Below are 108,447 nucleotides of genomic sequence, written 5' to 3' on the forward strand. Positions count from 1 at the left end.
CTATAAACTCATGGCAATTTCATCATTCCTGGGTCAAGGAAGAAATGAAGAAAGAAATTAAAGATTACTAAAACTCAATGAAAATGAAGGCACAACATACCCAAACTTATGGGACACTTTGAAAGCAGTGCTAATAGGAAAGTTCATAGCACTAAATGCCCACATGAAGAAACTGTAGAATAGCCACACTAGAGAATTAACAGCACACCTGAAAACTCTAGAACAAAAAGCAAACTCACCCAGGAGAAGTAGATGCCAGGAAATAATCAAATTGAGGGCTGAAATCAATACAGTAGAAACAAAAAATCAGTGAAACAATGAGTTGGATATTCAGGAAAATCAACAAGATAGAAAAAAAAACATTATCCAAACTAACTAAAACACAGAAAGAGAACATGCAAATTAACAAAATCAGAAATGAAAAAGGGACATAACAACAGGGCAATGAGGAAATCCAGAGAATCATCAGGTCATACTTTGAAAACCTGTACTCCACATAATTGGAAAATGTATGGCAAATGGGCAGTTATCTCTATAGATATCACCTACCAAAATTAAATCAAGAAGAGTTAAGCAACTTAAATAGACCTATAACCCCTAATGAAACAGAATCAGTCATCAAAAGTCTCCCTACCAAAAAGGCCAGATGGTTTCATTGCAGAATTCTACCAGAAATTCAAAGAAGAGCTAATACCAATAATCCTCAAAGTGTTCCACACAGTAGAAGCTTAAGGTTCATTGTCAAACTCTTTTTACAAGGCTACAGTTACTTTGGTACCCAAGCCACACAAAGACACAACTAAGAAAGAGAACTAAAGACCAATATCCCTAATGAACATTGATGCAAAAATACTCAATAAAATACTGGCAAATCAAATGCAGGAACACATCAGAAAAATCATCCACCATGATCATGTGGGCTTCATCCCAGGGATGCAGGGATGGTTCAACATATGAAAATTCATAAATGTAATCCACCATATAAAAGAAACTGAAAAAGAAAAACCACATGATCATCTCACTAGATGCTGAAAAAGCCTTTGACAAAATCCAGCACCCCTTCATGATAAAGGTAATAGAGAGATCAGGGGATAATGGGAACATACCTAAACATGATAAAGGCAATATACATAAAGCCAACAGCCTACATCAAATTACATGGAGAGAAACTCAATGGATTCCTCTAAAATCAGGAACAAGACAAGGTTGTTCGCACTCTCCACATCTCTTCAATATTGTACTTGAAGTTTTAGCTAGAGCAGTAAGACAACAAAAGAGATCAAGGGGATACAAATAGGAAAAGAAGAAGTCAAGCCTTTACTATTTGCAGATGATATGATAGTTTATATGACTGACTCGAAAAATTCTACCAGGGAACTCCTATAGCTGATAATCACCTTCAGCAAAGTGACAGGACACAAGATTAACTTTAAAAAAAATCAGTAGCCCTATTATATATAGATGATAAATGCACTGAGAAAGAAATCACAGAAACATTACACTTTACAATAGCCACAAACAACATAAAATATACTGGGATAACTCTAACTAAACAAGTGAATGACCTGTATGACAAAAACTTTGAGTCGTTAAAGAAAGAAATTAGATACCAGAAAATGGAAAGATCTCCCATGCGCTTGGATAGGGAAGATCAACATAGTAAAAATGGCAATCTTGCCAAAGGCAATCTACAGATTCAGTGCAATCCCCCATCAAAATCCCAGCACAATTCTTCACAGACCTTGCAAGAATGATACTCAACTTTATATGGAAAAGCAAAAAATCCAGGACAGCCAAAACAGCCCCATGCAATAAAGGAACTTCCTAAGGTATCACCATTCTGGACTTCAAGCTCTACTATAGAGCTATAGTAATGAAATCCGCTTGGTATTGGCACAAAAACAGACAGGTAGACCAGTAGAATCAGATTGAAAACCCTGATTTTAATTCACACACCTACGAACACCTGATTTTGAGAAAGAAGCTAAACCTATACAATAGAAAAAAAGAAAGCATCTTCAACAAATGGTGCTGGCGAAACTGGCTGTGGACATGTAGAAGATTGCAGATAGATCCATATCTATCGCAATACACAAAACTTAAGTCCAAACGGATCAAAGATCTAAACATAAATCCAAACACCTCCTAGAAGAGAAAGTGGGAGCTATCCTTGAACGAATTGTTACAGGAGACCACTTCCTGAACACAATGCCAGTAGCACAGACACTGAGGTTGACAGTTAATGGGAACTCCTGAAACTGAGAAGCTTCTGTAAGGCAATGGACACAGTCAACAAGACTAAATGGCAGCCCACAAAATGGGAAAAGATTTTCACCAACCCCACATCTGACAGAGGACTGATTTCCAAAATATACAAAGAACTTAAGAAACTAGTCACCAAAACACCAAATAATCCTATTAAAAAGTGTGGTACAGAAGTAAATAGAGAATTCTCTATAGAAGAATCTAAAATGACTGAAAGAAACTTAAAAAATTGCTCAGCATCCTTAGCAGAACCACCAATCAAGGAATAGGATAAAATCCATGGACTGGGCCCTCCTCTGTCACTAATATCTGATTGAGAAAATGCCTTAGAGCCATTGCTCAAGTATTTGGATAACTCTAGCTTGTGTGTCAAGTTAACATAATATTAGCCAGCACATCAAGTGAGAATCCACTAGAGAAAACTTATTTTCCCTTTAATGGGAAATATCATTGCTGATAACTTCTTGGTTAAAAGAAGGGGCCCTTGTCCACTTCATGCTGAGACCCTCTCTGGCTTGAACTTGTTCAGATCTTGTGCATGGTACCACACAGTTTCTGTGAGATCCTACGTTCATTAGTCTTGTTCTCTCTGGAGTCATCCTGATTCCTTGGAGTCATCCATTACCTCTGGCTGTTACAATCTTTCCACCTCCTCTTCCACATAGCTTCCTGAATAGGGTTGGGTGTTAATAAGGACATCTCAATTAGGAAAACTCGACCTTAAAAAAAAGACTTATTTTCATCACCCATAAGAATAAGCTTTTAAATCCTTTAAAGTTGTTCAGCATCCTTTTAACGGCAATGTGTGCTTAAAATGATTCAAGGTCATTCTCAAGTTATGACTACAGAGCACTCTCTCTCTCTCTCACACACACACACACACACACACACTTGGAATTGACTGACACATTTTGATGACAAGCTTCATATGATGTATCATTTTATTTTTAGGCAGAAAGATGAGAGGGGGAGAGAGACACACATTTTAATAGCTAGGATTAAAGTTCAAACATTAGTAAGCAAGGGTATTACATAAAATATAGTGTATAATACATGTGTGTGTTATTCTTTAACATAAATTCTCCTTTTAAAGTTTAAAAATATGTTTAAAATGTAACAGTCAGAATATATTAGCAAAAATGTGTTTCACAGCAGTAGCTTTCTCAAAACAATTGTTAAATACAAATTAGATGTAAATGCCATATTATTTTCATAGAGTGTAGATAATACTAAATAGGCTTGTATATTTATCCACCCTCAACCTCCCTATTTACAGTCTCTAGTGCATTAGAAATGACACACTTATAAACAAACTGTATCCTCACTTGAGTATCTGAGTCTCACAGATCACGTATTTAAATTGCAATTATTTAAGACTAATCCACCCAACTTATTCCTGATTATGTCTACACTCTCATGTCTGTAATATACTAGATTACTCTAAAACACTCAATTTATTGTTCACTGGCAAGAATATTATCTGTACATAGGGAAGACTTTAAATTGTAGATGAGAGCAGGCCTTAAACAATCTGATAGAAACAATAACCCCCAAACTTGACTCTAGCCTCATGCTTTCAGTTTGATATGTTTTGACCCATACTTCTGCCCTAATGTAATTCTCTTATCTGGTTCCATCCCAGCCATCCCGTGGGAAGATCAGATTTGTGCTTTGAATGTGCCTTTCTTTAGAGCAGAGAAAACATGAGTTCTGGGAGTGGGGAGAGGGTTTTATTTATATTTATATAGAGGACAAAGTGTTTGGCATGTTCTGGTAGAAAAGTAGGAGAAAAAGTTTTCTGTGGAATACCAGTTAGATGTGGAAAATGTGAACAAATTCTGATTCCATGACTTTGATTTTTTATCATTTTTTATTTTAATTTTAAATAGCTTGTTTTACATGTCAATCCCAGTTCCCTCTCCCTCCCCTCCTCCCGCACTCCCCTTCCCCCCTACTCTCCTACCCTATTGCCAAATCCTTCCACATAGGGGATATCTAAAGTCTGTCATTTCACTCTGGGTAGGGTCCAGTCACTCCCCTAAGAGTCCAGGCTGAGAGAGCACATGACTTTGATTTTTAATGTCATATATCAGTCCCTAGGCTATGACTTCAATTTTAGGATATTCCTTCCAACTGTGTCCCAGAAGAATACAACCTATGCTATTGTCTGATTCACTCCAGGAAATCATATTTTGCTACATATTTTGCTTTACATTATACTTTGATTTTGCATTTTTATCTTGTATCTTATATGTGAACCATGTCTCCTCGGCTAAAATACTCAGTTACTTTCACATATTGCCATTAACATTCCAATATTTTTAGCATTTACTTTTATTTGTGTGTGTGTGTGTGTGTGTGTGTATGTGTATGTGTCTGTAACCTGTATGATGCAGGTGCCACTGGGAGCCACAAGAAGCTTTCAGATCATGTAGAACTGAAGATACCACTAGCTGTGAGCCACTGGACTTAGAAGCTAGGAACAAAATTCAGGTCCTCTAGAAAAGTGACAAATGCTAACCACTTAGCATCAAGAGTCCCTATACAATAACATTCTACACTACATACTATTTTTCTCCATCTCTAAAATAGTATTTTATGTAAGTTCAGTGGTCACTTGGTTGTTTTAATTTAATTTAACTTAAATTATAGAAAGCCAACATGCTTTATTTACATCTGAAGTCACCAAAACACCAAATAATCTACTTTTTAAGTGGGGTACAGAAGTAAATAGAGAATTCTCAATAGAGGAATCTAAAATGGCTGAAAGACACCTAAGAAAGTGTTCAACATCCTTATCTATAAAGGAAATGCCAATGAAACAACTCTGAGATACCATCTCACACCTGTCAGAATGGCTAAAGTCTAAAACACCAATGACAGTTAATGCTGGAGAGGATGTGGAGAAAGGGGAACATTCCTCCATTGCTGGTGGGAGTGCAAACTTGTACAGTCACTTTGGAAATCAGTAGGGCTGTCCCTCAGGAAAATGGGACCCAGTCTGCCACAAGACCCAGCAATTCCACTCTTAGGCATCTATCCAAAAGATGCACATTTATACCACAAGGACATCTGTTCAATTATGTTCATAGCAGCACTATTTGTGATAGTCAGAATCTGGAAGCAGCTAGATGCCCCTTGTCTGAAGAGTGGATGAAAAAAAAATGTGGTACATTTACACAATGGAGTACTACTCAGCACAAAACACAATAGAATCTTGTAATTCGAAAGGAAATGGATGAAACTAGAAGAAACAATCCTGAGTGAGGTAACCCGATCACAAAAAGACAAACATGGTATGTACTCACTCATAAATGGATATTAGACATAGAGCAAAGGATTACCAACCTACAATCCACACCACCAGACAAGCTAGGAAACAAGGAGGATTCTAAAAGAGACATAGATGGTCCCCCAGGAAAGTGGAAAGGGATAAGATCTCCTGAGCAAATTGGGAGCTTGGTGGAGGGCAGAGGGATTTAGGAGAAAGAGAAGGAGAGAAGAAGAGGGGAAATGAGGACATGAAGGAGCAGGAAGACTGAGTCAGGGGAAGAATAGAGGAGAGCAAGAAAAGGGATACCATAATAGAGGGAGTCATTATAGGTTTAAAGAGAAATGTGGCACTAGGGAAATATCCAGAGATCTACAAGAATGACCCCAACTAAAAATCTAAGCAATAGTGGAGAGGCTATCTTAAATGTTCTTCCCCTATAATGAGATTGGTGACTACCTTATATGCCATCCTAGAGCCTTCATCCTGTAGCTGATCGAAGCAGAAGCAGACACCCACAGCTAAACACTGAGACAAACTCCTGGAATCCAGTTGCAGAAAGGGAGGAATGATGAGCAAATACCAGTGATGAGGGTCAATATCAGGATGGAGAAACCCACAGAAACAGCTGACCTGAACAAGGGGGAGCTCATGGGCCCCAAACTGACAGCTGGAAAACCAGCATAGGGCCCAACCAGACCCGCTGAACATGGGTGTCAGTTGGGAGGCCTGGGCAATTTATGGGGCCTCTGGTAGTGGATCAGTATTTATCCCTAGTGTACAAATGGACTTTGGGAGCCCATTCCACATAAAGGGATAGTCTCTCAGCCTAGACACATCGGGGAGGGCCCAGGCCCTGCTCCAAATGATATGACAGACACTGAAGATTCCCCTATGGAAGGCCTCACCCTCCCTAGGGAGCAGAAATGTGATGGGATGGGGCTTAGTGGAGGGCAGAGGAGGAGGGGAAGGAGAGGGAACTGGGGATATGTAAAACAAGATTGTTTCTAATTTAAATTAAAAAAGAAAAGTAAAATTCACTACTCCTGAGAACTAACATGAGTTTAATTTTGTATAAGCAATGTTTTGGGGGTAAAACAGCACATCATTTGTAATAAATCAACTCATCATCTGACTTAATATTAAGAACATAATAATATTTATGTTTTGACCAATGACAATTTCACCATAGTACAAGAGAAAAGAAATTTGGATTGCAATAAAAATAGAAGATACACACTGGGATTTTAGATACATTCAGTGATTCCTACACAGATTCTCATGATGTCTACTGTTTCTTTTCTAAATATTCCATACTACTCATCTCTACAAAGAAGCAAACTAAAATCAATGACTCAAGGAATGAAGCGTTTAACTTAAAGATGTACTAAACAGGGAGTGAAACCTCCAGACATGGACAGTGTCATGTTAGACTCATAGGAAGTTAGAGCAAGATGAAACTTAGAAACATCCAGTGTAGCAATCGAATATGGCACTAGATGTCGGAAACAAGAAGAGTTCCTGGGATTTACTATGGATATGAAAATTAGTGACTAAACCAGCAATGAAACATAAAATTGCAAAGGCATTTCCCACTGTCCTTTTCCTCACAGTGTAAATGTATCCACCCACCTGATAGAAGTAATAATATGAATTTGCTCATCTGTAAACATTGTTATCTTAAATTCTCACAACGCTTTTTCTCTTTCAAAGAATGCTGAGGTGCTGGGAAGATGGCCAGTGTGTAAGAGCACTGGCTACTCAGCCATGAGGACCTAAATTCAAATCCCCAGCCCGCATGTAAATGGCTGGGTGTGGCCAGACACACCTAAAACTCCAGCACTGGGTGATGTTGGGGCAGCAGTGTGGAGACTTGTTGGCTACCACTCTAGCTGTCATCACAGTGAGATAGGTCATGTTAAGGAAATAAGGCAAACTGATAGATCAAGACTCCCAATGTCCTCATCTGACTTTCACACATAGGTGCATGCTCTAACCTACGTACCTCATCCATATAAAATAAACACATGCACCACACACACTTATGCATACACATGCATAATACTACAATGGGTATTTGAATAGTCTGTATATTAGTTTTACCACCGCCTGCACAATATGTCAGTGTTAGCTAGACTGGTTGATGAAAGAAATCTAAGTGCACATGTTGTACCATGGGTCATGCAAAGGAGAAGTCTAGAGAAGGAACTTCTTATTTGTATAAGGCTACTGTACATCATAGAGTGAAGTGTGGGCAACTGAATTTCTATTTCCTCAAAATACCAATCTACTAGAATTGATATGACCTTTTATTATTAAAACTATATTTGTAACAAATTTGTTGACTTGAATTTCATGATGCTCTGACCAAAGGAGGTAAGAACGGATGCCAGAATCCTTCATTGAGCTGTGATGTGGTATGAGAAAACACTATGAGAATACCGAGACGATTACTTTCACAAGACAAAAATTAGTAAGCTTATTTTTAATGAATACACACATTTTTTAAAGATAATGTTGAGAAGCTGTTCACTTTTTGCAGGAGACTGTGCACTGAGTTATAAATATCATACACAGAATGAAATACTTAGCAAAAAAAGTGATCTAAACAGCTCACCAAATAGTGAACCAAAAAGTAAATTATCAAGGCCAAATGCAGATGGATAAGACAAATAATGTGCTCTAGTAATTCACTAGAGAGAGAAATGTCTGTACTGCGGGCTGGGGTGTGCAGGGTGTGGCTCCTAACTGGAATGGAGCCTCACTTCTACAAAGGAACCTCTTCAGAAGAAAATAAAAATGAGTGTGCAATTAAGCCCTTTGAAGGAGTCTCACTGTTGCTTAATCGACAGCTTTTGAATATAGTATGTAGGACACCGTATCTATCTGAAGTGCAAAGCTCCCTTTTCAAAAAAAAAGCATTTTCCTTATTACCTTAGGATCAAATAATAAATAATAATAATAAATGCAGTTTGAGAAGGAAAAAGCCACACTTCCATTTATTCTCTTTTTGTGTTTCACCTTAAAAGAAGCTTTGATAGTTTGGTACATCAGTCGGCATCCAGCTTATTTCCGTGCCGATGTGCTGGCCTCCCCCCACCTCTGGACACTTGGGATATTAATATTATCCTCTGTAACAATCAGCAGACGAAATGAAGCATTTACACAAATACTGCAAATTAGATTAAACTGCAGTTCTGATGTAACCCTGTGACATACAGTTCCTTGCGCATTAAGCCAAATGTACAAGCATTTAATGACTAATCCTTTTAGGTATTTTAATGCCCACATGAAGATTTATTGAGGAGAAAGGGAAAGCATATGCGGCTCTCCGTTAGAGCCTGCCTGCGGGCGGAGGATTGAACAGATTGGCTTTTTTTTTTTTAATTAATATTTCAGTTCTTTGTGTTTTGGCGGGCAGGTTGCACGTGGCCCTAGTACTGAACGGACAGCTCCTTTCTCTTTGGCCGAGCGCTCAGGGCTAGCAGACTCCCAGGGCCTTGGCAGACCCTGGAGACGAGGGAGGAAAGACAGAGGGGGTGGGAGGATGATCAGGGGTTCCACCTCCCCCTCTTTCTTTTACCGCACACAGCCATAGGCTTACGTCGTCTAGAAATTAACCTACTGATCGATATTGGTAGAATTAGTCATACTAGCCGCCTCCTCAGTTCAGCCACTAAAGGGGAGGAGAAAGCTTGTCAGGCCCTCCTCCCTCCCTTGGGCTTTCTACAAACAACTTTTCTGATGCTCAGAGGAGACCTTTGAAGATGAGAGAGTCAAGTTCGCCTGTATTTTAGGAATCTTCCTGAAGATGGGAAGGTTTTAAACTAGTGAAATCTCCGGGATCACAATTTGTTTATAGCATCATGAAACCTTGACTACAGTAATACCACCACAACCCGTGTGTGTGTGTGTGTGTGTGTGTGTGTGTGTGTGTGTGTGTGTGTGTGTGTGTGTGTGTGTGTGTATGTAAAGAGAGATGGAGACTGAAAAAGACAGAGATCCCTATATACTGCAATTACACATATGGTGTAATATATAATAATATGTAATATATTATAATATAACATAATGGCATGCAAAGTTTGTGGCCTCATTAAGCAATCTAAAATATCTGCAATTCTTGAAAGCTTCCTTAACGTGATACTGCTTTCAATGAATGTTCAAACTTTATTTCAAAGTTACTCTTTAAAGTACTGGAGAAGAGTTGAAGGATTTATGGGTAACAGTACATCACCTTTAATTAGCTGGACATGTTGACCTGTTATCGAAGAGGGCTAGAGAGATGCTTCTGCTATTGAAAGCCTGTGCTACTCTTGTAGAGGATGCTAATTTAATCTCCCCACATCCCAGCACCCAGGTAGCTCAAAACCACCTGTCACTGCAGCTCCAGTGTGTCTGTCTGATGCTTTCCTTTAGCCAGAGCAAAAACCTGTGCTCACAGAGCACACACACACACACACACACACACACACACACACACAAAAGTTTAAAAATACAAGGAATAAACTTTCAAATGGTGTCATAGAAATACTGACAAAGGTATATGAAGACCTTATTAATTAAGCAAAAGTACTTTTGGCTTCTGAGTTCAGACCTTAACAAAATATCTTTCACATATATCAAATACATCCCCCACATTGTGTTTCACTAAACCTAACTGGGAATTCCTCCTTTATTATTTTCAAGCTTCTAGTTTTTAAGTGTTTGAGTGTTTTGCCTACAAGTATGTCTATGTGCCGCTAGTACATCTGGTGCTTGTTCAGGCTAAAGAGAACATCACATTCCCCAGGACTGTATTGTAGATGGTTGAGCTGAAGTGTAGGTGTTGGAAACTGAAACTGGATTCTCTGAAAGAGCAACCAGAGATCTTAAGTCCTGAGACATCTCTCCAGACCCAGAATTCTATTATTTTTTAATTGTGTGTGAGTGCACATGTGTGTGGAGGGAGGGGTATTGGGTATGTGCAAGTGCCCTTGGAAGCCAGAAGCATTAGCTCTCCTAGAGCTAAAGTTACAGGTGATTGCCATGTGGATGATGCGAATTGAATCCTGGTCCTTTAGAAGAACAGTCAGTTCTCTTAACTGCTGTGCTTTCACTCCAGCCCCGGTGTGTATTCCATCTTATATCATGTCTCTCTTGCTACTTCCTTTCAGTTGCCCTCTTCTAGGAACAAGAGTGGACTCTCCAGCGAAGCAGAGCCATGTGATTAGATCTGACCAATGTGCTTGCAGAAGCCCCCCACACCTCCATCTTGAAATTAGAAGATATGAAGATTTCCCTAGCACTCTCTTTTAGCAAGTACTGAATCACAACCTGCTGAGGTCTAAACCCACCAGGGTTCAAGTGCTACAGACAAACTTTTGTCCTGAGAAGCCACAGAGATTTGGGATTTGTTTGTAATCCACAATGTGTGGCCTCTAATATGGCATTAAAATATCTCTTAACAGAAAAAATCAATGACAGGTGAATGCTCAGAACTCTCAGGGATTGGTTGTTAGGCTCGCTTTATAAACCAATGCTGTTCGATAGAAACAAAAGGTAAAGGACAAACAATATCTACATTTGTTATTATCAATACCTCCAAATATTATCACCATAATCACAAGAGAAATTTTGAAGTATTTTCCATGTTCTTTTATACTAAAATATGGAATTCAAGTATGTATTGTGCATTTATAACACATGATGGTTTCAAGTGATTTTCTTTCAAATTGTCACATTTTCCAACCCAAAACAACAAAAAAAAACACATGGCTAGAGATGAAATTTTTGTATTTTTATCTTGTTGTATTAATAGATGTTACTTGAGCCAGGCAGCAGTGGTACACACCTTTGATCCCAGAACTAGGGAGGCAGAGACGGATGGATCTCTGTGAGTTCAAGGCCAGCCTGGTCTACAGAGTGAGTGCCAAGACAGACAGAGTTGTTGTACAAAGAAATGCTACCTTGGAAAGAGAGGGAAGGAGGGAGGGAGGCAGGGATGGAGGCAGGGATGGAGGGAGGGAGGAAGGGAGGGAGGGAGGGAGGGAGGAAGGGAGGGAGGGAGGGAGGGAGGGAGAGAAAGAAAGAGAGAGGGGTTGTATCCTCTGGAAAATCAGAATGCCCCTCAGTGAGAGTGTTAGTAAGAACTGGACCAGCTGTGCACAGCAGTGTATGCCTTTAATCTTGGCACTTAGGAGTAGGGGCAAGCAAGTATTCTTCTGTGAGTTTGAGGCCAGTTTGGTCTACATGGATAGTCCAGGCTAGCCAGGGATATACAGTGAGGCTTTCTCTTAAAGCTAAAGGGTATAAACTGGACAGTGGTGGAGCACACCTTTAATCCCGCTTTAATCCCAACAGTTGGGAGGCAGAGACAGGCAGATCTCTGTGAGTTCAAGGTCACTCTGGCCTACAAAATGAGTTCCAGGACAGTCGGGCTACACAGAGAAACACTGTCTCCAAAAATACAAGCAAAACATGCAACAGAAAAAAAACAAAAACAAAAACAAAGGGACTATGATTTGGAGTTTCATTGAATGATCTGGGAGATAGGAAGAAAGGATTCACACTGTGCTGAGTGGTCATGGAAAACTGGAGAGATGCTATTGGAGATCTCAAGAACCTTTAAGGAGACAGACAAGGGTGAGAATCAAACTGTAACACCAGCTTCTTCTATCAGCAGGGTAGGAATATGACCAGGAGGAATATGGCTCATCAATATTTGTATTTTGTCTATGTTCAGATGCAAATAGAGTAGAACATTTACAGATAGAATTGGCTGGCCTGATACCAATGTTCTGTAACAGAAGAACACCACAATATAAGAGAGAGTACCAAACAAAGGTGTAGCAATATAGAGGCCTAGTTGATGTCACCAGGCTTGCCCTTTACCATCCTGCTCTCCTGTTGTTACTGTTTTTCTCAAAGATCTTGTGACAGTTTGCTGGTAATGTTGTAACATAATATAGATGAGATGAGCTGACAGAAATTTGTTGTAATTCCAAGGTCAGGATACCTCAGATTTGTTTCTTCAGGTACATCTCTCCTTGGCTTTTCAGGAGCTACCCTCTTATGGTGGCCTGGCATGAGCTTTTTTCTCGTGCCACGTGCCACTTTCATATTTCATGAGGAGAGTAGAACCCACTCCAACTGCCTCCTTTACCTTAACTACCACTTTCAAGGCCCCATATCTAAGTAGTACCACATTGGAAATTAGAGTTCCAGTGAATGAATGAGCCAGCAATTGGCATCAATGCACATTTATATTTAATCTAATATTGGTTCCCTGTTTTTACACAGTATGGAAAAACTCTTCAGTAGAATTGAGGTTTCAATACCAGTGAACAAACTGTTAGTATTTTCAATTTCTATTGTTGCTATCTTCTTTCTTCATAGTATACTGTCTTCATGAAAAAAAAAATGTTGGCATTAGGTATGAAACAGTTCTTCATTAGGTTGAGGCATTTCTTAGGTCTAGGCAATGAATTAGTTCTTCAGAATAGACCTTTGTGGGCTGGGGAGTTGGCTCAGTGGATACACACTTGCCACCAGTGTGAGAATCTGAGTAAAGATCTCTGGAATTCATGTAAAGCTAGACATAGTAACTAATATTTGTAACCTTAGTATTTCTGCTACAGGATAAGAGGTGAAAAAGAAAAATCCCTTACCATGGTATGTACAGTGGAGAACAAGAAAGAGACCTTGTCTCAAAGAGAAAGGTAGAGAGGTAAACACCAACACTTAAAGTTGTACTGTGACTGTCACCGTGGTGCACCTGTGCACACACACTCACACATACACATACATACACAAATTATACATCACAGTTGGGGGAGAGAGGGAGGGAGAGAAGGAAGGAGGGAGGGAAGGAAAGAGGGGGGAAGAGAGGGAAGAGAGAGGGGAGTGAGGGAGGGCTTAAGAAATGGATCAGAAATTAAGAGCACTAGCTGCTCTTCAACAGATCCTGGGGTCAATTCCCAACACTTACATGGCAGCTCATAATAACTCCAAACCCAAAGCATCTGAAAAACCTCACCTGGCCTCCACATGCATCAGTCATGCACATGGGGCACAGACATGCATGCACGTAAAACACCCCTACACAAAATAATAATAAAATAAGTAATTTTTAGAAAGTAATAGAAAAAATATGTTTGAGGGGTTTCTCTGTATCTTTGGTTATCTTGAAACTCACTCTATAGACTAGGCTGGCCATGAACTCACAGAGATCTGCCTGCTTCTGCTTCCCGAGTGCTGGGATTAAAGGTGTGGGACACCACTGTACAGTTGTTGCTGTTGTTGTTGTTGTTTTAAACATTGTCTCATGTAACCCTGGCTAGCCTTGAACTCCTGATCCTCCTGCCTCTAAGTTCCAAGTACAGAGATTATACCACACCCATTCTAAAAAAAAGATTTTGTTGGGGTATAAGACACTTAACTGCCACTTTAAGTGGCATCAAATTGCACCATTCCAACCTAACAGTCTCTGCCTCTATGTTAAATATCCCATAGTTAGAGAATTAATATAAGCTTGCTGTGCTGATATCAGAAAAATGGCAGTAGACTTATCCATCTGTAGAACTATGAGTGGATGCAATGTCCTCCAGAAAAAAATGCTTTAAGGTGATCGTTCATTTTCTGACTTTTGAAAAGCACCAAAGACTGGTCTAACTTGAAGCCCACATCCCAAGCTGGAGCCCACACCTGGCACTTCCTGAATGTCGAGGAACTAGAGGTAAGACAGTCCAGAGACCCAGAATAGAACCAAACACAACTTGCAAGGAAAAAGAAGTCAAAAAGAAGTCAGTGAGATGATTCCTAATGATTTTCTACTATAATCACAGATTGGTGCTTACCCCAGTTGTCATCAGAGGGGCATCATCCAGCAACCAATGGGAGCAGTTGTAGAGACCCACAGCTAAACAATAGGAGGAGCCAGAGGAACCCCCAGAAGAGGGAGAGGAAGGATTGTAAGAGCCAAAGAGGTACAGGACACCATGAGAACACAGCCCACAGAAAGAGAGTCAACTAAGCAGGGCTCATAGGAGCTCACAAAAGTTGAAACTACAAAGATGGACCCTGTATGAGTCTGAACTAGATCCTCTGCATATACCTAGGGTTGTATAGCTTGCTGTTCTGGAGGGACTCCCAACAATGGGAGTGGAGGTGTCTCTGACTCTTTTGCCTGCACTTGAGAGCCTTTTTCTGCTACTAGGATGCCACATCCTGCTGTGATATGACTGTGTCCAGTCTTGTTATATATTCTTAGGCCATGTTCAGTGGATATGACTAGGAGGCCTGATTTTTTTTAAAGAAACAGAGGAGTTGATATGGAGAGAAGGGAGATAAGGTGAGGGACAGGGAGGAATGGAGAGAGGGGAAACTGCTGTTGGGATATAATGTATGAGAGAAGAATAAAAATAAATAAATAAGGAAAGCATAGAGAATCAGAGTGAAATATTTGAAATCTTCATTTCTGAATCTGAGTAATTTCAGAACATCTTGTTTTTCTTCACTCATGAGACAAATGAACATATTCAAAGATCAATAATGTCTACATATCATTATTTTGAAATTTGTTATTAACTGGACCTGAGTTTCATTTAACTTTGCCACCTAAAAGGACATGACAGAGACGCATTTCCAGAATTGCACAATGCCTCCCCTCTGATACTACCAGAGTCCAATAAGTGACAAAAACGCTTTTTCCTCTTTCCCCATTTGTATGTGTCAGGGCAGCACAAGTATGCTTGCTTAGCTTTGTCACCATAGCATTCTTAGCATTCAGATCGGAGCACACCCAGAAAGACTCTTTCCCACCTATTTAACTAGAGAAAGAACCTGTTCTCCCTAAATGCTTGCATATGAATACATGTGAAGTAGGTAGTGTTCAATCATACAAAGAACCTTCCGCTGTATTATTTATCAGAATGTCAGTGTTCATTATAGGTATTTCTAATATACTGTACATATTTAATTCATCACAGTCTACACATGTTGCCAGTAACTTGCAGTAGGGAAAAGTTCCAAAGATAGATTTAGTGTCTAATTTCTCAGAAAAGGAAATCTCAAGAGATGATTTTTTTTTACATGTAGAGGTAAGAAACCTCAATCCTGTACAGTCCATTTTCTGGGCTTCTTAAAGTAGACTTTCCATGGATGGTCCATCTGATCCACGTAGGTGTCTAGGATAAGTTGGATACAAATATTACTGGAATCCCCAGAGTATACTGCCCTCTGCTTTTCTCCCCCAGTAATTTCTTAGAACGGGCTCTATCTCTGAAGACAAGAAGAGAATGATGTGTGGGTGGTTAATAGTGAAAAAGAAACCACATCCAAGGAGGCCAACACAAGGGGAGAGGTAGAAGCAGATTGTTTCTGGGTTTGGAGTTCCAATCACTGTAGAGAACACAAAGAGGCCAACACAAGATGAGAGGCAGAGACAGACTGTTTCTGGGTTTGGAATTCCAATCACTGTAGATAACATTAGCAGACAAGGCACATGGAAGAGCAGTGTTGATCCCTTCAAGCCATATGTAAGAATGCAAAAAGAGGAGGCTGGAGCAATGGCTCAGTGGTTAAGAACACTGGTTGTTCTTCCAAAGGTCCTGAGTTCAACCCCCGGCACCCACATGGCTGCTCACACCTGTCTATAACTCCATGAGCATCTCACACCCTCATACAGACTTACGTATAGGAAAAAAGGCCAATACGCATTTAAAAAGAAGAAGACCTATAGAAAGCTGCCTACTGTAGCTGGGTAGTGGTGGAGCACATCTTTAATCACAGCACTCAGGAGGCAGAGGCAGGCAGAGCTCTGCAAGTTTGAGGTCAGCCTAGTCTGCAAAACCACTTTCAGGATAAGCTCCAAAGATACAGAGAAAACCTGTCTCAAAAAAACAAAAAGAACAAAAAAAGGGAAGGAAGGCAGAAAGGAAGGAAGGAAGTCAAGGTGCTGATTTTAAACTCTTCATACAAAGTCCTCTGATATGTAAATAACTACTGTAGAGACAGGCAGATCACAACTGAGTGTTGTAGAAAGTGGGTTATGAGCAAAAAGTGATGCAAACCAATGATGTCAGCCTACTAGAGAGACTGTATCTATCAGAATGTAGATGAGCCACAGGAACGAAACATACCAAGTGATTAATTGGATGTGGATGGGATGCTGGTCCCTGCCCATAGGAAGCAAGGATTCTGTTGCTAAGCTACATTCCTAACCCCCCAGTTCCCTAATAATGTTAAGGCTCTATACAAATGGGGGGGGGGAAGTCTCATTTGGAATGCTGTCCCCATCCCCACTTAATGTAGTCTGTCAGGCAAGAAGAGAATGATTAAATGGTATGGCTAAAGTCACAAAGCTCATCCACAACAGAATCAGAGAGCACTTCGCCATTTCACTTGCACAAATAGAATTTCTGTCAAGAGAGAGAAATCCATTCCCAGACTGTTTACTTTTCATAAAGACTACAACCAGAACTGACCTCAGAGAAGGGGATAGAGTCAGATATGCCCACCCGAACAGGACATACTTTTAAATAAAATGTTCTACTGGACAAGATATGCAAGAAAATAGAATCTGTGCAGATTTCTGGACAGTATCTTTGTGTATTAAAGGCAGGAGAAAGATAGCAAGAAACAAAGAAATAAGGTAAACATGGATGGGCCGGGAGTTTCAAAACAAAACTATTCAAGGGTAAGTAAAAGACAAACGTGAGGTCTAAACAGCATGCACAGAGCACAGAGATTCGGCAAGATTATATAATGAAGTCAAGAGAGTGGAAAGGCAGACACTAACACAGCCAAGTTGAAGTATAAAAGGGCGATTGCACCAGAGATTAAGATAAATAAAATAATAAGGCATTGTTCCAGTACATAAGGAAGAAAAGGTCAATGGAAAAATAAACAGGGCCTCTGAGAGGCTCTTGGAGTAATTGACAGAAGCAGACAAAGCTCTTTAAGGACAAAAAGAAGTAACTGGAGGCCCTGGCTGCCTCAAAGCTCCCCAAGGCTACTAGAAGGGAGAAGAAGCAAGGACTTACAATCCTCAGCTAGACAGATCCACGGGGGTTTGTTGCAAGGATGTATGTAGCAGGATGGCCAGAGCATGAGGTACTGGTTGACAGAGAAGCGTGTGGTCCCCCCGCCCCATTGTCTCTGAGACAGTGCCCAGGATAGGAGGCAGAAGAGAAAGGGAAATCTTCAGAGATTACTGGAGGGGTTGTCAGGAGCAGAATGGAATCCCAGGAGACAGACCTTGCAGGGTATGTGTGGATGTGGACAATGGAAGGAAAAGAGAAGGAAGGAAGAAAAGGAAGAGGAGAGGAAGAGAGAGCAGACACAAAGAGACAGAGACACAGGAGGGAAGGAGGAAGAGGGGGAAGAACAGAAGGAGGGGGAAGAAGGAAGGGAGAAAAGGAAGGAGGGAGGGGAGATGGGAGGGAGGGAGGGAGGGAGAAATTGAATAGGGAACCAAAGAGAGGCATTTTAAAATATTATGATGAGAATGTTAATTAAGGTGGGAGACAATGAGACAATAATAATTTGCCATAAAAGAAGAGGCACGAGAAGAGTAAGGAGGACTAAGCTCTCCACTCTGAAGATCCTGCTTAGGGCTGAGGTGGATATGGCACAGTAATAACTCTGAAGCAAGCTTGACGGTATGACCTTGTATGTGGATAAAATGTGAAATCCATCTGAGATCCTGCTCGGTACTCCCTAGAGATACAAAGTTCCTACAACTAGCATGTCTCTTCAATAGCTTCCTTAGCAATCTTCCTCCCCCACAACAGCCAACATTCACACATTCAAGACCTAAGTCATCCTCGTGATCCACACTGATCTAATTCGAACACAGGCACACACATATACAAATAGATACACAAACGCACAGACACATACATGGGCACCACATACACAGACACACAGAGACCACACACACACACACACACACACAAACCCACACAAAGGTACACACATAAGTACCCACACACAGGTACACACATAGACACACTGGCACACACATACCACACAATCACACACACAGAGGCACCACATACACAGATACACAGAGATGACACACACACATAGGCACAAATACACAGAGACCTCACACATATAAGTACACACACAAAGACACACACACATTGACCACACACACACATAGGCACACACAGAAACCACACACACATAAGTACACACAAAAAGGCACACACAGGAACTACACACACATAGGCACACACACAGACACACAGAAACCACACACACAAAAGTACATACACAGACACACACACAAGCGCACGCACCCAAAGATACCACACACACATACACACACAGAGAGAGACACATAATACATACAAACACAGAGACACACATACCACATACACACACACACACACACACACACACACACACACACACACACACACACACACACACAGGCAAGCTTTCTACCACACAATGATATTGAGGGTGAGACCTCCCTCAAGACTCCTCTCTGTTGAAGCTTCCTTCTACTTCTAAGTAGTCTCGAGTTTCTCAACAACTGGAAGAGAATTACTTTCATTTTTTGTTGTTGTTGTTTTGGTTTGACTTTTTCCCTTCCATTTTGAAAGTAAAAAAGTTATTTCACATAGAATCAAACTTGGCAACTGGACTGTGGCCTCGGCGAGTCCAGGATCTCCTTCTGCAGCCTTTCCAACGGGAATCCCAATCACTAGGTGCCCCCAGAGGCCACTGTGGGGTTCCAAAGCCTTGCCCTTCCCATGGCGAGAAGCAGGAACTGGAGAGCCCTCCCAGACACCACTGATCACCAGAGATCTAGCTCCTCGTGTAGCCAGAAGCCCTGGAAGTCCTGCGGAAGCCTCAACCTGCTAGTGAACCATCCAGGGTAAAGGACCACACCGGACGACGTCACGTCCAAAAGCTAAAGGTCAGAACCGGTCAGAAAGCCGAGGGCTGGATTTGCCTCAGAATCCACAGGACTTCCCTCGAAAGTCTTCACAATGGCTTGTCCCTTGCTGCAAAAGGAAACGCAAACTGCACTTGGGGAGTTTTCTTATAAACACTTGGAAAGGAATGGAGAAGAAAAATAAGAAAGAAACATTTTAATTTTGGTAAAGTTTAAGTGCGAGGAGGGGATCAATCCCTGGAGATGAAGCCACATAAAATTCAAAGTCCGGGGTAGCCAGAGCGATTATGCAAATGCTATTAGCTCTCACTTTTGGGAACTTGCCTAGCTGAAGGGGTGGAGGGAGGTGGAATGTGGGGGCATGGTTTCCTTAAACACCTCTTTTTTTCTGTTTTTGTTTTCTTTTGTTTTGTTTTGTTTTTCTTACTTACCTATGTTTGTTTTGAGGACAAAACAATATAATACAAAACAATATAATAAAATGCTGGCAACTGGTTTTGCCACGTTATAAGCTCTCAGTAAAATTTGGCAGTTCTGTCAGTTTTTGTTATTCTTTCGACTAGACAAAGGTGATAAAAATTACTGCAACTTCTTTACTTGGGCGGCTAAGAGGCTTGACCTTAGGATCAAATAAACCAATACATTTTTTTTCTTTTCAGGCTACCATAAAACTTTTTAAAGCGTGCTTGGTAAACGGAGGTGATATAGTCAACTATAAGGCTGTCAAACGGATTTCGAAAACCTCTTAAAAGAATGGAGCAGAGTGCAACCTCTTTCTGGAACGCAGGCATTTCTTGGCTCAAATAAGTAAATTTCTCTTGGAAAAAAAAAAAGGCATTGAGCGGAAAGAAGTGGTTTCCTGCCTAAATGAGGGCAACCAGCCGGGAGGCCTGCGGGGCATCGCGCCCTAGGGGACCGCGCCCTGCTGCCTGCGGGTGCGCGCTCAGCACTAGATGGGCAGGCCAGACAGCTCCAGACAGGCACTCAGAGGGATGCCAAGAGCAGAGCGCCCGCCGGTTCTGAGCCCTAGTGCTGGCTAGGCAGCTGTTCCCGAAGAGGCAGAAGTCACTCAGACAAGGGTCTCGGCTCCAACTTTCACTGTTATCAAAGAGAAGACTTCAGAGGAAAGAGCCCTCCTATTTAATTTTCGACTAATACGTTCGCGAGTCTTTTTAATTGCTTGCAAATGCATTTTCTCTGTACGATTATGGAATCCGTGTTGCCTGTCGGCTGTAAGGCTGAGGCGGAATACAGATCCATGTTAGGCTTTTGACAAACAGCTCTCAAGACTGGGGTAGGGTCGGGCAGGAGGGAGAAAAGAAACAGAGAAGGAAAGGGAAATTTAAAAAAAATCAGTGACAGCTCTTAAACCGAAATGACCAGAGTCTGACAGAATGTCAATTTCCCCTATGTATTCTAAACTCATCTCTTCAAAAATGCCCTGCCTTTTCTCCTTTGCAACTGGGAAACATTTTTATGTAAAGTGGCCACTGGGTTGCTGAAGGTGACATGGTGAGATACAGGGAGAGGAAAGAGGAGCAAGGGACCTCTAAAAAGGAGACCCAGAAAGAGAAGCAGACAACTCACTAGAAAGGAGGGGGACAGGGTGGAAGGACCTGAAGAGCCAGAGGTCCATGTAAATGAGTCAAGATATGGGGTCTGTGTAAATGAGTCAAGAATAGAAGACCTTTTAAGTGAGTCAAGAGATAGGAGTCCTGTATCAAGCCAAGAGATAGAGAGGTCCCTCTAAATGAGTCATTTTAAAATGCTTTCAGAATTGTCTGGAGAACTTGCCTCTCTACCTTTCCAGTGGAGGAAAAGTGAATCTACCAGGGGTTTCAGACACTGGGTGGAAAGTCCAACACACTTGTCTGTTCACCCCGGTAAGGAATGCTCTGCTCACTAGCCCCCTGCAGCTGTGTTGATGGAAGAAGGAAATTAGAAGGAAGGCCTCCTTACAAGACCATGGACCAAAAGAGGTTCCAGGTCATTAAAACCCTGTGTGACTCAAAGGGCCCAGAGAGAGTACTTCAAGGAATGTCTTACAGAGCCAAAACTCTGGTTAGAAACCTATTCAGCAAGGTTCCTATGAGCAGACACAGAAAGAGCAAGCCCAAGGAAGGACATTGAGTCTGTCAGATGCTGCTCTGTTCTCTAAAAGTATCATTGATGTATTCCTCTCAAATAAGGCTTTGCAGAGGTGAAGGGCAAGAGGAGAAGTCACGGAGTTCATACAAATACTTCTTGTTAGTAGTTGTGTAACAGACTACTCTACTGCTTTGTGTGATAAGCAGCATCTACCCTTTGGGGTATTCAGTGTTCTATTGTTGCTCTGAACAAGAACAATTTAGAATGGGGGGGCTTCATGACAATGGGAAATGTCTCTTATTTTCAAGTTTATGCTTGGGTTGCGGGGCTGCACGCACCAGTGAGCAGAGCATGCCAATTCCATTCTTAGAAAATGATGCACACAGATACTTGCTTAAGGCATACCATTAATGGATCAATCTTCCCTCTACTTTCCTCTGAAAAAAAGAAGGAAGGGAGAAAGGAAAAATGAAAGAGGGAGGGAGGGCAAATGGAGAAAGAAGGGGATGGACGGGGGAAGAAAAGAAGATGCCTTTGTTAACCCATCGGTAAATGTATCTAAGTGGGAGGGGTAACTCATGTTGGTAAATGTATCTAAGTGGGAGGGGTAACTCATGTTGGTAAATGTATCTAAGTGGGAGGGGTAACTCATGTTGGTAAATGTATCTAAGTGGGAGGGGTGGTAGAAATTACACAACTAGAAGCTAATGCTGTGTCTCAATACTAGACAATATACCTAGTGTAAAGTTTGACTTTGAATTCAAGAAACAAACACACACGATAAATCATATTAAATAACTGCAATCATTACACTACCTAATGTGATACAGGCAGATTGGTGAGAGGAAGCTCCAAGCATGAAAGAAAAAAGGAGGAGGAGGTGGAGGAGGAAGAAATATGTATTGACGTTAGGGATACAGGCTGAGATGGCTGTCTGCTCATTGTTTACTAATCTCAAACTTACAATTTATACAGATCCTTTCAGTGAAAATGCCTGAGAATGGACCCAGACTAAAGCAAACTGCATAGTAGCCACTTAGAAACTCAGGAAAGGGAGCTTCAACTTCCTACACTGTTCTTCCAGCTTGGCATCCTAACCCAGGCAATAAGGATATACAAAAAGGTTTACTTTGACTCCTAGAATGATTTTTGTAGGAAGGTTCCTTCTGTGAGGTAGAACAAGGAACCAGAAGAAGGAAGAAAAGCGTGACTATTAATGGAGACCTCTCCTGCCATGGAGGTGCCCGGTACCAAGGTTTCCTCCTGCTCACATGGGTTATTTTGAGTGGGCACACATTGGCTTGGACTCTGGCTGAGACTGAGATGCACACCACCAGTTTTTCCCTTAGAAGGGGCCCCAGGCAGCCTGTCACCATGAATCCAACATGCTGTGGCCAGTTAATTCAATTACAACACCCCCTGGAGAATGTGTAGCCAATCACTCTCCAAGAAAGGAGCAAAACAGAAAAAGAGGAATTAACTTTGCTGAAAAGCCCAGTCTTTGGGTCAAGCAAGATGTCACTTATTAATTGCTCAAGACTATTAATTGGCTGAGGGGGGACAGGAGGGGGGATGTCTAACAGAAACAAATCTAGAGGCCGCACCTCACACACAGAAGGCATCAAATACACCTGCCTCAGTGAATTTATTTATAAAAGGGGCACACTGAGCAACCCCAGAGCAGATGGGAAGGAATACTGACCGATTCGTACATATGGCACAGATGATTTCCCCAACTAGCCTTTCAAAGCGAAACAGCTTTTTTTGTATTTAAAAGTTGATATAGTTGACCATCTGAAGTTTCCCTTTGCCTAGGATGCTGAGGTAAGAATTGGGACACTGAGGAAAGATGAACGTATTCCAATGAACCTTGTCAGAATAGACTTTGTAACAAAAGAGGTGCAGCTTATCCTTCCTCTTCTACCTCCCTTAAGTGTAGTTAAGCACTTCTCTCTATGACCTATAGTTGCCTCCAAACCCAAGAGTGTTCAGCAACTAACATAGAGAAACCCTTCCTACCCTTTATCTGGGTGCTTAAAAGTCACTCAAGAAAGTGGAATAGGGATTGGGGAAGCAATGGAGAGATACAACTGCCAGCAATTCAGTCATGTTGCGAGGTACTCAGACAGAAGAGTCAGCTAGAAGGCACCCTATGGTAGACTCCAAGCTTCATTACCAAGAGCATCATAAGACTCCTTTCTAAGGTGGGTGGCTGTTGATGACTGTCTCTGGAGGTAGGAATGAATATGTGGTTCCAAAGGACTCCACTGCAAGCTGAGTAGACAGCCATGCCCCCCTGAGCCTCTTGGCTGCCATAGAAGAAAAAAATGTGCATCCTCTCCTTGGACCTAAGCTAAAAGTGGAGGTCCCTTCATTTTGGAGGGGTGAAGAAAGATGGGTTTTTCTTGTCTGACAGGTTCTATCCTTTCCTATTTGAGTACAGGCTACTCATGAAGCTAACATTATGTACCAGAAAACGTGTCTCATGTGATTCACAAGATAGCTAGCAGGTCCTCTATATTCTCCTGGTGGATATGGGGTTCTCAGGTACAAGATTCCTGAGATAATATTATAGAATCAGTCCTCAGATCCCATGAACTACCACATGTGATCATATTATTTAGGCCCATTTTGGGTAAGCTATGAGAGCTAGGCTCAGACATAGCAAACAAATACTCTAGTGCAAGCATTTGGGGGCACAGCCTCTAAGTAGCAACAGTGCTCCTCTTTCCTTTCCTACTTAAAGATTATGTTCTATATTCTTCCTTATCATGTTCATTGACCTCACTTGAAAAGCCTTCTGATGTCATCAGACTACAATGTGGAATTGGAGGGTGGGTAGGTAAGTCCACCTTGACAAGAAGAACAAATATTGGCTGCTGATCCTGCATGGAAGTAAGGCATCTTCGATCTCTATTTCTGACAAAGCATTTCAATTCTTGTCATGTGCCTTTGTCCATTTGTATAGAGCCAAAAGCTCTGAGTGACAGCCCAGTTACCCTGCATGAGCATATCCTAATAAACCCTCCCAAACCCCCCAACCAAAAAAGGAAAGCCACATGTCTGCTTGCCTGCGGCTTGTTATTAAGACACCTTCTCAGATTAAACACTTAAAAGCTAACCAAATGAAATAGCAATTAAGACTGAATTACCCTGTCTATCTCTGAGATGAACCAGTGGGGCCAGCCAGTTTAGGGGTTTGTTTTTCTTCTTCCTCTTCTTCTTCTTCTTCTTCTTCTTCTTCTTCTTCTTCTTCTTCTTCTTCTTCTTCTTCTTCTTCTTCCTCTTCCTCTTCTTTTTCTTTCTTCCTTTCTTTCTTTCTTTTTGCAAAGGCAAGTTTACTGATAAAGCCTCGAAAAGCCTACATATTTTGAGCTTGTAGCCATCACACACACACACACACACACACCCTTCAAAACACTAAATAACTCATTGGAGCAACCTAAATTTTGAATGAAGTAAAACTCCAAAAGCTGTTTGAAATTTGAGAAATCCACCAAGAAAAGGAAATAGGTGTGTGTGGTCTCTCCTTCCAGCACTCTCTTTGTAAAATGTGACTTCTAAGTATTTGGGGGTTATTTGGAGGTAATGGTGTTCAAGTATCTGACTCCACTATTAAACGGTTCACACTCCAAGCATTCAAAAAAAAAAAAAAAAGAAAGGAAGGAAAAGAAAATAAAAGCAAAAAGCACTGTTTATAAGAGGAAGAAGGAAAACACAAAAGAGAAGGAAATAAGCTGGATTGCCAGTGAGAGACATTTACTTAAGTGTGCAATTTCCTCACATGTCTTCTTTCTCTTGAATTTTTCCAGTTGTCTCACTTCATTGCGACAGAAACTTAGGACTGTCCATCATGGCTATTTATCTAAAAAACTGCTGAAAAAAATGTTAGCCACCACCTGGTGTTGTCTTTCTAAAAGGGAGGAAAAAAACCCAAATTCAATGTAAACATGAGAAAAACAGTATTGGTTTTACTTGGAAGAAGGCAGACACCCCAACAGGGCAAGACTGAGTCTAATATCTGTAGGAAAAATCAGTTTTCAGCACCCAGGGAGTGGAACCAATAGGAACAAATGCTCAGTCATGTAAAAGAAAGGTTTAATTAATATATATTTCTGTCAGCAACGTGCACATATTGGGGGTAGATTTCCATCTTCACAATAAAAATGTGTAAATGCTCTCAGCAGAGATGAGTCCCCACCTCAGTCTGTATAGAAAAGCACGATAAAGGTTGCGGAAAATGGATAAAAATGTTGAAAGAAGCTCCAGTTCCTTATTAGGCGAAGATACAATATTTATTCCTTGTCTCATGGGATAATCTCCTCTGCCTATTGTCCTCCCCATTCTCAGTGCTGATGCTTAATTTTCAAAACTTCTATATTACCAAGGGACCTACGACATCAGCCAAAGAAATTCTCAGCAAGTACAAAATCTGTTCCAGGGAGCTGCTTTTGTGCAGAGGGAAAATTTTGTTCCTACAGGTTTTTAAGTGGGTACGAGGCAAGGAGCTATCCGATCCGGGCAAAACCATTACAATTTAGATCTGTATCTACAGAGCTTTTTTTTTTCCTTTAAAAAAATTGGAAAACACAAGAAGTTTTGGATTTTTTTTCCTGATTCTTTTTTTGGAGGGGGAAATTGCATCGTAAGCTTTTGGAGAAACCCAACATGTCAACTACCTTTCCCGGACTAGTCCACGATGCGGAGGTATTATTACTTTTTTTTGTGTGAGCGCGCGCGCGAGTGTGTGAGTGTGTGTGAGTGTGTGGCGGCGGTGGTGGCGGCTGTGGTGGCAGCTTCCCCTGCCTCTAATCTATATTGGACCGTTACGTTTAATTATAATCTGGCTTTCGGGAGAAGTTAAGGAAGGGAAGGGGAGAAAGTTCGTTATGACATCTGTCGCCAGGGAGGGCAACTCTCCACGTTAAGCACCATTTGCGGTAATGAGGGAGAAACATAATCCTAACAATAAGGGGGGGATGAGGAGAAAGCTAGAGACACAGAAAGGATTCTCCGAAAAGCAAAGAAAAGGGACTAATGGGGGGCGGTAGGTGGACCTGGGGGATGGGGAAGAAGGTACTCCTTTTGTAAGGGGATACAGATTCAAGGAATGGGATACAGATGTCTACAGAAGTGAGCAAGTTGAACAATTTGCGGAGACTGGGGTTTTTAACATATATATTTGACACATATATAATTATATATGTGTACGATATTTTTCGAGCAGCCCAGGCTGAACATCTCTGCTTGGTCAGGTGGCGTTTTGGTGCGAGGGTTTGCGAGGTGCATCCTCGCAGTTCTCTGCCTGTGGACTCTCCTGCTCCCCGCAGCCCCCCAGTCACCTGCAAAACTCGAATGCCTAGCTCCAGGCACAAGTTGGGAAGGGAATGGCGTGTGTGCCTGTGTGTGTGTGTGTGTGTGTGTGTGTGTGTGTGTGTGTGTGTGTGTGTGTGTCTGTCTGTCTGGCTGGCTGTCTGTGTGTCTGTCTGGCTGCCTGCCTGCCTGCCTATCTGTCTGTCTATCCAGCTGACTGTTTGTCTGTGACTGTGTGTGTGCCTGTATGGTATCACCCCCACCTATATAGGGTGGGGGATTCCCCCCACCCCGCTCTCTCCACTGTGAAGATGAGGCCGCCCACCCCCAGTTCAACTGTTCTGAAAGTCTGCTTGGCAAAGGCTCTCACTGAGCCCCGGCTGCTCTCCCGAGCCCAGCGTGCTTGCTCTTTCTCCTAGGAGAGCCAGGGGAAAGCTCCTGACTCTGGGAGAGTGGCGCCTAGGTTGCAAAATGACAAACCTCAAGTTTTTCTGCTCTCCCCTTTCCCCCTCTTCCTTCCAGATACGTCACGACGGATCAAACAGCTACCGTTTGATGCAGCTTGGCTGTCTGGAGTCCGTAGCCAATTCCACGGTTGCCTATTCCTCCTCCTCTCCTTTAACTTACTCCACCACCGGCACCGAGTTTGCGTCCCCCTACTTCTCCACTAACCACCAGTACACTCCGCTTCACCACCAGTCGTTCCATTATGAGTTCCAGCACAGCCACCCGGCGGTCACTCCCGACGCCTACTCTCTGAACTCTCTCCACCACTCACAACAGTACTACCAGCAGATTCACCACGGGGAGCCCACCGACTTTATTAACCTGCACAATGCGCGGGCGCTCAAGTCCTCCTGCCTGGATGAGCAGAGGCGGGAGCTGGGCTGCCTCGATGCCTACCGCCGCCACGACCTGTCCCTCATGAGCCATGGCTCTCAGTATGGAATGCACCCAGATCAAAGACTCCTGCCAGGGCCCAGCCTGGGGCTGGCCGCCGCGGGAGCCGACGACTTGCAGGTAAATAAGCATGCAGCGGATTTGTCTGCGCCCTCCCCTCGCCCTCCCCCTCCCGCTCTCCGTTAGGGCTCTGGCTGTAAGTCTCTCTCTCTCTCTCTCTCTCTCTCTCTCTCTCTCTCTCTCTCTCTCTCTCTCTCTCTCTCTCTCTCTCTCTCTCTCTACACACACACACACACACATACACACACATGAGACTTAGGGAAAGTCATCAAATTACAGGAGGACTGTGCCCACTCGGTTCCTCTCATTGGATCAATAGCTGCAGCCCCTACCTGGGGCCAGTCGTCAAAAATCTTTTATGAATCTACATTTCTGACCCTGAGCGGGTAAGTGTGTGAGGCCAGTGGAGCTGGGTTTGAATCTAGCGGTCTCAGAGCAAGACCCTAAAAGCTGACGACCAGCTAATTGTAACCTCAATTTCCACCACTTACAGGGTCTACTGTCATATTTCCATCGTTGACCTAGACAGAACCTGTAAGGGAATCTCGTGATGAGTGGAGGGAGTGGGGTTGTTCTCAAGAAATTGTTGGAATCCACGCGTGAGCAAAAGTTTCACAAATGTTAGATTGCTGTGCCAAGTAAGGAACCACAAATGAAAACCTCAAAACTCAGTCCCAATAAAATAATTTTCTCAATGCACTCCACCAGAGTAGAGCTGTATTTTTCTCTGCCTAAGCACACCCGAGCTGGTAGCCCAGCAGGATACTATACATCTTTGTTCTTTCCCTTCAGGTCACTCCACATTAGGTAAGATGCAACTCGTTATACTGTCAGAAATGAGGAAATAAAGGAAGGGAGAGGAATAGAAAAAAAAAACGAGAAGGAGAAAAGGAAGGGACTGGGGTGGCAGGGGCAAGGAGGGAAAGAGAATGGAAATGAATTCAACGTTGCAAAGACCACCACTTAATCAAATCTCCCACTTAACACATTTTCCACATTCGTTGCCAACAATAGAATTCTTAATTAAGTGATGCCATTGTCTTATACACATTTCAAATCAATAAACCCACAAAGGTCTAGAGTAGGAACCCAAAAATAGTCAAACTTGAACTTCCTTTTAGGAGGAAGCATCTCCTTCCTTTTTCAATCTGCACAAAGCTTGCCATCTCCACACTCTCCTGAAGATTGGGAAGATATTCCAGGAGCACAACTTGGAGACAGAAGAGATCTCTTGTTGCGCACGGAATATCTTTCCTCCTCCTCTCCCCCTGAGCAAGAGATTAATTTTAAATTAAAGTGAAAGCCCTTATGGTTCCAACAAAGAGCCATAACCACATGATTCATGCACAAGAAAAAAGATTTCAGTCCTTAAAGCTTGACTTGCTACACTTATATTCACAAAATAATTTTATACGCTTAGGGCATTTTTGTACATTTTTCACAAGGATCTCTTTATGTCTCAGAAAGGGGAAAAATCTGCCATTCAATGCTTAGCTCAACTAAAACCTATTTACTCCTTTTAATAGCCACGTCTGCTGCTGATTTTTTTGTATCTGTACAAATTTTTTTCCTGTGCTAGGCACAAAGCTGGGCATTTTTCAAAAGAGAGGATTAGAACATTTGCAAGCACTGGACAAAGGCAGAATCCTGTGCAAAAGGACACCGTAGTTTATCCAATTTTCGACTTAGTGCCATTCAACTGGTCATTTATGCAATGTCATCTGACCAAACAGCATGTATTACTTATGGGGGGGGGTTGTTAAGTGAGGAGACCAAGATCACTTTCTGCTGAGAAAATAAACATCTTAACAGTGCGCCAGATTGTGAGAGAGGAAATCGGTCCACTTCCTTGGAGAGCTTAGGTGTCCTTTACCTTTCATACTTCATATATCTTAAAAAGTCTTCATTGCAGCCTATCTCATATACATTTATCCTTCCTTTTCTTTTTGTTACTTGTATTGAAATAATATTAGTCACACTGAGGAAGGAAACGCTTTAAGATGCTAGATGAAAGTTCACGGTGTGCGATGTATGCATGCATGAATGGTCATAAAGACTTCTATATGTGTATGTAAGTACATGTATTATAATATGTATGGAGACTAGGATGAGTTTATAAGTCTATAAAGTCATTCTGCTCTTCTGGATGTACTTAGCAGAATGGAAAAGAAAGAACCATAGCTACATTTAAAACAAGAACGAAGAGGGAGTGTGTGGGGAAAACCCGTCTCTCTCCTTTTATTTCTTCCTTTTTAAAACATTCATCAGCATATGCCTCATTTCAAATGCAACAAATGTAAATATACTTTTCCCTGCACAGAATGTTAAGTGAAAGTCCAATGGTTTAGAGGGCGGTCTAAGTCTGCCTAACAGATGCAAACGGTCTTGTGGCTTCAGTTCCATCTTTGAGTCCCCTAAAAAGATTTGCTATGGCCAACAAAGGAAACTGTCACACCTTTTCCCATCACCGCTTTAATTTATGCTCAGTCTCCAAGTTTTTTTTCCATATTGATTTGATAATCACTTTAAGGCAGAACATTTAAAATAAGAAAGAGCTGGTGAGGAGGTTGAAAGGGGGGGGCCTTACAGGCCTGCCTCAATATGGTGAAAATGGCTAGGCAAAAGGGAGCCAGGGCTGTAAAGGTTGTTTTGTAAAGTGGGTTTTTATTATGCACCGACTCTCTCCGCATTTACTTAACTCTTCACGGGCTGTTGGGTAGGTTAACACCCTTCAAGGCCTCTTTCATGTCCAATACCTCGTTTGTTTGTAAAGGAAAATGAGCTTTTAACACGTTTTGATTCGGAAGGGGGGAAAAGACAGACACAAAGAGAAATTTTTATTTTTCATAATAAAAAATCAGCAAGTCCTCTCTAGTTTTCCAGTTCAAATGATCACTGGGCACCTTGGGAGCTTGGAGATCTCCAGAGAGTGAACCTGAAGGAGTTTCCTCCATGAGACCCATTTTGGATAAGATAATTCTGTGTTCTTGCTTTGGGGAGAAACAGAATGCTTAGAAGATATTCTGATTCCTCCATGTGAAGTATTTCCTCTGAACCTCCAAGGAAACTCACAATTGCAGCCCCTGAAAGTGGTGAACATGAGCTGCCTGTGCATATGCTGTGTCTCTTCTCAGGACCCAAAGGACTTCTCATTCTTTTAGGCCCAAATGAAAGTCTCTGAAGTGTATTATTGGGGAGGGATGGAAAATGCATACCTCAAGATGAATCCAAGTTTTAGATTGTAGATTCTCTTAAAATGGTTTCCTTACGATGTTGTTTGCCGAATGATGCCTTCCATGGTCTCCTGGGACAGAGGTCAGGGATAGACTAGTCTGCAATATTTCACCCACATGGTCATGGCTACATATTTGAATGCTTCTGTTTCCTCTTCTTTTATGAAGGGTTCTGTGGAAGCCCAGTGTGGGATTGTTCTCAACGGCCAAGGGGGAGTCATAAGAAGAGGTAAGACCAACTTGTCCTTGGTTCCTTTGTTTTGAAGATCGAGGGAGACTTAGAAATATGAGAGTCTTTGTCTGCTGATTAAGAAACAACAACAAAACAAAAACAAAAACAAAAAGCAGAATTATGTTAGTCACCTATGCTGGTTCCATACAGCCATATCTATATTTTTTTAAAAAAGCTTCCTTTCTTCCAATGATACTTTAGTGCCTAGTGAACCCCAAGACTTATGCTAGGAGCTATCTCTTATTCCACACAGAATGACTACAGAATCCAAGTTAGGGAGAAAATTACTGGGATCAAAAACAAAAGTTTTCACACTTCTTTCCCTTTGCCCGATACCACATCCTGGAGCAAGATTTCTGGTTTCTTTTAGACCTAATGTGCCAGCCACAGCCTGGGTGTTTGGGGTGATGGTGTGAGCTACAGGCTTTGAGGGATTCTGTGAAAGTCTGTATCATTGAGGCTTTCCAGGAGGCTAATGAGTCACCAATATTATAGCTGCCTTATTTTTTTGAAGCGTCCAGAAGATTTCTTTCTTTACAGGAGGGTGGGAGGAGGAGGTAGTGTTAAGTGTAGTGGATAAAGCTTTCTTGTTCCCATCTGTTGAGGAAAACATCTGAATCCAGAGTTACCCATGGCACTGGAAAGGGGGGTGAGGCGAGAGGAGAGAGCTGTTGCATTCAGCCAAGGCACCGAAGGGGGGTTGTTTCTCAGATGTTCCGTTTTGACAAAAGATTTTGAACTATGACATTCACAGGGCCTCAAGGCAGTGCAGATTTTGCTAGCTTCCCTGCTTCACTGTACCCTGAGCCTCTGAAGTTTATTTCCCTAGCATGCTCAGTAACCCGAGGAGCACATGAGGCAAGAGAGACCAGCTGTTATCCCAACTTCATACGAATTAATAAGATGTGGTCTATTCACCAAGACTAATTCCTGCTTCAGGGTCACAGTTGTCTCTAGTAACCAAGCCACTAAACTTCTGATGGTACCAAAGCTGTCCCTCTCCCACTTCTCTCAAAGTTAGCTGAATGTTTTTTGGGGGGAGGGAGTAGGGTACTCTCCAAAAGCAATGGAATATTTTGTGTTTATGTGCAGATTTCATAATCCAGCATCCCCTGTAAACTCCAGAAGAGAAAATAAGGGATGCTTATCTTTGTGAACTTGACTGTTCCAAAAAGTGTGTGCTTGGAATTTATGTTTAATTTTAAAAAACTACTCGAATCTTTTGCTGAACATTTTCAAGATTGCAAATTTACTTTTTAGAATATGGCTATCATTCCATATAGATATTAAAAAGGAACAATATTAAACTTTCCAACTAGACCTGTATTCAGCTATATTGTGATAATATAAAACAGGGACAAGTTTCTGAATATTAAATTTAGATGTTCATAACTGTTGGGCCAGTAAAATATATTCACAGTGAAAGGGAGGCTCAGTGAGTTACTGATTGGGGTCTGGAAAACACTAAAGATGAGGCCAAGCGCTCAGGGCGCACAGACACCGTGGTGCTGAAGGACAGCGCCACTAATTAGGGAAAGAAGCCGGCTGGTGGGCGAGCCGAGCTTTCCGCTGCGGTTCATACTTTCTGCTTGCATTTGCTGAAGTGCATCCCCCAACGCTTGACTATCACACCAAAATGGCTGTAGCATGATTGACAGGCTGAGTTCCAGACTGAGCGCTGGAAATGCAGATGCCATGGAATCAATAAAGTTTCCGATGTGAGTTAGTAGCACCTCCCTTTTTTCTGACCATCCAAAGGGAGCTAGCTGAGCTTTGAGGTGTCTAAAGGATTGGAAGTGCGCCCTTACCTTATCGTAACTAGAGAAGTGAAGCTCCTTGGGTGATCTTTCCTTGTTTTCATACAATTCGGCACCTATTTGTTTCACTTTGGGATATTCTTCTCTTAGTCTGCTATTTTAAAAAAGTAAATCATTTATTGTGTGGGAGAAAAGTGCCATTCCCCAGGGAAAGAACCTGGAATTCCGGAATTAGTCAACAACAAAATCTGTAGTCCCCACCTACAAGTAATTCTGATCCCAGGGTCTGACCACATCTTCCCATCCCCACATGTTTTACAGGACAGGAGCAATCTCAGCTCTGGAGGTGTGTGTGTGTGTGTGTGTGTGTGTGTGTGTGTGTGTGTGTGTGTGTGTGTGTGTGTGAGTGTGTTGGCTGGCTGGCTAAATTCATAATTTTCAAGTGGATAGCAAGGAGTTTTCCATTTCGTCAACACAGGCAAGCCGCCTTATGTCAAAATACCTAGGAACCCTTCTCTTCATTGGCATGGTGCAGTAAACTCACCAAAGAGCTCCTAATATCCGTAACTCAGGTTATCAAAAATAGAACATCTAATCCTTAAATCCCTTCCCATCCCTCCTAGGGTGACAAGGTCTATGCTTTACAGGCTGAACTCCCTTAAAGCAAGAGTCTTTATGCTCCCGAGTTTCTCACAAATCTCTGTTGCCCCAAGCCAGCAAAATCTGCACTGTGCTACGGCCCTGCGAGTGTATAGCCACCATTTACAACACTAGAAAAAAAAAAAAAGCATCTGCTTTCCTTCGCAAGACACTCCCTCCCAAGGTCTGCCTTGAGGAAAGATACCTGCCTCTTTGTGGTACCCGAAGTGGATAGAAAGAAGCTGGCCTGGTTTGCAGAGGTTGAAGGGATGAGGAGTCAACAGTCACTAAGTCTGTAGTAAAGAACAAAATGTCATTTCTCAGACTCACTTTGTTAAGTGTCAATTACAGTTTTCCCCGTGTAAACGAAGGTCTGATAGCCAAAAGATAGTGTGGACAGACCAGGGAGGTAGCAGGGAGGTAATTACCACCTAGATAAAATATTTGCGGCCGCCACGGAGGCCCAGCTCCCTGCGCGCTCACTCCCGGTTAATGGTGTGCGCTATTTCGCCCGCAGCTCCGCCGCTCCGACCATCAGAACCAATAATCTTTACTTTACCCTGCACTCGCGTATCGATAGCTTCTTTCGCCCCGGGCGTTGGCTTTGATATGTTAATATTTCTGAGTAACAAATTCTGCAGAGATCATATTAATGTTGTTCGTACAGAGTGGAGCTTTGCCTTCGTTGAATATTCAGACAGTGGGTTTCAAAAGGCATCTCTTGAAGGAACGCGGCTTCTATTTACAGGAGTCGCCTATGTTTTCAGTCATTAAAAAAAAAAAAGAAAGGAAGGAAAGCCCACTCCTTTTTTTTCCTGGTGACTCTTCTAAGGCACCCTCGTGGCCCCTCCCTTTTGTCAGACACCCAAGCCCTTTTATTTCTCTCTGAGTATTTAATAATAAAATGTTGATGAGGACCACGGAGGCGACGAAGTTAATCATGAATGGTCTCCGAATGGAATCATGATATGGGGTTCACTTGGATAAAGGGGCTCTGGCCTTCACAAGCGCTTGAAGATGAGAGGACTTCCTGTGTGTGGGTGGAAAGTGACTGTTGGCCCTGATCTCTTTTGTGAAATCGGGATGGCAAACTAAAAGAAAAAAAAGTGGGGGGGGGAGCTGAAAAAAGTGTGGAGGGGCAGCGCCCTTGTTTCGCTTTGTGATCATCTTGCCTTGCAGCCCCAGGCTAATTTCCGAAGCTTAAATACCGCGGTCGCCTCTGGGCCACGTGGAGAGGGAAGGAACCTACCGGCCACTTGCAGGCAGGAGAGCTTTCCCGATTGCCCTTGGCTACACAAAATACAAACTACTTTGAATCAAAACATTTGGGGAGAATTAATGTGATTTGAACTCTGCACGTTTTAAGGGAGCGGCGTGTATCAGATCGCTGAGGTGACTGGCTCGCCACGGCTGAGGCATTTATACCGCCGTGCAGACATTGTCCGATCTGATTTAATTCTTCTTCAAAATATGTCTTTCCGCAAATGCAGCCTTAGCTTCAGCCGCCCTGTCTACCAATAATGGATAGGACAGAACTGACACTTTGTTTTTTGTTGTACTCCCAGAGACTGGCATGCTCCTCCTAAGGAGGATGTTCGCCTTGCTTTGTTTTATTCAGGACCCTCCTGGGTCTTGGTTGGACTGGTGGGATCTCAGAGTTGTGGCTTTTGGCAGCTTATAGACCAGGCAAAACAGAAGATGCACGGGTAGCTTAATCTCTCTTCCTTTGTCAGCATCTCCTCAGTGAGCCGCTACCTTTAATCTCTTGTAGTAAACAGGGCTAAAACCCATCTCTTTGGTTCTTCAACCTTTGTGAATGAAAATAGAGCAGGCGACACACTAGAAACTTCACCCTCTCTCTTAACGCTAAAATGAGCATACTTATGACTTGAAATTCTACCTCTTTTCCCTAACCTCCGGAACGCATACACCAAAGCATCTAGAAGCATGGTTTGTTGGACAGTTATTTGTCACGAGGAAGGAAATGTTTTGTACCCCGTTTTTTCTTTCTGTTCTGGAAAATCACCAGGGTCCAAAGTACGTTAAGCTTTGGGAACTCGGAATTAATCCCTGAGCACACACCAGGACACACTACAAGGAAGCAGCTATCTATTCTTTACCCTTTCCTTTTGTTCTGCTGGGAGGCAGTGCCAGCGGGAGGACGCAGCAGCTACCTGATGTAGCAACACCTGTAATAGCGCATCCCTCCATCCGAACAGCACAGCTGACACAGCATCAAAGACCTGCGTGATGGCAACTGAGCCCTCACCTCTTTGCTGTTTGATTACAATTAATATGTGTTGCCATAGGAGGAGGGGGGAATCCCACGCGCACGGGTACAAGAGTTGGTAAGGGAGAAAGGCTAGAGGGAGAAAACACAGAAAGATCCTACCCCACCTGTCGGACAAGAGCACCTCCCGGAAATGAAGCCACAAAACAAACAGGGACAGGAAACTCTTGTAACCGTTTACACATTTTTTAATGTGTCAAAAAAAAAAAAAAAAAAGAGCGATCACTGGAGACGAAGAAGGGGAAGAAAAAAAGTCCCCACCGTTTGTATTTCTTTCATTTGAATTGTAAACATCTGTTTGGCTGTAAGGCGAACAGAACATTTATTTCGCTCCTAAGATTTGGTCTAATTATGTCAACACCAACGTTCGGGGGAGTGAGGCGGTGCTGAGGTGCTGCGGCTTTGCAGGCTGCGCGCTGGGGCCTAACGAGCCAAGCCGAAGCAGGCTAGGAATTTATTGATCACACCTGCAGAGGCGCCAGGGGGCCTCTTGGCGCAACTGGGTGTGTTCTTAGGGGGTGGGCGGGGCTCAGAGACTAAGCACGTTGCTCAGATGTGGCTCCTTGGAGGCAACCATGCCTGTTTGCTCTGCTCTAGGCGCATCTAGGGTGAGAAGAGACTTTTAGCGCTTGGCTTCCCATTAGGTTGCAGTGCAAACTACGGGTAAATGAGTATCCAGCTTTGGGATGTAGTAGCTGCTCAGCAGAGTCAACATCGGGTACCATTAGTCAGGCTGTTGAATAAGCGTCTGTCCACTTCCTGTAACATCTCATCAATAATAGGCGGAAGTAGAACAGGTGTGAACACCTTCAGTTTTCAAGTAGGCCGGTTAAGAAGTAATTGTTCTCCAAGCTAGTATGCCATGTTCCTACTTGTCAACAATGCTTTTCCTATGGTCTAGAGGCAGAAGGACAGTTCCCCCAAAGAGAATTGCAGTTCTAGCCTTCTTCAGGCTATTCAGGATTGATCAGGGCAAAAAGGAGGACCAAAACCTGTGTTATTCTGTACCAGGTGTAGTGGTAACTACAGAATTTGGCTAACCACTTCCTGTTGCTTTGACAGAATTGTGCCTTTTATTTATTTGTTTGTTTATTTTTTAAAAAGCATGTCCTAAACAAGTGATCTTGACTAGATAATTCTTAGCTTATATAGCTACCCATTGGAATGTACATATTCACAAGAAATTGGAGAGCTCCCCTAATTTACAAGCAATGACCTCCGCAGAAATATGAAGGGGAGAACTCCCGAGAAGTTCTGCATAGCCTGGTTGAATGCCATCCTCAACTGGAATGCTGAACAGAAAATGAGTGTCACCCAACATCTGTGAGAGCTAAGGGGTCTCAGAGGCACCATTAGGACCTTGCGTGGGAGCACAGAATGACTACTGTTAATAGCTTGGTGATGTCCATTTCTAATCGTCCTCTGAGTTCTCATCATCTCTGTCTATAGTCTCCATTCCCTTAGCTAGGTTCTACCACGTCACTAACTTCATTACAAAGGCAAAACCCTGGCTATCATGTCTTTGTTTTATTCTCTGCCCGCCTGAAAGGAAACCCACTGGGAAGAAAGATATCAGGTTCCCCAAGTTGATGTAAACTCTACAAGTTGCCCAATCTTTAGCCAGAATAAGAGAGTTCCCCAAGGCGGCAACGATGCCATGTATCAAAGCAACAGAAATTCCCTTTAAAGATTCCGTGACATAAAAAATAAAAGAGTCTAGAGTTGATGGATAATCCTGAATACAAAATAAATCCTTGAGGCAATTTGTGTGTGCATAAAGCATATTCTTAATATGCAGCCTGTGTAACTTACCTAATACATGCCTACTTTAGCATAAACCAGAAGCCCAACCTAGATGAAGGAGAAAAACACCCAGGACCTCTGGAGTTTATAAGTGGCTAGGTAGCGTACCCTGAAGATGCCTGGGAAACAGCCTACTTTCAACTAAGCCAAAAGGTGATAGAATTTGAATGCAAGAAAACTAGACCTAACTCCTTTTCCCGAGATTGTGACCATCATTTTTTCGATAAATTGGGTTACTAAGGACAGGAAATGTCTAAAATTGTGTGGTATCATTTCCTAGCAGACAGAAGAAAAGAAAAGAAAAAACACAACTCCTGTAAATGTTTAAGATTAATTCTTTTTCTTCAGTAAATTACTGACTGGTATACAGGAGAGATGATAAATGTTAAGATATATGTTTGCTTCTGATTCATAGTAACTGCTGGCAGATACCTCCTTCCAGAAGTGGAGTGGATAGATATTGTATATATATGTTTATTTTTTATTAATTTTTCATATTTTCCTTCACATTGACCTAAATCCTCAAGCAATCAGTATCATGACTCTGACAGCCTTACCATAAAATCTAAATTCCCTGAAATTACCTTGATTTTCAGTTCATTTCAACTTTCAAGGAGTCACTTTATTATTATTATTTATTATTATTATTATTATTATTATTATTATTATTATTTTTGGTTTTTTGAGACAGGGTTTCTCTGTGGCTTTGGAGGCTGTCCTGGAACTTGCTCTGTAGACCTGGCAGGCCTGAACTCACAGAGACCCGCCTGCATCTGCCTCCCGAGTGCTGGGATTAAAGGCGTGCGCCACCACGCCCGGCTAAGGACTCACTTGATTTTTAAGTGCACTCTGTATCTATAAGTACACAGTGTAAGAATTAATGAAAGTGAATGAGTCAATAGCCACAACCCCAAGAATCTGTGAAATTTCCCTAGCATTGTTGCTATTCCTATTACTTTTGAAATTCTGCAGAAATTCAAAGTGGGGAAGAATTAGTAAATCTGTTTGTTTCCACCTGCAGAGGGAGATTGTTTACAGTTTTTACACACTTGACTCCAAGGAAAGGATTTTAGTTTAACTGTTGACAGACCTTCTGACCTCTCAAACTTTAAAACCTAGGTCTCATTTCCAGATAATGGCATGAGGAATTTCTTTCGGGATCCACACTAGATTTTGCCAAGATGACTTGACATGTATCCTCCCTCCCTTTTGTACTCTCAAAACGTTGGGCCCTATATACTGATTCAGAATTGTTAAGGGAGACAGACCTTGATCACTAGCAATTTCAAAGCTAACCGGTTGGAGGTTACTTACTGGCACATAGGCAGCCTCTCAGTAGCTACACTACTGAATAAATGATACCAGGTCACCCAGCAACCATTAGCTGCCCCTCCCTTGCCTGTGCTCCAGTAAACAACCCCACACTCATGCTTATGTAAGCAACCATAATTAAGTATTAAATTCAGGGCTCGGTCTCTCTCTCTGTCTCTCTGTCTCTCTGTCTCTCTGTCTCTCTCTCTCTCTCTCACACACACACACACACAGAGGCAGAGACAGAGAGAGAGACAGAGAACGAGAACATAAAACAGGAGGAAGGCATGCTGGGAGAAGGGTTTCAGAGATACAGAGGATGAGAGATGATAAGAGTAAAAATGACTAAAATTCATTATGAACTTGTATGAAACTGTCAAAGAAAAAAATATTTGCTGGGTGGTGGTAGTACACGCCTTCAATTCCAGCACTTGAAAGGCATAGGCAGACAAATCTCTGAGTTTGAGGCCAGGCTGGTCTACAAAATGAGCCCCAGGACAGTCAGGGCTACACAGGGAGAAAATGATAAATAAATAAATAAATAAATGACGTTTAAAGAGACATATTGGTAATTATAAGACAGCTAGAAAGAATTCCAAGCATCATAGAGTTGGAAATATTTTAATATTCTCACTTCCAGGTAGGGATTCTTTTACGTAGTTTTATGTCCTCCCAAGTTCTTTAGGTGACATGCCCAGGGAACACTCCTGAGTCTAAAGTTCAGAGGTTCCTTGCTGTAGCTGTTCATCTGTATCTCTTAGTAAAAGATGATAGGGGTTACTTGGAGGCAAAGTCTAAATTCTAGTCCAGTACTTCTTAAACTTTAATGGGTATGAACAGCGCCTGGCTTCTTTCAAAACATAGATTCTGAAGGAGGACCTTGTGGGATCACAGATCTTCTTCCTAGAAAGCCAAAGGAGATCACCTTCTTAGTAGACGGATTTGGGACAGCAATATCTTGTGTTTTCCTTTTTCTAATCACTTATTCCTCCCTTGCTTTCTATTGTAATCCCCCTTTCTGGAAAAGCAACTTAAGCTCACCTACAAACAAACCAAGGAAATACATGCTTAGGAAAAACAAACAAACAAACAAACAAAAAAAAAAAAAACAGCTGTGAACAGCTAGAGAGGTAGCTCAACTGCACTTGCAGAGGACCTGGGTTCAGTTCCCAGTCAAATATCTGTGACTCCAGTTCCATAGCATCTGATACCACAGTCTGGACACACACACACACACACACACACACACACAGAGAGGGGGGAGGGAGGGAGGGAGGGAGGGAGGGAGGGAGAGAGAGAGAGTTGTAGGAAATATATTTTTAAGAAAATACAGTTTTGATTTGGCAATGAAACTTGAAAACTGCCCTCAGAGGTCTTGAAGCATATGAAGTCAGTCTTATATCCCAAGTTCACACATGTATCATCTTAGCATGGTGGGCTTTGGCTGGAGGATTTTGCAGTAAGTTAGCAATTGGGCATCAAGAAACAATGACCAGTGATGCTCACCCTTGAGTCTCCAAGGGAGCTAGTGGGAACTGCCTGAGGTTAGAGAATGGAGCATGCTGCGTCTTCAAAGGTCCGAGGCTCAAGAGGCTCTGTAGAACTTGAAGATAGAAATTCCTGTTCCAGGAACTCCGTCTTGATAAAATTGTTTGGTGTTGTTGTTCCTTAATGGTTACCATTGCCTACACCCTAACAGTAATGATGAAGCAACTATCATAGTGATAATAGTAGTCATATTTTATGCAGGTTACTCAATAACATTTCATCTTACACTGCATTTGCCTAACTGTGCTAACAATGCAAATTGAAATATGGTATACAGATTTGACTGTATTGTTACCTGCATAGATTGGAAATTTCTGACAATGGGCAGGTGATTTTTAGTGCATATGGGGATTGGTGTCTTTAGCGGGTGGGCAGATGAGAGGAGGAAGAAAGAAACTTGCAAACATTTTGAAGAAATAAAGCATGCATCAAAAATTTCAATATATTCTGTATGTGTGCACAATAACATGTAACTGAACAAATAGATACTACTTTTCTGAGGTTAACTCTTGAATTCAGGGGCATTAACCTACTGACATGTTCCTTGATATAATAATGTCAAAATTAACACTGTAGAGGCAGCCTATATTGTAGAAGGTACTAATTTTGTTTAGAATTACAATGCTATACACAGATTCATTTTCTGTATGATGGGCAAAATCCTAATTAGTTCTTAGAAGGATAGTTTCTGAGAGGCCTGACGTGATATAAATGGTGGATAGCGATAACTATTACCATGTTTCTCTTGATTCTGCCTGCCTCTCCCAAAGCTCTATCCTTTCACTATTACTAAAGCATGTTTTTCCTTCCCCAGGTGGCACCTGTGTGGTCAACCCCACAGACTTGTTTTGCTCAGTTCCTGGTCGTTTGTCCCTTCTCAGTTCAACTTCCAAATACAAGGTGACCATTGCTGAGGTAAAGAGGCGTCTCTCACCACCTGAGTGCCTCAATGCTTCACTCCTGGGAGGCATTCTGAGGAGGTAAGATGACACTGTCTCCTGCCATCATGTCTCTGGTAACGGGACCAAATACCACCCTCGAGCTCCTAGTCTTTTTAGCCTCCATCTACCGTGGTATCATCCCCATGAGATCACGTTGGCTCATAATTTCTTCCAAGTGTTAACTAAGCAATCTTAATTTTCACTTGATTCTGGACAGAGCAAAATCCAAGAATGGTGGCCGCTGCCTAAGAGAGAAACTGGATAGGCTTGGCTTAAACCTGCCAGCTGGAAGACGGAAAGCAGCCAATGTTACCCTCCTCACTTCCTTGGTCGAAGGTATGACTTTCATGTTCTTGAAGAAATAACCAAACACTGCTCTTAGTGGTACTCCACACCTTAGTTCATTTTACTACTTTACTTCAGTTCTGTTAAGAGTATAGTTAATGATAATTGAACTTACTGATTAACTTTGACAGTGATTAACTTTGCCTTAATATAGCTAATTTGTGGGATATCAATTGACTTACTAATCTTGGCAATTGTAGGGAAGATGGAAGAAGGCAATGGAAAATATGTTATACTTCTCCAAGTATTCCTCAGATAACAGCAGCAAGGCCATGGTCTTCTCATTTCTTTATTAGCTTAGAGGTTGAATACCTCTAGTTTAATCCATTGTTACACAGGTCAAGGTCCATAGGATAAACAACTTTGTGAGATTGATAATGTTACTGAGCCTGAAAGCACATTGCATTAGATGTTATTGACATTTTAACAGGGCCTCACTATGCAGCTTTAACTGACCTATATCTTACAGAGATTTGTCTGCCTCTGCCTCTCCAATGCTGAGATTGAAGGCGTAGGCCACCATACCCAGAAGCTTGTAGATATTCTTAAAGCGCATTGAAGCTTACACTTCTGTAAAGAGGTAAACTGAGTCAGAGAGAGCTTGAGGTTAAGAAGGTCTACAGATGGAGGTAGAAATGTACTGCCAATAGTTACTTTTTCTCTCATGTTTTTCCCTTGTTTCTACTGAAAGGACTGGCCTGCACATTTTCACACAAGCCTTTTCTAAAGAGCAGCTCCACTGAGTAACAGGGTTTGGGGTTTTTTTTGAATGCCAGAGGAACTGGAGTTATAGACAGTTGTGAGTCACCACTGTGGGTGCTAAGGGGGTGTTTAAAAGTCCACCTCTGAGGGTATTAAAAATCCAGAATACTGTTTTAAATATAAATGGTGGATGGGTTTCTTTCCTTGCCAAATGTTTTAAGAACACACCTGTGAGACTTTTTGCTGCATCAGTTAGCTTGTGTATATGATGCTGTGGGAAGCGGTAGGTGAAAAGCACTAAGTTATCACACTGACCTTTCCCATATTAAAAATGCGTAGCATGTATTCCCTGGCATACAAACAGACATTGTGTGTCCATAGCTCAAAGAGGGATGCTATCTCAGCCTGGACTCTTAGGGGAGTGCATGGACCCTGCCCTGACTGAAATGACAGACTCTAGATATCCCCTATGTGGAAGTAAGTAAGTGGCAACAGGGTGGGAGGCTGGGGGGGATGGGAGGGTGAGGAAGGAGAGGAGGGAGAGGGAACTGGGATTGACATGTAAAACAAGCTATTTAAAATTAAAATAAAAAAAGAAAAAGAAAAAAAAGAATGTCTATGACCTTAGCCATATTGGGAACACCATAGTAATCTAGCTTTGGAGACTGGCAGGAGGCCAGTCTGTGCCATATAGTAGATTCCAGAATACCCTTGGCTACTGAGCAAAATACTGTTAACAACAATGATAAACAAAACAAAAACCTGAAAGGAAATGCATTGGCTGTACTCTCAGCATTTTTCTAGACAAAAAAAAATAGCTTTGTTAATTCTGTTATCAACAATTGTCTTTGTTTCTGTTTCATTTGTTGGTTTTGGTTTGGTATTTTAAGATAAGGTCTTACTGTACTGGAAAGATTAGCCCGAAACTCACGACAAACCATTTGCCTCAACCTCCTAAGCCATAGGATTATAGGTACCCACCAGTAGTAAGCTCAGCTTCAACACAGTCACTCTTGCTCCCTGCACCAGCAGTAGTAACAACAACAGTCACAGTTACAAGACCTTTGGCAGCAAACATTTCAATTTAATCAAAGTTACTCTTAGAGGTTGGTCATTTTAGACATAAGTCTGAACTCGGCAGTATAATCCAAACTCCAGATGTTTTGAATTCTGATTTAAAAGTTTGGTATTCTGGACTATCTTGAGTTTATAATTTCATGTTAGAGATATTCAACTAGGAATTTTGTGAAAGTGCTTTAAAATCTGAAAGGGAACTTCCAAAATACAAAATACTGTGGGCCCGAGCACTGTGGGTAAAGGATGGTTGACCTGGACTGTGCCCTCAATCTTGGTTTGTTTGCAGCTGCTGGGAACTGATCTGTAACAGAGACAACTTACTTATTACCCATATACATGTGCTGTGAGGATAGAGAGAGCCTACAAGAACATGACTAATTATTGACTAAAAGGAAGATAGCTTCTTGCTTATCTTAAATAAAAATACTTTTTAAGAAAATTATAGCTGTTTTTAAAGGGGGAAACAGGTGGATGTAACCAGAGATTTGAGATTCAAGACTCACATAGCAGACTATGCACAACTCATTCCTCTAACCCCAGGAATTCTAAAACTATTTTCTTAACTATCTAAAACTTGCCTACTAGCTTTGTTTTTTTAATTTTAAGATTTACTTATTTTAAATTAATGTGTACAACTGTCTTTCCTGAATGTGTATTTATGTACTGTGTGTGCTTGGTACCTGGTGGGGTTATTTACGGGCATTGGATCCCCTGGAACTGGAGTTACAGACAGTTGCGAGTCACCACTGTGGCTGCTCAGAATGAAACCTGAGTATTCTGGAAAAGTTGCCAGTTCTCTTAACTGTTGATCCATTTCTTCAGCCCCTCTCTCAGCTTTGTTTTCAACCAGAATCTTGTGGAAGACATTATGCTATTTCTTCACCATTGTCTGTTCACTTTTCCTTTATCGCCTGGATTTTCTACATTATCCATGCATGCATCTTAATGACCAGGGACTAGCCACTTAGGTTCTTTTAAAGATCCCTGAAGACCAGGCTTGAAACTCGTAAACCAACAGACAAGAAGAGATTAGTAGTTTTTCAAACACTTAGTATATGAGTGAGGATCAGTCATCCCTCATAGTTTGGTATAATATTTGACTACATAAGAGGCAAGATCTTATTCTCATGTCTCAGGTATATTTTTATCTATGTAGATTTAAATATACAACTAAGGATTAAGCACATCTTCTAACATCTATGTTATTAGCTTTGTCTTCATTTCTCCTTCTTATTCATGCTGCTATAATTTTTCAGTTGTCCATTTCAGTATCTAGAGTGTAAAAGCGATGTCGGTCTCTAGAATATATAATGGTTTAAAGTTACTTAATCTAGTGTGTTTGCCTTCCTGAAGAGACACTGAAAATAATTTTAGAGTCTTTTCCCTCTAGAAAACCCTCAGAGCACTCAGCCATGGTACTCCTGTTGTAGCTTTCACAATTTTGCTCTGTCTGTACTAGCTATAGGCTGTTAACTGGAAGCTTTGCCCCCCCTTGCAGTTCACACTGTAACAGTCTCTGCAGAGTTAGTTGTTCAAAGGTATAGAAGGAGTCAATGACTCAGTCACTGCTGTTTCTCACCTGCACTTTCCTATGGTCATCAGCATTTAGGGTGGGAAGGAAGTTCTGTTCACCAGAGTGGAAGGCTTTATGGAACAGTCTTGCTACTTCTGCCGGAATTCACAATCTTGTCGGGCAAGCTCTAGGTTTCCAGAAAGCTACTCATTTAAGTTGTTTGCTATAAGTGCTTAAAATAGCAGTTTTGAGGGAGGCTGAATTCTCATACTTACTTTCCCCTTTTCCTCTTCCTCCTTATCTTTCTTCTCCCCCATCTCTCTCAACAATGTGGATCATTCACAAAGGAAATGTTTTATTTCCAAAGACTGCATATGACTTCCCTTCAGTCTCTGTCAGCTGGAAACTCTTAGCTGTCTTCTTCAGCTTCAAGTATGTAAATTTCCAGACCTACTCTATGCTTCCTACCTCCCTGGAACTAATGTACCACTTGCAATATCCGTTAATTCTTAGGGCTAATTCCTTGACCTTCTAAGAATAATATCATGTTTTAAACTGGTATGGAACTTGGAATGGCGAGTTGACCTGCCCGTGTCCCGTTTTACTCATTTTTAAACAAGGATCTTGGCATCTGCAATAACTAGGGGGGTGCCAGATGATATTTCTGTTCCTGTGTTCAGCAGCTTAACACAAGGGAAGCTTGCTTTTTTCCTGGCTACAGTCAGACACATTCCTCATCAGCAGTCTTTCTTTCTTTTAGTCTCTTCAGGGACCAAGAACCCAGAGTTCTTTTCTGTCTGTAATTGCACATGTCTCTAGGCCCCAAGAATCTCATCTATACAGCTTGAAGAGTAAAGATCCAGAACCCATCATCATAACCCATTGCTGTTCACTACATGAAAATCCATCACTTGGACAAACCCGAGTGTAGGTCCTCTCTCTCTCTCTCAAAGTTTTCTCTGCAATGACTCAAGAATATATGAAGAAAAGGGTCTAGTGATCAAGGGTTGATGACACGGCTCAGCAGGTGGAGATGCCTGCCACCAAGACTCATGACATGAGTTTGATCGCCTGACTTGCAGAGGGTTGCTGTGCCACATGCACCCTCAAACCCTCCCACAGAAAATAAAAAAAATAAATGTAATGAATTCCTTTACTAAAAAATATACTATGTTTGGATAGTCTAACATCATATATGCACAACACTGTATTGTATGGCATGAACTTCAATTAAACGTGTCACCCAGGTGGCACAGAAGCACCTAAAGTTGATTGATTATTGCACTCTAGTTTTCTTTCACCTAAGCCTGAAAGAGTTAAGAGTGTGGCTTCTGGAGATGAGAGTAGCTGTCTGAAGTCATGTCTACCTATTGCTTACTACAGGGAGGTACATCGGTCACTGTAAGTGTCCTTATCTATGGAGCAGCATCTTACTCTTGAGGTCATGGTGAGAATTCAGCACAGCATCTGCAAACCACTGAGCATGAGGAGCAGCCCAAAGGCAGCGTTCAGTATGTCTTAGTAATCCCTATTCTCAAACAAGAAAACTAAAGCAAAGAGATTAATTGTTCTGTATAGGATTATACAGTTGGAGACCACAGGGAGGAGGGTCCAGTCCTTCAGCTTTGCAAATGCTAAGTCTGTTTTCCATGTTGATATGGTGAGCTGCTCCAAACTCGATTCTTAACTTCAGAGAACAGGTTCGGGCTGCAATCTCCTTTTCACCTTGCACAGTGCCCCTGTCATCCCTATGAACTCTAAGTAGGCATTTCCACCTCTCTCATACCTATTACCAACTATAAGGTTGTAAAAATCTTGATAAACTTTCTGCCACTTAATTCCCCAAAGTTCTTCCAATTTGTAGTAATCAGCAGCGTGCATAAAAAGTTACTGACCAAGTTTACAAAGCGCTTCCACTCAAAACATACTAGAATCATGTCTTTAAAATAAGCAAAAAGTGTGTGTGTGTGTGTGTGTGTGTGTGAGAGAGAGAGAGAGAGAGAGAGAGAGAGAGAGAGAGCAGATATTTAGAGAAAAACCCCTTGTTGGTCCTCACTTTCCACCTTGTTTGCATTCTGGTTGATGATTTCCTAGATATTCCCCTTGTCTCCACTTCCCATCTTGCCATAGGAGTGCAGCTATAACAGAAAAGTGCAGCACTATCCTCCTTTAAGTTCTTTCTGGGTATGCAAATTCAGGTCTTTCCTCTTGCACAGCAATCTTTTTACCAGCTGAGGCATTGGGCCAGCCTAAGAGAAGTAATCTTATCATCAATATTCAGTCTACTGTGTCTCTGATCCTGAGCCCAGACAGCTGCATTTCCGATATGAAGGGAACATCACATACACAGCAGAAAATGCTTTCTTGTAGGTGAAAGAGCTGGCATGTGGGTCTCTAAGTATTTCCATCTATGTTTTTGTTTTGATTGTTTTACTTTAGAGAGAACTATTGCCCACTCCTTGTGACTTTAAGAGAGGAAACCAAACCAAAACAAAACAAAGACCCTTAGAATCCATACTCCTGTGTATTAGTGATACTATTTGCTCAATCCATGCTCAGCCCTATCGTACATTTAGGGAGTTTAGGAGTTGCCTTCACACAGGCATGAGCAACAGGGGCTTATTTAGGTTAACGAAGCTAAAAGGCTTCTCTGGAATGATCATGGCATGCATGTATTTCTAATGGTTCATCCCCCTCTAAACAGCTCCTTCCCAAGTTTCTCAAACATCACATCGCATCCCTCATTAGTCGCATCCTGTGATGAAGGTGGTCACCTGCATTCTAAACCTGCATGTGATGTGAAAAGAGAGGCTAGGATGGCTTTGATTGGTGTTCTCTTTAGTTATACAACCACCAGGAAGGACAGCAAGCAAAATACCCCAGTTTTCCCTTTTGCACATAGAGAACCTGACATTGCCATGTCTTTGGGGGCATAGTTTTGCATTTCAAAGCTATCACCGGAATTGACCTCAATATATTTAATTGTAATAGGACTTTTTTTCCCCTTCAGGCCAATGAGAATTACCAATAAATTTCTTTTTAACAAAAAAAAGAGGTTCTAAGAAGGAAATTCTGCTTTGATAACTGTTAATTAGGTTACAATTAAATATTGTTATGTAATATCTGAGGACTCTTTTTTTGTGATTCAGTTACTGGTCTCAGCGCACTTGTCTGTCACATAGAATGCCATGGACACATGGATACCACTTGGAGATTATCTCCTTAAACTGTCTTCTTCCTTGCTACTCTCTTGAGTTTTCTTTCTCACTCCTGTTTACTGTGTTATCCATTTTGGGGGGAGGGAGGGTATTTGTTTTTTTGAGTCAGGGATTCTCTGTGTAGCCCTAACTCTTCTTGAACTGTCCCTTTCTTTCAAATTCATGGCATCTTGTTTTTAAAATACAAGTAACAATATACAGATTAGGTCATTTGTACTTATGTGTGGAGGAATACACACACACACACACACACACTGCAATGTAATGAGTCTTCTATTTAATTTCTCTAAAGCATTTTCAGCTTTTGACCATTTAAGTAGTGCTACAATGAATAGCTAGCTTAGTATTTATAGACATACGGACAACCAACAACATCTATGGGAAATTCTTAAGAACAACATTTCAGATTCAAAGAATAGTGTATCTGCAATTTTGATAGACTGTAGGTAGACTAATCTGAGTATCTGTTATAAATGTGTAGTCTTATCGCAATGTGGGTAACATATTTGAATGGTAGAGCCTCCCTGTACTTTTACATAAATTATTTGCCCTATGATTTCTAATGTTTGCTAGCTTGATGGAGTGGAGAAGATTGCTCTTAAAGTCTAGACTCAACACATGCTTAGCCATTTATGAGCTTTACTTTCTATACACTGGCTTTGCATTTATAAAGTAACTTTTGATATTTTTAAATTATAGCAAAGGTAATTGTTGCAGACCTCCTTACCACCTCCACCTCTCAGATTTCATTTGTTTACTGTTACGGGCATTTTTACTTGTCTAGCTCTTTCATTAAAATTTGTTGCCCCATAATTTCAGACATGCATATTTATGATGTTTTCTAATCATAATCGCTATCCCATTTTCCTCTTTTATTACTTTCTTCTTCTCAACATTGTCAGGTATTTGGCATGCCTGTTGATGAAATCATATTTCTCCCATAGTTTTTGAAATTTCACTTTTGATTTTAGTACTTTAAAGGGGGCCCTTCAGTTTCAAAATCACAAAAGAATCCTCCCAGTTTTTGTGGTTTAATTTTCTATACTTAAATGTTTGATCCATCTGGAATTTGTTTTGCTCTTGGATATATGGTATAGATCCAACTTTATGTCTTTCCAGATGGCCACCCAGTTGTCCCAACACCTTTTATTGATAATTCATCATTTCTCTACTAACTTGAAAAACAAGCTACATCTCACTAAATTTCTCAATTTGAGTGTACTTTTTGAGTAGAACAATGTCTTTGTTTCCTTAATCATGCTATTTTTATTCCTATTACCATATATCCTTTCTTGTTTCCAGAACTTATGCCAGCCAAATACGTCAGTTTTTTAAGAACATACAGCTAGACAGAACTCATACAACTTACCAGTAACTTGGTGACTACTGCTTTCCCTCCCTGATGTAACCCATAGGATCCTTATGGAGGGATTATGTGTAGCCCATCTGCATATGCTTTCCCCTCCTCTTAAGGGAGAGAGTTTCAAACACAGCTGAACAGAACGATTTCAGGAGCTTTCAAAAAAAGCTCATGCCCTAATACCAGAGATTTACTGATACTGGTGAAATCCAGTAGTTTTTTAAAGCAAAATCATGAGTTAGAAGTATAGCAAGGGTTCAGAAACTATGTCTTCAAGTGTAGCTTGTTATTATTAAACAGTTCCACTTTCAAAATGACAGACTCTTGTTTAGATGAGTTTGTAGTATGAAGGTAATCTTTCTAGAAAGCTTCTTTTGTTTGTTTTTTTGTGCTATATTTTTTGGAGTGCCTAACAAGACTGTGATAATTAACCAACAAAATATATGAGTGACTGTTTGTCACAGATCAGGTATTCTGATAATTGCAGGGCACTGGAGGAAGTCCAGAACTATTGCTTTAGGAAACACAATATGGATGTTTGAAAATAATCATAATTTATCTAGGGTAACTGCCAGATTATAAGACATGTAGTTATGTCAAAGATGCATCGAGGTAGTGCTGTAGATTGCCCTCCTTTCAGACAAAGCTTGAACACATAGCAGAAATGTTAAATTTGTGTCTCAGCTCTAGGATTTCATTGCAATTTCGTATTATAAGAAATTTCATTTGCAGAGACGTGCAGTGCAGACCCGTGATTACAGCTGCTCAAGAGACTGAAGCAGGAGGATTACTAGTTTAGGACCTGTCTTCACTACATAATGAATTCAAGACCAGCTTGCGAAATTCAGTGAGATCCTATCCCCAAAATAAAAAGTGGAAAGGGCTGAGGACAGAAAAGATAGAGGGATCAGCATTAGAATACTTTCTTAGAATTCAAAGGTCTTTGGTTGAATTTCCAATGTTGCAGAAGAGAGAGGGGGATGTTTATTAAGATAAGTACCTTGTCAGCACTAAAGGGTGCACCTTGAAATAACCTGGCCTTTCCCCCACACATGGAAATAAGATTGAAATCATATATGTTTGAACAGTATTCAAAATATATGAGTCATTGACTTTATTAGATGTTGCAATAGTAAATCAAATCTAATTTTGTGGTGATGTTTTTACAGTGACAATTGGAAAGAGTTTTTGTCAGGAATTACAAGGTTAAAGTGTCATCTCCCACAGACCATTGCTGAAAATTTTAGTTAAAGTTAATTTTTCCTAAAATACAATTATTTTAAAGGAAAATCCCTCACATCCCTCACAGCAATACACAAGTTTGAAAAGTCAGGTGTGTTTATTTCGAATTTAGAGGTAAATCCAGGTGCTGGAGAAATGGATGTGCAATTAAGAGCACATAATCCTTTTCCAGAAGACAAGAGCTCAGTTCCCAGCACCTACATCAAATATCTTAAAGCTGCCCATAACTCCAGATGCAGGAAATCCCATTCCTTCTGGCCTCCAGTCACCCATGAACATGTGGCATACAGTCACAAAGACACACACATACAAGTGAATGAAAATAAATGTTTAAGAATAATAAATTCAGAACCATTCTTTTTGAAACCCAAATCTCAGTACAATAGTCCATTGACTTTGCATCAGAAAATACTTTGCTATTAATTTCCCACTTAAATTTTTTCAATATTTTCTCCCAGAATTTTACTTTTGCTTGGGTGTATGCAAAACTGCATCCCCAGAGATCTGGCAAGCAAGTTGCATGCTGGCTGGCATTCATTGTGTGTTTTGCAATCCATTTGTACCCACTTTTAAGAGTATCATTTAATAAATCATTACCTAAAAAGCCAAATTATCCCTCTGTGGTTTCCCCTTTTACAGATGGGGACATGTTATCAATTGGCACACACACCCTAAAGTTTTTGCAAGCATTACTCTCATCACTGTGGACTTCTCAACTGAGACATTCTTGATATGAAATAAAATGAACTTAGTTTTCAAAGTTAGGGTTGCTGCTTGTGCTTAAAGGGTAGATGTGAAAGTGACACAATAAATTGAAATAAACAGAAAGTTTAAACCTGCTCAGAACTATAGCATCTTATTTTTAGAGAAGGAAGAGGTCAGTGACCACATATGAGACAGGGAGGGGAAAATGCTCTTGGTTCTTCCTAGGATGCTCTTTCCACCACAGATAACTAACTGCTCAATGCTCAGAGTCAGAGGAAGTCATAGATTTGTTTTTTGTTTTGTTTTGCTTTTTGCACAAACCAAACAAAATTCGTAGAGGCTTATTCATATACTTTTCTGACCCTAAATTTTGTTTTTCTTTTTCTTTTTTTTTTTTTTTTTTTGGTTTTTCAAGACAGGGTTTCTCTGTATTGTTTTGGAGGCTGTCCTGGGACTCACTTTGTAGACCAGGCTGGCCTGGAACTCACAGAGATCCGCCTGCCTCTGCCTCCCGAGTGCTGGGATTAAAGGCGGGCGCCACCAAAGCCATGCAAATTTTGCTTTTCTTAAGTCTGTTGACACTAAGACATCTGCTGTAAAGAATTCCACCTTGTATGTTTCTTTGTTTTAGAGTACCGTGTGTTTCCCTTGATGGTTCCATTATCCATTCATTCTTAGATTTCACAAGCAAAGCTTTTGTGCTATGATACCCACTCTTTATGTATCAGAATGTCTTCACTTGCCACTTCTTTGATGTGGCATCACTATACATCCTGTAACAATGTTACACTGCAAGCCACAGAAAGCAGTAAACAGAACTAAGGGAAGAAGGATCCGGCTGTCAGTGTAAGTGTAAATAGCAACTGTTTTCAAACTGTTTTTAAAACTACCACAGAGTGAGAACTTTGCATGAAATGGGACAAATCATTAAGACTCAGCTTTTAGCACAAACTCAAGAAGGGTGCTGCCCTCTTGCTGGCACTGTATGTCTCTGTCAGTGGTTCTCAACCTGTGAGTTGCGACCCCTTTGGGGTCGAAGGACCTTTTCCCAGGAGTTGCCTAAGACCATCGTATATACATTATGAATAACAGTAGCAAAATTACAGTTATGAAGAAGAAACAAAACTAATTTTATGATTGTGGGGTCACCACAACATGAGGAACTGCATTGAAGGGTTTCAGTGTTAGAAAGGTAGAGAACCACTGATCTAATAGTTTCTGTTAAAATATTACTTAAATATCTGAATCTGTGTGAATGATGGATCGTATGACTAATCTGATAGATGCAACTTGGCTTGCTATTTGAAGTTATAAAAGAGCATGTTCCATGTTGGCATTGGGCTAGTTTGAAATGACCTTTGCATGCTAAGAACTGCAAGTTTATCCTCTGGTCAGGAGCAATAGCATTCATTACTTGATGGGTCCAACTTTTTATCTTCAAGTGTGAAATTTCACAAATAATTCATTTTGTCATTTTTCTAGTAAAAGTGAGCATTCTGCATGGCAATGCTATGTCCTTTAAAATATCTTTATCTCAATTCTTCAAAATATGCATGTATCTTCTTCCTGAATCAGCTAGGGTGGCAAACTGCTGATAACCAACATTTTAAAATGCCACTTGTTCGTTATAGCAGTACTCAAAACAATGGCCCCATTAAATACTGAATATGCAGAGACCTTTCATATTTAGTCATAGCATCTCTGTTTTAAGTGTATTTGTACACAAGTCCTAGCATTCCTTGTTTGTGGTGTGTAGGACATGCCTTAGTCAGTTAATTCACAAAATATCGTCTTATTGATAGTCTTCTTTCATTGAGACTTTTATCCCTGCTGAGTTAGGATCTTTTGCAAAGTTTTAGAATAGGCTGTCTCATATTTTGAGAAGAAGAGAAATGTTTGCAACACACAAGATTAGATGAGAAAAATCACTGGTGATATTAGCATCTATTGATAATAAATAAAATGTAAATATAGTTGCATCAATGAAACTGCATTTTTAAACATTTATTGATACTTGTTCACTTTGAAAATTCCAAGGAGGTTCCCAGCTACATCTGTCAGATACAGCAGGCTTCAAATGCTGTTTTCTGAAATAGGAAAAAAGGAACCCTTCATGCAAAACAAAAACAAACATACACGTTCTTTTTTTAACATTTTATTAGCTTTGTGTGTGTCTGAGTGTAGGGATGTACACATGAATACAGGTATCTGAGGACACCAGAAGAGAGTATGGGATCTCCTACAGCTGGAGTTACATCCAGTCATGAACCAACCCATGTGGGTACTGGGAAACAAACTTGTATCCTCTTGAGAGTGGTATACATGTTCAACTGCTCAGCCACTTCCTCAGAGCTCCAACAGACACAAAGCATAAAAACGAGGGTAAAGGTGTATCTCAAGGGTGCAAATAGTTGCCTAGCATGTACACAGCCCTAACCTGATGATTCTCTCCTTCCCTTTCACTCTCTCTCAGCCAACACATATGCACATCATATCAACAAATCCTGAATGAAGTGTCCCTAGTCTTGTTACCCTTACTTAGCAGACTTTGGCGGGGGGCGTTGAAAAGACTAAATATAGAACCCCAGTTAGTGATATGCAAACATATTTTCAAGAGATGCATAAAGCTTATTGTTTCTTCTGAAAATAACGTAGTTAGAGGTGTAGTATAATGAGCACACTTAATGTATGAAGTAGGGATATTCGGGTTTTTATTGTAGAATTTTTCAACTTTGCTCAGTGTTTTTAAAAAAATGTATCTGAGAAAAAAATTATTAGAAGCTTTAGCTATAAAAAGAGGTTGAGTACCTTTTTTGTGGGGACTACTTCCTGAATATTAGTTTCTCTGTGCTCTGTGACCCTCAGCTGCCTTCCTGCTTTTTATAGTTATTAATTTTCTGAACATATATTTCTCAAACTGAAAGGCTTATTTTTAATAAAAAACATTTTACTAAGGCCATTTTAATAATGTCACCGTCCTGTCTGTGTGCATTTCTTCATATCTATGAGTGTCTCTCCTCTTAATTTAGCCTATGAATTATCTTTATGCACTCCTGGTGTCCATTCCTCAACTTGTCTGTTGTTATGTGGGCACACAGAAAGTTCAAGTTTGTAACTGCTTAGAGTGTGACATTGGACAGTTATTAAACATGGGTCACATGATTTTGTCATCAAGCCTGGATTTTTTAATCACTTCTCCATGATTACCACCTTCTCTGAACTTTTGTAAAGCACTCTAACAATCATTTGATATTTGTAATACCACATCTCCTGTCCCCATAACACATGGGTAGGCTATATACAGTGCTTATAAAGATACAATGAAATCATGTACACACACATACCCACACCCACACACACAAGATTGCCTTGAATAAAGGTGGCACTCAGTACATACGTTGTGAAGATGGATTTTGTATATTTGTGTGTGTGGGCATGCACTTGCTCACAGGGACATGTGTGGTGCTGGGGATTAAATCTCATGCCTTGGGCATGGTAGGGAATCAGTGTATGACTGAACTATTCTAATTCTGAAAGTTGAATTTTTAAATAAAATTTACCCATCAGGTAAGATTTTTGCTTACCTAATTTTTAAAAACACTGATCATTACACTGTCCTTCTTTAATAAATATTAGTTTCTTGGTAAGATATTCTGACCCCACTCCTTAAAATTTTACTTGCAATCAAGATTTTGTGGACAAACAGAAGATGTTTATGATTTTACTATGTTCTGCATTGTTCAAAAACATTACAGTATTTCAGAGCCTTCTGGAAGGCCTGGTCTTGATAGTACTCTATGAATAATAAACTGTCTCTAACAGAGCGATGTGAAATTGGTGTAACTGTAACTATTCCATTTTGCTAAGTGTAACAACTTGCAAAATCTCTTGAACCCACTGCTGGATATTTTGATCAGTCTCATGGAAAAGCCACCAGAATGGCTCCTGTGTAGATTATAGACATCGGGGGCTGAACAGCAATAAAAATTTCTGTCTAAAGAGCTTTCCCCTTGGTGGCTGTAGAATAGCATCTTGGAAGTCATTCTTCTGTCAGGTCATGAGACATTTACAGAAAAGAGTAAATCAAAACTCTCGAGTCACGTGCTTGTTCTTTTTTTCTTCTTAGTTTTCCACAGTTTTGCCTAGAAAGTTCTCTGTTCCCTTGTTTCCATCAGCATTTCATACAGTGATATTCCCACCCATTGTTTTTCTTGCATTGTATAAATTGGCTAGAAAAAAGATGACACAGCCATGTGTGATAGCTGGGAAAACTCTCAGCACTGCTCTTATAAGGTAGGCTCTGGGTAAGACACTGATCTGAGCTTTCTGCCAACAGGGGAGGCTTTGCACTTGGCCCGGGATTTTGGCTACACATGTGAAACAGAATTTCCAGCCAAGGCAGTAGGAGAACATCTCGCCAGACAACATATGGAACAGAAAGAACAGACTGCACGAAAAAAGATGATCCTAGCCACGAAGTAAGTGCTGTGGAGATGCCTCTGTGGACCTACATACCGAGTTTTCCTTGATGGAAGACAGTCTAGAAAGCACCAGTTCTCTAAAAAACAAGGGGTTTCAAACTCCAGCATCTAAATACATTCACCAGAACTCTCTACTACTGGTACCAAGGCATCAATGTTCGCACGACTAGACATGGGACTATCAAGGAAATTCTCACTAGAATATGCAGAAATTAGGTCAACTATATGGCTCAACAGCTAAAGGCATATACCACCAAGGATGACAAATGTGAGTTCAATCCCAAGGTCTCCCATTATGGAAAGAAGTTATCCTCTGACTTCCTCTTGTGTTATGGCACATGCAATGCACAAACGCACACACACATACACACACAGAGTGTGTAGAATATAATAAAAATTTTAAATGTACATGAACTACAAAATTCTTTCAGTGAGACATCAGTCACTGATTTGGATGTACAGGTTGATCAATATTATTCTTTCCTACTTTGGTAAATAATGGATTTCCCTGTATGTAAGTATATTTTTATAAAATACACAGTTATGGAAAAATAGCAGTAGTTAAGTGCAGTTACCCTCCAAAGCCATCTTTGCTTCTAGTGTTTGGAAAATAACCAAATATTTTAGTAGAATTTAGATAATTATCTAGGCAGGAAGATAGAAACTAGCCACATTTTGAACCAGACATGATTCTTGGTTTTTTTTTTTTTTTGGTTGATAGAAAACACAGTAATGTTTCATTATTAAATTGAAAACAAATATGCTTCACTTCAATGTATGTTAAGCAATATCGGAACAGCTAGCAATCTCAAATGAATGGCATTGCTTTAGCAGCAACCATCCGTGGAAACATCAAACTTTAAGTTCAGAACTCGCTGAATTTTTTACCTCCTTAAGGACAATGATGTAAGCGATAAAGTTAGAATGTTGTGAGTCACTGAAGATCATCTCTGTTACATAATTCATAACATGACACTTTGTTTCCAGACAAAAGAGTCTTTCATATCTCAGCTTCAGAAGCAAAAATTTAAATGAGAATGAAAGTAGTCAGAATAATAGTTCTGCAACTGTCCTAAGGACAGGGTAGTAATTACCTCTGAATCCTGCAGGATCCTCATCTGTATTTAAGTACCTATGCTGTCCTAGGTCAGCAAGTTAAGGGACAAATCTAAAAAAAAAACTTCATCTGGCAGCCCTGATTCTGCTTCTGCTAGAGTGAGGTGTCCTGTGCTGAGTCATATCCTGAGAGGCCAAAATTGCCAAGCTTTGGCTTCCTTTTTTATTTACCACATTGATTATAACTTGCAGCGTTGTTTGGACAAGCACGAGGTTGCCTTGCAAAACTGTAAATTAATTTATTCAATGATCCAAATAATCATCAGTATTGAGTTGCTTGAAATTTATTTCACTCTGAGAGAAAATTAAGACGATTTGAAGTCAGTCTAACCTTTATGGGGGAAATAAAGACTGCAATGAGGGGCTACTGTGCAAGAATTCATATCCTTTGTCAAAATAGAACTGGGGCAAGAGGAAGTATGTATGCATGTTTTTAGTTAGAAATATAAAGCAAATGTAACGATGTTTCACTTTATGTGACATAGAACCCTGGAGATGGTGGCACCACAAATTGCCATCAAATAAAGTTGCACTCAGCTATTAAAACTCAACTAGTATCCTCAAACCTACCCAGCTTCACTTCAGAGAAAGGGGTTCAATAAAAATAAATAAAGCAAATTCTCAACAACAAACTTGGCAAAACAAAACAAAACAAAACTGAGTTTAATTCTCCACAGGAAAAGGACACGAGTGACTTCTTGCAAAATTCAATAAAATTTAGCCATCAAATAGCAGGAAACCACATTGAAACTTCATCAGAAGTAAATTGTACTTTAGATTATTTTAGTGTGAGTGTGCATGTGCCTGTGTATGCGCACACGTGTGTGTATGTGAGTGTGCCTGTGTGTGTGTGTGTGTGTGTGTGTGTGTGTGTGTGTGTGTGTACATACCAGGGCATGCAAGTGGATGTGAGAAGACAATCTGCAGGGAGCTAGCTTGTCCTTCTACGTGTGGATCCAGGAAATAAAGCTGAAGTCTCAGTCTTGGTAGCAAGCAACTTCACCTGCTGAGACACATGGCCAGTCCTCTTGTCACTTTTTTTTTTATAAATATTTTTGTCAGTGGGACAAATGTTTTGGAGCAGAACTTTTACTCCCCTCACGTTCATTTGAAATGATCTGACCTTCTTGCATTTTCTCATGATGATAATGAAGGCCAAATCACTGTATTTTACAGAAGCCCACTGTGAAAACAGACACACATACAAAACAACTGCACCATCCCTTGGATATCAGGTGTTCTTATCATATATGAATAATGCTTTCAAGAAATTCCTTCATGCTTACTTACTTCATTTTATAGATGCTATGATAATTCACTGTATTATGCATTTTAAAAAAACTCTGGCCTGGGAAGATGGCTCAGTGGATAAAACTCATTTGTTCCACAAGCATATGGACCTGACTGAATTTGAATTCCCAGAAGTCACATAAAGCCAAGTATGATAGCATGGGCCTGAAATCCCAATGCTCCTGTAGTGAAATAGGAGGCAGAGACAAGATAATCCCAGGAGGATTGTGGGCCAGCTAGTCTGCTGTGCGCAGGGGCAAAACAACAGAGGTACTTCTGTAAATATGTGAAAGTGAAGACTGACATTGGGGGAAATCTCTGACCTGCACACATGCACCATAGCATGCGCGCATGTGTGTGTGCGCGCGCGCGCGCACACACACACACACACACACACACACACACACACACACACACACTCCCCAAATTGTAAAATAGTGTTTTCTTAAATGTTGCATTTCTCTACAATTATGCCATTTGGATTTATGCATTACAAGGGCTTAACTGTTGGTCATGCTACACAGAAATGTTTCTGATTAAACAAAGGCAAAATTCCTAGTCATCTAAGACAAGAAGAGCAGCAGAAAATCCTATGTAAAATGCCATCTCAGGCTGGGTGAATTTATCTTGGAATAAGGGATTATCTACTTCAAACATTGAGGCATGAAAAAGGTCAAAAAAGGAAACTACATTGTAACATGAAATTTCAGCAGTTGACTTGAATTATGGTTTTGCATAATGTAAGCCTATAACTTTCATTAAGTTTGTCTGTAGACATGATGTACTAAAAATTATAGTATTTTTAAGGAGGAGTCATAATTACAGTTCTCTCCTATGAATGTCCTTTCATCCTGGGATTAAAATGCAATTCACTTTAAGAATGAACATGGATTCAGTGCTGGAGCAGTTGTTTGCTGGAACTGTTTCACAAGCATCCTGTGGTCCATTCCTTGGGAGCAAAGTGACTGTATGCTGTGTATGGAACTTGAGACTGCTGACCAAAATGTCCTCCTGGTCTCCTTTAAAGTGGAGCACAGACATTGATCGATACTATCACACAAAATTAAATGTCCATTTCAAGACTTCAGTTTCAGTCTTGTGCTTTTTGTTGTAGACAAATTTGTAAAGAATTCCAAGACCTCCTGAGCCAAGATAGATCCCCACTGGGATCCTCCAGACCGACTCCCATTCTCGACCTGGACATCCAAAGGCACTTAACACATTTCAGGTAAGTCTAGCTTGCCCATCCATTCGGATTCTAAATGGCTAAACAACACCCACCCCTCCGGGCTTCTGTACTGCTATTGTAGTAGTTCCAGTTAGAGATATACTCATATGGTAAAACAGAGACTGCTGTACTGTTAGGAATACTGTAAAGGACAGTTTAGGTTGGATAACGTACAGATGGTATAAATGTATAGTTTAGATTCTGGGGCTTGGAGAGTGGGGTCAGCAGATTCGGGTTCTGGTCAGGGCTCTCCCACTTCAGATCCTTTAATGGCTGTACTGTGTGATGAAAGAGGCCAACAACCTTGCAGGAAACCCTTCTTAAGGGCAGGACTCCAGTCTTCCATGACTTAATCATCTCCTGGGGATGCTCATCTTCGTATTGTACTAGGGCTTAGTTTCAATGAATTTAAGGAGAGTGAAACGCAAGTATTCAGGCCACAGCAATGACAGGCTGAATTAGAAAAAAATGAGTAATTGAAGCATCTTAGAACAGAATATTTACTATCTTCTTGTGTTTATCAAGAAATTATGGCTTCATGAAAATGAATATAATTAGATCAAGGAATACTAAGTGGTTTTGTACCAAGATTCTGAAATCTTTTAAATGGTTACTAATGTTGCTGGGTAAATTGCTAAATGAACAGATGTGACTGAAAGTAAATATCTTTGACTGAATTTTTAAGAGTATGTTAATAATTTCTGTACACTTAGAAAGTATAGATGGCTGTTAAACATAGGATCCTTAAATGCATTATTAAAAAGCATATGTCAACTTTCAATTTCTGAGATACTTTGGAAGTAAATAGAATATTTTCCTGGTCAACTAACTCTGTAGATGTAGTAAGAAAAAAAGAAAAAGTAACTGCTTATATGTTTTCTCGTTTCAAAACTCTAGAATTTTAATGCTACACAATATGTCTCATTCATATAAAATATTTCATCTTCTTTGAGTTATTATTTGTGAAAATGTAAGCAATATTGGTGAAAGATTAATTCAAAAGCTGGGGTGGTGGGCACACATGTAATTCCAGTACTTGAGAGGCTAAGGCAGAGTAGTAAGAATGCAAGAACAGTTCATGCCTACTAAAAAGACATAGTTTCAAAAATGAACAAACAAAAAGTAATAATCATCATGCTTAGAAATGTTTTTGATATCTGTTTAAGTTCTTTTTTGAAGGGTGAGAGCAATTTATTAGACTTTAAAGGGAAAAATCCCAGGGCAGTCAACCTGTGAATCATTTAAAAATATTTTTATTGCTTTTATCTTTTTTTAATTGTAAATAGATTTTTTCCTTATAATTACTTCTGATTATGGTTTCCCATCCCCAGGCTCCTCCTATATCCTCCCTATATGTCCACCTAGCCAAATCCATGCCCTTTCTCTCTCATTAGAATTCAAACAGGCCTCACCCCTTATAAGGAGCAGAACAGAGATGGGATGGGGGTCCTTGGGGGACATGGGAGGTTGGGAGGTAGAGGGAACTAGGATTGATATATAAAATAAGATTGTTTCTAACTTAAATTAAAAATAATTCAAATAGGTATATAATAATAATGATAATTATTATAAATTAAAGCAAAACAAAATAGGACAAAAAACAAAGAAACCGAAAAAGTTCTAAACATTGTAAGACTGAAGAAGATGATACACAAATAACTACATAACAGGTGCCTAAATAATTTTTTCTGCAAAAACTAGAGCATTTTTAAATGCAGAATTTTATCTTAATATACCACAAGTCTACTAAAGATTAAAAACACCATCTTTATAAATACTACTTAGAATTTATTTTTCAGAGTTTCACCTGACATAGAATACATTTCTCAGAATTTTATCTGCCTTTCAGTGGAAAAAGTGTGAACAAATATAATAAAATTAGGAGAAAATCAAGTGACTGGATATTTTAGGGCACAAGGTTTTGGAATCAAGGGAGCCATGTTTAAACCCAGGTCTCTTTAGAAATGAGGTGGGTTGCATAGGGTAACTTTCAAACCTTTGTTTGAGTTCTTACAGAATCTCTGTACTATATGTAGCAATGAGATAAGGAATATAAATTTAACAGTTAGTAAGTGATATATTGCTTATGTCCACAAATGATGCCAGTTTAAAAGGAATTGACACCCCCATGGTTATCTTCATAGTTTCGTTTATGTACACATTAAAGAGACCTAGAACATTTCCAGAAGTTACATTCAGAAGTTAATAGGTTTTTTTTTCTTTAAATCCAAATTGGGGGTCCAAAGATATTTGTAAAGTTATGAATTTACAAGTATTTTACCGTTAAGAAACAGAGAATCAAGACCCTACACCATAAGGTAGGTCATCTGAAGGTGACCTCACTCTTCTAACCCAGAGCAAAATGGGTTTTAGCTTGAATATCAGATTCTATGAGAAATAGTCAACAGAAGAGTTGCATATTCAGCACAAGCATGAGTGGCTTGCTGATTTATTGATACTTTTGCAAGCTATAAACTTAAATGTTACAAAATTTGTGTGTGTGTGTGTGTGCATGTGTGTGTTATGTGCACATGTGCACATGTGCATGAGGAGGCACCCAAGTAGGCTGTCTAGACTCCTGCTTTATCACTCTCTACATCATTTTCTTGAGACTAGGTCTGTCACTGAAGAACCTGAAACCTGATCCTTTGAGGCTATATTGGCTGGCTAGCAAGCCAAAGCAATCCTCCTGTCTCTGTTCCCCACAGTGCTAGTGGGTAGAGGCCCTGGCCCGAGCATATCTTTTTATATGGGTGCTGGCAATCAACTTAGATCCCCATTCCTCTACAGCAAGCAAGCCAGCTTTGCCTGTGAGCTATCCCCACAGCCCACAAAATTCTTTAGAGAAAACCTTAATTTAGAAAACAAGTGAGCAGCTCACCTATGAGTTTTACATGCTCTTATTTACATCCCTACTTAGAAGATGGTAAAAGGGAACTAAAGAACTAAATATCCTGGAAGTAGTGGCACACACCTTTAATCCGAGCACTTGGAGGCAGAGACAAGCAGATCTCTGAGTTCGAGGCCAGCACAGCTTACTGAGTGAGTTCCTCCAAACCTACAGAGAAATCCTGTCTCCAAAAACCAAAAAGAAAGAAAGGAAGAAAAAGGAAGGAACTAAATATCCAGGCAATAGTCGTGATACACGTCTTTAATTCCAGCTCTTCCTAGGCAGACGCAGAGGCAGACTCAGAGGCAGGCAGATCTGAGTTTGAGGTCATTGTGTTCTGCAGACCTAGTTCCAGGAGAGTCAGTGCTACACAGAAAAACCTTGTCACAAAAGAATTAAATAGGGTAACTGTTTCTACTCTCAGGAAAAATGAGATCATAGCTGAGATACAAAACTCACAACATGTATGACTATAGATTTTTAATCACAATTAGAAACATAAAACTATATATTTAGTCCAGGTGGTGATGGTGCACACCTTTGATTCCAGCAATTGAAAGGCAGAATCAGGCGGGTCTCTTTGAGTTTGAGGCCAATCTGGTCTATAGAGTGAGTTCCAGGACAGCCAGGGCTAAGCAGAGAAACCCTGTCTCATAAAAATAAATCAAACAAACAAACAAACAAAAAACAACTATATGTTTAAATGTTCTAACTCCATACTTAATAACAATAAATGTACAGTAACAGTTTTAAAAATAATTGATAAATACAGTGATTAATAGTGATTTTACAATAGTAGTACCTCTAAAATTTTGGTATTTATATATTGAGGACTTTTAATCTCAGTTGTGATTTCTTGTTCATTTTGTCTTTTAAACATTTACCAGAATTTTCATGTATTTTTTTTCTCAGATTCCAGATTGTCTATATAGAGTCCATGGGTTTCTTAGGATTGTGGAAATCCCTGGGGTTAAAATTTATTTTATAGCAAACTTCCTAACATTTATATTTTCTAAATTGTACTAAAAACATAAACTTTACCACCCTTTTCAGACGAATCCAGCTCTAGCTTTAAGCACATTTACATTATTGTGTGAAACGAGCTCCTAGAGTTTGTGTTTTACAAAACTGATATATTATGTCCATTCAACATCTCCACCTTTCCTTTGATTTCTGGTGCCTGGCATGCACTCTCCTACTTTTTACTTCTGTGGCTCTGATTTCACCAAAGCAGGTTATACAATTGATGTCTTTTGTAACCAGTTATTTAATCAGGTACAATTCACTTCAGGGGCAACAGTGTTGTCGAATATGCCATCACTCCCTTGTCTTTAAGGCCATATAATATTCCAATGTGAGTGTAAACTCTACCTCTCTTATGTCAGTTACCTACTGATAGAAACATGGGGGATAACAGTTCACAAGGCTTTGCATTTCTCAACATCCTCCCCAAGATTTCCTGTTAACTTAAAGAAATAGTAACCACTACCCTTCACTGCACAGTTAAATTTGCATCTTCCTAATGACCAATGAGTTTGAGCATCTTTTCTTAAGTTTGTTAGCTATTTGTCAAGAACTTTTATTGGATAGTTTTAGTTTCCTCATTGGGTTATTTGATTCTGTGTTGATCTATAGTACTTCATTGTTTACTTTTACATTAACCTTTTATATTAAATATTAGACACAAAATTGGAAAATTCTTTCTTAACTTCCTAAGGTCATTTTTTCACTCTGTTGAGTGTAGGTCTGTGAAGCAAATTTTTTTACATTTAGGTGTAGACTGGTTTGTGTATTCTTACAATAGTTGTCTGCGTTCTGTGTTACATCAGAGAATACTTGCTAAATCCGATGTCTTGAAGTCTTCTCCTATGTTGTCTTCTAAGAGTTTCACAGTTTTAGATCTTATATTTAGGTCTGTGATCCATTTCATGTTAATTTCTATAAATAACTTATAGTGTGCAGCTTCCTTTTCTCCCTTTCAAAATTGTATCATTTTTCAATATAGCTGTCGTTTTCAGCTAAAACCCAGATTGAAGGCTCCTGATGAAGCTTCAGTGGGATTTAAATGTATGCATTGTTTCGCCTTGCATGTATTTTTAAAAGCACCAATAACATATTTTAACAAGAGATTAGTAAGTGTAGGCTTATTGACCAGTCTTGAAAAGACTAAATCGTTTATAATCACGATCCTTAAACTTAGCCTCATTGCAAAATTATCCCTGAAGCTCCTTTGCAACCTCAAGGATTAGAGTCAATATGTTAAAAAAATGGGACTCTGGGATTTATGTCTTTTTCAAATTCTAATAGCAAGGTTTGAGAAACATAGTCCTTAGACATTCCTTGGCTTTCAGCACTTTCTTTCATCCTTTGAAAGAAATATGAATATGATTCTGATGCATTTAAAAATTTTTGTGTTGCTTTTTATTTATTATGCATGTGTGTGCACATGCTGTGGCATGCGTAGAGGTCAGAGGACAGGTTTCAGTTGTCAGTTCTTTCCTTCTACCATTGGGGCTCCTCAGAATAAGAATGAGGCTTGGCAGCAAGTGCCTTACCTGTCAAACTATCTTTCTGGCTTGCAAATTCATTTTTCAGAAGAGAGAGTAAAAATGATATGGATTTGTGTCTTGGATAGTAATGTATTTAAAAGGTTCTTCTCATATAATTTTTCTAATAATCTGGGTAAAAATGCATTAGACAAGTGTGTCTCTTTTGTTGCTTTTCTGCTGAAAGTAGCAATTATGACGGAAACTGGCTCAAGAGTAGACCACTGTTGTCTGTGTTGTAGTTAACATAGAGAATTTGCTGAGTCTGATTTTCTACTGTTTTTGCTGAGTACCATCTAAGAAAGGAGTGAAGAAAGAACTTGATTGAATAGGCATAGAAGATTCTGTAATTAGTAACATCCAGCTGTCTTACTATTTTGTTTAACCAAAGTCTTCATAGAGCAGAGTGTTATTGACCTTACTTATACTTTATGGGGTTATCAACTCAGTATCTTGAGAGTTTTTGGTTTACTCTCAACAGGCTGAATGTATCTTGACAAAGATGGGGGAGTGATCTGCCCTATAAAGTATAGATAACTGTCTCTAGTTTTTACGGCAGATGACATATCATGTTGTGCTCTGGAAAGCTGTGACAATAGCAGTGACCGCTCTTAGGACTCACAGCCTTCGGAGACACTTGTTTCCATCAAAATGACAATAGGCAGGATTATTTATTATTTATCATTTCCTAAGTACCACCAGCAGTGAGAATTGTCATAGAGAACACAGCAGACACCACATCACCTTCCAGAAAGGGAATCGATTTGATTGAAATCTGCACACTATTCCCATGGACTCAGTGTCTCCAGACCTGGTGATGTCAATTAGCACAAGATGTCATAAGGCTTCTGGGAGAGGGCAGACAACTCAAGTCAAAACCTCCAATTCAAAGACATTGTAATACCATCTCCATTCTTTGTGTCTCATATTCTCATAATCTCCTTGTGTATGAGGTCACAGGAGCACATGTGTTCATACAAATAAGAAGTTGGAACACCATTAATGATCAACTCAGAAAGGACCACCCATGAGACAAATGAGGAAGATTCTTCCTCAGCACCGACCTTGGAAGACTGACATGTTAGTTCTCTCTTTTGTTTCACTGTGCCAGTGGATAGCAGTGTGAGAATGATGGATAGGCACATTCTGCATGGCCCTCTAAACTAATGGAAAACAATAATAACTCATACAGAGCTGGGTGTGGTGGCTCTAGTCTATAATCCCAACACTTGAGAGACAGAAGCAGAAGGACTGGCCTGTGTTCAAAACCAGCCTAGGCTACGAGGTAAGCCAGGACTACACAGCAAGACACCGTCTCAAAATGGAAATCAATCAAAGCAAACACGTATAAAGAAAAGAATGGACACAGTATTGATAACTACATGAGGCAGAAAAAGGCTTTTGTCTTTTCTATGTGTTGTATCTAATCCATATTCAGTGTTATTGTGATTATATTTCACTTGGGTCTTGGATATATCTTGTACAAATTCACCCCCCATGGTCACGTGCTGTGGAGGGAAGTGATGGACCTACTTAACTCTCCAGTACAAGTCAAAGCATCTACTGACATCTCCCTGTCTTCAGAAATGGACTCTTGCTCCACTGCTGTTACTTCTCAGAACAAAGAAATACATAGACGTGTTTTCTGGTGATTACAGTTTCCTGGTTGGGTCTCGCTGTTGAGAGTCTCCTTTCTGACTCTTCTTCAACATTCAGATCTTTTCCTCAGCTTTGCTGTCAAACTGTCACCCATTGCAGGCTTGAAGACTTTAATGACAGCCTGCTTTTCTATGTCTTACAAGTCTATTAGAAATGTCTTCCTACCATTGATAGGATTCTCTCTCTAACATCTGTCGCCTGGAGGACTTCATACAGTCAATTTCATTCTGTTTCCAGTTTGTAGAGGCAGCCAACTCTCATGTCCCTGCTTCCCCTCCTCATGTTATCCCTTCCCATTTCCTTTGGTGTTGTGTGAAAGACAGGCATTCCAGGCAACAGCACTGAAATGTTCTAAGTGTCCCTTCCTTGTCAGTATATCCAAAGAACAGTTCCATTCCTGCTGTAAGCATATTTATTCTCATGCTAGAAGCCTTAGGTTTGCACATTTTATTATTGCCGCTTTCATCCCTGCTTTCTTGTGATAGGACAGTGACTGGGAACAAATAGTTTGTTTTACTCACCTTGCAAAAAGAATTACTCATCATTAGTAAGAGAAGTGGAGATTTTGATTACATCTTCAATCTAAGGCCAAAACATCATAAAGAATACAGCTAAGTTTCGCAGACAAGAGACAAAATTCTCAAGAATTCTTCAAAGAGTTCTTGGGCCTTTGTGAGGGAACTCATTGGGGAAGAGGACTTGCCACAAAGACTAAAGGACTGATTTCCATCGTCAGATCCCACATGGTGGAGGGGAACTGACCGCACAAAGTTGTCTTTTGATGTCCACACATGTGCTACAGCACAACACTCAAAAATATTTAATTAGTTGTGTCAGGAATATGTTCTTCTAGTCAGTGCAATTGTTTTTAAAGAGTACTCACAATCCTCAGTCTGAATTATGAAGAAAAAAACTATTTCCAAAATAAACTTCTATACAAGGTTGACATTTAATTTTAACTTAAACTCCTAAAATAGGGGTCACATTCAAATGCAAAGAGAGAGAAGCCTGTAAGGACTGAGGTCTGCAAGTGTGTTACAATTAAAATAACTTTTCTAGCAAACAATGTAAGTGCAATCATAAACCAGGCAAAGCCTGTAGCTTATTTAGCATATAAGAATGGTTACAATGTCCTTCTTTAGTTAATCTATGTTAAATTGTTTACATTTCCTTAAAATGAATTAAGAGGCTAAGATGGTCACAGAAGTGTGACCCTACAGTAGCAGAGGGACATTCATCTCCTAACCTGACAGGGAAGTTATAGACACATTCTCCTCCTGAGTTTTTAAAGTGCCAGTCTCATTAACAAGGCCCTGGAAAGTGTTTCTTGACTGTTTTTGTTGGAGAACATTTAACTGTCATACCCATATTGATTATTGAAATGCACTGCAACCTATCATTGGCTCCCTGATTTTTCTGGAGCTGAAGTGTTGTTTATCCCCATGTATATAAAACTTGATCATGTAAAGTTTTTTGTAGTTCACTATACCTACCAGCTTCCCCTGGAACTGAAGTTCTGCAGTTGTTCTTGGGGAAATTCTGGAGACCTTGAAGCAGATACAGAACAGCGTTTACTTTTTAGCCCTAGGGAGATACATCCAATTCCCCAGCTGCACTTAAGTTGCATGGGAATAGTGTTTTAAATACTGATCCTTTGGATATCATCCCAAACCAATTAAGTCAGGATCTCTAGGGTAAGATCCACAAAATAAAATAAGTAGGCTAGGTAATTTTTTATGTGTGTTTGTAGTTGAAGAGGGGAAAAAGCAGCTTAAGAAACCATGGAATCTTTGTGAGTACTGCCAAGGCCACTGTAATGAGCAGCTTTGGGTGGTTCTGCACCATCAGCCACCAGGGAACCAAATACTTCACTCTGTGCTGTAATTAAATTATATTTATGAAGCACCTGAGGCTGTAAGATAAGATAATGCATAGAGGGAATAAGTATCATCAGCTGATTTTCTCCGTTCTTCTGATTCCTTGTTTAGGGTATAAAAAATAGATACCCCTCAAATTATAGCAAAAGTAAGCCTCAATTCTTTCCCTGAGGCAAGAGTCTCTCTTCCTAGACTGTATTTGAGTGTCATCTTAATTCCAGGAGATAAAATAAATATCTCATAGACATGATCCTAATTAAAAGTAAATTTGGCAGAGGAGACCCAGAACCCTTTGCAGGTATCTTCTGTGGTCTGTTCCCAAGACCCTTGTCCTTGTTCCAATGATTTCAAGAATGCACTTTTCTAGCAGATGCTACCTAATACTGTAATAGGGAGGGCACACCCAGAAGCTCAGACTACTTTTAATCTTGGTCTTTAATGAGTAAGTAGGGGGAGAATGGCATGGGAAGCTGGTCTTCTCCGTTTGCAGTCTTGCTGCTTGTATGCTTCCCAGAAGCAATGGTGCAGAACTGAGGTCAGCACAAGCTGCAGCTGCATGCAGCACTAGGAATCAAAAGATCCCTGATAAGCAAACACTGAAGAATGATGCAATACAATGTAACAACACAGTAATAACAACGACCCACACTTTACTTCAACCTTCTCTTGCACCCAAAGAACAGTGGGGGAGGGGCAAAAATGTGCATTCAAATATTGTCTACATAGAAATCTAGAGGTGAGGGTATAGCTCATGATAAAATATTTTCTTGGCATTCGCAATGTCTTGGGTTCAAAGCCCAGTACAGTCAAAAAAGAAAAAGTTAATATTCCACAAATAAAATTAGCTTTAATCTATATAAATGATGATTACCTTTTCCTTTCAGTTCATTCTTCTGGTGTGTAGCCACACAGAATGAATTGTCTTCAGCAATTTCTGTAGCCTGGAAAAAAAATCTATAAAACCCATCTGGGGTTGGCAGCCACTACTTTGTGGCTCAGTCTCTAGAAGAAAACAGTAATTTTTCTTTATTTTTAATACATACTAAGTCAGTGTTTACTTGGTACTTGTGAATTTCTGGGTACCAGATCCAAGTCTTTTCAAGATAGAAAGGGACTCAAAAGAGATCCCAGGGATGTTTAGACAAATCCAGACACAGATAGAGCATTTCCAAAGGGCAATTTGGCCAATGTAGAAATAACATGGTAACATTTATCTAGCATGGACTAGCAGAATGTGAGCCATGCTTACTTAGATTAAGGAAACTAAATTAGCTTTGCTTTTTCTGATAGACACCCGCTCTGTTACCTAGATTTGTGCACATTCTGACCAAGCACTGATGATTTTACTATTTCAAAAAGTTTTTTTGAGTGCTTAACCAAGAATTACTCAATGTCTTAGCCACTTTTCTGTTGCTGTGATAACATACCATGACCAAAGCAATACATCCCTGAGGGGTTTATTTGGCTAACAGATCACAGTCCACCATGAGGGGAAGCCCAGGCAGGAACCCAAAGGTGGGAGCCGAAGCAGTGACCATGGACTAGTGCTCTTTGCCTACTCACTCCTTGCAGCTTGCTCAGCCTGCTTTCTCATAGCCCTCAGGACCGCCTGTCAAGGAGTAGCACTACCCACAGTAGGCTGTACCCCACATCAACAATCAATTAAGAAAATGCCCTACAGACTTGCCTATAGGCCATCTGATGGAGGCATTTTCTCAATTGAAGTTCTTCCTGCCAGATGACCCCAGCTTGTGCCAAGTTGACAAAAACAAAACAAAAAAACCCCAAAACTAATGATTACACAAAGTTTGAAGAAAATCTGAAAGAAATGTTAGCATACAGTGGTTTCTTGCTATATCTTGCAGACCAGGGATATTTTTGTTTCATGAATCTCTTAGGCATAGTAACTAAAACTTAAAATGTAACATTGGTTCTCACATGTCCTTCCAATCTCTGAAATGTGGAAACTGGGGTTGGGGGTAACTTAATCCTTAGGGGAAAGTGGAATATGGAGTTTTACCTGTGAATCCATCGAAGTTCCCACTTTCTTTAGTTGAATCAATAGGAAGTCAGTTAGGCTGTGGAATCATGCTCTAGAGAATATTAAAGGAGTTCTTAAAGCCATAACAAAAAGTAAAAGGATGACTGTTAAATATGTTGTTTCCCCAGGGGTCAGGAGCCACAAACTACACTTGTCTGTGTTTTCTCAGCAGGGGATTACATCCCTCACAGCTGGTTGGCAGGGCTTCCCTCCTTTTCATTGGGAAATTAGTAAATAGGAAAGTGAAACCAAATTACCTGAATCGCATTAGAGAGAAAATGAATGAGAATGTACTCCAGGTAGAGTAGCTGCCCATTTCACAGACAATAATTCTGTTTTGTTTTCTTGTCATACTGGGATTAACCCAGAAGCTTGTGTATGCTAGCAAGTGCTCTCCATAGCTGTCCAGACCTCAACTTTGAACTCTTGATTCTGGGCTTACATCTCCTGACATCTTAAGACTTTCCTTGTATAAACTGCTCTTGAGTCAGAGCTCTCTCTCCCCTAATCTCTCCTAAATTTCATAAAATTGACTTTTGCCTACCACTTAGACAGTCTACCACATTAAGGCATTTCAGGTCTTTAATTTTATTATCTCATATAGGAACTCTCTCTATTTTAATACCAACTGCTAAGGTGTTTTCAATCTCATTACTAATTAGTAGGTCAAGCAGAGTAGGGCAAATTGGAGCCTCACTGCCTTTCATTAGGACTTGGTCGAGGCTGGCAAGTGCACTCAAACCCGTATTTTAGGTGTGTCAGTGCACATGTGGCTATAAATGTACCCCATTGGCCATCATTCTTCTTGCTTCTCTGCCCAGTTCATTGATTAGGCATTTTGAGAGATTTTTATCCCATACATTGTGAAACTCCCACAGCAAATTGCATCAACACTGCTTTTGTTAAGTTTTTAAAAGAAACACAGTTACCAGGTTGCAACCTCACCGCCACCACCACTGAACGCAGACACATTTCAATTGCCACCTCTACATTTTAACTACTGTTTCTGGCAGTGCTGATAAGAAACTGGGTCTCTCATCTCTCATATATTGAATTTTGAATTTTTTAAATGTATTTTTAAAGCTAAGTGGCAGTCTTATGAAAAAAAAAGTAAGTTGAGTAGAATGCAATGAAAAAAAAAATGACCAATTCACTGAATGGGATAGTTTTCTATCATGAAAAGTAATCAACTGGGAAATCTTAACAACACAGATGAGTCTCAGAGTGGTTAGGCTGGTGAATGCAGCCAGGTGATGCTGTGATTCAGTTTACATGGCACTCAGACAAAAAGCAAAAGGCATAACTACAGGAATGGATGGTGAGAAGTGAGAAAATGGGTCTGAGAAATCCTCGTGAGTGATGGGAGTAGTTACGCAAATATTTGTCAAACAAACCCAACTACAAAAAGCTAGTACTACTTCCTATATAATCAAACTAGGTAAGCTCACCCACTTAAAAAAATCATTATTATAATAATGGGGCTAGAGAGGATGGCTTAGTGGTTAATAGCCCTGGCTGCTTTTCCAGAAGACATAGATCAGATTTCCACCCCCCACACGGTACTTCACATCCATCAACAGCTGCAGTTCTGGGAGTTCTAACACTCTGTTCTGGTCCCTGAGTGCTCCAGGCCTGAAAGTGATGCACAGCATACACATGAGCAAACACACACACCCACAAAACAAGATCAAAACTTAAAATACATTATTACAGGAATGTCTGCTGGGCATGGTAGCACATGCCTTTAATCCCAGGACTGGAGCAGCAAGAAACAAGCAAATCTCTGTGAGTTCTACAGCTTCACAAAGAAAAAGCCAGGGCTGCACAGAGAAACCCTGTCCCCCCCCCAAAAAAAAGAAGGAAGGAAGGAAGATAGACAGACAGACAGATAGTATAGGCAGATAGATTTACAAGACCTTATTATGAAAAAAAGAAAGTAGTTAGGAGATCATTGGGAAATAACGAAGGTACAAGAGAGATATTCATAAACCAGGCAGTAGTGGAGCATGCTGTTAATCCTAGCACTTTAGAAGCAGAGGCAGTCAGATTTCTGTGTTCTAGGCCTGATCTACAGAGTGAGTTGCAGGATAGTCAGGGTTGTTACACAAAGAAACATTGTCTGAAAAAAATAAACAAAGAGAGAGAGAAAGAGAAGAGAAAGAGAGAGAGAGAGAGAGAGAGAGAGACTCATGTTTTAGAAAATGTGGGTTATTCAGTTACATGTAATTCCTATAATAATTTTTTGTCTTATTTTTCTGAGACAAGGTCTCACTTTGTAGTCCTGGCTGGCCTGAACCTCTCTATGTAGACCTGGCTGGCCTTGAATTCACAGAGACACATCTGCCTCTGCCTCCCAAGTGCTGGGATTGAAGGTGTGTGCAGTCACCACAGGGCTACCTGCAATTCTTTATCCAGAATAAGACTTCACTAGATTAACACTAAGCTTTATGGGCTGATGTCATTAACATCCAATATGGCCAATCTTATTAGCACTTTCGCTAAGTTGTGTCAGTAGGCTACCTTAGATTCCTTGTTTGCATTGTTTTAAAATCTCATTTTTTGATGATAAAGATTACATATCTTAAGAGTGATAACCAGCAGCAGGTAACATATTAAGATGAGAGCATCTAATGAAAAACTATTGTACGCAGTTAATAGCCTTACTTATTGGATACACAATGGTGAATTATAAGTTATAATATTTGTGTAACATGTGCCAAGCATGCGTTCATTATTATTATAAGATACAAGCTTTGGAAAGAAATCTGACAGTATCACTTCAGGACAATTTGATGCAAATGAAAAATCTGTGTGGTTTTCTTCCAAAAGGGTTAATGTAAGCTATATATTTGCTCAATGAGAGATATCTTTCATAATTAGAAAACTGAGTTTGAAACATTTCCCACACACACTTACTAGTTTCTCCTAATTTTCTCCCAAGACAAAGAGAGCAGCTTAGATATGCTAGAACTTTATTTCTCAATATCTTGGAGTCTAGATATAAATAGATTCTTTCTACCTCCTTCTGTCTCTGTCACTAAGACCATACCTTCACCTGTATAATGTATAGATCTTTTGAGACTCTATATAAGCAACGAGAAGTATCTCTATCTAATTTATATTCTGCTGTGGACAGGTTTGTCTCTTATCCAATGCACAGCAAAACAAGCTATCAATGCAATACACAGGTGGATGGTTATACACCTAGAAAGGCAATAATGAAGTCAGAGGAACCAGCTATGAGGTACACTCAGCCAACTCTGATTGTCTAATGAGTCATTTTAGTTTTACAAAATGGCACACAGTTTCCTGTAACGGTATCATAGATGCACATGACATGAGTCAATCACATTCACTTTTTGCTACCCAACATGCCAATCCTCTTTCTAGTCTCCAAGAGTTACTCTCAATATCCTGAATTGTCTTGGTCAAGTGTGACCTATGCTGACACACGCATACATGACATTCTCTGGGAAGCAAGATGATCCTTATAGAAACACGCACGTTCTATCTACTTCTTAATGAGATGAAGAAGCCATATGTCACTCAGGCTTGCTGATAATTTGTACACATAAAGTCTGTCAACAGTGAGTCTTTGTCTCAATAGATCCTAAGCTTCTTATTGATCTTATTGGCCAGTATTGAATGGTGCTGCTTTCTGTAATAAACAGAAACATCACAGAACACAGTAAGTGTTCGATGGAATGTTTTGAATTGAATAAAGGGATTTTTGTGTTCCAGATTATTCACCTATTTTTTTCTCACCTCTTCTCATTTCCAGTTTGATCACTCATGGTTTTGGAACACCAGCAATATGTGCAGCTCTGAGCACTTTCCAAACAGTCCTCAGTGAGATGCTTAACTACTTGGAAAAACACACTTCTCACAAAAATGGCGGTGCAGCAGACTCTGGCCAAGGACATGCCAACTCGGAGAAAGCCCCGCTGCGGAAAGCCTCAGAGGCTGTTGTGAAGGAGGGAAAGGCAGAAAAGACAGACTAGCTACATCAAACAGAATCTATTTCCAGAGAGTCTTGCTGCTCATATTTTTTTCTAATATATATATCATTGAGGGTGACTAATTTTCAGTGGACCAAATCTTTACCTTCCCCAAGCCCTCCATAAAATAAAATCAGAATGGAAATGAAAAAAAGAAACAAAAAAGGACAAATCTAGAAAATGGAAAAAAAAGGAAAACAGCAGTGTAACTGTGTGATGAAATTGTTTCTTTCTAATTTTCTGTTATGATAAAACTCCTTTCGTGCACGTAGCTTACTGTTCTAAATCATATACACCACAGTTTTCAAGCACTTCTGGACTTTGGAGGGGCAGCACATGCTTTTGTCACATGTAACTGATGCACTTTCTTATCCATCTATGTCGTTAGGGATCAGAGAGCATGACCAAACTGGAGTCTGCTACCAATGGCTGCAGCTCCAGTCATCCTTGACTTAATGCCCTGTCACTCAAGAGTGCCTCTTTCCATTAAATAGGCTAATCTGAAATTCATCCACTAGTATATGTTTAGGGAACTGACAAGGGCAGTCTCGAACTTCTGTTCTGTGGACTGACAGCAGTTCTAAATATTTGGTCACCCCCAGATAACTGAATTATCCGTGCCTTGGTGGTGTTTAAAAATTCCAGAAACTGTCTCCCTTCTATCTACTCTCCCTTCCTCTTAGGCCCCCTTCCCCATTTCTAAGAAGATATTCAGAAGACTTCTATGACACTGTAGGGATGATATATGAGCTGTTCCTTTCCAACCTCACAGTTCAAAGAATTTAGTCCTTGGGGTAGACAGATACAGGAGAGGGGAGCTTTGCCACTACTGTGGCCTCTGTGGAATGCAACACTCTTTTGCCTGAAAATTATGAGAATATGAACAGTAGCATTTCTGAGAAGTCCTGCCTGTGAGACATGGGGCCCCTCCAAAGTACTGGTAGCAACAATTGCATGGTAGAAGCGAGAGCCATGTTTTTTCTGCTTCTTGCTTCTTCTACCTGTTCGGTATGCTCTGAACCCTTAAAGACACAAAAGTATCCAAGCTGTGTTCAATAAAGAAAATGAACAGAGTAATCTGAGAGAAGACCTCTACGTCTAAACCTTTCTGTTTACTTTTTCTCATAGCTTGTTCGTATAGTTTCCTTGTCTTTTAGTTAAGACACTACAAACAAGAAGTTCTTGACTGCAAAGGCCAGGGCTAATTGAAAGAATGTTTGGTCCACATAAATAAACCTGTATGTGTCAAGAAAGTTGATTGCCACCACATTGTACTAGCCTTTCTACTGCTAACAATTAAACTTCTATATAGGCAAATAAAAACATAGATCATTATGTAATGAAGGAATTATTTTCATGTGTGGATACTCAACACTTAGTTTAGCATGAAAATATTATCCTCTCATTACTATATTTCAATTATTTTAAAAATATCTGCCATATTATAACTTCATGGAGAATATTAGAATTATAGCTAATGAGAGGAAATATCTGGAATTTTCGTGTATGAATCGAAGAAACTATTTTTACCTGACAATAATTCTTAAAACAGTTATCTTGAGATTTGTACAGAAAAGATCCATAACCACTGAAAACTGAAGTTCTTAGATTAAATTTATTTGACAAGAGACATGCTAAGGAGTTCCCTAATTTATACTAATACAGTAGGAGAGCTTAAAATAAAAAAAGTTGCAAAAGCAAAGATTATAATTTCATGTGTTTAGTTCCATTTTTCAAATTCTACCACTATTCATGGCTTTAATTTCTTAAATAAAATAAAAGAAAGCCAACATTCTTCCACAGTTCTGAATTTCATGAGAAAATGAGTGATACCATGTTACAAGTTTCCCATAGTGTAAAATACACACACAAAACAAAAATGACAAGTATTTGAGTTCAGTAAGTGGTAGGAAAGTTACACCTAGCTAATGTGGACTGCTACTTCCTCAATAAAATTTCCACATTAATTGTTCATTATTCAATTTATTATTAACAATACACTTGCATTTAATATGGCATTTTTAGATGCATACTACTAGGTACTTGATGTAGTTATACACCATGTCAAATGCTCACCAAAAATCAGATGGAATGTGCAGCTCATGTGACCAGTCTACTTCTTCACCCTTAGTTGTAACTAGTTTGGGTTCTAAACACCCCAGTGGGGGTGTTATTATTTATTAGCCTTGAAACAAAATGTAACTATAACTACAGTGATTATTACTTAACAGATTGTGGGTGTTTTAAGAGCCTTAAGGGACAGCACCCATCATTTCACTTAACCAGTCATTACATCATAAATATGTTGATGGACTGGTCCTGTTTAGAATCATAATTCATTATCATATTCTAATAGACATTGTTAATACCAGTTTTGCCTTGTATATAATAGGTACTCAACACTTTTTAAATAAATGGATAAATGAATGTGTGTTTGTTCTTTGTCCAAAATGGGCCAAAGGACCTTCTAATTTTTGATATTTTCTTTCTATGCTCAATGTTTCAATTGAGCTTGTTTCTTTCCCCCATGGTAAATTGTGTCTAAATTCAATTTGAATAAGGAAAACTTTTCATACTAGCCCACTAGTTTCATATAGATATATTTAATATGGAACTACATGGAAACCTAGTTAGATATCAAGATTTCAAAACAAATCAAGTTAGACTATTTTCACAGTTTGTAATGAAGACAGCTAACAAAAATATGGTTTTTCCATGTAACTGTTACTCAGGCAAAAACAATTTTACAAACATATTACACTTACTAAAACAATAAGACCTTAACATTTATACTTGGGGGAGTAAGTTAAGTTTCTATATAAAGTCCTTTACAGATGTTTAAATGCCACGGCCATAGACCTTTCATTAGATTTACCATTGGAATTAAGTTCGTTGGCTCTAGAAAAATAAAATATACTCTGAGTTACTCTCTTATTTTCTCTGGAAAGATCTGGCCATGGAAAGACACTGATCTGTGCCCCCTGCCTTCTTTGTAGATTCCTTATCACTGGAAGTAATTCCTCCTTGGCCTTGCAGGTTCTCTGCTTACTGTTTTTTGAGGGGTATGTAAGGGCTGAGCTTGACAGTGAGAAGCTGTAAATATCCTCATCTAATAGTGATACTGATAAAAATTTCACCCTGTGCCACCTGGTGCTTCAAAAATAAATATGTCAATAAATTATCCTTACTAGTAATAAGTGAAAAAAATATAATCCATCTTCTCATATATTCTTCCCTTTGTGCTTCTTTGTAAGCAGGTTAGATGAGTGAAATTTTGTAAATTGGGTCAAACAGTGAGTGTGTTTGTTATCAGGCCTATTGGCTGACACTATCATTCTGGGGCCAAGCTACCTGGGATCAAACAATGATTCTTGGCTTCCTATTGTGCGATCTTGAACAAATTGTTGGACCTTTTTGTGCCTTTGACTCTTCCCCTCTGTAAAATGAAGATAATAACAGCCATCTACTCACAGAATTACTATCAGAACTGCTTATCTCCAAACAAGAAAAGATTAATGCTATATGATTGGTAACTATCATCTTCAATACTTAAAATTTGAACAATTTATTTTTACCTTGAGATCAATTTCTTGTCAATCTACAAAGCCTCTTCTATGCCAAATTATTTCCTAAAGACTGGAGATGCAGAGGGAAATAGAACTTTGTTTCAGATTGTATGACTGAACCAGTCTTTGAAATGTGGGCAGTGCCATAGCACAAACAAATACAGCAGGCTGTGGTACTAAAATGACCAGCATCAAGAAAACAGAAGCTGGATCCCCGAGAGCAGAATCAAAGAAGAGGGTTGTAATCAGGAAAGGAGAAAAGTGAAAATACGGGAAAAGAAGAAATGCTGCTTGTGGGGAACTCAAAGCTAAAACACTTGGGGAAGGATGATGCTGTGAATCCCTGCCTGCTTCCTCTATTTGTCAGTGATAAAGATTTTGGCCACATTATCTCAGAAAAGAAGTCTAACCCAAACACAAAGAATGAAGACAACACGAGGTAAATTTCTATTCAAGTTTTCAGTTTCAAACTTGAAGCACCTCCCCACCTTAGAGGGTGGAGATATGGTTCAATGCTAGGGCACTTGCCTACCATCTCAGAAGCAGAGTTAAATCCTTAGAACTCCAAACAATAATACAATCTTAGGCTTTCGGGAACTTATGGCTAAAAGGCTTATCCCAAAGGACAGTTGCACTGTGCATAAACAGAGACACAGAAACACACACACACACACACACAAAATGCAGAAAATCTCTAGAATTTCAAAAAGAATGCACATGAATAAAGAAGGACAAACAGGTGTTGAGGCTGAAATAAAAAATAGGAGGTGCCAACATTGGTAATTCTTCATTATTAGTTATCATGCTTAATAATAGAAGAATGGGAGAGTGTAAATAGTAGAGTCTAGGAATTTCAAGAAAAGAGCCCTCTTACCTGTGGTCTTGGCATGAATGTCTGAAATCCACCTAAAGTCTTATGAAGAAGGAACTTCTGAAGAAGTAAGTATTCTACAGTTGGGTATGTAAAAGGCTGAAGGTTCAAGACTTAAATTTTCTTCTCCACTGGAGGGATGCTGTCTGGAATTGGTGACATGCTGTACCATATTTTCCATTTCTTGTTCTTCCAAATTCTAACCAATATTTTCCATTGATAGAAGATAATTAGAAGCCGTCTGGAATCTTGAACGTTTCCAGTGCAATATGGAAACATTAAAAAAAACAGTGTACCTGAAACAATCATGAATAATGAAAGAACTGCTAGAGGTATCACCAAGCCCAACATCAAATTGTACTACAAAGCTGTAGTATTAAAAACATCATGGTATTGAAATAAAAGCAGACACATTGAACAATAGTCAAGTTGAAAACCCATACATAAAACCACATACCTACGGACACTTGAATTTTTGAGAAAGCAATCTCAAATGCACACTAGAAAGTAGGCACCATCTTTGATAGATGGTGCTGATCAAACTAGACATGTAGAAGAATCTAAATAGATTCATACTTTCCACACTGAACAAAATTCAACTCCAAATGGATCGAAGACCTCAACATAAAACCAGATACACTGAACCTGATAGAAGATTAAGTGGGGAATAGCCTTGAACACACTGACACAAGAGAAGACTTTGTGAACAGACCTTTAGCACAGAGCCTATGGTCAACAATTAACAAATGGAACTTTATGAAAAATAACAGCTTCTGCACTGTAAAGGACGCTGTCACTTGGACAAAGTGGCAGTCTGCAGAATAGGAAAAGATTTTTACTAACTACACAGTCAGTTAAGAGCCAATATCCATCAGGTGGTGATGGCACACAACTTTAATCCCAGCACTTGGGAGGTAGAGGCAGGCAGATCCCTGTGAGTTCTAGACCAGTCTGGTCTACAAAAGCTAGTTCCAGGGCAGGCTCCAAAGCCACACAGAGAAACCCTGTCTTGAAAAACAACCAACAAACAAAAGAGCTAGTATCCAAAATATATAAAGAGGCCAAAGAATTATATATCAAGAAAACAAATAACCCAATTAAAAAATGGGATACAGACCTAAATAGATACTTCTCAAAAGAGGAAACCCAAATAATATTTAAAGAAATGTTCAGAGAAATGTGAATCAAAACTACTTTGAGATTTCATGTTACACCTATCAGCATGGTCAAGATCAATAAATCAAATGACAGTTCATACTAGCAAGGATGTGGAGTAAGGGAAACAATTATCCATTGTTGGATGTAACCATTGACAACAACTATGGAAATCAGTGTAGTGGTTCTGCAAGAAGAAGGGAATCAATCTACTTTAAGATCCAGCAATACTGCCGGGCGGTGGTGGTACATGCCTTTAATCCCAGCACTTGGGAGGCAGAGGCAGGAGGATCGCTGTCAGTTCCAGGCCAGGCTGGACCAACAGCCTCCAAAACAATACAGAGAAATCCTGTCTCGTAAAAACCAAAAAAAAAAAAAGATCCAGCAATACCATTCTTGGGGGTATATCCACAAGGCACTTAATCCTCTCACGGAGATACTTGGTTAACAATATACATTGTTGATATATTAATAATATCCAGAAACTGGAAACAACCTAGATGTCTTTCAACAGATGAATGGATAAAGAAAATGTAGTATGCAACAAGGATGTCTGTTCCACTATGTTCATAGCAGCATTACATGTAATAGCTAGATCCTGGAAGCAACCTAGATGCCCACAACTGAAGAATGGATAGAGAAAATGTGGTACATTTACACAATGGAGTACTACTCGGCAGAAAAAAAAATGGAATCTTAAAATTTGCAGGCAAATGGACAGCACTAGAAGAAACCATCCTGAGTGAGGTAACCCAGTCACAAAAGGACAAGCTGGTATGTACTTACTCATGTATGGATTTTAGACATGGATCAGAGTAGTGTCAGCCTACAATCCCAGTGCCAATGAGTCTGGGAAACAGGGAGGTTTCCAAGAGATATGCATGATACCCCAGAGAAGTGGAATGAGGCAAGATCTCCTGAGCAGATTGGGAACATGTGGGGAGAGGAGAGGGAACCAGGAAAAAAGAGAGGGGGATAAGAGGAGGGAAGAGAAGACATGGGGGAGCAGGAAGGTAAGAATAGAGGAGACCAGGATGAGAGATACCATAATAGTGGGAATCATTATAGGTTTGAGGATAGAGCTGACACTAGTAAGATTTCCAGAGATCTACAAGGATAACACCAACTAGCAAACTAAGCAATAGCAGAGAGACTACACTAATAGTCTCTTCCTGATGATAAAGTTGATGACTACTTTATATGCCATCCTAGAACCTTCATCCAGTGACTGATGGAAGCAGAGACAGATACCCACAACTAAACACTGAACTGAACTCCTGGAGCCCAATGACAGAGATGGAGGAGTGATGAGCAAAGGGATCAAGACTGTGCTGGTGAAACACACAAAGACAGCTTTCCGGACAAGGGGGAGCTCTTGAACTCCAGACTGATGGCTGAGAGGCCAACAGGGGTCTAAGCCAGAGTCCGTGAATGTAGTGTCAGTGAGGAGGCCTCAGAAATCTCTGGGGCCTTGGGTAGTAGATCAGTGTTTACCATGGCATACGAGTGAACTCTGGGAGCACATCCCATGGATGGATGCTCTCTCAGCCTGGACACATGGGGAAAGGCCTAGGTCCTGCCCTGGGTGAAATGACAGACTCTGGAGATCCCCCAAGGAGGGCCTTACCCTCCATGGGGAATGATGTGGGGATTGGTTGGGGGTTTGGGAGGGCTGGTGAAGGAACAAGGGAGGAGGGGTGGGAGAGGGACATGGGATTGGCATGTGAAGCATGCATGTTTCTAATTTAAATAAAAACATATGTTGAGAGAAAAAAAAGAAAATGTAGTATGGAGTGGAGGTATGGCTCAGCAGTTAAGAGCACAAGCTGCTCATTCAGACATCCTGAGTTCAATCCCAGAAATATAAAAAAAACAAAAGCAAAAATCACAAGTAAATGAATGCAACAAAAAATTATCCTGAGTGAAGTAACACAGTTCCTCAAAGACAAATATGATATGTACTCACTTATATGTAGGTATTAGCTATTAAGCCAATGATAAGCAAGCTACACTCTCTAGAACCACAGAGGTTAGGTAGAGTGTAAGGGATTAGGTGGTACACATAGATATGCCTAGAAAGGGAAATAGAGTACATAGCTCTCTATAAATATCTTCAGTCTATTAGAGGAAATCTAATGTATCTTGCCCATCACTGCTTTCTCAGCTCCTGCCCAGTGAGCAACAATTGCTTTAATCAACCAAGCCATCTCTCCAGCCCAATAATGACTTTATAGAAGCTTTGAAAAAAATCCTCTTTCCATCATCAAAATGGAGACAGATTGAATTTATTTATTTAATCAATAAATGTTTATTGAGAAGTCAGTGTACTTTGATCATTGTGCTGCATATAGTAGAAAGCCTTAAATATGTTTAGCACTAAAACTTTACCTTTTTCAATCTTTTCTTTCATGTCTTGCTTCTTTAAAACCCAAGTTAATTTCGTGTTCTAAGTGTAAGGGTTTATGCTCACTACCTATTGATACATCTGTTCTGTTTTTTGCTTTTTTTTTTCTTTTCGAGACAGGGTTTCTCTGTATTGTTTTGGAGACTGTCCTGGGACTCACTCTGTAGACGAGACTGGCCTCAAACTCACAGAGATCCACCTGCCTCTGCCTCCCCAGTGCTGGGATTAAAGGCATGCGCCACCAACGCCTGGCGATACATCTGTTTTTCTTCTAGGTTTTGGGCCTTGAACTCTTACTCCTCCTGACTCCATCTCTCAAGTGCTGGACTGCAGACTCATACAACCACATTCAGCTTGCAATTGCCATTATGTACTTATTTTTGAATGTGCCCTTGTTTTCAAATTAGAAAAAATTTGCTTTAAGCATTTACTTATTTTTTGCACACACTCCCAGATGTTTAAAAATTCAGACTAATTTCAGGAACTTATGAAAGAACAAAATATCAACAGAATGGCTAAGATCAAAAACACGTGTGACAGCACATGCTGGAGAGGATGTGGAGCAAGGGGAACACTCTTCCAACTGCTGGTGGGGGTGCAAACTTGTATAGCCACTTCAGAGTCAGCATGGTAGTTTCTCAGAAAACTGGGAATCAATCTATCTCAAGACCCACCTATACCAAATCTTTGGCATATACCCAATGGATGCTCCATCCTACCACAGGGATGCTTGCTAAACTGTGTTCATAGCAGCTTTATTTGTAATATCAAGAATCTGAAAAAAAAATCCTAGGTGTTCTTCAACTGCAGAATTAATAAAAAAGTGGTACATTCATATAATGGGGTACTACTAAGTTGTTAAAAAAGCAATGGCATCAGGAAATTTGAAGGTAAATGAATGGAACTAGAAAAAAATCATCTTGAGTTGAAAAAGAGGTCTAATATATTTTATTAAGTATACTTACCCCCTGAATGAGAGTGTCAGTGAGGAGGCCTAGGTTATCTATTGAGCCTTGGACAGCAGATCAGTACCCATCCCGAGTATACACACGGACTTTGGACTCCCATCCAACAATGTGAGGTGCACTCTCACACTGAACTCTTGGGGAAGGGTCTAGGCCCTGCCCTATATGAAATGACAGACTATGGAAACCCCCATGGAGGGCCTCACGCTCCCTGGGGAAATGAGGGGATAATGGGGGGTTTGGGGGGAAGGCATGGGAGGAGGGGAGGGAAAGAGAGAGGGACCTGGAACTGACTTGTGAAGCAACCTTGTTTCTTATCTAAATTTAAACTGAAAAATAAATAAAAATATTAAAAATAACCTTTTTGAATATGACAGAGGTTCTTAAAGAGGAAACGATTGCTCAGAAATGCAGCTGTTTCTTCCATACCTGTCCTTGGGCCTAATATCCTTCCATTAGATTGGCACATCTCAGTCACAATGACACTGACACCTTGAAATGATAATTGTACTATGGGGTATGCACTACACACCACATGACTGCAGTACACTTCCAGCTGTGGTAACAGGATGCTAAATTGACTGTTGTCCAGTGGAAAATAACCTATATCCCTGTATCTCCATGCCTTGCAGTCCATCAGTAAAGAGGCCATTTCATGGGACTGGAGAAAGGACTCAGCAGTTAAGAATACTGGCTTCTATTCTGAGATAGTTCAGGTTCAATCCCTGGCATCACAAGGTAGTTCCCATAGTTTGAAGCTCTAGTTCCAGGGGATCAGGTTTCCTCTCTGGCCTCAATGGGCACTGAACGCTCATGGTATACAGATACAGATGCAGGCAAAACACCCATAAACATAAAATATTAATTTTGACAAGAAGCTCTCTATGAGACAAATGACATCATATCAAAGCAATTTGGTTACAAAAAAAATCTTCTTGTAAGAATTGTATTATTCCTTTGTCCTGTGCTGGCCTGGCCCACTCCACTGTTAGAGCAAGTAACTGAATCCCATCAATCAGGACCTTAAGAACGCTATTCCCTGCTCAGCTAAATCTGGGATAAATACTGGGTTGCAGGTAAGCTGCTATTTTATGTTGCTCTTTTTATTGCAGTGACTTTGCTCTGTGTTTTCTTACTAACATGGGCTTAGGCACGAGTACAACTTAAATCAAGATTGGCCTCAGACTGAGCAGTCTTGTACGATTCCTTCTAAATTCTGCTGCTCTGTTGACAGAGTCCAGAGCAACGGTCACCCTCTGAAACTGTCTGCTTTGTCGTCCCAAAGCTAGTGTACAAAGCAATGGGTCGCACTGTGGCATTGTCACACATCCTTTGTTCTTATGGGTCCTTTTCAACCCACCTGCACCTTTCTGCTACTCCCCATCCTTGTGATAGCCGTCTTCGCCTTTAGCTTTCTCTGAAATTATTGTCATCTTTTTTACATCTTAGTGATCTCTATTTCTTTTCTTTTTCACTTTTTATTGATTTCTTGTGGGTTTCACATCATGCATCCCAATCCCATTATCATCCCATCCCTTCTTAACCTCCCTCTGCCCTTGAACCCCCCCAAATAAAATAAAATTTAAAAGAAAAGCAAACAAACAAAAAGTCTCAGCATGGAAGCTGTATGTGACACAGTAAATCACATAGTATTCCCTTTAATCCATATGTCCTTCCTTGTAAGTGCTCATTGCAATGGAGTCCTCAGTCTGATTCGAGGCCTCTGGCTTTTGCTACACTGCCAATACTGGGCCCTCCCTGGGACTTCTCTTGGATATCCCATTGTTGCTCTATGTCATGGAGATCCTGAAGCTTTGGATCTGAAGATCCAGCAGTTCATAGATGGGGTGGATGTTCAGGTGGGCAAAGTAATAGCTCTGGTTCTGACCCTGGGTCATAGCTGCCTGTCAACTTTCCATCATTATCACCACTAGGGGAAGCTCCAGCTTGCCCAATGCAGCGGGCAGAAAGGAGCAGGTTAGCTCTCCTGCTATCATGCCCTCAAAGCCGTCTTACCTGCTCCCTTGCCAACAGAGTCAGCTCTAGCATGCTGCCCAGGCGTGGTGCAGAGCTCAGGGCCTGCTATCTCATGTGCTGCAGCCTATGAGGGACAGGACCAGCTCGTCTACTCTCGTGATCCGGAGGCTAGCTCTCCCTCCTTCCTGCCTCAGGTGGTGATTTTCTATTTCTATGATGGTGGAACATACACTAGAATACTAATACATATTAGCCAAATAACAGTAGTATGGCTATTTTTCATTTAATTTTTATTTGTTTGTTTGGTTTTGTCATTTTTTGTTTGTTTTATTTTTTGAAACAGAATCTTGCTCACTACATAGCCTTGGCTGACCTGGAACTCACTGTGTATTCCAGGCTAGCCTTAAACTCACAAAGATCTGCTTTCCTCTGTTTCCAGAGTGTTGAAGCTTAAGGAATGTGTCACTAGGCCTAGTAATATAATTCTTTTTTATCTTTTTTATTTAAATTAGAAACAAGCTTGCTTCACATGTCAATCCCAGGGCTCCCCAAACCCTCACCCTATCCCCCTTCTGCTCTCTATCCCCTATGTGTCCAGGCAGAGAGAGCATCCCTCTATATGTAATGGGCTCCCAAACTCCATTTGTATGCCAGGGATAAACACTGATCTACTACCCTAAGCCCCATAGATTGCTGAGGCCTCCTCACTGACACCCAAATTTTGGGCACCTGGATCAGTCCCATGCTGACCTCTCAGCCATCAGTCTGGAGTCATGAGTTCCCCCTTGCTCAGGTCAGCAATTTCTGTGGGTTTCACCAGCCCCATCTTGATCCCTTTTTTCATCACTCCTCCCTCTCTGCAACTGGGTTCCAGGAGTTCAGTTAAGTGTTTCCTGTGTCTGCCTCTGCTTCCATCAGCCACTGGAGGAAGGCTCTAGGATGGTATATAAGGTAATCATCAATCTCATTATCAGGAAAGGGCATTTAAGGTAGCCTCTCCACTATTGCTTAGTTTGCCAGTTGGTGTCATCCTTGTAGATCTCTGGGACTCTCAGTAGTGCCAGATCTCTCTTTATGGTGGTTCTTCATTCACTTTTGAGTTCTAGCAGAATGAAAAGTCAGGAGGGCAGAAACCTGTCTTTCCCATTTTTACCATTCCTGGACCAGACCAAAATTTCACTGGCATATTGCTGGCATTTACTACAGTGAACTACTCAGCCAGACACACAGGCAACTGGAGTTCTTCCTAGATGTTTCCCTTAGGGGTAGCCATAAATAAAATGCAAGCTTACATCTTAATCAGATGAAAATAGCAGTCGTGGAGGTGGTATCGGCTTGAAGTCTCACTCAGCAGAGCTACCAAAGGGCTGTGTTTGCAGCTTTGCTCGGTAAACCTGCCCTATATTCCCACTTCAGCCCACTGGTCCTGCATTCACTAAGAAAACGTTCCGTAGGTCTTGAATGTCGTTAGGTTTGCATGGGCAGCAAACAAGTTTTAGGGAATATTATCCAGGCATTAGTGTTTTGGAGAAAGAATTTCAGTAATAAAGATGTTCCTTGGATTTTAATTTTAAGTACTCACTGAATCCCAAATAAATGATTTAGTAAGAATCAAGGTTGTGGGGCTACTGCAGTTTCTGGTAACTATAAGGCACAAATTTATTTCACTAAATAAGATGGTAAATTCAGGGAAAGATTTATATTCCCTGAAATCTATCCCACATATGGAATGCAGCACATATAGTATTTAAATGCAAAAGGTAATTAAAAACTGTAGGATGTGTCACATACAAAGTACCAATTATGTGAAAAAAGGAAAAAGTGATAGTTAGAAATAATTTCTGCCCTGGCTTATGACTACAATAAATTTAAGTTTCCTTTTTTTCCCCTAAACTTCTCCCACACACACACGCACAAGAAACTCTCAGGTGTTCAAACATAATGGGAATAATTACTTCCAACCAGCTAAAGCAGTTCCCAGTGCCTGTATAAGCCACATAGCATAGTCTACTGCCCTCTGCTGGAAGATGCAGTGAACGCTCCTTTTCACACAGATGGCAACGCAGAAATGACTGTGCTTTCTTATTGTAACTCAACAGCTAAATATTACCACCTCCAGCCACGTACCACCTATGATATATGATGATGGGGGAGGAGTGGGATTACTGGTAGATAGACAGACAGATAGACAATGTCCAGGATGTAGCTGAATTATAGAAAATTTAGCTAGGTTCAATTCTCAGTACCAGAGAAAAGTAAACACACTTAAAAACATTTCTAAATTAATGCGCTGTGTGTGTGTGTGTGTGTGTGTGTGTATTTATGTGAGACATGTTTGTGTATGTGCCCACAAAGGTCAGAAGAGAGTATCCAATACCCTGGAACTGGAGTTACAGGTGATTGTAAACCATCTAACATGGTGATGTCCTCTGAACTCAGGTCCTCTGAAAGAGCAGTAAGTGTTCTTAAACAGTGAGATGTCTCTCCATCATCCAAATATACTTTCGACCACTTTATACTAAATAGATCATAAATAAAATAGAGAAAAGAAGAATGGAGAAAGAAGGTAAGACAAGGGAGAAGAGGAGAGGACAGGACGGGGAGGACAAGGGTGCTCAGATTCTGCCTCAGCAATGTCCTTTCAGATATAGGGCTAGAAATCAGTGTGCATTTCATATTTTGAATTAGATTCTTGTTCATATCTCAGCGTCACTAGAAACTGTCCTGAAAGCACTGAGAAAGTGCTTTCACAGTGTGTATGTGTTAGAGAAAGTGCTTTCACAGTATGTATGGTGTGCAGTGCTGTCCGAGAGAATGATGACCTCATTACAGAATTGAGCAAAGTCAGGCACAGAGAGCAAATAGCATCTGCACACTTTAGAGGCTGTATGTGAGCCCTGGAGTCCTGAGTCAAGGCTAGAGCTAGAAACTTTAGCTTATTCTGCCTAAACCCTGTGTGCTGCCACCTGTCTTCTCCAAAGCCTATCTTGCTAATTATGAAATGATACTAAAAAAAAAAAAAAAGAAAACACACGACTGGATCCAGATGAGAACTTCAGGAGTGTAAAGACAAGTCTGGAGACATATCAGGTGCTGAAAAAAATTATCATTCCAAGCTGGGCATGATGGCACCCACCTTTAATCCTAGCACTTGGGAGGGACAGGAAGATCTCTTTGGGTTCAAGGTCAGCCTGATCTATAAATTGAGTTCCAGGACAGCCAGGGCTGTTACATGGAGAAATAGAAACCCAGTCTAGAAAACGACAATGAAAATATCATTCGTATTCTGTTGTTGAACATCTGGCATTCATGAACACCTGACATTTGTTGAGTATCTCAAAGCAGGAACTGGCTTGATAAAGCAACCAGAAACTCTTTGTGCACAGGTACTCTCCAGGGGAGAAACAAAGAGGCCATCTCCTCCTCCCCTCTATATTAGAGGTAAGACTGGAGGTGCCAGCCTGCATCAGAGGCTTGCCCAAGACTCGTGAAAGCTGGACCCCAGAACACATCCTCAGATTCCTGTCATTCCATCAAGCTGTCTTTTCTACTGACACAACTTGCTATTTGACCATGATTACCTACTGAAAATGTGAGGAATCCCAAGGTGTCTTTTCATTGTTTAACTTTATCAACACATACTGACTGTACAAAATAATGGGTTTTCCTCTGACTTTTTTCCTTTTTTATTTAAATTAGAAACAAGCTTGTTTGACATGTCAATCCCAGTTCCCTCTCCCTCCCCTCCTCCCCTGCCCCCCCTCACCAACCACCTATCCCATCCCCTTTTTGCTCCCCAGGGAGAGTAAGACCTTCCCTGGGGGATCTCCAAAGTCTGTCATATCATTTGGAGCAGGGCCTAGACCCTCTCTCCCTCTCTCCCTCTCTCCTTCTCTCCCTCCCTCCTTTCCACCTCCGTATTTCTAGGCTGAGAGAGTATTCCTCTATGTGGAGTTGGCTCCCAATCTCCATTTGTGTACTAGGGATAAGTACTGATGCACTAATACAGGCCCCAAAGATTGCCCAGGCCTCCTAACTGACATCCTCATTCAGAGGGTCTGGAACAGTCCTATGCTGGTTTCCCTGCTATCACTCTGGGGTCCCTTGTTCAGGTCAGCTGTTTCTGTGGGCTTTTCCAGCCTGGTGTTAACCCCTTTGCTCATCACTTCTCTGTCCCTGAAACTGGATTCCAGAGTTCAGCTCAGTGTTTAGCTGTGGCTGTCTGCTTCTGCTTCCATCAGCTACTAGATGAAGGCTCTAGGATGGCATGTATTGGAGAAGGGCATTTAAGGTAGCCTCTCCACTATTGCTTAGATTGTTAGTTGGTGTCATCTTTGTAGATCTCTGGACATTACCCTAGTGCCAGATTTTTCTTTAAACCTATAATGACTCCCTCTATTATGGCATCTCTTTTCTTGCTCTCCTCTATTCTCCCCTTGACTCAATCTTCCTGCTCCCTCATGTCTTCCTCTCCCCTCCTCTTCTCCCCTTCTCTTTCTTCTAATTCCCTCTCCTCTTCCCCCATTCTCCCAATTAGCTCAGGAAATCTTGTCCCTTTTCCCTTCTCCAGGGAACCATGTATGTCTCTCTTAGGGTCCTCCTTGTTTCCTAGATTCTCTGGCGATGTGGACTGTAGGCTGGTAATCCTTTGCTCTATGTCTAAAATCCATATATGAGTGAGTACATACCATGATTCATGATTCTCTTTTTGTGACTGGATTACCTCACTCAGGATGGTTTCTTCTAGTTCCATTCATTTCCCTGTGAATTTCAAGACAATGGAATCTTGAAATTCTTGTGACATTTTCATATGTTCATAGAAAGTTCTTGGGTCATATTCCTCTCTTACCCTCCCATGTCCCTCTCCCACCAGTCTCCTGCTCTTCCCAAACAACATCCTTTCGACTTTAATGAATCCCTTTTTTGATATCTATATTCCACATATGAGAGAAAAAGTTCTGTTATCTTTCTGTCTCAGCTTATTTGTGTAACATTATTATCTTAATTATCTCCACTTTCCATCCATTTCCCTACAAGTGGCCCATTCCACCCTTCTTTCTGAGTAACACTCCATTGTGCATGCTTGTATATTCATCCTGTTTTTTTTTTTTTTTTACTACATAGCATTCCCTTCTCCTCAAATTCGAGGAGGATCACATGCATTCCAAAAGCATGCACACTAAGGTATGCTTCCCAAGTTTAAAGCTTGCTGAAAGCTTTACTAAACGGAAAATACCTGGCCCTACTTCTGATTTGCCATAAAAACTGAATCAGTACTTATGAAAATTTGTACTAAATTCATATTCACTGCTGAAGCATTTTCAAGTTTGAAAGCCTGCATTTGCAGGTCTGCAGTTGTGTGTTTCAATTCCTTAACTTTGTCTATCGACTCCTTTTTTCTCTCCTCATTCCCTCACCCAGTTTTCTCTCTCTCTCTCTCTCTCTCTCTCTCTCTCTCTCTCTCTCTCTCTCTCTCTCTCTCTCTCTCTCTCTGTCTCTCTCTGTCTCTCTCTCTCTCCTCTATCTCTCCACTCCACTCCATTCTGTGCTGGTTACTTTTTTCCCCAGCTTGGGAAAAACATTAATATTACTGGAAAGAATGAATTTCAGCTGAGAACTGAGGAACTGCCTCCATCAGCCTGGCCTGTCCATAATGCTCCCTCCTGTTTAGGGCACTTACGTCTTATGTCTGTCTCAACCACTTGATTCAGTTTCCCTAAAAGATCAAACGTTCTTCTCCTTCCAGTTCTTACATATCAGTGTTTCGCCCTGTGTACCGAGCTCCTCACCATGTGAATGGGAAACAGTCCTTTTGGCACATTAGTTGTAAGCCATTGAACTACATGTCTCATTTGTAAACTCTGATGTAATAGAGTTTCAGGACTCTAACTTGGAAATTTTGAGGGGGTTCCCAGTCTGGGTCCTCTCCCACAGTGTTCATCAGCCAACACTGGATATCTTCATTTCTTTTCTTAAGAACAGTGAATTCATATCCTTATAAATATCTCCAGATAAGAGTTTTTATAACTTGCCCATCATGATTAATTATTAATAAGTCAGAAGTGATAGTAGGAGGTACAAAGGTCAAATCTCATCCCCAAACTCTGATAATTTTTTAAGTCAGTCATGTCCAAATTCAGACAGGAGTAAGGTTACATTATAGAAAAGTCCTCATTTCACAAGACAACCAGCTTTCCTTTAAAAATGAAGTGTTATAGTGTATCAAAATAAACACTTTCATAAGAAGAAAATAGCAGTCTCATTACTGGTTTCCTGAAGGACCACTCTGTCTGCTAGGAACGTGAAGGAATCATCCAGTCAGATATGCCTATCATAACAAAGCCAACTGATCACAAGTGCTGGTGAGGATTGGGAGAGGAACACTGGTCACTGACAATGGGATTATAAACTGGTACAGCCATTGTGGAAATCAGCAAGGACGTTTGCCAACACTCGGAAGCCAGATGCAGGTGGATCTTGGAGAGTCTGAGGCCAACCTGGTCTGCAAAGCAAGTTCCAGGACAGCCAGGTTACACAGAGAAACCTTGTCTCAAAAAGAAACCTGCAATTGTGTATGTTGATTAAAGAACAAACACATTTTAAATGAACAAATGCTCCTATTTTTCTGTGTTGCAAAAATATTTCTAAAGATTTTATTTTATTTTTAATTACATGTATATGCATATAGACATGTGCCCTGAGTGGAGATGCCAATAGAAGAGGGATCCCGTAGGGATGCAGTTATAGGTGATTGTGAGCCATCTGATGTAGGTGTTGAGAGCCAAATTCAGGTCATCTGCAAGAGTAGCATGAGCTCTGAACTGCTGAATCATCTCTCCAGCAGCACAAACACCTTTGTATGTGTTTTCCATAGTCACATGGAAAGGATTTCTTCTGAAACTTGAAAGCTATTGGAAAATTGTTAGTGTATATATAGTCTTCTTTAATCAGCAGCAATATTGTTTTGTACATTCAGAAACTATTAGAAAGGGCCAAAATGCCTCATTCACTTATTCAATAAATATTAATTGAAAACCAACGAAGGCTCATGTGCTTTTATAGGCAGTGGTGATATACTGGAAATTAAATTCAACACACACACACACACATTCACTCAATAGGGCTAGACAGATGGCTCAGTGGTTAAGAGCACTGGCTACTCTTCCACAGGACCTATATTTAATTTGCAGTACCCACTTGGCAGCTCAAAACTATCTGTTACTTCAGTTCCAGGGGATCTGGCACCCCCTATTGGCCTCTTCAGAAATAAGGCATGCACATGGTGCACAGACATACATGCGTGCAAAACATCAACAAAATATATTTCTTTTTATTTTAAAACTCTGAAGGTCCCTACTCATACCACACATCCATTTTAACCTGTACTATGAGCAGGAGGTAGATGCAGGAAACAAGACTCAAGATTCTAGTCTTCGTTTTTCAACTTAGTCTCTATTACCTGTTCCATCTGTGTTGGCTTCACAGTTCAGCTTCCCTGTTTTATATGGTTTGTGTGCCTTTTATCTACCTAATTAAAGTCTTTTGAAATTTAATAAATAGCATGGACACAGTAACTTATGTACCCAGAAGGAAATTAGGATACAACTGAGGTATATATTGAGATATATATATATGTACCTCAAGAATGAGTTAATCAAAAAAGGGGGAAAAAGAAACAGAGAAAGGAAAGAATGAGTTAATCACTCAGAAGATGGCTGTGCCCTGACACACGCAGCAGTGACTAGCTCCTAACCAAGTGTGAGTTACTCCAACTACAGCTAGAGAAACCAGAGAGCACTCCTTGTCTGACAGTTCATGGGGAAGGTGAAGTAATTTCAGTATTAGAGAGAGTAGCCAGGTGGGTGGCTCACACCTTAATCCCATCTCTCAAGGCAGGACGATCAAACTGAAGGCATCCTTGGGCTACAGAAGGAGAGCAAGAACAACCTGTCTCAAAAGAAATTGTGGAAAGGGTGAAGGATTCTGCTCAGGGGCAGTGTGTTTGCCTAGTAAGATTAGGGCCTTAGGGTCAATCCCCAAAATAATATATAAAGAAGGGCTGAAGAGATGGCTCACAGTTAAGAACATTTATTGCTTGTGAAGCAACCTTGTTTCTAATCTAAATTTAAACTGAAAAATAAAAAAAGAAGCAGCAAGAAACCCCCCCCAAAAAAAGAACATTTATTGCTCTTCCAGAGGACCTTTGTTGGCTTCCACTCACCTACAGCAGGTGGCTCACAAGTCCCTGCAACTCCAGTTCTAGTGAACGCAGCTCCCTCTTCTGCTTTCTACAGGTACTGCATGCATAGGTACCCATGGTGCACACACTCACACTCAGGCACACATGCATACAAATGAATTAAATAAACAAAGATATAAATGAATATGCAAATGAAGTTGAAACGTAGCTCAGATGGGGAGTGTCCTAGCATTAGTCCATACCAATGCAAGAGAAAAACCATGGCAGAGTAAGAAAAGCCTGAAGGTAGGAATCAATCAAAACGATAGAGTGATGAAAGTTGTTTAGTCAGGGGTTGGAACAATAATCAGATAAGTAAAGAACATGGAAAACAGACTTCCAGAGAGGTTCTATGTGACATCTGCCATAAGAGGGGTCCAGCTGGGAGTAGAGCTACTGACAGGGTTAGCAGTGAGTCAACGTGGAATGCCAATTTTTACTCTACAATTCTCTTCAGAATGAACATGTGCTGTCATTGTTTGTATCTTCCAAAACCAGTAGTCTCCTCTTGTCATGTACAGCTAATTTACAACAAAGAGGAGAAGTCTGCATAGCCCTGTGTACCAGAATAAACTTGTCATCATTAGCCCTCTGGGACCTCTGTCAGTTCCTGGCTGGGAGAACTCAAAGAGGAAGCAGTACTCTCCTCTCTCAAGCTATCTGTGTCTGTCATGTAACTTTGGCATTAGGCAAGTCAAATTTGAAAGACTAGGTTCATATTAATATGGTAAGTTTCTGGAATCACTGTTACTACAGCTCTTAGTGTAATATAGTCACTCATTTGGGAAGAACTTTAACAATAAACTCAAAATATCAATGTTTTACATGTGAATAAATGGCTACTATAATGTAAAAGACATCCAAAGATATTCAGGAGTTGATACAGTGATTCCATTTGCCAGTGTTTCAGTCAACTCTGCTGTTCAGCTCCTCGATAGAGCTTTGACTTCCTTAAGAATTAGTACAGGGTCAAAGATGGCTGCATGATACCCTCCATGCCGAGAATAGAAATGAGGGAAAGGAAAGAGACAGTGGCTCATTCAGCTGAGATGTGTTCACTTGAATATATTCCCATTGATCATACTTCCAGAACCACCCATTAACAGTTCATTGGTCATAAAAGTCTATGACCATCTGAAATTAGGAAAGACAAAATTACTGTATGTAGTATCTTTTCTGCTTTTCTTTCTTCCTTTCTTTTTGTTTTAATGAAGGCTCTTACCATGTAGATCAAACAAGTAGGCTAACCCCAAATGATCCTCCCTTGATGCTCAGGCTCAAGAGAATCTCTTACCACATCACTCTTTTTTTCTCTGCCTGAAGATGATAACCACGCCTCTTAAAGTGGCAAATGTCAAATGTCTGTACTTCCAGCTACTCTAGAGGCAAAGGCGATAGGATCATGAGTTCAAGGCCAGACTGAGCCATATAGCAAGATCCTGCTTCAAAAACCAGGAACTGGGGCACATAACTCAGTTTGTAGAACACTTCAGCATTATGCCCCGAGTCAACTTCTAGCATCAGACACATACAAACACAGAGAATGGGGAAGAACCAGGTTTTTCATGTAATCATTCAATTATATGTGTTTCCCTAAAAGTAATTATTACACTTTTATGCTGATTCCTCTAAGACATTATTTTAACATTAGTTATGGTTAAATCTGAAGTGATGTAATTGCTAGATTTTCATAATCTCTATGCTTAATTTTTGAGTTACATATATGAGTCAAAACATTTGGCTATGTCTGTAAATATACAAACAACCTATATTTATTCATTCTTTGTATAGTTCTAAACATCTATAAAAATAAATAACCATTTATGTGATGGTTACTCTTCATGTTCAGCTTGGCTGGGTTTTGAATCATTAAGAACACACATTTCTGGACCTGGGAGTGTTTCTGGAGATTGAACTGAATAAGAAAGACTCACCCTGAATATCATCCCATTGTCTGGGGTCCCAGATGAAATGAAGAGAGAAAAGTGAGCTGAAAACTGCCATTCTTCTCTCTCTGCTTCCTTATTTTAATAAGTGGCCAACTGTCTCAAGTTCAAGCAGTCAAAGCACATTTTTCCTTTAGTAAGTTGTTTTTGTAGGGTATTTTGCACAACAACAAGAAAAACGCGACCAACACTATTTGCTGTATTTCTCAGGTTTTAACTGCACAGGGAATGAGATTATTGGTGTGCAGAAGAAAACTGTCTGTACAATAGTGGTATTGGCTCACTCCTTATAGCTCCCTTGGGAGGAAAAGTCATATTTGCTTCCACACTCATGAAGATCCAAAATCTGCACACAAAGGTTTCAGGTTCTGTGTTCAGGTGAGACACAAGTGTTCAGTCAAGTTATATTCATTTCACTTGGAATCCTGTAATTATTTTCAGAGTTTTGTTGTTAAATATAACCGCAGAAAAGCACTCGATAGTCGAGTATACATTGCAATCACATTGTAGTGATTTCTCCGTGGAGGGTGTTTCTTGATACTCTCATCAGCCAACACCGAACTTCATCCGCTGCCTCTCCTGTGTTTCCGCAGTGTCTTTTCACTTTTAAATCTACTTTCTTCTAGAAACAGTATCTAAACAGATGGCTGTAAATAGTCGCTGGGACAGAGTGGGCTGCAGCCATTCCTGGGCGGGAGAGCAGCACTCTTGAGGTGGGGGCCCAACGCTGACACATGGAGCCCCACTGGAGCCGGTGGTAATATATAATCCGGGGGAATCCCACTCAACCACACAGAGAGGGAGTCCAGATCCCACAGAAAGGGAGAGAGAAGGAGCAGATGTGTGCAGGACCAGGAACTCCAAAGACTCAGATGATCTGGGCCTTCCAGCTACCCAGTTCTTTGTGGAAAGGGAGAGCCTGAGCCCGGAAGTTGACCAGAGTTTGGAAGATGTGCCTACCCAAGTCTGCGCATTTATTTTCCCCCCAGAACTTTGGCCTTCCCATCTCAGTCTTCCGACTCCAGGTCCATGTGCCCTGGATATGCCTTGCGAAGTCTTAGCTACACAGTCATTCTTCAAACACACTTCAATGCAAACTGGTATTTTCTCGCCCTCATTAATACTAGAGTGTGCAACTAGGTTTCATCCTTGTGTTCAGCTTCTCCAAATAATAAATGCTCTGAACAATGAAGGAATATGCTTTGATTATTCTCACCTCCTGGTCCCAGTATGGCTAGTGCAAGACATGATGAGTTAATGAAACACATATACCTAACCACTGCCAGGAACTGATAAATAATGTCAGCCATCGCTGTCATGACCAATGGGGCTTAATATAAACAATGAACATCCTGATAATGAACTTGATGTCTATAACCATTCTAGAACCTTCATCCAGTGAGTGATGGAAGCAGAGGCAAACACCCACAGTTAAACACTGAACTGAACCCATGGAACCCAGTGACAGAGAGAGAGGAGAAATGAGCAAATTGGTAAAGAATGGGTTGACAAAACCAGCAGAGACAGCTGATCTGAACATGGGGGAGCTCTTGGACCCCAGACTGACAGCTGGGAGGCCAGCATGGGACTGATCTGGACCCCCTGAGTGTAAGAGTCAGTGAGGAGGCCTGGGCAAACTATGGGGCCCTGGGCAGTAGATCAGTGTTTATCCCTGGCATACAAACGGACTTCATGTGTCCATAACACAAAGAGGGATGCTCTCTCATCTTGGATTCTTAGGGGAGTGCCTGGACCCTGCCCTGAGTGGAATGACAGACTCTAGATATCCCCTATGTGGAAGGAAGTGGCAATAGGGTGAGAGGCTTGGGGGGATGGTGGAGGAGAGCAGGAGGAGAGGAGGGAGAGGGAACTGGGATTGACATGTGAAGCAAGCTATTTAAAATTAAAATAATAAAAGAAAAAACTACATAAAAACAATGAACATATTTAATAAATGTGTTGGTATTTGATTTTAATGGCTGACATCAGGCTCCCATTATGTTTCAGTTACAATGATGAGACAGATGTATATGAAAATGTATTAAATAAAAATGAACAGAATTTGGAGTACTGCTTCTATTATACTTTATAAAAACCCACAAACTAGGGCTGGAGAGATGGCTCAGTGGTTAAGAGCTCTGGCTTCTCTTGCAGAGGACCAGGGTTAAATTCCCAGCAACCCACATGGCAGCTCACAACTGTCTATAACTCCAGGTCCAGAGGATCTGACACTTTCATACAGACATACATGTAGGCTGTATGCCAATGCATGTAAAATAAAAACAAACCATTAAAAAATCTTACAAACGAACATTATGCAAAATTACAACCCATTTCAATAAAACATGCTACTCAATACCATTCAATGTCATGACATTGGTATTTTGTCAATGATCACAGAATTCTGTTTTCCCCTGAAGTGTTGAGTATAAACCCCACACATGCTACATAGGTACCCTGTCATTAAACTACATCTCCCAGCCCTAACTGCAAAACTTTTGAAGAGACTTTTAAAAACTCTATATGGAGTCACACTATGTTTCCAAAACAGTTCTCAAACAACCAAGTTTTAAGCTATTCTCTTACTTCAGACTTTTGAGTGATGGGACTGCAGACATGAGCCACTGTGCCCAGCTTGACGTAATGACTTTATTATCTGTGGATCAGCATATGTGCTTATGTCTGTGTGCTTTTTAATTGATAGACCTTAGAAATTACAGAGAAAGATATCCAAATAATTCTTGATGGTGATGGTTGGTAATAATTTGCAGAAGTAAATTCAATGGTGGGAGAGCTAAAACCTGAAGATTGATGAATTGAGTATGAAAGCTCAGGCAGTAAGTGGCATTGGTCATGAAATTTCATGACCTAACTCTCTTCCCCTTAAACCATGGGCCCGGCATGATGCATCTTCATATGCCTACAGTTTTCAGATTTATTCATTTTACTAATTTTAATGTGTATAAGTACTTAGCCTACATGTATGTATGTGCTCTATATGTGTGCTTGGTGCCCTTGAAAATCAGAGGAGGGCTTAAGAGGCCCTGGGACTGATGTTACAAATATCTTCAAGGCACTATGAGGCGTTGGGACTTGAACCTAGGTCCCTGCAAGTCCAGCCAGTGCTCTTAACCACTGAGCCAACTCTCCAGCCTTATACCTTCCTTTTAGCACTGGATTTCTGAAACCCTCACACAGAACAGTTAGACATTCTTATCATTCCATGTCTGCTTCATAAGAGTTGACTGAATTAAGTTGAGTTGTAATTTATATTCAATAACTATATTTATTTTCAATTTTTCTCAGACATTGTAAAACTGTAGATGGAAAAGGATTTTTTTAGGAGGAGTTTGGTTGCTAAGGGCTGTAGCATGGGTGGTTCTCTGTTTTTTTTTCATATTTATTTATTTATTTATTTATTTATTTATTTTTATGATTTTTTTATTCTTTTTTTTAAATTTAGATAAGAAACAAGGTTGCTTCACAAGTCAGTTCCAGGTCCCTCTCCTTTTCCCTCCCCTCCTCCCGTGCCCTCCCCCCATCCCCCCCCCGTTATCCCCTCATTCCCCCAGGGAGGGTGAGACCCTCCATGGGGGTGTCCATAGTCCGTCATTTCATATAGGGCAGGGCCTAGACCCTTCCCCAAGAGTTCAGGGTGAGAGTGCACCTCACATTGTTCTATGGGAGTCCAAAGTCCGTGTGTATACTTGGTATGGGTACTGATCTGCTGCCCAAGACTCAATAGATTACCTAGGCCTCCTCACTGACACCCAGATTCAGGGGGTCTTGATCAGTCCCATGCACAAAAACACAGTCTGCAACAGAAAAACAAATATGACACCGCCAGATTCTAGAGACTCCACACCAGCAAGACCCCAACATTCCAATCCGAAGGAAGCAGAAGAGAATGACCTTAAAAGCACTTTCATGAAAATGATAGAGGCCCTAAAAGAGGATATTGGAAAATCCCTCAAAGAAATGGAAGAAAAAACAAACCAAAAAAATGCAAGAAATGGAAGAAAAAACAAACCAAAAAATGCAAGAATTGGAAGAAAAAACAAACCAAAAAAGGCATGAAATGGAAGAAGAAATGAAGCAAAAAATGCAAGAAATGGAAGAAAAAACAAAGCAAAAATGCAAGAATTAGAAGAAGAAACATACCAAAAAAGGCAGGAAATTGAAGAAGAAACAAAGCAAAAAATGCAAGAAATGGTAGAAAAAACAAAGCAAAAAATGAAAAAAATGGAAGAAGAAACAAACCAAAAAAGGCAGGAAATGGAAGAAGAAACAAAGCACAAAATCCAAGAAATGGAACATAAAGCAAATCAAAAAATGCAAGAAATGGAAGAAAGAACAAACCAAAAAGTTCATAAAAGGCAACAAACGGACGAACAGATAAACAGAAAATTGCAAGAAACAATGCAAACGCTGCAAGGGTTGAAAACTGAAATAGAGACATTTAAAAAAACACAATCTGAAGAAAGGCAGAAAATAGAAAAGCTGGACAAACAGTCAGGCACTACCAATACAAGCATTACCAACAGAATAGAAGAGATGGAAGAGAGAATCTCAAGTGTTGAAGATACACTAGGAGAAATGGATTTATCAACCAAAGAAAACCTTAAATCCAACAAATCCTTAACACAAAACATCCAGGAATTATGGGACACCATGAAAAGACCAAACCTAAGAATAATAGGTATAGAAGAAGGAGAAGAAATCCACCTCAAAGGGGCAGAAGGCATATTCAACAAAATCATAGAGGAAAAGGATTTTAAGGGCACTAAATCTTCCCTCATATTCTTGTGTACTCTGGATTTGTTTGAAGATTAGAGTTTATTTAATAAAATCCCTTAGATGAGTATGGAATTACTCTGGATGCCTCTTCTTTGTGATTGGTCATGTCTCAGGGAAGACTAGGCAAGGCTTTCCCAAACTCAGTACCATTGACAGGCTGACAACTCTTTGCTGTAATGTATTCTTTTTTTTTCTCCTTTTTTATTTATCTTTTTACACGTGTTACTCTCAATTCCCTCTCCTTCCCCTCCTTCCCCGGCCCCCCAATCCTCCCAAACCCCCACACCACTCCATCCCCTCTCTGCTCCCCAGGTATGGTAAGGGCTTCCATAAGGGATTTTCAGTCTGTTATATCATCCCGGGCAGGGCCTAGGTCCTCCCCCCATGTGTCCAGGCTGAGAGAGCATCCCTCCATGTGGAATGGGCTCGGTTTTTAGCTCTGGGTGTCTGCTTCTGCTTCCATCAGCCACTGGATGAGGATTCTAGGATGGCAAAGAAGGTAGTCATCAATCTCATTATCAGGGGAGGGCATTTAAGGTAGCCTTAATGCCAGTTGGTGTCATTCTTGTAGATCTGTGAAGATCTCACTAGTGCCAGATCTCTCTTCCAACTTATAATGGCTCCCTCTATTATGGTATCTCTCATCCTGCTCTCCTCTATTCTTACCCTGGCTCAACGTTCCTGCCCTCCCCCACGTGATGTATTCTTATACATCATTTGAAATGTACCAACATTCTAGGGTTCTCCTTGCCAGGGCCACTGCTTCCTCTTACTCACTGTGACATCTGAAAATATCTGCAGTAAGAGCTATGGAAGCAGCTCAGTTTTCACTAGTTTGATTCCCAGTGCCACATGCATGCACACAGGCAATAAAAGGCTTCAGATATTTCCCAATATATTTTAGGGATCAAAAATCCCCCCAAATGAAAACCACTGAGGGTAACTGATAACTCTATATTCTCTATATAATATTCTTTCCTTTTTCAAATAATATCTTCCCACTAATCTCTCTTTTGCTTCCTTCAATCTTTTTGGAAGAGGGGAAGTCAAGATAGGATTTGTCTGTGTAACAGCCCTGGCTGTCCTGGAACTTACTTTGTAGACCAGGCTGGTCTCGAACTCACAGAGATCCACTGGCCTCTGCCTCAAGAGTGCTGGGATTGAAATGTGCACCACCACACCTGGCATCTTCTTTCTCTTTTCATTCTCTCTTTTATTATTCTAGCTTTTCCTCCTGTCTCTACTACTTTCAGTTAGTTTGACACTGTCTGAACCACCCATGGGAATTAAAGAAACTAACTTGGCTATAAGACTGAGAAAAATAGAATGGAGTCAAATTGGATTGAGATCACATTTCTGCCATTACCAATTCTAGGACAACTCGGAAAATTGTTTAATTTATTTGAACCTTCATTGTCTCATCTGAAAATCTGAAGTAATTACATAAGCTGGGGTATTGTTCGTTTGTTTTGTGGGTGATATTAAGAATTTTGTAAGGTCCTGAGCAGTGATGGCACACATACTTAGTATCAGCATTTGGGAGGCAAAGGAAGGCAAATCTCTATGAGTTCAAGGCCAACCTGGTCTACAGAGCGAGTTCCAGGACAGCTAGAGCTACACAGAGAAACTCTGTCTCAAAAAACCAGAAACGAAAAAAATTATTAAGATTAGAAATGAGATGTTGCTTACTGGGGAACTACATGCTTAGCATATATCAAGTTTTGGGTTGATTCCAGCATCCAAAACCATACAAACAAATCAAAACATGAGCTAAAATATTTAATGATGGTTTTGGTTCTGGGATACGATATCAAAGGGTGATAGTTATTGGTTAATGGTGTTAGGTTACTAGAAATAAAGGCACATTATTGTAATCACAGTAAAAAAATTTATAAGCAGATGAGTCCATGTTAAAAATCAAACTATGGATGAGACTGGGAAGCTGCTGTTGTCCCCAGTGTGTGATTCCACCTTTCAATATTAGTAACCAGTTAGACATAAAAGGGTTCATCACATGAATTCAAGAAATCGCCCTTAAGGGGCTTGAAAGTTGGTTCAGTGCCTAAGAGTGTAGGCTTCTCTTTCAGAGGACCCTGGTTCAATTCCCAGTACCCACATGGCAGCTCAAACTGTCTGTAACTCCAGTTCCAGGGGAACTGACACCCTCACACAGACATACATGCAAACAAAACACCAATGCACACAAAAAAATTAAAAGTGATCATTAAAATAAATTTTAAAAAATATCCCTTAAAGCAACCTGGCATAAACTATATGCCTCTCTTTCATGGCCCACCTTCCCTTTCTTGCTGCCGGAACGTGGCTGTGATAGCTGGAGATGCAACTTCAATCTTGGACAATTTAGGAGCAGAGTAATGACTAGCTGGCAGAACCCGACATTTTAAGACTTCCTGGAAAAGAGTTGCCATCCACTCCTGTAATGCTAACCTATGGACTGTCATGTCACAAGGAAATAAGTGGCCTCCTTTGAAAGCACTGTCATTGGTCAACAACAGTGACAAGCAAATAGATGGGCCAGGGATGTAGTTATGTCAGGCTTGGTCCCTAACACCACACAAACTGGAAGGTGTGAAACATAACCTAGAATCCCAGCACTCAGAGGTGGAGACAGACAAACCAGGGGTTCAGTGTCATTCTCTGCTGCATAAAGCAAGAGGTCTAATTAGCCAAGGGAAAGTAAATATGGCACTACCAGTTAGCATGCCAATGTGGATGAGAGGAATCTCACAAGACCCCACCCCCTGCATGAAGAGGTAGAGATAACTAATGAACTCTAAAAGAAAATAAATCAGTCTTCTCCTGATTGGGTGCCTTGATAGGTTATCCATTACCAAGTGGTCAGCACTAAACACAAATAGATATGAGCATAATTAAATGGTCTCAGCGGTGTGTGTGTGTGTGTGTGTGTGTGTGTGTGTGTGTGTGTGTGCGCGTGTGTGTAAAGATGTCATGAAACTGAAAGGGATGGGGGGCATAAGAGAGGTTACAGAGGGTGAGGGAGGAGGAGGAAATGATTTAAATAGAGTACAGTGTATGAACATCTCAAAAAAATAATAAAATGTTTTTTTAAAGAAAGCAAATACAGAATAAAAGTCAGGGCTGATGACAGCACGTCTTCACATCATTCTGTCAGTTTAAGTCCCGACACTGCTGATTTAATTAAAGTGCTACTATGTAACCATACAAACAAACTCATGAATTCTCAAATGTGAGCTGGTGGAACTGGAGTGTGGGAAGGAAGGAGGGAGGGAGAGAGGGAGGGGAGAGCAGGCAGGGAGGGATGGAGAAAGGGAGGGAGATAAGGAGAGAGGGAGGGAGGAAGGGAGGAAGGGGGAGCAGACAAGGAGGGAGGGAGGGAGGGAGAGAAGGAGAGAGGGAGGGGGACAGAGAGGAAGGGAGGGAGGGAGACAGACAGGAAGAGTAGGGAGGGAGGGAGAGAGGGAGGGAGGGAGACAGAGAGGAAGAGTAGGCAGGGAGGGAGGGAGGGAGGGAAAGGCTCCTGGAATTTACCAGCCAAGATGCTAAAAGGACCAGCACATTTGAATCCAAGCAACAATGCTTGCACCAGTTTAAAATCCACTGCACTCTGATCTCCTTAGCTCAAAATCCCAGAGCTAAGGAGAGAAGACAAGGGGCATGGCCTTGAAGCTATGCATGGACCTCTCTGTCAGTGACCAAATACCTCGCAGGAAACAGCTTAAAAGAGAATGATTTCTTTCTTTTTTTTTAAATAAACAGTATAAGGGCATTTGGTATTGTGCATTAAGAGAAGCAGGGAGAGTCGGGCGGTGGTGGCATATGCCTTTAATCCCAGCACTCAGGAGGTAGAGGCAGGCGGATCTCTGTGAGTTCAAGGCTGGGCTGGACCAACAGCCTCCAAAACAATACAGAGAAACCCTGTCTTGTAAAACAAAGCAGAGAGAGAGAGAGAGAGAGAGAGAGAGAGAGAGAGAGAGAGAGAGAGAGAGAGAGAGAGAAGCAGGGAGGTCATGGTGTGTCTGCAAATCCTGAATCAGAGAGAAGTAAGACATGGACCTTGCTGTCACTCAAGGCCTAGGGAGCACTTCCTCCAGCAAAGCTCCTCATGTTTCCCAACCAAAAACAGTGCCACCAGCTGGGGTCCAAGTGTCCAAATACATGTGCCTGTGGTAGAATTTCACAGTCAAACCACAACAGCAAGTGCATACATTGAAACTTAAACAATCAATGTAAGACTTGAAGAAAGACAAGAATATAAGAGCTGTACAAATCCTCTCAGAGATGCAAAATTTGAAATGCCTGAGCTTAACCTAGAGCAGATAATCTGTTGCATGGACGAATGCATAATTCTTGATAATTTACTAATAGCATGATAAACTAATAATAGCATTGTACTAGTCAATGCATAACAAATTTTTATTTGAGAAAGCAGCAACTCAGAAGCAAAGAGAAAAACAATTTTTCAGATTTAGAACATCTAAGCCCAACGTAGACTATCGTTTAAGGTGCTGAAGAGCTGACTCCACCTTCAAAGGCTATGCTCATAACCAGAAAGACCGCCATGCCCCCTAAAGCAAATGCTCTCCTAGTTGTGTGGTGCTTCATTTCATTTACCACTTACAACCTTTCTTTTGATTACTCGGGTTGCCTGGATTGAAGTGAGTATCGAAAAAAAAACACAAGTTCTCCAAAAGAAAATAATCAAGTTAAAGGAAGTTCTGGTTTCGGTGCGTTAGCTGGCCAGGTAACAGCATTTGCTGAGCTAAAACGAGGACCTGGCTTAAAATCCTCAGCATCCACAAAAAAGGTGGATATGGCTGCTTGCACCTGTAACTCCAGCTCTGTAACTGGTGGTGATGGGAAGACAGATGCAGGTTGCTAGCCTGGCAGGTTCAGTGGGTGATCGTGCCTCAAGGGAATACAGCTGAGAGTGACAGAGCAGGGTTCAAGCATCCTTTTCTGACCTCCACACTCCTGCACACAGGTGAGTGCACCAGCATATTCCCGTGTGTGTGTGTGTGTGTGTGTGTGTGTGTGTGTGTGTGTGTGTGTCCTGGGAGTTAGGCTAAGAAAGAATGTGGAGAAAGGTAGAATGTAAACTCATATATAATGAAAATATGAATGCTGCATCCTAATACTTGGGGATAGTTTGAGCAATCTTTCTCTGATTCATCTTTACATGTTGGACCATTCATTGCAAAAAAAAAAGGGCACTTGAGAAATATTTATTCAAAGAGTGGATCTCAATTAAACATTAGAAGCTGGAAGTATGACCCAACTTGAGATGTAATTTCATCATTTTCCTCTCATATAGCTTGCTTCCCGAAAGCTTCATATTTCATTGGTAGTTTTAAAGAGTCTCAAAATTGCCAGAATGTGGGTGTGAAAAACTGTCTCTCTATCTTAGTTGGGTCCTACAATGTTTTATGCTTTTTTGTTTATGCTGTGATGAGAGGATTAGAAAAACATTTTAACACAGGAGGATGATGATATTCTTCACAGTTTCTTTATAAATAAAGCAAAAAAAGTGGTGTAAGGAAGTTTTATATTCATCTACAGTGAAAGAAAACCCAGAAAATTTTCTGTCTTAGCTAGGGTTTCTATTGCTGTGGAAAGACACCATGACCACAGCAGCTCTTATAAAGGAAAACATTTCATTGGAGCTGGCTTATAGGTTCAGAGGCTTAGTCCATTATCATCATGACAGTAAACACGGCAGCATGCAGGCAGACTGGGTGCTGGAGAGAAGCTGAGAGTTCTGCCTCTCGATCTGTAGGTAGCAGGACATGAGAGTGACGTTGGATCTGGCTTGAGCTTCAGAAACAGTCAAAGCACTCTCTCTCTTCCTCTCTCTTTCTCTCTCTTTCTCTCTCTCTCTTTCACACACACACACACACACACACACACACACACACCCGCAATGACACACTTCCTCCAACAAGGCCATACCTCCTAATCGTGCTACTCTGCATGGCCTATGAGAGTCATTTTCATCCAAACCACCACGTATTGCTTCTCTGTTAGGTGTGTCCTTACTGAAGTCACATAATGATTGTTGAAACTCTCTCAAAAGAAGTCTGATTCTAAGTGTGATTGTTGGATAAATCTGTTAATGGTTTACTTTTTCCCTAGAAATCAAAAAAAGTGTCCCTCAAGAACAGCTACATATGAAAACCTCAAAGTTTCTTCAGCTCTATTCCAAGCAAATAAGTATCCCTTTTTGTATTCTGTAAGTGAAAAGGTACCCACAGAAATTGTATTAAATATGAAAAAAGTACTAGTGTAGAAGCAAAGCAATCCGAGTAAGAGACCAAATGAACTGCTGAGGGTAGTTACTATGATTTCACCAAAAATAGAAATCAGATAACATGGAATACATGCATTACATGGAAACATACATGAGCTGGGCGTATTCCATTTCCTAATCAGATACACTTTCAGATGCAGACATAATGGAGTCTTCCACATGTGCCTCTCAATGCTGCACCAATCTGATGAATTCTCACTGAGCAGAATCCTAAGGCCTCGGTGTGTCAAAGACCCCCTGCCAAGTGTTCTGTGGGCGGGCTTTCTGCCCATCACTGGCACCTCCCTCGCGGAAACTGTCGATTATCTGCTTATGTCCTATAAGGACTAGAAGTTTGTCACAATCAAGTCTGCTTCTTGAGTTGTTTTCAGATTTTTACGTTACTTTTCTCACAGTGAGTTAAATTTGCTCCATGATCCCCATGTCTGACTTTAAATAAAAAGATAATTGTTTCATCAAAAATTAATTTTAACATCATCATTCTGGCAATACTCTCCGCCCCCTGCAGCTTCCTGTTGCAAGACCATCCTCCAGCATTTAGAGAACAGCATTCTTATCCCCAAGTGTACATCTATCCCATTTTTGTTCACTTTTTGTCCCTTAGCCTGGCTTCTGGAACCTTGTATAGTTTGCAAGCTTCATATGGTGAGACTGCTTTTCCCCATTATTTGGCAATTTCATTTAGATCATCTTCATTTATGTATGTATTTTAGAAAGCTTCTATTATAATAGGTTTCCATGCTACCCCTCTAATGTCCTATAATTTTAGCAGTCTCTCCCGTATTCTCTTCCCACACTCCCTCCCCTCCTCTTCCTCCCTGATTGATCCTCTCATTCTAGGCTCCCATCTACCCATAACTCTCTATTCTATGTCCCTTTTCTAGGGTGATCTAAATGTCTCCCCAATCCCTTACTCTAGACATTGTCTCTATGGTTCTAGAGATCATAAATGTGTTATGATTGAACAGCTAATGCATATCATATTTGTCTTTCTGGGTCTGGATTACCTCACTCACGATGATTTTTCTAGTACCATGCAATTACCTGTAAATATCATAATGCTCCCCTTTTTAAGGCTGAATAATATCCATTGTGTAAATGTACTGCTTTTCCTTTTTAATCCATTCATCTGCTCGTGGACATCTAGGTTGTTTCCAATTTCTGCTTATTATGAGTACAGCAGCAATGAATCTGGTTGAACAACTGTCTCTGTGGTAGAGTTAAGTGACTTTTGGGCATATGCCCAAGTGGTCTAGCTAGATCTTGATATAGACTGATTCCCATCTTTCTGAGAAACTGCCACACTGATTTCCATAGTGGCTGCATATGTTTGCCTCCCTTCCCCTTATTCCAACTCCTAATCAGCCTGAGCTGCCACTTGCTTAATTGA

General features: G+C 40.5%; 1 protein-coding gene across 2 annotated transcripts; it reads left to right on the plus strand.

Annotated features, from left to right (window-relative positions):
- The first annotated feature begins 25,948 nt into the window (after positions 1-25,948).
- On the plus strand, positions 25,949-77,986 carry Tfap2d (transcription factor AP-2 delta). Of its 2 annotated transcripts, XM_005072285.4 has the most exons (8): positions 25,949-26,222; positions 27,351-27,848; positions 31,190-31,250; positions 41,416-41,581; positions 41,760-41,878; positions 56,041-56,182; positions 59,706-59,819; positions 74,614-77,986. In XM_005072285.4, the coding sequence occupies exons 1-8, from the start codon at positions 26,184-26,186 to the stop codon at positions 74,831-74,833; spliced, it is 1,359 nt and encodes a 452-aa protein (XP_005072342.1). In that variant the 5' UTR covers positions 25,949-26,183; the 3' UTR covers positions 74,834-77,986. The 2 variants fall into 2 exon arrangements, with proteins under 2 accessions (XP_005072342.1, XP_012970468.1); XM_013115014.3 differs by lacking the exon at positions 25,949-26,222 and having other exon boundaries at positions 27,085-27,848.
- The last annotated feature ends 30,461 nt before the right edge of the window (positions 77,987-108,447 follow it).

Source organism: Mesocricetus auratus, unplaced genomic scaffold, assembly GCF_017639785.1.
Source record: "Mesocricetus auratus isolate SY011 unplaced genomic scaffold, BCM_Maur_2.0 Super-Scaffold_100021, whole genome shotgun sequence".
NCBI classification, from domain to species: Eukaryota; Metazoa; Chordata; class Mammalia; order Rodentia; family Cricetidae; genus Mesocricetus; species Mesocricetus auratus.

Bases quoted from the DNA above. Each gene is read 5' to 3' on its own strand.
- Tfap2d (XM_013115014.3), top strand. From the start codon at position 27,300: ATGACAAACCTCAAGTTTTTCTGCTCTCCCCTTTCCCCCTCTTCCTTC. The intron at 41,582-41,759 runs GTAAGATGACAC...GATTCTGGACAG, and splicing joins CTGGGAGGCATTCTGAGGAG to AGCAAAATCCAAGAATGGTG. The intron at 59,820-74,613 runs GTAAGTCTAGCT...TCTCATTTCCAG, and splicing joins AGGCACTTAACACATTTCAG to TTTGATCACTCATGGTTTTG.